Source organism: Trichomycterus rosablanca, chromosome 6 (genome assembly GCF_030014385.1).
Source record: "Trichomycterus rosablanca isolate fTriRos1 chromosome 6, fTriRos1.hap1, whole genome shotgun sequence".
NCBI classification, from domain to species: Eukaryota; Metazoa; Chordata; class Actinopteri; order Siluriformes; family Trichomycteridae; genus Trichomycterus; species Trichomycterus rosablanca.
In genome coordinates this window covers 8592126-8736304 of record NC_085993.1, presented here as the reverse complement: position 1 = coordinate 8736304, position 144179 = coordinate 8592126, and the positions used below count along the sequence as shown (strand labels likewise).

Genomic DNA, 144179 nt, shown 5'->3' with positions numbered 1-144179 from the left:
ATCTTTTAGAATATTTGGCAACACTAAAACTGCCTTAAGCTTCTGTTTCATCAACAAAGACTTTGACTGCAACTATGATTATGGTTGCCAGATATGTTACATAAGCTACACGATAGCCAAGCAATGTTAACCCACCTCATTTCCCATTAACCCACCTCAAATAAAGAACAGCTCTAGAATTGAGTGGGTTAATTCACCAGCAAAGAGAATGATCCAGAACCATACCAAGCTAATGTTAAAATATGCTTACTGCACATGCATTAGATAGATTGGTGCTGTTTGTCTTACCATGTACACATTGTAATAAGTATACTTCTGGTCATATGCCAGTTTTAAACGTAACAAACTCACAGAATGAGGCCTAGAAGCTCAATTCATCTAGCTTGCAAATAATAAATGAATAAGCACTGTTTATTCATGTCATACAACTCATGGTCAGATACATAAATACTTTTCGCCATGAAGTGTATATGATGTAGTTTACTTGGGCAGATGGAACACCTTTATTTGCCATATATCATGGGAGAAAAAATTTTATTTACACTAGAACTATTAATACATAATCAATTATTACTTAAAACATGTAGATCTGCTTAGGGCATGATTGCCAGTATTCATATTCCAATATTCCAAGAATACTGCTATAATGGAATGTTACTGGAAAGTGGTGTACGTGACATGAAGTGTGTCGATTAAATTTTATGACCTCCAAAACCAAGTTCTAGCTGGTTTAAACCAGTGTCTATGTAATAGCTAAGAAATCTCTGTTAACGGATAAATTTTCACTGTTCTACATGGACACCCGACAGGAGTATAGAAATGTGATTATTTTCCACCACAATTAACATGTACAGGTGTACAGTACAATCAAATGTTTCTTCTGTATATCCCCAATTGTTTGTAAGCTGGGGTCAAAGCACAGGCGCAGCCATTGTACGGCGCCCTTGAAGCCAAGAGGGTTAAAGCCATTGAACTGTTAGCCGTGAGTTTGCGTCCTTACTACATGCCGAGGGAATTCACATGCGCCATTATTGTTATTGTTTACATACCGCCATCTGCTGACGCAGACGCGGCATGTGACGTCATCAACACAGTCACTGCCAGACTTCAAACAAGGCACCCAAACGCCTTCCTGGCTATCTCTGGTGACTTCAATCACACCTCACTCTCTGAAACACTCCCGACTCTCCAACAGTTTGTGGAATGCCCCACCAGAGACCATAAAACACTGGACTTACTGTATGCTAATGTCAAGAATGCATACAGCTCCACTGCCCTCCCCCCCTTGGGCAAATCAGATCACAACCTTGTTCTTCTTACCCCCACCTACACACCCATTGTTCAGGAGCAACCTGCAACGACCCATATTGTAAGGAGGTGGACACAGGAAGCGAATGAGACTCTGCAGGATTGTTTTGAGGCCACTAACTGGGATGCACTCTGTGAGCCCCATGGTGATGACATCAATGCCTTAACTGACTGTATAACAGGGTACATCAATTTCTGTGTGGACAACATCATTCCCACCAAGACAGTGCGATGCTTCCCCAACAACAAGCCCTGGATTACTAGTGATCTAAAGGAGCTGTTAAATAGGAAGAAGAAAGCCTTCAGAGATGGTGACGTTGAATCACTCAAAAGAATACAGAAGGAACTGAAAGTGAGGCTGAGAGAGAACAAGGAGGCGTACAGACGGAAGCTCGAAAATAAGCTTCAACACAACAACGTGAGGGACGTGTGGTCGGGTATGAGAACAATCACGGGGTTCAAGGCAAGGATGAATCAGACGGAGGGTGACGGAATTAGAGCTAATGAGCTGAACAATTTCTTTAATAGGTTCAGCACTGATCATTCAGCCTTTACTTCCCCCCTCAACCACACAGACCCATCATCTTTTGGTTCCAGTCACACCTCTCCTGCCACACCTCTCCAGCTATCAGTACCACCTTTGTGTCCCTGTCACACCTCCCCAGCCATCAGTACTAACAATTCACACATCTCCGCTACACCCTTCACATGTACTTGTACACTGGACTTCAATTCTCTTCAATCATCATCACCCCCCTCCACGTCTCACACAACTGAGCCTTCCAGTACTCCCTCCCCCTGTCTGTTTGTTTCCAGCAGTCAGGTGAAGAGACAGCTGGAAAGACTACGTTGGAACAAAGCTCCTGGTCCAGATGGCATAAGCCCCAGAGTCCTGAGAACCTGCGCGGACCAGCTATGTGGGGTTCTGCAGCACATCTTTAATCTGAGCCTGCGTCTCATGAAGGTTCCAGTGCTGTGGAAGACATCGTGCCTCGTTCCAGTACCAAAGAAGTCTTCTCCTTCTGCCCTCAACGACTACAGACCGATTGCCTTAACATCACACATTATGAAGGCAATGGAGAGACTTGTTCTGGCCCATCTCAGACCCCAGGTGACAACCTCCCTGGACCCACTGCAGTTCGCCTACCGCCATGAGGTTGGAGTTGAGGATGCCATCATCTACTTGCTACAACGAGCACACTCGCATTTGGATCTAGCTGGCAGCTCTGTGAGGATTATATTCTTTGATTTCTCCAGTGCTTTTAACACAATCCAACCTCTAATGCTTAAAGAGAAGCTCCAAATGATGCAAGTGGACACCTTCACAACCTCCTGGATTACTGACTACCTGACAGACAGACCGCAGTTTGTGCGACTGAAAGGAGGTGTTTCTGATCAGGTTGTTAGCAGCATAGGAGCACCGCAGGGGACTGTTCTCTCACCTTTTCTCTTTACCCTGTATACCTCAGATTTCCAGTACAACTCTGAGTCCTGTCATCTACAAAAGTTCTCAGATGACTCAGCAGTGGTGGGGTGTATCAGGGGTGGAGATGAGAGTGAGTACAGGGATCTGGTTGACCGCTTTGTCTCGTGGTCAAGGAACAACCACCTTCTTTTAAATGTGACCAAGACAAAAGAGATGGTCCTGGACTTCAGGAAGACCAGGACTGCTCTGAAACCCCTCTGTATCCTGGGAGAGGATGTGGAGGTGGTGGAAAATTACAAATATCTTGGTGTCCATCTTGACGACAGACTGGACTGGAAGTGCAACACCGAGGCTGTCTACAGAAAAGGCCAGAGCAGACTTTATTTTTTAAGGAGGCTCAGGTCCTTCAATGTATGCAGCAAGATGCTACACATTTTTTACCAGTCTGTAGTTGAAAGTGCAATTTTCTATGCAGCCGTCTGCTGGGGGAGCAGCATTAGAGTTAAAGACTCCAAAAAACTTAACAAGCTGATCAGGAAGGCTGGTTCTGTGCTGGGTTTTGCTCTGGAGCCCCTAGAGCTGGTTATTGAGCAGAGAATTTTGCACAAGCTGCTCAATGTAATGGACAATACCTCACACCAGTTACACGACCTGCTGATCAAACAGCAAAGTACTTTCAGTGGAAGGTTCCGCCAACTTCGCTGCAACAAAGAGCGCTATAGGAAGTCATTTCTGCCCACAGCGGTGGCAACCTATAATAACTCTCACTGGTGCAAGAGAAGGACGCAGAACCTATAACACCCACGAATAGACAATTAAACTCAAATTCTGCACAGGGTACTGTTTTTATTTAAAAATTGTAAATTGCACTACGTCTGTAACTGCACCTTTAGCCCCCCGCCCCCCCCCCCCCCCACCTTTTTAGTTTTTAGTTTTTTAAGTGTCTTTTGTTCTTGTCCTGTTATATGTTTTTATATCCTATTTTCTTATACTATTATTATTTTTATTTTCTTTACATTTATATATTTTTTTGATTTTATATCTTACTTGTATTTACACTTGTAATTGTATTTGCTGCTGCGACACCACAATTTCCCTTCGGGGATTAATAAAGTACTCAATCAATCAATCAATCAATCAATCAATCAATCAATTAAGGGCCTTGCTCAAGGGTCCAACAGTTGCCACATGGCAGAGCCAGGATTCAAAGCCTAAAAATGGCTGCAACCTAATGACACACACATTCACCTGAGGTTCATTCTTCCATTGTACACTTCTGACAATTTCCGACTGAGTGTTGAGCGTGTAGGCTGAGTAAACCGGGATCCTCTTCTGAACGTTGTACAGAGTAGCAAACTGGTATTTATGCTCCCAGCGCTGACAAATTTTTCTATAATAACCCCACTTTGGAGTAGTCGGGGTTTGGCCTCCTATGAAAAACTGAGGACACTTTTTTTTGAAAGAATCAACGACCTCCATCACACTCAGCGAGGCGAGGGCCGACAGAATGAACACCAGAGCCAGGAGCTTCATCCTGAGGCGGAATGAATACAAAGTCGAGAGAAGATGAGAGATGAACAGAATCGAAATGAGGACACAAGAACATGCTGGGAAATAAATACAAAACCATAACCCCCCCCAAAATTACTGTTGGTTAATAATTACTTGAAATAAATGTTGTGTAACTGCAGTGCAAACAGACCTTTAAAAAGATTTAATATTGCCGCTCAGGTGGCGCAGCGGTAAAAACACGCGCTGCAACCAGAGCTGGATTTCGAAAGTGCGTCGTTTCGAATACAGCTCTGCCTTCAGCCGGTCGAAGTCTGGGCGGCTATATGAACAACGATTGGCCTGTTGTTCAGGTGGGGGGGGCGGGATTGGGGACCGGAGGGGGTGGGTCTCTCTCTGTCAGAATGCGATTACGAGATGAGGGTGGGTGCCCTTAGGGTGTGTCTCTCCGCATGTAGCGCTAGGTGGCGCCAAACTCATCAATGTGTGGGTGGCAAAGATGCATCCGGCTGCTACCAGTGTTTCGGAGGGGATGTTGGTTAGCTTCGTTCTCCTCTGTCAGGGCAGGGTTCGGCATAGACAGAGAGGAAGCACGATGCAAATTGGACAATTGGATGTGCTAAAGGGGGAGAAAAAGGGTTTAAAAATATTTTTTCTAAATAAATAAAAGATTTAATATTAAACAGATCTGCTCTGACTGGAAAATCGTGGTTTTAAGGTTTTCGGCAGCACAGTGACAGTGCTGTGCCCTCCTGGGGGTCTGGGTTTTAGTTATACGTCTGGTCAAAGAGTTTTTTATGTTCTCCGCATGACTTACCTCCAAATTCTCCCACATCTCAAAACACAAAGACGTTGGATTTGCTTTTCTAAATGTTCCTGTGATGTGACAATGTCCTTCAGTGGACTATATTTACACCTTCCACCCTGGTCTGTGACACACTGCAACCCTGACCAGGATAAGGTTAATTTGTTGCAGTTTTCTTAGATATATAAAAGTGGGCATGAGGATGAGGGTGCAGCAGGTTGTGTGAGTGCCACATATCAACAGGTTTTAATGACCTGGACTTAGTCCTAGCCTCTGGTCACTGTCTGTCAGGGATTTTGCATGTTCTCCACAAAAGTCTCAGTGTTGTTGTGACTAAGATAATGCAGTGAGCACATTCTGCCTACACTAAGATTTATTATTGAACACAATGCTTATTTACAATTCATGCAAAGAAGAAATCTGAACTGTAGGTACCCATACCTTCCTATAAAGAAGCTCCTTATATTTTGTGTCTGCTCTTCTTAAAAAATAGATCTATTAATGTGAACCATGTCCTGATCAGAACTCGTTCCAGAGGAGCTTAAGATGATGCATTTTTGAGATGCATAAAGCTGGAATAGCTATAAAAGTATAAACACGTATATTAGTCAATTCCCAATAATCTTACAAACTCTTTATGTGTAGTGGAAATTTGGCAAATAAAAAAAAAATATTTCAGTTCCAGTTGTTTCCAGTGGGTTTAGATACGTATGCCAGGCATTGACCTCTCTGGTGTAACTGAAACTGAAATTAAAATAATTATATGGTTATTAAATTATTGTTTTTAAATTACATTTTTCTGAGGAGAGATTCTGAGAAATACTGTATTCACACTGTAATATTATTTTTATTATTTGATATAAACAGATATTACATCAATTACAGTCAAACTGGCTTGTACCGGAATAACAAACAAACATCATATTACCAGAATACAGCAGTTAAATATTTACCTTTATATATTGATCATATAATGAAAATTAAAGTAAAACTTTTACTTTGCTCTAATCAGGTGTTTTTGTAAAATCTGCAAGCAAACTTTAAATCTTTTTCATAAAAAGAAAAAAAAACACCAGAAGCACAGAAAGACAATATAATAATGATAATTAAAACAAAATGGTTTTTATATTTTATCAAAGCTAAAAACCCTACATACATTCACAATGACAGGTACCATTTCAGCATTAACAACTTAGAACTGCTAATTTTCACATAATGATAATAATAATTATACTGATAATAATAATAATAATTTCATAGAAGAGCAGAAACTTAAAAAAACACAACTAACAAAATGTAGAACAAATTTTTTAAACCCAAACTTGGTAACTGACTACATCATTACTTTTGTACATTTCTGTACCTAAACTCAGTGGTAATTAAAGCAGAGGTTTATTATGCTTTAGTAACAGCAAATGCATTTTTAAATACAATGTATAAGTTCTAACTTTTTGTTTTATGTATTTGATGTACATCAAAGTGTAACTACTAATGCTAATAGCACAGATATAAATCATTCATAGGCTTACAAGTGTAAACACTTAAACCAATCTAAGCAAAGTATTATAGAGCTTTTGATGTAGGCCACAGGTTGCCATCAAGTGAATGAACACAGCACAAGGACTCGAGGGATCTCCAAGTTTATTGGTTGATTTAGAAGTTTGTATTGTCTGTATTTAATTTTATGACCTTTTACTTTTAAAGCTTGCAACTTCTCTGTGACCATGTAAATATGACTTGACCCATTACAACGTACATGGACCAGTGGTCTCTTGCTAAGTGTTGAACTGTGCTGAAATAAAGTTCATCTGCATAAAAAATGCAGTTTAATGATCACAGAAAAAGGGCTTTCTTTCTTTCTTTCCGGAGTTTCTGAACTCTCCGGTTCGATACTTGGTGTTGTCACCGGTCGGCTGAGCACCATCTAGCGGGCATAATTGGCAGTGCCTGCAGCAGATACTAATTGGCCACTGTATCTGCAGGGTGCTGGCCGGACTATGTGTGGGTGGGTGGGTCTTCATACGCTGTGTAAGGACCCTGATTGGCGGAAGAGACGCCTGTGCAGAAAGCAGGGGTGATAAGAGGAGGGCTGTACATGTTTCGAAAGAGGTGTGTACAGCGACGTGCTCTCCTTGGATGCAATCTGGTATCTCTCAGCAGTGGAAGACAAAATTGAGTGCTCTAAATCGGGAGGAAAAATGGGTAGAAAATGCATTTTCAAAAAATTAACACCTTACATGGACAAACCAAAAGTAGTTGTACAAGCATCTTTCTTTTACAGCTGCCTCCAAGCCACGGTGATATAAAGCTCGCTTAATCGTAAACCATGTCACCTATGTTCAAACAGCTTATAATTGCATTAATTATTTAATTTTTTATGTCATTTAACTTTGTGTTTTAGTGCTTGATTTATCTGTGTCCACATAAAGAGACCAAGTTTAACTCTTTCTATTACAAAGTACATAGAACAGTGGTCTTATGCCAAGGTCTGAAACCCCAAACTTTCATTTTGCACTATGAGGAAATTTCTCTAGATGTGTCACTAATAGGGAGCTAATTCTGAAAATTATATATATATATATATATGTCAGCAATAACTAACGAGGAACAATAAGGGCAATGATAATAATAATACTTATAATAAAAGAACATTATGAAATTTTTGTTTGGTTTTTTACTTAGCAGATATTCCAAAAAACCTATTCCACAATAAACTAGAACTTGAATCTTGGGGGAAAGGGGCAATGAGAAGACAAATAATTTTGTTACAATCACGTAGCAAATTTAACCACATAATATGATGCATACATGTGTATGTAAACTTAAGTTTACTCATAAGTCTAGCATATGGTTCCAAACACTTGGAAAGATTCTATTTTGTACAGATTACCAAGCTCCTCGTTCAGCTTGCTAACAGTCCTCTGCAGTTTAGATCTGGTCATTTTGCTCAATGTGTTTTGCTGAGCCAGGTAAGCATTTGATATTCGTACTCCTTTTTCGTTGAAGCAGCAGTAAGCAGTCCAGTAGTAACTGGGAATGTTGACTCCTTGTTTATAAGTCATGTATCCTCTTGTTATTGTTATCCAGTTGTTTCCTGGAACAACTCCAGTTACAATATAAGCTGGATATCTTGAACTTAGTGAGCAGTTTTTCTTAATCTGTTTGAGCACTGGATTCTCAACCTGATCCTCCCATTGTTTATTACTGGTTTGTGTTTGTGGTGCTACATTGGTAAAAGTGAAGGTGGATTTGGCTTGATCCTGACTGACCGCAAACGAATTTGGAAACACATGACCTCTGGTATAATTGCTGCCTCTGTAGTCTTTGTCCACAGCCTGATTTTGACACAAATTCATTTCTTCTTCACTGAGCTCCTTCATTTCTTTTATCTTTTGAAACTCTGGACTTGATTCAAGCTGAAGGTTAGAAAAAGTAAAGGACCATTAGTGAAGAAACAGATTAAAACTTAAACTCACTCATTATTAAAGCAAACTAATATTTCCCCACCCGCCCACATTTGTTTAAACTGTATACTTGATTAAACCATTAAAAATCTCATATGGTTTGAACATTTTTTACCTGAAACTGCAAAATTAAAAAAATCCTTCAGAAAAAATTCAGACAGGAAATAATGTAAATGCTATTTTACTTAAAATGTAATACAGATTTAAATGTGTAAATATGTAGAAAATGAAAAAATAATATTACTCCAATACGTTTGCAATTTTAAGTTGATCCCTTTTACTTTTATTAAGTTGTTTAATTTTACACATTAGCCCACTCTTCCTTCCATGTCCTTAAACTTGTAAACAACATTTAATGAAGTCTGATCTGCTCTGTATAGCAACATCATATAATATATTTGTTCTCTATATTTCATTATCTTACATGACAGCTACACTGTATATTTGTGTAAAACACTTTTTAACTACATGTACTCAACTGCTAAAGCAGCTTAAACTGTTTCATCCACCTCTTCAGTGTAAAATGTTATTTGTCTGATTGTTGTAGATATTGGATTGGCATTTTGTTAAATAGCTTTAACCCTTAGCATGCATTTTGTCGGTAGTTGTGGGCGTATCGATCCAAATAACAATATTATTGATACCAACGTTGGTATTGGTATCGGTTTTACCTTTTCTCCGCTACATTCAGCACATTTCTCCCATTTCAACAGAAAATATAGACCATGTGTGTACGGACTCGCTCCTCTCACATCTTACATGAACACCCTGCTCCTCCCCTCCTGCTCTGCTGTGTTGTGGTAATGCCACATTAATATGTTGTTAAAATCCTAACAGACATCAGTACATTGGTAGGCACTGTAAGATTGTACGTTTTTAAATGCTTTGCTTTGCACATACAGAAATAGGGGCGATATTATGGAAATAATATTGTAAACTAAACTTACTATAAAAAGTACAGACGCACCTTATGCACATTAATCGGAGAATGCACAGTGAGGGCCTTATTCCAAGTTTTGGTGAATGAGAGCTCTTTTCTTTTGTAAACAGAATAGCATTGTTTTTTTTTTTTTGTTTTAAATGAACAAGGACATATTTGGTCATTTTAAAAAATATACAAATGTATTCACCCAGCAAATACAACTATATGAGTGTATGAGTTAGCCGCTTGGTGGTGATACGCCATGATGGTAATGTTGTGAGAAAGTAAAGCATCTAGAAACAAGAAATCAGACCGCTTTAAACATCTGAATTTATTTACAACCCTACTGAGAGCAGCTACTTACAATAATACACTTGAATGTCATGAAAATTCATTCAGATTAAGCAATTTGAAGATGCATCCACTTTAATTATTAAAAAGTATCAATATCGGTGATCCTGGCCCTGTATTTACTTGGTATCGGATTAATACCAAATTTTGCAGTATTGCACATCACTAGTTGTCAGTGGTGATTGTATTTTCTTTATGAGTTTGCGTTTGTGAGATGAAATCACAAAGAAATGTAAACTTTATTTTGGAGTTTGAATTTTACTCCTGTATTTATTTGACATACTGTATATTATTTGTTTATTGCACTGACAATGTAAAATGTATGCATCTTTTTAAAGTAAGATTAAGTTTCTATCTGCATTTGTTAGTGTAACAGGACTAGGTTAACAGAATCTCTTAGTAACACATGACATTACTGAACATATCTGTTACAATGTACTATGGAAACTAAAGGTTCACATAGATCACTCACCTGAGGTTCATTGTTCCAGATGTTAGGCGGCCTAGTTGTGTTTTTTATGATGTTCAAGGAGTAGGCTGAGAAGACCGGGATTCTGTTTTTAATGTCATACAAAGTAGCATACTGGTATTTATTCTGCCAAAACTGACAAATCAGCCTGTAACATTTTTTTGTTTTTGAATAAGTGGGTATGACCATTGTTGACCGTTGTGGGTTTTCAATGAAGAACTGGGGACATTTTTTGAAAGATGCAACAACCTCCATCATAGCCAGTGGAGTGAGAGCTGATAACATCAGCATCAAAACAAATAGCTTCATCCTGATACAGAGTGAACTAAAAGGTGGGAAGTTAAAGCAGAAAATGATCATAGGTACATGATTACCAATACTGTAAATACAGCAACATAACAAAGAATGAGGAGATGAATCAATTTATTTTATTGCTGGTTTATTATTATAAATATGCTTTAGAGCTTACAGTGCAGGATTGTTGTTTTTAGGTAATTGTTCAGCAGTTTGTAACAGGTTATGTTTATTTATTTATTTTATGTACAACCTCAAATCAGAAAAAGTTGGGACAGTACAAAAATTGCAAATAAAACTGTGATTTCTACATTTATGTTAACCATGTCAAAACAGTGGGTTCTCTGGGCCTAGAGGCATCTGGGATGGACAATTTCTCAGTGGAAATGTGTATTGAGGTCAGAGGAATCAGTATTTCATGTTCACAAACCTACAAGCCACTGTACATTATCCAACCCAGATAATGTTGCTCTGTTTTTTTTTCTGTGCCAAGTATGTTAGTTCTTAATTGCTTTTTTATTTCTAAACATTTAATATAACATATTTTGCTCACTTTCAAATTTTGTCTGACTTTGTCTATATGTTACATAAATATGTTTTACAACGACACAATGTCATGAACTGCAGAATCAGCTTTTAAAAAAGGTTTCTTACCACAGACTGGTGGAAACTGATGTTAAGAAGCCAGTAAGGAAGATGAGTTGATTGCAGGATGAGGATCTTTGAAGAGAAATCTTTATCAGTAGAAGTTCTGGCAGTTTTTTGATCTCCGGTCTCATAAGCTCAGCTTTTTATGCCCCACCTCTTATGCATATTTGTGGTTTTGAGATATTACTCATCTAAGTTCTGGGTAAGTTGTGGTTAACACATGAAGAGTTAAAACTGACACCCTTATTGCCAGAAATAAAATGTGTTGCAGCCTCAAATTTCCATTTGTTTTAATATTAACAAAGTTACAAAATCATAAATAAAGTTTAAAAATTTTGGGCTTTTTGAATCTTTTTTTTTTTTTTTTTTGGTAGTGGCATGGCATGCCCTTCTTATTCCACATTAGTGATTAGGATTGAATACAGTTGATGACTCTGTTGTGCTCATATAAATAGGGCTAATTTGAAGTATGCAAAACTGGCACCATATGCTAAATTAGTACAATAAACCAAACAATCACGTGTAAGTAAAATTATAACAACAAGCATAAATAACAGGGTTATTAGTTCAACATTTACATTTTACTATCACATAGTGGCACCAGAACAAAAAAATGGTCATGGGTTTAAACTTCAGGTTTATTCTGTTTGAAGAATATAACATTTGGCCAAAATGGCTGACAGGCATCTAAACTGCAGGAACCAACAAAACATCACCAATATATATATATATATATATATATATATATATATATATAAATAAAAAAAACCTGAAACACAGATACAAAAACAGATAATAAATTTGAACTTAATAACAGTCTCTGCAACACCTCTAAATTTTATATTTACTCTAAGCAGTAATTAAAGCAGATGTGTTTAAGTAATGAATTATTTTCATATTCTTAGTTACAGTTTTACAGCTTATGTATAAACACTGCATTAAAAACCATTCATGTAATAAACTAAATCATATGGTCCCCAACGTGAAAGCTTTATCAAGTCCACTATTTACATTTACAGCATTTAGCAAATGCGTATCCAAAGTGACTTACAACTAGGGTTGCCAACTTTACTTTCAGAACTGGAAATAAGGAACACACTGGGCTGGAGGGTTGGGGGTTGTTTACCTAAATGGGGGTGGGTGGCTTGGATAGGCAGTTAATGTTGCACCTATAAAAATATAACAAGTCTAACATAGGAACTTTACCAAAATGTTTTATTTAGACTGTGTAACATTTATTATTTTCATTCTATTAATAATAAATTAAAACCATATTTTAGGCAAAACAACATGCATAAAGAACATCATGTAACATTGTTTCTGAATAGTGCAAACAGCATTTTGGGGGGGGGGGGGGGGGGGGGGTTGATAAGCCTGTGCACACATGGCGTAAGATTAAAAGTAAATACTACTTAACATAATAACCAAAAGCTTTCTAATTGTCACGCAGGGGCTTGGACTAGACAAAGGAGTGGACACACACAGAGATGTAAACAAACAAACTATGATTTATTAATAATAAAAAGGCAGGACAAACAGAGAAAACAGGACTAACAAGGTTAACAAAACTAAACAAGGATAAACAGGACTAACAAGACGAACCATAACTAAACACAGCAAAACAAGGCCAAAAAGGCTAACTAGGCTAATATAGCAAACACAACTCACAAGGCGAACTAGGCATCCTAGACTAACAAAAGCATACCAGGCTAACTAGGCCAATAAATTAAATACAGCTCACAAGGGGCCAGGCCAAACCAAACCCAGAGAGAAACTTAAAAACCAAGCTCCTTTTAACTGTTCCCCAATGAGGAGCAGCTGGGGCTGATTAGTAGCCTGGAACCAATCCGTAAGGAGGCGTAGGCTGAAGACTGAGTGTACTCACTAATTCCCACAGTAGCAGCAGTTTCCTTCTGTTTCATATATATCACTCTGTCTTAGTGTCATCTGCAGCATTCCCTTCCCATTGATAAAAAATACAGAACAGAGCGCATCCCGTATCAGTTCAATACGAAACACCACATTTAGTTTCCAAATAAGGAAGGATTCCGTATTTTACGGGGCGGTTGGCAACCCTACTTACAACTGTGAATGTATACTGTGGTGTTAACTCAGAAGGATGAACTTTACTAAAAAGAATCGTTCACTGATATGAAATACCAGGACATCCTGGGAAAACCGAGATGGCAACTGTTTACATCAGTTAGCTTTAGCAAGCTGGCCGTTTATCACAATACTATCCAAGCAATTCAGGGTAAAGGGCCTGTGGGACTGCAACATTAGAAAAAAATTCACTTTTACAGTAATTAAATGCATCCTCTACTTTTCCAACCTGAATTGTACATAATTAATCAACACATATTTTTTTTATTAATGATATTATTATGACTTTGATAAAGATCATATGAAGGGTTCACATATTTTTTTTCTTGTAACTGAGTTTAGTTGTTGCCTGCTGTGAAGTTCTGTTGGTGGCACAAACAAAAGTCATTACATACAGTTATTACTGTGAGAAATGTGAAAATGTATTTGCTTCCTGTCTGATTGCACTTATTATTGTATTTGTGACAGTAATTCATTAAACAAACAGTGGTAATACACAAGAAAAACAAGAGTAAAAAATAAACATACATTATATGGCCAAAAGTATTGAGACACCCCTTCTAAATGTAATGCCACAACAACTGTTAACAGGATTAATAAAGTAGTTATATAAAGGCAACTGTATGCTTCTAAGGTCTATAAAAACATTAAAAAAAACTTCATGCCTGCACAGATCCCTGACCTCAGCCCCACTGAACAGCTTTGAAGTGAAATGCTTTTTTGACTGAATAGGCACAAATTCCAACAGGTTTCTTGTGAGAAGACTTCTCAGAAGAGTGTCTGTTGTTATAGCTAAAAAGGTCACAGAAAGGTCACTTTATTTTAATAGCATTTGTTTTTTAAATAGATTTTCCAACAAGCTCATGGTCTGGCGTTCAAATACTTTTGTATTTCCTTGTATTTCCTTTTTCCTACAGCTTGTGGCTACTCGAAACTCGGTTCATGACATTTGCTGAAACATTGATATGTGAATGGTGCTGTGAAGTTCTAATAAAAACACAAAGAACAATGTGCAGTCAATTAGAATATATGCACGTCATGCATGTCATAAAAACAATAAAAGACTGAACAATCAATTATTACTGTCATTTAAATCAGTCAGTCCACCATTTACATATTTTTGGAGGTACTATTCATTTACATACTTTTTATATTTTCATTAAACAAATGAATGAACTATTCACAGCAAATTATTCACAGTCTATTAAAAGTCACACAGATCCTAAGACTGGAGTTAGATCAATTCATGTGAACCACACCCTCATTTCATTTGCTTTAATTTGCTAGGGAGAAAAGGATTGAACTCTGGAGCAATGGAAGAAGGTCATGTGCTCTGATGAGTACAGATTTACCCTGTTCCAGAGTGATGGGCGCATCAGGGTAAGAAGAGAGGCGGCTGAAGTGATGCACCCATCATGCCTAGTGCCTACCGTACAAGACTGTGGGGGCAGTGCTATGATCTGGGGTTGCTGCAGTTGGTCAGGTCTAGGTTCAGCAACGTTATGTGCCCAAAGAATGAGGTCAGCTGACTTCCTAAATACAGTGGAACCTTGACTTACGAGTTTAATTCGTTCCGTGACCAAGCTCGTAACTCAATTTGCTCGTATATCAAATCAAATTTTCCCATTAAAATGAATTGAAACGCTATTAATCCGTTCCAGCCCTCCAAAAACCACACTGATTTTTTTTGTTACGTGTTTTTAAATAAAAAAAATGTACTTTATAAATAACAAATGATGTATAAAAATAATAATAATACATAATAAAAGAGAATGTAAAGAAATAAACTGGTTTTATTTAGTGTATTTACCTTAAAAATCAGACGGAGATGCTGGCGGAGGAAGTTGGGGGAGTGTTTCATTTTGTGCTCTATCACTTAACTTACTCACTACACACTTAATGCTACAATATATAGTGGCACCTCGGTATACGTCTGCTTTGGTATAAGTCCAACTTGGTATACGTCCTGTTTGGATGTGAAAAATGTTGCTTGGTATATGACCTTTATTTGGAATACGACTCGGATGCTAGAACATGTACATGTCAAAATCAGTCACGACACCACATGTGACTCTTGTTTACTTCTCGCGAGACCAAGCCACGAGCGTCATTACTCCAGTTGCTACCATTCAGTAAACAACCCGCGCTGTAATGCGCTATATATACAGTATATATATACAAGGGTTGGACAAAATAACTGAAACACCTGTCATTTTAGTGTGGTAGATTTCATGGCTAAATTCGACCAGTCTGGTGGCCAATCTTCATTTATTGCACATTGCACCAGTAAGAGCAGAGTGTGAAGGTTCAATTAGCAGGGTAAGAGCACAGTTTTGCTCAAAATATTGCAATGCACACAACATTATGGGTGGCATACCAGAGTTCAAAAGAGGACAAATTGTTGGTGCACGTCTTGCTGGCGCATCTGCGACCAAGACAGCAAGTCTTTGTGATGTATCAAGAGCCACGGTATCCAGGGTAATGTCAGCATACCACCAAGAAGGACAAACCACATCCAACAGGATTAACTGTGGACACAAGAGGAAGCTGTCTGAAAGGGATGTTCGGGTGCTAACCCGGATTGTATCCAAAAAACATAAAACCACGGCTGCCCAAATCACGGCAGAATTAAATGTGCACCTCAACTCTCCTGTTTCCACCAGAACTGTCCGTCGGGAGCTCCACAGGGTCAATATACACGGCCGGGCTGCTATAGCCAAACCTTTGGTCACTCGTGCCAATGCCAAACGTCGGTTTCAATGGTGCAAGGAGCGCAAATCTTGGGCTGTGGACAATGTGAAACATGTATTGTTCTCTGATGAGTCCACCTTTACTGTTTTCCCCACATCCGGGAGAGTTACGGTGTGGAGAAGCCCCAAAGAAGCGTACCACCCAGACTGTTGCATGCCCAGAGTGAAGCATGGGGGTGGATCAGTGATGGTTTGGGCTGCCATATCATGGCATTCCCTTGGCCCAATACTTGTGCTAGATGGGCGCGTCACTGCCAAGGACTACCGAACCATTCTGGAGGACCATGTGCATCCAATGGCGGTGCCGTGTATCAGGATGACAATGCACCAATTCACACAGCAAGACTGGTGAAAGATTGGTTTGATGAACATGAAAGTGAAGTTGAACATCTCCCATGGCCTGCACAGTCACCAGATCTAAATATTATTGAGCCACTTTGGGGTGTTTTGGAGAAGCGAGTCAGGAAACGTTTTCCTCCACCAGCATCACGTAGTGACCTGGCCACTATCCTGCAAGAAGAATGGCTTAAAATCCCTCTGACCACTGTGCAGGACTTGTATATGTCATTTCCAAGATGAATTGACGCTGTATTGGCCGCAAAAGGAGGCCCTACACCATACTAATAAATTATTGTGGTCTAAAACCAGGTGTTTCAGTTATTTTGTCCAACCCCTGTATATATTACTTCACTTAATCTTATTCTTCACCGACTTTTGGCTTTTTCATCACATTTTCCTCTTTTTTACTTGCTTGTTCGGCAAGATAACCAGGTGAACTGAACTCAGCTGAGCTCGTAACTCAGATCTCGGCTCGTATCACAAAGCAAAAAATCGACCAAGTGACAGCTCGTATCTCGAAAAATTCGTAAGTTGGGTCACTCGTAAGTCGAGGTTCCACTGTATACTGAATGACCAGGTTATTCCATCAATGGATTTTTTCTTCCCTGATGGCACGGGCATATTCCAAGATGACAATGCCAGGATTCATCAGGCTCAAATTGTGAAAGAGTGATTCAGGGAGCATGAGATACATGGATTGGCCACCAAAGAGTCCAAACCTGAACCCCATTGAGAATACTTGGGATGTGCTGGAGAAGACTTTGCGCAGTGGTCCAAATCTCCCATCATCAATACAAAATTAATGCAACTCAGAAATAAATGTTGTGCCATTGCAGAAGCTTGTGGAAACGATGCCATCTTATACTTCTTATACTTTTCCAGCCTTGACTGTAAATGATTAATTAATACATTTAATAAAGACAAAACTGTGTGTTATTAGTTTAGGCAGAGAATGTTTATCATTATTAATTGTAATTCACACCTCTAGCAGCCTGAAACTTGTTCATGTCACATGATTTCTGCTAAAGCTCAGAAATGTTTGTGGTGTGAAACCACTGGCCAGTGGTGATGCTGACTGCTGTGAAGTTCTATCTGTAGCACAAACAAAAAGTCATTACATGCAGTTATTAAAATGAGAAATGTGAAAAAGTATTTGCTCCCTGTCTGATACTTATTACTGTATTTGTGACACTAATTCATTAAACAATATGAAGGAAATTCTTTGCTGTCAACTCTGCAGCAACAGTTTAGGGAAGGTCCTTTTTCTGTTCCAGTAATACTGTGCCCCTGTGTGCACATAAAGTAAAGTTTGGCTTAAAGAAACTCCAGTGGCCTGCACTGAACAGCTTTGGAATGAACTGGAACTTCAGTTGAGGCTTTCTTGACCAACATCACTACCAAGTTATACAATGTTTGTTTAGAGGTAATTTTAGAGGGACCCAGAGATCGTTTAGAGGGACCCTAATGGGCCCTACCATTTCACTTTCATCGAGAGGTTTGTGACACTCCAGAGACACCAGCAGATTCAAATACATGTTTGCTGCTTATCAGTGGCATTTTTACAGCTGCCCTCTTAATGAGATTAGTTTGTCTGACAAAAACTTTCCTTAATAAGCCTTTATCAGATCAGATGCGAATCACTCACACATCTTTTCACATTTTGATGATCTCTCTTCAATTTTCGTGAAATATCAGTTGTTTTCATGTCTGTTGCAAGACATTGAACTTTTCATGCCTTTTGTCTTTCAAAAGATCTTTCTTCCTCACCATATTGCATGAGAACTGTGACTTGCTTAATAATGTTGAACAATCTGTTTAAGTAACTTTTCCTTTACCCAAGATCAACTGGTAGTCTAATTAACAAACATGCCTTAGATTGATACCAGACATGTAAAAAGATATGAGTAATAAAACATGCAAACACTTTATTTAAAAAAAACTAAAACCTAATTGTTCATTCTATCGAATTCATATTAATATTTCACTTGCATAATAATTTGGAACACAGTGTAAAATGTTTAAGCGCAGAAATGTTTGTGGTGTGAAACTGCTGGCCAGTGGTGATGCTGACTGCTGTGATCTGTAGCACAAACAAAGAGTCATTACATGCAGTTATTAGAATGAGAAATGTGAAAAAGTATTTGCTCCCTGTCTGACTGCATTAGTCTTTGTATTTGTGACACTAATTCATTAAACAAACACAACAATTGCTAACCGGATTAATACGTCAATTATATGAAGGAAATTCTTTGCTGTCAACTTTGAAGCAACAATTTAGGGAAGGCCTTTTTCTGTTCCAACATGACTGTGCCCCTGTGCACAAAGCAAACTCTATAAATACATGAAGATAAGGAAGATAAGCTTTAAAGAGTTTAAAGAAACTCCAGTGTCCTGCACAGAGCCCTGACCTTAGTCCCACTGAACAGCTTTGGAATGAACTGGAACTTCAGTTGAGGCTTTCTTGACCAACATCACTACCAAGAACAAGACCAGAACAACCAGGCTACAAAGAAGCTTTTTTCCTCACTCAATTTTGCTCATGAACAATTGAACACTACAGAACTGTTTATCTTTGGGACACTTGTACATCTACAAATTACCTATTTACCTATTTAACTTATATAATGACCTGCAACCCTGCTTACATTGATCATTTATCTTTCATTTCTTATTTATATATTTTTTTTCTATAGTTTTTACACTGCACAAAACTGTGCACCTTTAACCCATAATGTGAATTGCACATGTTTACAGGTATGAATGTGCGAAAGTGTGTGTTAGATAGAGAGAGTATATGTGTGTGGGAGTGTGTTTAAGACTGTCCTTGTTGTATTTATCGTGCACTGCTAGCCTCTGTATAACCAAAGTCAAATTCCTTGTATGTGTGAGCATACTTGGCCAGTAAAGGCTGATTCTGAAGTTATACAAATGCTCTTTGACTGAATGGGAGCAAATTTCCACACATATAATTCAAAGTCTTGTGAGAAGCCTTCTACGAAGAGTGGCTGCTGTTATAGCTGAAAAGATCACACACAGGTCACTCTATTTGAATACCATTTGGTTTTTCAAATTGAATTTTCAACAAGCTCATGGTCTGGAGTCCAAATACATTTGACCATATAGTGCATTTTCAGACATAGCTGTATTTACCCTGTTTCGCTGTGACACTTTTCTATCAAACTTCAGGTTTTACCTTCTTTTTGACTTCAAATCAGACTTCGACTAGACCACTCCAGAACTTTCATTCTTGTTATTTTAAACTATTTAATTGTAAATTGCTGTTATAACTTGATTCATTGCTCTGTTCCATCGTCCACGTGTGCCTCAGCTTGAGCTTACTGTCAGATGATCTGAACCAGGTCTTTAAAGACATGGCTGGACTAGGTGTGTGCAAAGGAGCTCCAGTTACCTACACAGAGCCTGATCCTAATCCAACTCAACACTTTTGAGATAAATGAAAAGTTTTGTTGGCTAGCCAGAAGAGTGGATGATATTAAAGGAACAATTCAGTATAAATTCAGTATAAATACACATGGTTTAAGACTGGGATGTCCAAAAAGCTCTTTTGTCCATATTGTGTATGTATTCATAAAATCTGGTCATTTAAATAAGAGGTTTCTTTTAGTATTAAAACAGTAAACACACTGTTTATTATTCTGGATATTTATCATAATAGAATAGAATCGTATAGAATCAAATAGAGTAGAATAGAGTTGTATAGATTGTTTGTGTGTTAAACTTAATGATTCACATACTTATTCCAGCCTGGACTGTAAATATATTACTCTCTTACTCACACAATCACTCACTCACCCACTACTCACTCACTCACTTGCTCACTCACTCACTCACACATACACACTCACTCACTAACTTACTCACTTACACACACATACACACTCACTCACTAACTTACTCACTTACACACACATACACACTCACTCACTAACGTACTCACTCACACACACATACACACTCACTCACTAACTTACTCACTCACACACACATACACACTCACTCACTTGCTCACTCATTCATTCACTCACTCACTCACTCACCCACTGACCCACTCACTCACCCACTCACTCACTCACTCACTCCCTCACTTACCCACTTACTCACTTACTCACTCACACACACAATCACTCACCCACTCACTTACTCACTCACTCACTTACTTACCCACTCACTCACTCATTTATTTACCCACTCACCCACTTACCCACTTACTTACTCGCTCACCCACTCAGTCACCCACTTACTCACACAATCACTCACTAACCCACTGACCCACCCACTCACTCACACTCCACCACGTTAGTTTTACATCATTCACACATCAAAGTTTCAGCAAATGTCATGAGAATAATGGCATTCAACAAAATAAAAAACAACACTTTTTGCTTAGTAAAACTTAACTGAAAAAAAAAAAAAGCTTTTTAAACCTGCTGCATAACTCTCCAGTAGCCTCACCTGCTAGTGGCTACAAATCATTTTCTTTCTTATTCACAGTGCCATCCTGAAACACTGGGTGCAGTGATAAAACACCCTGAACAGGGCATCAGTAAATCTCAAGGCAACACTCACATTTACACACTTTATCACACATGTACTTACGTTTTGATATCTAGATGGAAAGAAAAAAGCAGCCAATCCACCTGCTGCATGTTTTTGGGAGGTGGAAGGTACCTCGTGCGCCTGGCGGGGAAAAAGAACATGACAAACTCCGCACAATGACTGGAGGTTAAAAAACAAGATTAAAGGCACTGTGAGTAGGTAAGAAAATTATTTGCAGCCACCAGCAGGTGGCGCCATTGAATAATTTTGCAATATGTTTAGAACGCTGAGCGTTAAATCTTAGTAAGTAGTTTTATTATGTTTTTTATTTTGTTAAATGACTTTATTACTAAATCGTTTGCTCTAAATGACCAGTTTTTTTCAGTGATTTAAGTGATTTGGTTAGTAGTGTGTGTGTCCAATTAAAAAGATTTATATCGAAACATTAATATTATTTAAATCTGTGTTATGTGTTTCCCTTTAGGAGATGCCAGTAATAAAGTAAAGCCCTGATCTAGCACCAATATATACTGGCTGGTATTCTGTATAAATCACATGTGTCAAACACAAGGCCCGCAAGCCAAATTCGGCCCGCCATGTCATTTTATGTGGCCCGCAAGAGCTTAAAAGATGTATGATTGTCTTAAAATACATTGTAAAATCATACATAAACTGCATCTCCCACAATGCATGCCGATTCTGTGACCCATAAAGTGGCCGCATCCTACGGTTTGAGGTGATTTTCCAACAAGTGATGTTGGGAAACATTTACAAATAATCCCAAAATGTACAAGAAGAGAAAATTGAAGCAGAAGGAAGGTAATTTAAGGAAAGATGGGAAAGTGAATAAAAGTTTGTGTTTCAAGAACAAAAACTGGTACGTCTCTTGTGTTATGAGGCCGTGTCTGTGGTAAAGGAGTGCAATATAAATGTAGATATACATTATACATATACAGTATAAATTTGGCATTTTAACACCAAACACAGAATTTAACCTCCAAGAAAAACAACAAATTGTCCAAGACTTAACAGGCAGACTGCAATCACAGCAGGATACGTTACAATCGGCCCTTTGAGGGCTCTCATAATGCAGATGTGGCCCTTTGTGGAAATGAGTTTGACACCCCTGTTATAAATGATTTAGGATAAACCGATGACCATAATAATCCCATCATTTAATGGGCAGAAAGGTATAACTCAGCAGAGAAGGTACAGTACATGACTAGTAATCGGAAGGTCACTGGTTCAAGCCCCATATCTGCCAGGTTGCCACGCTCAATTGCTTGCAATGTATACAATTACAAAATGTATACAATGTCTCAATTGTAAGTCGCTTTGGATAAAAGCATCTGCTAAATGCATAACATGTAAATGTAAAAGCCCACAAGAAAACATTAAGTTCGTCTATTAAAATGTAAAACTTTATTACTGTATTTGGAAAAATACTGAACGCACTGCAGGAATAATAAGTGAACAAATGTGGTGTCGAGAACTTACTGGGGTGTGTCTCAAATCAACAATTTGGAAGTGAGCTATGGAATGTAGCAAAGACTTTACACTAGGACTAGATTTACCATTAACAAAACAATCACATTTGTTTCAACTTTATTTAATCACAAATGTATCATTAACTTCCTCATGTCCATTTAACTTGTTATTTCGTAGTATTTACAGTACAGTATTCATTAAATAAATATTTTATTATATATATATATATCAGTTCTATTTCATATATATCAGTATAGAATCTTTTTGCACTGGGGCCCATGAGCTCCTACTTATGCCGCTTACATTCCTACTTTTTCTCACATGATAATTGGTATTACACTGCTTTCTGAAACTATTTTTTATTATTTAAATTCAAGACTGTTATTGGTGTTAAATGTTTCAATATGCATGTTACACTGACGTCATCAGTTTTATTTCTACAACATCTGGAGGATTTATCTATTACTCTCTATGAAAGCCAGATTCTTGTCTAGTCTATTGTCACTGTGATTATGGTCTACTGCAACTCCCTCCTGGCAGGTCTTCACATGTAAACCATCAGATCTTCTCTGCCACATCACTCACTGCTGTGCTTTCTTCTCTGGCTTCCTGCAGCTTTTTACATTCAATTCAAAACGATAATGAACTGAACAAAGGCAAAAAAAACTGACTGCACAGATGGGTCAGCTTTCTCCAGCATCCTATGCCTTGTGTCTAGCTTCTGTTTTCTGTTCTGGACATCTATTAAACTTCCTTCATGAGATTTCAGGGACCTCCATCCATTTTGGGTGGCCTAAATGATTGGGTGGATGAATAATAAAGCTTTGATACTTAAAACATGACTGTTCCTTTTTAAACGCTTATGTTTATTTGTAAATACATGTATACACATGTGTGTACATACATGTACCAAGGAGATGCTTAAAAATTTTGTTGTAAAAAATAAAGGCATTTTATATTCTTCTACGTTCTACTGTACTGTATAACAAGCTAAAACTTTCAGTACATTTGACAAGACTCCCTAGAAAGGCGAGTATAGCAGTCGATTTGAGACGCACCCTAAGTCTGTCAGTTCATCTGTACGTGCTGGGCAGTTCAGTGTAGGGAGCGAGGCAGGAGGAGAGAAGGGTTTTCAATGCCTCAGTAGATAGATAGATAGATAGATAGATACTTTATTTATCCCGAAGGAAATTCCCGAAGTAAAACCTGAGGATGTTTTTCGTTTTTGGGGAGGAATAAACCTTCATCTTGAACCACATTCGGAAATTAAACTATTCACGACTGGTAAGTGGATGTTACTTTAATAAAATGCACTTAAATTCGACTTAAAACGGACACTATATTAACTACAGCGGTTACGCAGGTTTTGTTCCAATCAGCATACTGAGGTACTAAGTAGTATGCCTAAGAGTCAGTAACACCATAGATGTTTGTACTTCTTAGGCGTATACGTAGTAGGATATTTTGCGAATTGGAACATAGCCTGATCTAGTTGCCTGTGCTAGCGAAATTCGCTAACCTGGTTTTCTACCGGCTTTCGTTAACTAAAACGTCACTTATTTTTGGACGAATATGTCTATGTTTCTGCAAAAACACGTTGTTTATGTTTATAAATATCAGGTTTTGTCATTATTTTACGAATTAACAGTGCAGTAAAACACGATAACCAGCTGTATTCGTGTCTGGTTAGCTGTTAGCACTAGTAAGCTAATAAACCTTGTTTAGTTTTGTCAGTCTAGTTATTCAGTCTTTTGCCCAAAAAATTGGAGACACCTGGTCGGATTCCATAAACATTATATATGCCATATCATTTGCATATGCCACATTGTTGTTAAATTAGTAAATAGTAATTGTACATCTTAATGTGCAAAAGTTCCTTGGAAAGGAAGTGAAACTTTATTTTTAATAACATTTAATCTGAGTAGAGGTGTCCAAACTTTAGATTAACACTGTTATTAGTGAAGCTTGAATATTTGATGTCAGGATAGCAATCCAGAAGGTTCAGTGTTTTAAAGTGCCAAAGATTTACATACAGTTATTATAAGTTATCATAAGTCTATTGTATCAAAAATATACAGACAACTACTTGGATGTATTTTCTGCTGTACTGTAGAAACCTCTATAATGGCATTTGTCCTCGTGACATGGTCTTCTTATTTGGGTCTCTGAATGACTATATACATAGGACTAGTTTGACTTCAATACATACAATACTGTATTGTACTACTGTGACTGTATTACTTGCATCTTTGCACAAGTTTTGTGCATTTTTGCACCTTACTCTCGTATATCTGCTGCTATAAAAAAACCCTATGCTGCCAACTGCATATCAGAATATGTTTTTCTACCTCACCTACCAATTTCTGTACCATGTACTGAACAACACTTGTCTCTAGTCTTGTCTCCCTTAATTACTTTTTAGATTAGAAATGTCTTTTTGTATTTACTGTACTGTTCTGTGTATTGTACTGTCTTGCACTTCTTGTTCTATGTTGCACCCTGGTCCTGGAGGAATGTTGTTTCGTTTCAATATGTACTTGTATATAGCTGAAATGACAATAAAGCCTCTGCACCAAGTTCAAAGTGTCCTCTTGCCAAGATCTAGAAGAAAATCCAAACTGTCACTTTATGCTGAAGGAATCAAAAACAGGTTTGCCACATGGTCTGCCATAGAGCTCTGGATTCATTTATTTATCCACAAATCAGACTGTACACTGTAACTAATCATTGAGATAGGTGTTATAGGCGTTTCTGGCAAACCTATTGCATACATGTACATACTATTAATTATATAAAAATAACATGCCACCTTAATGTTTTAAAAATCTTTGTGAGGAACTGGAATATCGATTGTGAGCAAGGCTTTCTTAACCTTACAAATGCTCCTTTACTAAACGCTCATACATTCCTACAGAGACATTCCAAAATCTGGTGAATAGTTGTCCCAGAACAGTGGGGGTTATTATTGATGCAAAGGGTATCCATAGAAACTATGGTTTTGGAATGGTACGTCCATCAAACTTAAGTGTCCACTTACTTTTGACTGTACAGTATAGTTTATTCGTACATCCATTCGTGGGCCATATTTACATGTTTTTTCCTGTAAAAATACAGCTTGATTATGATTCTGATTCTTCTGAATGTAACTCCCACCTCCTCAATTTTAAGTCTTGTGAATTCATAGAAGGACTTTTACAGATGTGTAAGTGCACATCTGTTTGTGCAATCAAGTATAGAGTGTCGAGTGCCTAGAGCGCCCAGAGTTCTGGAATGCTTATCCTCTTCCCTTCAAGTGACCGTTTCTTTTTTATTTATAGCGCTTGTTTTCCAACTCTGTATGTTCACGTTGAGTATGGTGCAGAGTCGTTCCTAACCTTTGGGTTTTTTTTTTAATCAAGTACATCAGCATTTCAGGAGCCTAAAGAGTCAGTTGTGTGCCAGGTGAGCACAAAAAACCTAAAAAAAAAAAAACCTGGTAACCTCAACAACTGCTTGTCCACAGCCCAGCAGCAGGATTTAGTTTTTATCATATTAGTTTTTACATACCAGCCCAGCATTCAATAAAACTGCTGAATGTTTTTGGATGATTTGAAATGCTTTAAAATGTTCCGCAGTCCATCAGGATGGATTTAACAATACTAGACAAATGCAATGACCTGGATGACAATGACGAATCTCAGTCTTCACTTCAGCAGTTTTAATGAATGACTGGCTCTTCAGCACTTTAAGTTCTTAGTTTTTTTTTTTACTGTGCATCGATTGGAGACGAGCTTCGTATTTATCAATGAAACTCACCCTTCTCGCTCCCCGCTCTCGTCCCTGCAGTATTTCACTGTTAGCGAACAGGCTCGTTGCCAAACTCAGGCCGCTGAACCTGAGAGGCATTTTAATGGCCTGTAAAATTCCCAGTGCTGCCCTTTGCTGTTACACATCAAATCCTCTTCAGCTTGTTGTGATTTGCAGTTGCGGTTGTTTCAGCAGCACTTTGTGTGTGTGGGTAAGGATATGGTGCAAACCTTGTAATTTACCAAACCTACAGGGGACACACTTGTGATTTGTACGTTTTTTTAAAGTGTTGGTCTGTCTTTTTTGTTTCAGGTCGTCATAGGATCGATTCCACCATGGTGCAGCAATATCAATCCCCCGTACGTGTCTACAAACACCCCTTCGAACTGGTCATGGCGGTAAGTGGAGACTTGTTTTCTTCCTATGAAAACATTGTGGCAGATTTTATAGCTGCAATGAAAGATTTTAAAAAGCCAGGCATCCTCACATCACTGCACCTGTGATAAAATGCATCTTATCAAGATATAGTATATTAAAACTGTAAAGCTCACCTAAGTCATTTGTAGTTTTGGAAGAGCAGTTTTCGCTGTATATAATTATTTATTGCTTGATTTGGAAGTTCCTTGCCTACTGCAGGGTTTGTGCATGAGCAGGGTTTTGGTGAGCACAGAGCTCCTTTACACTATTCCACCACCACTAAAATCCTGGTTCGAATGTCAGTGATGTTATTGGCCCACTGGACGTCCGCTCAGACATGATTTGTTTTGTTTTGGGGAGGGAGGGGTGATTAAGGGTTGGTCATAGCCCTACAACAGATTGGTGCCCTGTCCAGGGTATTCCTACCATTAAGCCAGTGTTGGACCCACAGTGACACGGATCAGGCTAAAAAGCTTAATGAAAATGAAAGTTGGCCACAGGTACTGACTAGCTGACCAGTTAGTTTCCATCCACAGTGTTTTCACAGATCCTATAAACCTTTGGCTATAATAAGGCTGAATTTAAGGCTGAAATGGGCCAGTTATTCTGGGAAAACCGAACCCACCGCAAGCCAGACCAGGATAAAGAGGTGGTAAAACATGAAAATGAAATAAAATGAAAATGTCTAGTGTGTCAATAATTGTGACATTTAATTTAGGATTTGTATTTTCTTTATTTTTATTTCACATCTTTCTAAAGGGAGGCAATTGTTATAAAGCTGCTGCTTTATGGTCGTCTTCCCTGGATTATATTGCCTGAGTAAATATAAAACTAGAGATACACACACACACACACACACACACATTTCTGCCATTATGGGATTTGAGTTTTTTTTGCCACAGGATATTTTTCTAGCCACAGGATCATCACACTGATGCTGTCTAATGTGGTTAGTGCATTAAACAGAAAGATGTTCTAGAAACTAAGCTGACATTTGTGGTATCCCATAGAGAAGTGGTTTTTAAGCTCTGGTACTTGAAGCTCTCCCAGGTGGGACTTCAGATGATCTTGAAATCTGCTTGTGAATCCAAATCAAATAAGCAACTTGATCGTGTTGTGCTGTGTTTTGTGTTTGTTGAATAAAGGGCAAAGAGATAAAAAAAATAATTTATTAATTTCACATTTGCCGCATTCCAACACCCTCATTGACTGGGATGGGGGTGGGGGTGGGAGGTGAGGTAAAGGGCTGTAAACCAATTTCCTGTTTGACAAACAAGAAAAGAGATTCCTACAAAGAGCTGTGATACTGACAGACAAACACACTGTGCTCTTTGTATTCCTTTGCCACTTTCACTGGTGTCTGGATAAGACAGTACATCTTGCTGTTTGTGTCCATAAAAATAGCTTTCATTTTGGAGTGTGTCTGTTGGCCCTAATGTTGTTTGGCAAGGCCTGACAATCAAGGTTTTACTTCATCTTAAAGGTGTTGAAAAGGGTTGAGGTCATGACTGCACTGAAATTTACAATAGGGAGAAATGCTCTCATGTTAAAGCTACTGACAAATGATGTTGTTTCAAGCAAATGTCTGAGCATTAGGTTTACAGTTTGAATGATCTAGATGCTGTGTGTTTTTATTATTTTATCATTATTACCCTGGTGATTGCTGCAGAACATTGACAAACCTTCAACTGTCGATCACAGTGCAGTAGGAGAGATTTATTATCTGGCCTGTTTGGTCATGTTGGTGTGTTTTTCTTGAGGTACACACAGTCCTGTCTTAATAGATTTTGGGTCACGCCCTGTGAAAGCATTTATAGACCGGAGCCTCATCACGCTGTTAGTGTGAAACAAGGTTAATGGAGCGTTACCTTGTGTTAGATGAAAGATTCTGCCGAACCTGCACTGAGATTTGGCCTCTTTTCTCGTGTGTAACTTGGCACCATTTCTAGCTTGACAAATGAAAAATAAAGCTGAAGTTGATTATTTTGGGGTGTTTTTCATCCTAGGAATCTGCTGATCAGCTTGTCTGGTTCTTTGAAAATGAACATTAGTCAGTCCACAAAACCCTCTCTGTTTCTTTTGTCAGTTTTGTGTTCCTGCCACCGTGCTTATATGTTCCTCTTAAGCAAAAATGCTACTGCCAGTTCTCCAGGCTACACATTAAGATGTTCCATCTGCACCAAGCTCGTGTCAGCTGATAGAAGGAATGTACCATAACATGCAGCTTGTTCTAGCTTGTCCTCGCATTATCTATTATGTCAGACCTCTGGATCAGATTTTTCCTCCAGAGATCAAAATTAATAAGGAAACTCAAGCCACATGAAGTTAAACCCTGGATTTGCTTTTCAACCAGCAAATTCTTTGTGCAGTGTTACAGATTAGCAGCAGTATGCAGCAGTATGCGGACTGAGTCATTTTAAGTACGACCCTATAAACCAAATGAAAACTGAACATTTCAAATAAAAAAATGGGCTTTTGCTAATAATCCTTGTATTTATCTTTAGCTTTACCTGCGTGTATCTTCTTGTTGGGTTATTACTGTTGATTCAATAATGAATCAATAATGAAACAATAACCAACAAAACAGTTTTTCTTTGACCAGCTTAGCACACGTACCATTTTGCCACAGCACGGCCACGACACTGATGTTTTGCTGAATTTTGCATCCCACTGTTCCACAATCCCTTTCAGAATAGTGTGCTTTAATTCATGAATAAATTCGAATAATTAACATCATTAATGAGAAAATGATGTCTTTTTATCGTCATTAACAGCTTGGTCCAGGTCAGGGTTGCGCAGGTCCGGTTTTACCAGGAAACACTAAGCACAAGGCAAGAAAAGGGGCACAAGAGTATTACTTGTGTAACACACAAAGCAAGGCTGTGTCCCAATTAGTAAATAACAAATTGCACATTCTTTGAATTCTGTGCAAATTTACATTGAATTCCGCAGCATTGCGTAAGAAAACACACCTCTTAAGCAGGCTTGACCAATAATCAGATTTTTTCTTCAGAAGTCTTCTCATTCTATACAGCAGACAGTTATTAAGAAGGTAATTAAACTTCATGTGCTGGTTTATGAGAGAGAAGAATGAAACAGCTTCCCTGTTCTGTTTGCTTTTGAGAAAGTTTTAAATCTACTGAGAAATGCTGATGAACGCAGTTTGTCTCAAGTTGCCGACTTCCCTGTTCTCAAAAACCAGAAATGCTGAGCCAGGAGCAAAACTAATGCGAACTGAATCTGTATGTAAAAAATACTGCAGAGGTTTGGGAGGGGGGGCATTGCTCCAAACCCCAACAAACATCCAGCTGAAGAAACCTGCAGCATGAGCTTTAAACATTCAAATGTCCACATTAACGAAGCTTGGGAAAGACTGTATATAGAATCTTTTCACCTCTTTACTTGGTCACTGTAGTTAAAGTGGGATAGTCATGACGTCTTAAAGAGTCTGTGGATCGTGATTGGTTTATAATGGAACAGTTGTAGCAGCATCTCAATTTGCAATAAGACGACTATTATCTGATTTCAGCAGTTATCTGATTATTCAAGTTGGTTCCACCAAGAAGGTTTTTCACAAGATTTAGGAATGTTTCACATTTAATCAGAAGAACATTTGTAGGGCCGACATTGGCTTTGGATGAGAAGGACTAGCCATCACCATCAGATTTATTCCAAAGGTGTTCTGTGGGGTTGAGGTCAGTGCAGTTCCTTTACACCAAACTCATTAAATCTAACCATGTTCTTTTGGACTTTGGGATGTGCACAGCGGTACATTATTGCTGGAGTATACACTGATCAGCCATAACTTTAAAACCACCACCTTGTAGTTCTACAATTGCTGACTGTAGTCCATCTGTTTCTCTACATACTTTTTAACCTGCTTTCACCCTGTTCTTCAATGGTCAGGACCCCCACAGGACCACCACAGAGCAGGTATTATTTAGGTGGTGGATCATTTTCAGCACTACAGTGACAATGACATGGTGGTGGTGTGTTAGTGTGTGTTGTGCTGGTATGAGTGGATCAGACACAGCAGCACTGCTTGAGTTTTTAAATACCATGTCCACTCACTGTCCACTCTATTAGACACTCCTACCTAGTTGGTCCACCTTGTAGGTGTAAAGTCAGAGACGATCGCTCATCTATTGCTGCTGTTTGAGTTGGTCATCTTCTAGACCTTCGTCAGTGGTCACAGGACACTGCCAATGGGGGCACTGTTGGCTGGATATTTTTGGTTGGTGGACTATTCTCAGTCCAGCAGTGACAGTAAGGTGTTTAAAAACTCCAGCAGCGCTGCTGTGTCTTATCCACTCATCCCAGCACAACACACACTAACACACCACCACCATGTCAGTGTCACTGCAGTGCTGAAAATGATCCACCACCTAAATAATACCTGCTCTGTGGGGGTCCTGACCATTGAAGAACAGCATGAAAGGGGGCTAACAAAGCATGCAGAGAAACAGATGGACTACAGTCAGTAATTGTAGAACTACAAAGTGCTTCTATATGGTAAGTGGAGCTGATAAAATGGACAATGTGTGTAGAAACAAGGAGGTGGTTTTAATGTTATGGATGATCGCCATGGTATTTATACACCTGTTAGTGGGACATATGGCTGAGTTAGAAAGGTGTCCACATATCTTGTTCTTTAGAAAAAAGGTTATTAGTGCTTATTGTTTTGCCTTTCTACACTGTGGACTGTTGGGTTTATATTGGCACAGATCTGTAGCTGCTGTTTCTCTTTTCCTTTGTCATCTCTTCTGCCAATGTGCGGCAGTCTTGTGGCTTGGCATTAATCACCGCTGGCGCATTCAGTCTTATTTATGCGACTAGTTACGGTTTCATTTTTACTTCAGCAGAAAAACTAAATGTGCAAAATAGAAACTGCATTTTAAACGTGTTCCTGTGAATTTCATTGTACTGTACATGTAAATGTGTATGTCACAAATAAATGCATTCAGTTCTATATCTGTCATTTTATTTAGCTTACCAACATGTTAGTGCTTTGTTATATCAGCCAGTTAGGTAATTGCTTAAGTGTTTGATTAGATAAATCAACAGTCCAAACTAGGGCTGCACGATATTGGAAAAAACTGACATTGCGATTTTTTTTTCTTGCGATATATATTGCGATATTAAAAAATGCAGGAATTTTCACCACATTATTAATAATATTAATAATGCATGTATCTTACTCTAAATGAGGGGCTCATCTGTGAAAAAGGGTGGTGCTTACAAGGGATACAAAAGATTATGACAAGCTACATCTTTGTACTCGGTTGAAACTGAGCATTAAACTAAGAAAGCTTCAATATCACATGAGGGAATTAACAGGATTGACAAAATGGGTCATTTAATATTTTATTTCACAATCAAAACCTCTTCAAGTAGTAAACATTATTTAAAAAAAAAATAACTGTACAAACAAAAGAGCAGCTATACACCTGTTCGAAATCCGAGATGCCTTACTAAGCTCACTACTGAGGCATCTTAATATTTCAATGTTATTTTGACTCAAGAACGAATGAATCAGAAGCGTCCTTAGTGATGAAGGCAATCCCAGAATTCATTGCGGCATCTCTTCTCTCACAGAAAAATAAACATGGCTGACGGTGCGGACAAAGTTATTTTCAAACGTAAATAAATAATTATTGATTTTTAACGAGTGTTTTATTTGCAAGTTTGGGCTTGTCAGCAAATGTAACAGTTTTCTGTACACGATTTGAGATGCTATATTGACATGTTAGCGCTGTCCCACCTCATTCCATTGGTTTTAATGGCAAGATGCTAAATGCTAAACCCGATGGAATCGCTAAGTAGCGCGTTCGAATAACCTGACTTATAAGTCAATGACTTATTAGAATCCTCTCTACTGAGGCAGCTGCCTGTGTAGGTAGTAAGACAGCGAGGCAGCTCCCTAGGTTTTCAAACACACTGGTAGATATGTCATGGATAATGAGAACGGTGTGAATTTTCGTTTTGTGTCATGCAGCAAAAAAGTTGTAGCATGACGTATTTGATTTAATTTGCATTAAGTGACATCGCACGTCCTGCGATGTGACTCTTGCGCGTGCACACATCGCAATGACGATGCTGAAATGATATATCGTGCAGCCCTAGTCCAAACAATCTGAGTATCTGAAATAGGGCTGGGCGATATGGATCAAAAATAATATCTCGATATTTTTTGCTGAACGGCGATATACGATATATATCTCGATATTTTTTTATCCCATAAGGTAATAACAAAAAGACACTTCTGAGACAAAGCTACATGTTCCAATTTTTTTACAGGCACTTTTATTAATATTCATGCTGGGGAAGCTTTACACAAGAATTATTTTTCCTTAAAAAAAAAAAAAAAAAAAAAGAGCTATTCTAAGAAAAAAAAAAGTTGTTTTCTAAGGTATCTCCTGTTGTGTAATGTGAATTACAAATATATTGTCTGGCCCTTTAAGAATGTTAAGTGTACGATAGGGCGCAGGGAGCGAGTGTGTAGGGAAGATGTCGGAATGACACGGTTTCCGGCTGAGCTTGTGTGACATTAAAAGTAAAACCCCGTTAAAGTAAACCCCTCGTTAGCCCCCACCCCCACATGTTTGGACTTTATACATTATTTTATGTATATGTCGCCATAACATTTACATAAATTTTTTTTTTTACGTATAGAACTCAGTTCTGTAATCCAGGCAGAACTAATCGTTCATGTTACTGTGTAACTATTACAACATTTAATGCATTTTAATCAGCGTTCTGCTTCATGCACTTCATTATTATTTAACAGCTTTATTTGTTGTTTAATTGCTGTTTGCTCCTTGTTTACTGCAGAGTTAGTTCATGCAGTTTAATAAAGTTTGGTTGTTTATTGGCCGACAACAAGAAATACTATAATAGAAGATAAATAAATAAATGACGTGTCGGACGTCGGGCGATCGTCCAGTATAAACTAACACGACCACGTACAACATCCAGTACAGAAATCACTCCCATAATGTTTGTATTTACAGATAGAGCAAGTATATGCACATCACATATACAAACACAAGAGTCAGAACAACAGGAGACGCACCGCTACGTTATTATTACTTTCTCAACACTTAATGTGAAGTAAATACGTGCATGTCAGCGCGTGCATGCCCTTGTGTTGGTTTTTGAAACGAATAACGACTCGTTTTCTTGTTTTTTAACTTTGGGATTTGAAGTGAAAACGAATGACCAAAGGTACACGGAGCTGGAACCTTTTATCTGGACTTGTTTTCGGAATTCTCTACAGAATACATTATTCTGCTGCTCATCTGACACTTTGAATTCGAACCATCTCCAAATAATTCCAAAAAGAGTCATTATTTTTCTTTTTACTAAGCAGCTCCTCTTTGATAGCTTCTGTCATAGCTTCTGTCATGTCTTTATCCGTCTCCACGCTATCGCTGCCTGCAGGAATTACTGGTGAAGCGGTGGGGAGGGGCGAGTTGTGTTCAGTGAGGGAGAGGGGCGGGGCAGGTGAACATGTGCAGAGACAAACTGGGAGAAGAGAAAGACGAACTGTCTGATCTAACTGGAACGCAACGGCTGTTAGAATGTTTTTTATGAAACGGATAGTTCCGGTCCTAAAATCTGATTGGCTGAGCCACATTCGAAGCCGTTGTAAAATCCCCGATATACGCACACCTATCACATCATTCCATATTAATACGCCACTGAAAAGAAAAAGTACAAACTTGGTTGAACACTATGTTAAGTCATGTACTATACATGAAAATGTCCAGATTAATATAAACAGTAATCCTAATCATTAAGCGGGTGTTTCGTCCAAGAAATAGTGTAATAGTGTTTGTGGAGGAATGTTTATTGCGAATGTTATGTTTGTCCTTATGTTGCCTAGCAACACTGTTAACGGACTACCTGATTTCGCGGAAGAATGCTTTTTGTAAGTCTTTTTGGAAATAAAAACATTTATAAATTGAACATTGTTGTATTTTATTATATTTTATGTTGACCGCCGTTTTATAAAAGCAGTAAGCCACTCGAGACCGTGCGTTACTGCTATGATTTTATCACAGGGAAAGACGTTTTAGGCACTCCGCTTCATGTCGTGCCAAAACATCCTTCCCCATGATAAAATCGCAGTAACGCAGGGTCTCTCGTGGCTTATTGCTTTAGTGACTCATTAGAGCCCAGTATAAACTTGTAGCTCTTACGTTCTGAGGTTCTCATCCGACAGTTTTTTCCAGTCCTTCCAGGAACATGAGACTTTTCCAAGTGTGTTATGTAAACACTTCTTTCCAGTTTCTGCAACATACAGGTGGAATTTTCCACTCTACAGAAATAGTTCCTGTGTAAATAAGGCAAACAAACAGGAATATTTACAGTATACATGGTATATTTACAGTCCTGGTCACACTATAAACTTGTCATTCACAAGTGGGTGTGGTCAAGCTGAGACTGGGAGATTTTTGCTGGAAATGGTTTACCGTTGTGGTTTATTTAGAAATTCGCCCATGGTTTGCATTTTTTCTATACAGCTTGTAATTGGGGAATTTATTCTGGTTTGATGAGCTTTTAAGTGCAGAATTTTCCCCCTTTATCTCCCAGTGTAGTCATTTCCAATTCCTGATTTGAATCTGCTGCTGTTTGTACAACCCCCGATCTGATCAACGAGAGTCAGATTACTACACACCCTCACTGACACATGTCTAAACAGCCACTGCTAAACTAGCACCTGTCAATGTTGGGATCGGTGTGGTATATGGAGATCCACACTAAGCAGTGTTGCGCTGGTGCTTTAGTCCACTGCACCACTTGTAAGTGCCTGTAAGTGCAGTTTAATGCACCAAAATAAACGTGGGGGACCAAATTAGGTCCTGTATGTACACAAAACTTTAATCTAACGAACCACAAACAATCAAAACACAAACAGAAAATACATTTCCACATTCCAATCATCTAATCCAGACTCCTGGCTGCCTGCTGCCATGTTTTTATTGAAAGGTTAATTACATTCTGTAATACTGTATCACATTTTCAGCTGTGCTCTGCAGTGAATGTGAACCACCCACCTTTTAAAGGCAGAAATAACAGAATATCTTTCCTATTCCTATTTTCCTATAGGAGTTCAGCTTGGCTTTTGGCCCCAAATCACATTAAAGTAGATGCAATTTTGCAGACAGTGTACCTGAAGACCTGGTGACGATAACTAAGCAAGAAAATTTGCACACAGTTCTGAAGGTTGGTTTGTAGTTTATGTAAATGGTGTCTTGTGTGAAATTAGTTACTGGGCTACCTATATTTTGTCCCATCAGCATGCAAAGTGCAAACTTAGAAGAAGACCCTATTCAAAATAGGTTAATCGGGGTCGTGACCGTGTGTAAATGAGCCAGATGTTTCTTCTGATGGAGGCAGGAAAGCAACAGTCCAGATGACCAGATGCATTGAGCTGTAAACTGCACAGTAACACTAAGAGGAAAAACCGGATCCATGCTGTGTGCTTTGTGGGTGGAATGAGTTCGGGCTCCCTGGGGTGACGACGAGAGGTTTCTGGGCACTGCTGCTTTTGTTATTGCTGGATCCAGCTTTGCCCTCTGTTCTTGTACTGCTGTGATCTCTTTGTGCTTGTGTGGGCAGGTTTTAACCTGCAATGAGGAACAAATGACCCCATAATAACGGTGAAAATAAAACACACTCGTTAATTAGAACAGATAGCCAATATTTAAATATATTCACAATATAGTGAGCACTTTATTAGGAACACCTATTTGGTATGTACTGTACATTCACAGTTTATATTTTAAGTTACACCTGCCATACTTATCAATAAAGTATCTATCTATCTATCTATCTATCTATCTATCTATCTATCTATCTATCTATCTATCTATCTATCTATCTATCTATCCATCTACTTTGTGAGTATACTGTTACTAAATGTAGCCCATCTGTAGCCCATATGATTTTATCATTTCTGGTCAGGGTCACAGCAGGTCTGGCTTATTTTAATTGGTTCCGAAGGGCTGTTCTTAAGTCAGAATGTTCGTAAGTTTAACCCTTTTTTCCCATAAGAAATAATTACATTTACATTTACATTTTCAGCATTTAACAGACGCCTTTATCCAAAGCGACTTACATTACAGTTACAGCATACAGTTTGAGCAATTGAGGGTTAAGGGCCTTGCTCAAGGGCCCAACAACAGCAGCCTGGCAGTGGTGGGGCTTGAACCAGCAACCCTCTGATCACTGGTCCAGTACCTTAACCACTAGGCAACAGCTGGCCCTATAATGTAAATAGAATTAATCTGTGCCAGACCTCCCAAACCTCCCCTTACCTAACCTTGCTAAATACAAGTATATTTTCCCTTAAATCTTAAATTATAGAATAGACATTACTGTAATAAACAATAATAAACAACAAAACACATTAGTACTGTACATAAAAAAAACACCACATTTCAGTACAGTACGTGTGCTTTACCATACACCATAATAAATGCCCTTCTGTGCACCTTCTTGAAAAACACTGGAAAAACAACGTCCACTGTCCGAATGAGTCAACATGACACGTCACGTATTTCGTTCGCGTGCAAATTTCGGTTCGTAATCTGAAATTTGTCCGTACGTTTAGTTAAAAAAATGGCTCGTAACCCAAAATGTTCGGAGGTAAATGGTTCATAAGTCAAGGGTCTACTGTACTCTGGACAGGGCGCCAACCCATTGCAGGGCTTCAGCCTGTCCCCCTCAGACAGTCAGTCAGAGTCTAATATTTATTTTGGAAGCTATTTTTAATGTGCATGTTGTGTATAACTGATTACGTGCACATGGCTGGTAATCACCAGCTCTCAAAATAGCACAGTATGAACATGAACTCTCTGTCCTCCACCCAAAGCAAAGAGCATTAACATTAACCTGCTTTATCCATTTTGATAAGGAAAAATAATCTGCAAAAATGCAGCACCGCTGGCTGGAGCGTTAATACCCTTGAGTACAGGATGTTCCTGTCTGCCCTAAGCTTCAAACATCTGGAAAAACACCTGATTGCTTCCTGCCTTTGGGTTTAATATGAATGGGTTTAAGTACAGCATGTACAAGCCTGACCACAGTAGGGTAAAGGCCAGTGAAAACAGCAACGTGCTTCCTAAAATTGGGACGGGGCATGTTTTCACATGTTATATCACTACTCATTTTAAAAAGGAAATTAGTTGGGAGTAAGTGTTGCTCCAAAATCTATACATTCCTCTCAGCATTAAAGGTGCCTTTAGAGATAGATGTGCAAGTTACTTAGTCCATTGGCACTAACAGAGTCCCTTATCAAAACAACATGCTTATGAACAATCAGGATGGTCATCACTCCTCTTTGAGTACATGGTTCCACTATTTGCAAAGATCAGCTGCATCACAATTTGCTGGTATTCCTGGATGTTGTTGATGTACATGCAGTGACTAACTGTGTTTACTGACAACAGTTTTCTGAAGTACATTATATAAAAAAGAACGACCTCTGTGTGATCTTATCAGCTATAACAGAAGCCACTCCTCTGAGAACGCTTCTCACAAGACTTTAAAGTATGTTTGTGGGAATTTCTGCCCATTCAGTGAAAAGAGGTTTTGTAAGACTGAGCACTGATATTGGTTAAGAAAGACTGGATTGATGGATTGATTGATTTGTGCAGAGGGGCATGAAGGGGCCCTCCCTAAACTGTTGCTGCAAAGTTGAAAACAGAATTTTTTTCATATAATTGATGTTACACCTGTATTCAATGAGTAGAAGACGTGTCCCTGTACTTTTAGACTGGAGTGTCCCTAGCAGCAGGCGATGCACACAGTCTGATACAAGGACAAGGTCGAGTACAAGGTCACATCCCGTGCAGTATAAAAGCTTCATTCACCAAAATGTTCTCATTCATGATAATGCTGGCAAAACTGCTGCCAACATGCTCGGAATCAGACTTGGATACGAGCCATGACACTTTCTGGAAAATCATCAGCATCTCTTCCTCCCACTCAGTCATTCCTTCTCTTTCTCTTTCTTCCCTCTCTTTCTCATCCTCTTATTCTCATTCTTTGTCTGCCTCTCTCAGATTCTCTTGTGCTTCTTCTTATTCTCTTTCTCTCATTCTTTTCTTGGCTGTTCTAATCCTCTTGTGCTCTCATCTCTCTTTCTCATCCTCTTTCTTTCTCATCCCTCTCTCAAACTCTCACATTCTTATTCCTCTCTTTTTCTCATCCTCACTGGGCGGCACAGTAGCCAAGTGGGTAGCACTGTCGTCTCATAGCAAGAAGGTCCTGGTTTCGATCACCAGGTGGGGCGGTCCGGGTCCTTTCTGTGTGGAGTTTGCATGTTCTCGCGGTGTTCTCGTGTGGGTTTCCTCCGGGTGCTCCGGTTTCCTCCCAGAGTCCAAAGACATGCAAGTGAGGTGAATTGGAGATACTAAATTGTCCATGACTGTGTTTGATATAACCTTGTGAACTGATTAATCTTGTGTAATGAGTAACTACCGTTCCTGTCATGAATGTAACCAAAGTGTAAAACATGACGTTAAAATCCTAATAAACAAACAAACAAACAAACTTTCTCATCCCTCCCTCTTTCTTATCATCTCACTCTCATCATCTCTTTTTCTTATCTTTTTACAATCTTGTCTCTCTCTTTCACGCTTGCATTCTCATTCTCAAGTTCTGTTATTCTCTCTCTCTATCATCATCAGTTCTCAGAAGCCTGGGTTATACTTCTGCAGCAGTGTCACGCAGGGCTGCTCATTCGAAACAAGTTCAAAATTTTTTCTACTGAAGCTTCAGTCCTTTCTCTATGGTCGCTTACAGTCTACTTTAACAAAGCACCATGTAACAAAAAATTGGATGTCTGACCATGTGCCCACTCCCTCACACCAGAGACAATGTGTAAAATACTATTAATCTAGCATAATCTCTTTTTTTTCTGCCTTGCGGGAATGTACGGCACAGATCAGGGTTTTTTTTTCCAGTGTCAGCATAAAGTGAAACAATGCAAATATTTGTTGGTGTGGGAACTTTTATACTGCAGGGTCTGTTTTACATTTACTGCCTTTGCCCACCCCATTCTCATGCCTTGCATACCCTTCACACACACACACAGCGAGCTACTGACTGTGTGCACACGTGTGAAGTGTTCTGAATGTCATTCGTCAGTGATCTGTAATGTATAGTACACAGTGTACTCTGCACATGCAGCTCTTATTTCTGCTTTCACTAAATCTTGAGTTCTACACTCACTGTTATTATTTGCATATAAAAGCTTCCACTGTAACACATATTCTGTTATGTCTGCTTATTTATTAACTGGTCATTTATATCTGATTAGCTATGGGTTTATTAGTCCAGGAGAATACTCCTCAATCTGCAGTGCCTTTAAAGCAATTTAACGACTCAATATTTGATTGACCTAATATTTTCAGGGCTGTTTCTATTGCTGGGTTATTATGTATATGTACTTATATAATTGCTGGACACGAATGCAAATAAACTGGTTGCCATCCACTGTTCTGTGAGTGAAAAACTGCAGCTTTTTTTGAAAACTTCCATGTGAAACCTGAAGCGTGCAGCTGTTGTTGCATCGCATGACACATTCTGCACATGTGTGAGGGGTGGGGAGGAAAATATAAGCAGTGCACAAATACACAAGTTTAAAATGTACTACAGAATTGACACTGCTCTACCAAAAACAGCACATATTAAGTGATCAATTAACCAAATCAATTTCATTAATATTTTTGCACATTGAATCCTCATCCTCTACTGCACAAACCCTATTTATGAACATGCAAGGTGCACAAGAGGCGCAGCGGTCTTTATGCGCTCTTCATTTTTGGCTCTCTAGTTTGGTGCTATTACATTGCCATAACATTAAAACCACCTGCTTGTTTCTACACTCACTGTCCATTTTATCAGCTCCACTTACCATATAGAAGCACTTTGTAGTTCTACAATTACGGACTGTAGTCCATCTGTTTCTCTGCATGCTTTGTTGGCCCCGTTCACGCTTTTCTTCAATGGTCAGGACCCCCACAGGACCACCACAGAGTAGGTATTATTTGGGTGGTGGATCATTCTCAGCACTGCTTGACACTGACATGGTGGTGGTGTGTTAGTCAAGTCAAGTCAAGTCAACTTTATTTATATAGCGCTTTTTACAATATACATTGTCTCAAAGCAACTTTACAAAATCCAGGACCAACAGATACAAAAACCCCTTTTTGTTAGTGTGTGTTGTGCTGGTATGAGTGGATCTAGACACAGATGGAGTTTTTTTAACACCTCACTGTCACTGCTGGACTGAGAATAGTCCACCAACCAAATATATATCCAGCCAACAGAGCCCCGTGGGCAGCGTCGTGTGACCACTGATGAAGGTCTAGAAGATGACCAACTCAAACAGCAGCAATAGATGAGCAATCGTCTCTGACTTTACGTCTACAAGGTGGACCAACTAGTTAGGAGTGTCTGATAGAGAGTGGACAGTGAGTGGACACGATATTTAAAAACTCCAGCAGCACTATTGTTTCTGATCCACTCATACCAGCACAACACGCACTGACACACCACCAACATGTCAGTGTCACTTCAGTGCTGAGAATGATCCACCACCCAAATAATACCTGCTCTGTGGTGGTCCTGTGGGGGTCCTGACCATTAAAGAACAGGGTGAAAGCAGGCTAAAAAAGTATGTAGAGAAATAGATGGACTACAGTCAGTAATTGTAGAACTACAAAGTGCTTCTATATGGTAAGTGGAGCTGATAAAATGGACAGTGAGTGTAGAAACAACAAGATGGTTTTATTGTCAGTGTACATCAGTGTACATCCAATAGTGTCAGCCCTCCTTGGCCATCCTAATGGAATTAAAATTGCAAATGGAGACGACTAGATTGGGAGCAAATTTTGTATTAATGTTTTGCAGTTTGACAATCTGATAAGGGACTCTTGAAAAAGGTCACTTTTTATTTGCCATAATGAATTACATACAAACCAGCAGCATGCAGAGAGGCAGGGAACAGAAAAAGATAAAGAACATGTAAGTGGACATGTACTGTTCGGGTTACATTTCACACAGCTGGTGTTTTTGGCTCCAAACTGAATAAATCGCCTAAGATGATGGATTTGTGTATGCTAAAAATGTTTAATCCAAAACATTCCATTCCTTTTATTAATCATATTAATGATTTGTAAACAAGTCTTTCGTGACCACATCTGCATCTCATTCAGCTCCGCCTAGAGTCACAACCTCATAGAGTGAGATATCAGTCACACTAATTGCTATTACACTTTTATTTCTTTTCCAGCTGCTATTCTGCAAAGACCTGGTGTGAGGAGTTTACACCATTAGGACGATTTAAAAAGTTTACGGCGAGCCAGGCCTGGTTGTCCAGTCACTGCCTGACCCCACAATACTCGTTTGACTGAAGAGGCTCAAAGTCTGTCAGACGCACTGTAAAAAAAGTTCAGAAAAGTCTTACCCTTGAGGAGAAGAGGCTGTATTATTAGCCTCAGAGGGAGGGGGGAGTTTGATAAACAGTAAAATGTTAGTAGGAACCCAATGATTAACTCACTGGACTATTGATTAGAGGGCTGTTGTTGAATCATTGATCAGAATCTTTAATTAGCTAAAATATCTAAATACCTTCATGATCTACATGCTGTGCCTCGAAAGAGGAGCCATAAGTGTACCAACATTTTTGGTGTGTCTAAAAGAGTCATCAGTAAGTGCCTTTGTATGAATATCCTATTACATCACTGAATGTTTGCCTAATGCCTTATTTACATTGCAAACTGATCAGTCCATTGTTCACCATGTGGTTTATGTTGTATCACAGCCGACACCCACACATGCTCTCATGATTTATCCACTATTCCTATGCGTCACATTTTGGAAGTGTATCTTTCATCCGTCTCATGCTCGTATTGTAAAAGATGTGTCATCATGGTTTAGTCAGCACCTTAAAGACTCTACTGTGCTGTTAAATCCACCATCCTCTGTATCACGAAATCATTTCTGCATCACGAATGACTTCAGACGTCAAAACTGAAAAGCTTCTGGTAACACAATGGACCAGAGAGAGCTGGCCACCGTTCCAGCTCGACGCAGCATGCTAAATATAGACAGAACGTCGCTTTTGCCCGGTAAATACCCGTGCCCTTGCTTCAGTGTGTGTTCATGTCTCCGAAGTAACATTTACATACCAGTTCTACTGATTACAGATGAGGTTTAACATTTCGACATCCGAAACCTACAATCTAGTGGTGATAATTAGCTGCTCGCTTGCTGTTTGTACAAGTTAAACCAGCCATTAAACCAAGAACACTGAAATGACTTCAGATCTTCTGATAACACTAGGTTTCATGCCAACCTGCAATCTACTCCCAAACAACCGTCTCTTTATGTGTGCACGAAATACGACGAGCTGTGACCCCACGTACACTTTGCTGCAGGCTTAGTTTTACCACGTCTGCCTGATGTTTCAAACAAAAAAAAAAAGGTGAGAGCAGATCTGAGACCCTGGGTCCCTATTCACCACAAGTCCGCCCACATAGTGGTACATGCAAGGTATGTAGAGATATCAGAGTAAGGTTTTAAGTCAGTGGATTTCTTGAATAATGATGGTATTTTTACTAAATAAAATTTTTTACATCTTTTTTTGTTTACCCTGCTTTTTGTGTTTTGCATTTTTGTTTCAATTTCTAAATTATGATGCTAATATATTTTTCCCTTTATGCTTCTTTCACTTTTTTCCATCATGCTCAGTATCATGAGTAGAACACATCGCACCCACCACACAGCTAATCACAAACGTGCAGCAGTGTTTGCTTACAGTAGTGCCTCTGTCTTGCTATACACAATAAAGATTTGTGTGTGTATGTGTGTGGAACACACTTAGATAAAGATGGTTCTGTCTCCTGTCATGTTAAGTTGAAACAAACGCCGCCTCTAATGCAAGATTTGCCAAAATATCCGTCAGCCCCCTCTCACCCAAGTGTACGGGTTGTGTGTTGCGCTTCTCCTCCTGGATCCTTTAGTCATTTCATTGTAAAGTTCAGTTATTAATGAAATTAATGAAATAGTATAATGATTGCAATAATCACAATGGCTGGTACACAGGTGGTGCAACAGTAAATAAGGATCCAGGGTTTAGTCAGGTGTCTACATACAGACAAGATTGGCTATGTCTGTGGTTGGGGCACTTAGTGATTACAAGTAAACTGGACCTCCAGCGACCATGAGCAGGATAAAATTGTAGAATTTTCTTTTTTTTTAATGAATAAATTAGGTTAAAATAAATTATTATTAATAATAAATCATTATTAAATTTTTAAGTTCATAGACGTAAATTAATTAACAACAAAAAATGTAGCCACTGTACATGTAGTCTTTGTAATCTGGTCTTCCTGCTGACAGTGTGCAGATGTGCAGATTCACATTTGCATGTGGCAAGATTGAGGAGTGGCTGTGTTTCATTTCCCCAAGTCAAATTATTCAGCTGTTTATTTGAAACTGTATGTAACATGAGCAGCTCTTTACATGTCAAACCTGTGCGTGCTTCGCATTCGTTTAGTCATCCTCAGATATTCTAATAGTGATGTTGTGGGGTTGGGCACTGATTTTGGGCCAGAAGGTTTTGCTCACAGTCAGTGTTCAAGGTCATTCAGAAGATGAATGGGGTTGAAGTCAGGGGTCTGTCCAGGCCAGTAAAATTTCTTCATGTCAAACTTTATAGTCGGCACCACGGTAGGCAAGTAAAATGTTCTCCTGGCATCCTCTAAAACCAAGATAATAATATAGTGTGATTCATCCCTGCAAGGAGTATTTCCTTTAAAGTCCATTAGTGGTGTCCATTAGTGATGCACAGTGCACATAGTGATCAAAGAACATGACAATTTCAATATATTTTTCAACATTTGTGGCATTTAGCAGGCTTTACAATACTTGCTTACAACCCACGCAGTTGAGTATTATGAACGGGCCTTGCTCAGGAGCAGTGATGGCGGTTTCTACCAGCAACCATCTGATCAAGGGTCCAGTACCTTAACCACACAGCACTTCACTATATGAACTTCAGTGCTTGATGGTCCAAATCTGTGCGCTTGTGTGGCATCATAGCTGAGCTGTTGTTGCTTTTTAATTCACTTTGTTTCCTAAGGCAGCTCTAGGAAAGCTAAAACTTCATAAACTGGCATTGGTGGCAAGGTGACCATGGGACCATTCTTACTGTCAGTGTTTGTTTATGCAGCTTGTTAGGCTGTATGCTGAATGTTATGCACACGTTTGCAGTAGGTATGTGTAAAACAGACAAAGCTACATATCAGAAGGTGTCTACATACTTTCTGGCCATGTATTAAAGCAGAGATTGTGTGGATTTTGGAAGGATGAAAGACATGGAGATATATCTGGTTTTGAAGCAGTTTGTCTTTCAAAGCCTTAATTTAATACATAGGTGCATTTGATTACTATTCATGGTGCTTTTACAAGGCCGAACATGGTTTCAGGTTTTTGTTCCACCTGCTTGTTTAACGATTGCTAATTTGCAGTAAATGTTTGTTCATGGTGTGCAGTGTGTTTTCATTTTCTTAGTTAATTCCATTTGAATGAATATCCTGTACAAAACTGGTTCTTCAGCAAACACTCACCAACCACTTTATTATGTTTACCTACTCTTCTATGTATATTTATTGGCCATTGTACTTTGATGACCAAAAATATGTTGATGCCACTCTTAATTATCAAGGCTCAATGATTTAGCCACACCCATTGCTAAAATAGGTCAGGCTTTTGGGTGGCACCGCGGTAAATAACACTAGCCCGTTCACCACTGTGAACCAGGGTTTGAATACCTAGCGGGTGCTGTTGCCGATTCACAGACCCATTGTGACCCTGACCAGGATGAAATGTAGGTAAATCATGAAAATGAACTAAAAAGAAGTCTAAAACCTCTAACTTTGTAAGTTTGATTAAAGCCCTTTCTGGTTCCTTGGGTTGACAAGTTTGGTGTGGAGGAACTTCAGTGGCCTATACAGAGCACTAACCTCAACCTTATTAAACACGCTTTCAAGAATATAAAAATAAAAAATACAAAGTGTTTACACATATGTACACATATATTAAAAAGTAGAAAGTAAGAATATGTAAAAAATTACAAAAATATAAACTGTATTTTTAAAGAAAGTTAACCAAATATTGCTTAAAATTATTAAAAGTTATTAAAATGTATTGCACAAAGTACAGCAGGTATTGCACATATTTAAAGTTATTGCACTTCAGAGAATATTAAAAACCATGTGAATTATTGTGATAGAGATGATTATCTGCGTTTGGGGCGGTGCTGGTTGTATAGCCTGACAGCAGAAGGTAGAAAGGAGCTACAGTATCTCTCCTTTGAGCAACGCGGGTGAAGAAGCCTGTCACTAAAGGAGCTGCCCAGTGCTGCCACAGTCTCATGCAGTGGGTGATCGGTGTGCTCCATTAAGGATGACAGCTTGGCCATCATTCCTCTCTCTTCCACTGAGTCCACTGAGTTTAGCGTATTCCAGCTTGTTTGGATACTGGGGTCAGAGCGCAGGGTCATTGTACGGCGCTCCTTGAGCAGAGAGGGTTAGGGGCCTTGCTCAAGGGCCCAACAGTGGCTACATGGCAGAGCTGGGATCCGAAACTTTCAACCTTTCAGTTGATATCTCAAAGCCCTACCCACTAGGCTACAACTGTCCCTAATGATGAATTGGAACAGCAATTGCAGTCCAGGCCTTCTTGCCCAACATGAGTGTTTGACCTCGTAAATGCTTTTTGACTTTATGGACAGTGAAGAGGCAAATAAATAAAGTGGTTTTGCCACCTATTACGTGAATGCAGTGTAACAGTTCCGTCGGTATAAATTCGTTGGACAGTTTTTTTCTGTTCAGGTTGGATCTGTAGAGCTGTCCAGGATTTTAGCAAGGTTAGTCTGTCCTCATTGAGGGTGGGTGAAGGTGAGTCTCGAATCAGCAATCTCGGTGATAACTGATCCTGTGATAACAAGAAAGATCTGTAATCCAAATCAAGTGTTAGCTGATGGAAATGAATTGGTGCTTTTAGGTGGTAGCATTAATCAAACATTAACGTCTTTGTGTTGTCATAGAACTAGAGCGTTCTGATAAACAGAAGCAAACACTTAGAAAATCTTTGTGATGTAATAACGTGGAGAACATGATGCCATGTTGCCTTGGAACTTGTGCAAAATGTTTTTGTCATCTTGTGATACATGGTGTGACAAGAAGAAATTGTATAAGACCGCTGAAATTGCACAAATACAACTAGCTTAATGTTCACCTTATTTACACCACACACACTTTGCTCTTTACCTAACCAATTAGTAGGCACAGTGTTGAAGAAAACACTGTTTGAAACACCTGATGTTATTTCTTTCCATGCCAATACATAAAACATGACCAAACATGAATGTAACTTTTCAGTGAATGAAATAAATTTTTCTACGTACGTTCACTGGCCATTATACACTGATGGCCAAAAGTATGTGGACACCACTCCTACTCTTAATGATCAAGTTTAGGTGTTTAGGCCACACCCACCGGACGGTGGCTCAGTGGGTAGCACCGTCACCTCACAGCAAGAAGGTCCTGGGTTCGATCCCCAGGTGGGGCGGTCCGGGTCCTTTCTGTGTGGAGTTTGCATGTTCTCCCCGTGTCTGCGTGGGTTTCCTCTGGGAGCTCCGGTTTCCTCCCACAGTCCAAAGACATGCAAGTGAGGTGAATTGGAGATACAAAATTGTCCATGACTGTGTTTGACGTTAAACTTGTGAACTGGTGAATCTTGTGTAACGAATAACTACAACATGACGTTAAAATCCTAATAAATAAATAAATAGGCCACACCCGCCTCTAAAATAAGTCCAGCTCTTGGATGGCGCAGCTGTCTCTGTGTTTAAAACACATGATGTTGAGTGGCTATATGAGCAACGATTGGCCGGTTGCTCATATGGGGGGTGGGACAAAGAACCGGATGTGGGTCTCTCTCTGTCAGAATGCGATTGCGTTCTCTGCCGGCTGATTGGAGGCACTTACACAGAGATGGGAGAGGGTGCCCTTAGGGTGTGTCTCTCCGCATGCAACGCTAGGTGGCGCCAAACTCGTCAATGTGTGGGTGGCGAAGATGCATCTGGCTGCTGCTCGTGTTTCGGAGGGGATACGGGTTAGCTTCAATCACCTCCGTCAGGGCAGGGTTCGGCATAGACAGAGAGGAAGCACGATGCTAATTGAACAATTGGATGCACGAAAAAGGGGTTTAAAAAAAAAAAAAAAAAAAAAAAAACACATGATGTTGCTTCTTTTTATGCCAATTCATAAAACATGACCAACTATGAACTTAACTTTTTCATCACATGCAGTGTCCTAATCCACACAGTTGGATGGGTTTGGCTATCCTAAATTTGTTGTTTGTTAGTGAAACAATTAACAGTCGACAAAAGACTAAAATAGCTTTTATAGCTTGATGAGCAGATTTGTTTTCACTCAGTAACAACATTAACACAACACGGTGCTTGACCGGGATGTTTAAGCTTTTCGATAAGCCTGTATGAGGAAGCTCTATATTGATAACTAGGTCAGGACAGGTCGACTTCAGTCGCACTGAATCACTACACGCTCACACCGCCATGCGAAAGTATCTGCGAAAGCTCACAGTGTACATTTCTGAAGTGGTATTTCCTTTCACATGGACAAACCAATCCCAAGTCACTCTCCTCTGTCTCGGTTCCTCTTCCTGGTTTTCCGGCGTTTGTGCTTGTTTTTGTTTGGTGAGTGAAACGTGAGCAGTGGAAGGAGCAGCAGGGCTAGAACTCCCATTATCAAAGGCAGCAGGAGGGTTCACCCTTTTATTCACACGTTCTATCACACACATGTTTCTGTCACACACACACATACACAGCCAACCTGTTATTCAGGTCTCTGGTGGATTAATCAAGACATGTTCTGGAATGCACACAAACAAGCACACCAAAACACACAATACAACAACAACCCTGGTAAACTTAACAAGCAGAACCCAACTGATTACCAAGCAGTATTTTTTACCATATCAGCTGCTTTATTATGATCAGGGTTTGGTGTAAAGAAACTCTAAGCAGAAAGCTACAGTCAAACATGTAAAGATAATAAGATGCTACTGCTATCAGGTCATGATCATGTCATGTTAATACTGACCTGTCGATTGTACCTTTGTCTCGTTCCCAGGCGTATGAGAGGAGGTTCCCGACGTGTCATCTCATCCCCATGTTTGTCTCCAGTGACGTCCTCAGTGAGGAGACCAGTGAAGATAACTCCACACACAAAATCGAAAGAAGGTGCAAACTAGATGTGGATGCCCCTCGACTCCTGAAAAGGGTAATGCAACAACTGCACCCAAGTCAGCTCAGTTTTCTTGGTGATAGTTATTGCTATTGGACATCAGCGACCTTGTGTCCAGTGTTTTCCTTCTTCCAAAAGCATACAAAAGGTGGATTGGCTGCTGTAGGATGCCATAAGATGCTAGTGTGTTTTCCTACCTTGCACCTGGTGTTTCCTACAGTGACACAGATCAGAATGTAGCAGTTGATAAACAGGGTTTTTTCTGCATTAGTCAGTATCAAGGTTTCTTTCAGGTATTGTTGAGTTCTGACGAAGTGTGAACTCTTTGAACAATTCATGTGAACACAATCATTCTGGCTGTGTGCAGATTGCAGGCGTCGACTACGTTTACTTCATCCAGAAAAACAATCTGGACCACAAAGAGAGGACCCTGCACATCGAGTCTCATAACGAGACCTTCTCCAATCGGGTCATCATCCACGAGCTCTGCTGTTACTCGGTAAGATACACTCTATTTACTGTATGACTTGAACTGCCATTGCGCCCACCATTACACGCTTTTATGGCCAGCTGTCCACATACTTTTGATAATATAGAGTGTTGCATGTATTTCATTTTTGCTTGATTATGAATACTTGTGGTGCTGGAGCCGAAGGTTCTTGCGCAGTGACTTCTTTTTTCTTTGTCCTCATATTCCATCATTCAGCCCCAGTTCTGTCCCAAACAGAGTAACTAATCATGTTCTTCTAACACGTGCCTCAACACACACACACACACACACACACACACACACACACAGAACAGCCTGCGTGTTTAGCTATCCCGGTTCCTCCCCTCCTCTAGGGAACATCTCAGTGAATGTTTGGAACTGTATGCTCTTCAAAACAAGCATTCCACGTGAGTCTAGTCACTGCATGACTGTGGTGTAGGATGATGGCAAAACAGCTGATCTTAGATCAGTTTTCTTTAATAATCAGCAAACAGATCCGTGGGATCATGAATTTAAACCTGGTTCAAGCCTTACCACTGCTGCTAGTTGTAGTTGCTGCTGTTGGGCCCCTGAGACAGGCCCTAGCCCGCAGTTGCTGGCATTGTATTTGGTCCCAAATGTACATTACGTAAATGCCGTAAATGTTAATGTACAGTTTTATGTGATCTATTTCAGCAAGAACACTTTGCTGATTCAGAAATGTATTTGTTCTGTTACCTGCTGCTGTTTTTTTTTTCCCCAATTTTTGGAACATCTTAGCGGTGCTATCGGCCGGGCGGGCGCACATCTACACAGACATGATTGGCTATGTCTTATGTGAGGCTGACTAAAGCCCTGTCCAGGGAATTGCTGCCTTACACCAAATGCTTTCAGCTTAAACGGACTCACGTCAAAGGATGAAGTGGTTAATAAAAATGAAATAAAATGCATTAAGTGAGTGATGACCTTATTTTATGTGATGTGTAATTTATAACCGGTCCTGATGCAGAGTAAAAAAAAGACGAGCAGGATTTCAAGGTCATTTCACTGCACTGTGAGATTCAGGAAGAGAGAACGGGAGGAAGGGAGAAAAAGCCTTAAACACATCACACCGAATATTTGATCTTCCCACATTATAAAACTGTTTTCTCGTAGCATTTCGTAGTATTTACATTTTTGAATGATGTACCTCAAATGTTTCATCCTTTCAGCAGATTCTGTTATAGGTACAGATCACAGTTATCTGGTATTATTTAGTGCACCCAATTCTGCTTTTAGTTTTCCTGCCATGCAGATTCATTCTAAGTGTGTTAATTTCATACCAGGTTCATCCTGAGAATGAGGAATGGACCTGTTTCGAGCAGTCTGCAAGCCTCGACATCAAATCTTTCTTTGGCTTTGAGAGCACGGTGGAGAAGATCGCCATGAAACAGTATGCCAACAGCATCAAAAAGGTAATGAGTAATACTAAACAATAAAAATCATTTTAGGATACACAACAAACGAGTATAATGGATACGAAATGCTAGTCAGGCAGTTCACTTACTTTTGTTCTTTCTATAGCTACTGCAGTGAAAAACTGTTTAAATGTATTGCTTGGCACCACTGACACTTAAGTTTGAGTCTCAGCAGTGCTGTCAGCCTGATAGTCACAACTGGCAGTGTTTGAGGAAGGGAAGGTCGTATGCGGATATTCCATTTCCTCTTTGCCACTGCCAAGTGACTCCTACTGTCTAGTCTACAGAGAGCGTAGTGTGATCTTGATTCAAAAGGCTCTTTGCAAAAAATCCAGCACTTGTGAGGCATACAGTTGGTACGGGTCACCAAGTGCATAGGAGAACTGAATATATTTAAATTGGGACACACTATTAAGTCTCGTCTGGGGTACTCTGCAGCTCAGAGGTCTAATGAGTTTGAATTTTAATCCCAGGTGGTGCTCCCAAACTGCCTGGACGCACAAATAGTCACAAATGACCTTGCATGTTGGAGGTTGGTCAGTTATGGTTGAGGCACCTGCACCAATAGTGGGGAACCTATGAAGGTCATAGCATGTCTTTCCATACGTGTTATGGCCCTCTGTGAGATTTTCTTTTAAATTTGGGATTGTTTAATGCTGAATAGGTTTGATCCATTTCTCAGCATTTAGTAAACTAGCCAAGTCATTAAACATCAAGTTGTGGCCCTACAGAAAACAGACTTGCCAGTTCTTAGAACATGTCGTTATCATTATCATCATCTTAACCAGTTAACAGTTAATCTTTACCTTCCTTAGGGTAAAGAGATCATCGAGTACTACCTCTGTGAGCTAGAGGAGGAGGGCATTACCCACATGCCCCGGTGGAGCCCCAGCGACCCCTTTGTTCACCCTGTTTTGCCTGTTACACTTCCCGCACCCCCACCTACGCCCCCCATTGACATCACAACACCTGCTGAGACCAACAAAGAGGTAGCAGTGTGTAAAGAGGGCAGCAGCAGTCCAGTGGGCAGCACCAACGAGCCACTCGCTGCCACACCAGATGGTAAGAATTGCTGCTATTCCTGTTATATAAATAAAAAAATAAATAAAAAAATAAAAAAAGCAATCATAAACATTGTTTAGTAAGACTAAATTTAGTTCTAATCTTATGCCTTCCTGAAGTCCATGCTTACATTTACACTTTTATGCAGCACTTGTGGATTTTTTTATTTTAAAATATAAAAATGGATTGGATTACTACAGTAATCAAAGTTAGTTTAACTCAGTCAAACACAACAGGCTTCATTAACACGATGGGTCGAACCACTTTTCAGGTTCCAGGTCCGCTTCTGTCTAAATCTGCCTTGTCACTGTTATATTTTTCACTGTATTTCTTCAAAGTCAAATGGTTTGTTTATTTTACTCCCATTTGAATTGACATTTTTGCATTTCTGTACGTTTACATTTGTAACAGGGTGATGCGGCGAACCTAGCCTTTGTGGGGACACATCAGTGCACCCTTAGAGCCGGTCCTGAGCCTGGATAAATAGAAGTGTTGTGTCGCAAGGGCATCTGGAGTAAAAAATGTGCTAAATCAAATATGCAGACTAACAATCAGCTGTGGTCATGTCTGCCAGGAGCAGCCGAAATTCATTGACTCATTCATTGATTCCAAGTGGTTACTATTTGTATTCACAGATCCTACTTATTGAGGAAAAAAGATAAATGTGTGCAGGCAACCCTGTACGAGTATTAACTTTAGTTCATCTAGTCCTTACAAAAGCTTCAGACTGATTCAGTTAAGCTCACATACAGACAACTTACATGATTGCTTGCGTGTGTGTGTGTGTGTGTGTGTGTGTGTGTGTGTGTGTGTGTGCGCGTGTGCTTCTTAGACAAACTCGATGCCGACTACATCAACCGTTACCTGGGTGACCTCACACCTCTGCAGGAGAGTTGCCTCATACGTCTACGCAGCTGGCTACAGGAAACACACAAGGGCAAGGTGAGACTCACAGTCTGACATCCCCAATCTGTTTACAGACCTGTCGGGGCCTGATGTTACCTTTATAAACACTATAGTAAAGGTACTAATAATAATTCAGATTGAACATACTTCAATTAATACCCATACAAACTCATAAATACTACAATTAATACCCATACATACTCATAAATACTCATTTTTATAAATACCCATTCTCAAAAACAGAAAACCAGTGTGGACAGTGGTAGCTTAGTGAGTAGAGCTTTGGGCTATTAGTTAAAAGAGTTTGAATCCCAGACATGCAGCCACTGTTGGGTCCTTGAGCAAGGCCCTTATGCCTCTCTGCTCCAGGGGTGCTGTACAATGACTGACCTTGCACTCTGATCCCAGCATCCAGACAAGCTGGGATATGTGAAGAAAGAATTTTGTTACTGTACACATGTATATGTATATAACAAATAAAGGCCTTCTTCTTTGCTCATAAATACCCATTTTCATAAATACTTATTATGGGATGCATACTTTTGCTCTGTTACGAAGAAGCTCCTTTTGCTGTTTTCTCTTTGCCCATGTGATCAGCACCAAATTTTGGATGGTTCTGATTTTGAAATGTTGACAAGAGTTGACAACATTTTTAAGCTTGCATGACTGTGGACAGTGATCCTGTTTTCCATCAGCTTTTAATTCTTGGCAGATCAGCTGGTCACGTTTTTTCTAGCAACAAAGGACATTTTGGGCTTTCTTCACAACCTTGGCAGCCCTGTTTATATAAGCACAGATAAGTCATAAGCTGTAGTAAATGTAAACTTTTGACAACAACTTCCTTTTTGGGCAATTGCTCACAGATCCCGAAGGACCAGCACATCCTGCGTTTCCTTCGAGCACGAGATTTTAACATGGATAAAGCACGAGAGATCCTGTGCCAGTCTCTGACCTGGAGGAAGCAACACCAGGTGGATTACCTGCTAGATACCTGGAGCTCTCCACAGGTCCTGCATGACTACTACACCGGGGGCTGGCACCACCACGACCGCGGTAAGCTCACACACTCAACACACACCACACTTCATTATCATTATTCCACTTGTCCACCTACGACGTTCAAGTCATCACTCCCTCTGCCTTGTGAGTGTGTGTGGGATCTTTCATTCATCACTGCGTCAAAGCTTAGGCTAATTTTGGCTAATTTATCAAGCGTGTGCACTCTGACAGGGTGTCAGTGGGTAATCAGTTGCCATGCTGCTAGTGTGTGTGTCTGAGGGGGGAAAACGCCATCTGCGTGAGTGTGTGTTTTTAAGGAGAAACGAAGACAGTGATGTGAGAACACACATTTAACTTCAGAACAAATCTAAAATAGCATGTCATTTTGTTTTTCATTCTGAGAGCTGAGAGCTCCCTAACGTCTGTTCTGTTACCACATAGCTCTAAATGTGTGTAATTCTGTGAAAGATTTAACTGTAAGATTTGAAACCAGTAGAATTAAGGAACATGTTTAAACCACAGCTTCCTCTCTGCAAATTATGAAAACAACTGAGAAAGACGAGAACAAGGCTGCTGGTGTTTCTTTATACTGCTGACGTTTGTCCATTGGTCAGAGGACTGAGACAATGAACCTTTTTTTCCCCTTTTCTCTCTTTACATGAGCTCTATTTTGAGTGAATTTGAATACAGCACGTGAGTGGGGGGAAATATGAACATTCACTGTATAGCTATAAATATGAAGCACCTCCACCTAACTATTGAGTTCAGGTGTTGCAGCCACACCCGTTGCTCTGAAAAGGTCGCCAAACCATTGCAGGGCTTCAACAATCCCCTGCCTTCTCAGACGTAGGCAATCATGTGTGTGTAGGCACCCACTGGTCGATAGCACCACTGAGATTCTAACCCAGATCTCAGAGGTGTTGGGCTAGCATCACAGACTACTGCACCCCACAAGCACTTTGCTGATTACATGATTTGGAATGAATAAAAAACTTACTGGATTAAGGAAAGTGCAAAATAGAGGAAACTTTCGTGCATCTCTGTCGGTCATTATTAATATTATTTCCTCCATCTTTGGGTATGGTCATTGAATGACAGTCCAGACAGGACCAGAAGGGACAGGATTTTGTGGTCATAAAGCAAGAGTAGTTTTGTTTGTTTTTGAGTTGTTTACTTCGCTCTAACGTGAATGATATTTATTTTATTTTTATTTAACCTTTATTTAACCAGGCAAGTCATTAAGAACTGCTTCTTATTTACAATGGTGGCCTGGCAAAAGGCAAAGCCTCTTGAGGAACAATCATACAAACAAATTTACATAAGACACTGAAAACAAACAACGATGATCACAATACAATAACACATAGTCGAATCATCCAGCAATAGTATAAAAGAAAAATCAATTTGTCATACAGCTGCATGTATCTCTTAAGATATCTGTAATTTGTTTTTTAAAAGTTGTCTTAGAAATAAATGTATCCAGCCTTAGAGTTTCTTGCAGTTTGTTCCAGTCTATGGCTGCAGCCACTTGAAATGATGACTGACCAAAAATGGTGTTCGTTTTAGGAACCTTCAGTGAAATATGATGAGCAGCGCGAGTATAATAAACTGAAGATGAGGTTTGCAATAAATGACACAAATAGGGAGGAGACAAACCAAGCAGGGTTTTGTATATGAGCATAAACCAATGAATAGCACGACGAGTGTGTAAAGATGGCCAGTTCACAGTAGAATAAAGGGTACAGTGATGTGTTTTATATGGAGCATTTATCGCAAACCGAATGGCAGAGTGATAAAGTACGTCAAGTTTCAGAAGATCACTTTTTCGAGCTGACCTGTATATAACATCACCAAAATCTAACAAGGGGAGGATGGTCATTTGTACAAGTTTCAGTTTAGACTAAGAGAGGCCCGCATTCTATACAGAGAGCCTATTTTTGATCTAACCTTAGATTGTAATTTACTAATGTGATATGAAAAAGTCAGTGTGCTATCTAGCCATATGCCCAAATATTTATACTCGGAGACCTGACTTAAAGTAGCCCCATCGACAGTGATGATGTCATGGACTGCTTGGTGAACCGAACCTCTTTTGCCAAACCACATAACCTTAGTCTTGGTGGTATTTAACACAAGATCCAAATTAGAAAAGGCCTGTTGGACCATCAAAAAGCTATTCTGGAGCGATGAAAATACTGCCTCCGGAGATGGACCAATAGCATACAGAACTGTATCGTCCGCATAAAGATGGATTAATGTGTCTTCAACAGAGTAAACAATGTTGTTTATGTATAAAGAGAATAATGTTGGACCTAAGATCGAACCCTGAGGCACACCTTTAGTAACAGATAGAGGCTATAACGTGTCTGTATGTATGTATGTATGTGTGTGTGTGTGTGTGTGTGTGTGTGTGTGTGTGTGTGTGTGTGTGTGTGTGTGTGTGTGTGTGTGTGTGTGCGTGTCTAGATGGACGTCCCCTCTATATTCTACGTTTGGGCCAGATGGACACCAAGGGTCTGGTTCGAGCTCTGGGGGAGGAATCTCTTCTCAGACATGTAAGGACTGCATTTCCCACCATGCTTTGCTGGAAATTGTTACGGTTCCATTTGGTCGCTTCTCCTTTTGGTGCTGCTAAGTGTTTTAATATCAGCTGTGAGCTGCAGGATATGAATAAAAACACTCTTTTTTTATTGTCAGCTTTGATCTAGCAGTGACAAAATAAAACCTGTGAAAAAAACTGAACTAACTGATCTCTCTCTCTGTGTGTGTGTGTGTGTGTGTGTGTGTGTGTGTGTGTGTGTGTGTGTGTGTGTGTGTGTGTGTGTGTGTGTTTGACATGATTAGGTTTTGTCTATAAATGAGGAGGGCTTAAGAAGGTGTGAGGAGAACACCAAGGTCTTTGGACGGCCAATCAGGTATGAGTACAAGGCCGTGTGTGTGTGCGTGTTGCCATATATGTATATGCGTCATGGTTTAAAGACCATTATTTTATTTGAACCGTTCACATCATGCTTTTCAGTTCTGTAATATGATTGGTGTGTAAAGGAGTTATAACTTTAGTTGATTTTACCTTCTGTTAGGCTATCAGACTATCACGTGCCCCACAAACATGCATCAGTCGCCGGAGTCACAGAGAGCCGACTTATGTACGGAGAGGGCGCTATGCTGCCCCTCATACAGGCGTCTCACCCACCCAGCAGGGTCGCATGAGCAGCGTTGGGGAACTCAGTCGATCGACCTCTCTTCCTTAAACACGATCAAATGCGTCTCGGCCACATCGACAGCACAACTGAGATTCAAACTAGAGATCTCAGCAGCGCTGGACTAGCACATCAGACCGCACTGCTAACTTTAAAAACAGTACTCTAAAAATATCTGGACACCCAAAGAAATTGTATGCTTCCAACTTTGTGGCAACAGATTGACAAAGGCTTCTTCCTCTTCCAGCATGATTATGTCCTTGTGCACAAAAAGAGGTTCATAAACACGTGGTTATTTTGTCCTTTTGTTCCTAAACAACACATTGTATGATTTTCTTGTCTGGTTCTTTTGTCTGTCCCTCTGTCTGCAGTTGCTGGACATGTCTGGTGGATCTGGAAGGGTTGAATATGAGACATTTATGGCGTCCAGGTGTAAAAGCTCTGCTGCGTATCATCGAAGTAGTGGAAGCGAATTACCCAGAAACCCTCGGCCGTCTGCTCATTTTGCGTGCCCCCCGAGTCTTTCCAGTGCTCTGGACTCTGGTAATGGATCACACAGATTTACTATTTTAAAGGTTTACGTACACCTGTAACCGATGTTTTTCTGCAGCTGTTCTTTTTGTGTGACTAAATAATCAGAGCAAACGATTATTATTACAGATATGTTAGTGGTATTTCTGTTAAACTGCAGTTTACAGTGATACAGCAAGCTTGATGTAGAAAGTTCTGTAAAGTCATTTTACTGTGGCGTTGTTTTTAATCCTGTACAAGTTCTTATAATAGCACAGATGCTGCATGATGGAATTTACCAGATTGTCCGCAGTGATGCGCTGCTGTATCAATAATGAATCTCTACTGCCCCCTTGTGTCAACATTGTTGTATTAAACTACAGCAGCATATTTTTCTTTTGCTGATGCTGTATTTTGGGGTCGCCACAGTGGATGGATCATTCTGGTCCCTATGTCTAATTTTTGCACAGTTTTTACACTGGATGCCCTACCTATTACCACCCTCCTATTTTTCCGGGCGTGGTTCCGGTTCTAATAGCTAGGTTCATATAACACCATGTTTTTTTCCCCTGTACTTGTTAGCACAGCTTAAGATTCAACCCCCTGGAGCTCATTTATTGCTGTTACCAGCAGTGTGGCTCTTAACATTATGCAACACCAGCTCACACCTGCACCAGCTGACTTATTTTTGCACATTCTTTCTGCACAATAAGAGCAAATCCAGCAATATTTGCACTAATTAATTAATATAAGGTTTTTCCATTGGTTGTGTTTACATTTTCACTTAACAGTAGGACATGTACCTGTTCAATGTGCTTTTACATTTTAGCTGATTGTGCTCATGCTGGAAAGTGCTGTATGAGGAGAACAGTATTTGTGCACTGGTAAAATCGCAGCATGATGGAATTTGCTAGATTGGTCACAGTCTGATACATTGCTGTATCACTACTGCCCCCTTGTGTCATCATTGTAGAGTAAATCTGCGGCTGCAATCCAGGCTAAATATATTTATATATTATGTAATAATGATGATTTTTTTTTTATTGTAAGCCAGTTAATGAAATCTTGATGTAGCCTTCTCAGAGCACTGACCTGGACCATTCCGAACACATATGGGGTGAATTAGAATGGGGATTAGGAGCCAGGCCTTCTAGTCTAACATCAGGATTTACTTTGGCTCACAAGATCAAATTGTATTAATTGCCTAGTTACACATGAACAAACAAGAACAAAAATAATGAAAAGAGTTATCTTTTTGACGCGTGGGTGTGTGGTTCGAGATTCTGTCACATGAAGCTTGGTGTGGCTCTCTGTATGTGATACGGCTCAGTGTGCGAACACAACACTGGCAGGTGATAAGAAGTGACCGAAGATTGGGCACGTGTCAGACAGGGCGTGTGGTGATCCGACTTTTCTTGATCAGATTGAGGGCTGTGCAACCGGTAGCGGATTTACAATCAGAAAATATAAATCACTTGCTGTGCCAAGTGATACATTTTTATTTGATTGGGCTCTGTGTAACTTATGTGTTTGCTTTCTAAAATCTGAATCCAGGTCAGCCCCTTCATTGATGAAAACACACGTAAAAAGTTCCTGATCTATGCCGGAAACGACTACCAGGGTCCCGGTGGTCTGGTGGATTACATAGATAAGGAAATCATCCCCGACTTCCTGGGTGGAGAGTGCATGGTGAGTGGGGTAGTGGAGCTTGGCACACAAATGTAAGCGTGGCATTAGGTATTTGTAGTTCTAACAAAACTCTGAATGCTGTGGTTTTGATGTTAACAGTGTGAGGTTCCAGAGGGCGGCCTGGTGCCCAAATCTCTGTACAGAACTCCGGAGGAGCTGGAGAACGATGATATCAGACTGTGGACTGAGACCATCTATCAGAGTGCTAGTGTCTTCAAAGGAGCTCCGCATGAGGCAAGACATGCACATCGATGCACAGAGAAGTTTGATTGTTCATGTGCAGGAAACGCCTTCATTGTCAATTATTTCATACTGATTTCCACACTGATTTATGCTATTTTTCTGTGCTGTACTACATGGGCAAAAGTATGTGGACACCATTTCTAATTTCTTAAGTCATGGCTAACAGGTGTATACGATTTTAGCATCATGTTTTACACACTTTGTTTACATTCATGACAGGACAGGTAGTTACTGGTTACACAAGATTCATCAGTTCAAGTCTTTAATGTCAAACAGTCATGGACAATTTTGGAATCTCCAATTCACCTCACTTGCACGTCTTTGGACTGTGGGAGGAAACCGGAGCTCCTGGAGGAAACCCACACAGACACAGGGAGAACATGCAAACTCCACACAGAAAGGATCCGGACTGCTCCGGAATCAGTAAACCAGAAGATCTGGTTTTGAGAGCTCCATAAAGACCTAGTTTAATGAGTCTGGTGCAGAGCCACAGACTCAGGACCTCAACCTCACTGAACTCCTTTGGAATGAATTAGAACATTGATTGTGAACCAGGTGTCCAGTACCTGACCTCACATGTGCTTTAATTTTAAACAAATAGGCACAAATTCCCAAAGACACACTTCAAAATTTTATGGAAATTTGCCTTTCAGACAAGATTAAGCTCTTGTAGCTGCAAAAATGGTTTGGGAATGGGAGGTCAATCAAGCTTATTTGATAATCAGGTGTCCACATACTTTTGGCACAGCAAGTTGTTTTTTCTTATGCAGTGTCCATTACAGTAGAATAAAGTGATTTTGATGCCATGATGTATCTTCTCGTTTCTTATACAGCTGCTGATCGAGATCATCGATGCCTCCTCTGTGATCACGTGGGATTTCGACGTGTGTAAAGGAGACGTGGTTTTCAACATTTACCACTCCAAACGGGCCCCTCAGCCGCCCAAGAAAGAGGCGCTGGCGTCTCACGGCATCACGTCTCCCGGGGGCAACAACGTGCAGCTTATCGATAAGTCGTGGCAGCTTGGGCAGGACTACAGCATGGTGGAGTCGCCCCTCACCTGCAAGGAGGGAGAGAGTGTACAGGTTCGTATGAAGCTACAGGAGAAACTGTTTCAGCTTCAGTGCTGGACATTTAGCTGTTATACACTCTTCAGCCAGAAATAAACATGTCACAGTGTTGGACTTACTCCAGCTGTAATGGATCATCTATCATATCACGTAAGCATGCCGTTGCCAGTGTGTGGGTATAGAAAGGTGGGTGTGGGTAAGGACACTGTGATTCCTACTGTCCCGACAAAGAGCCGGCACAGGTGGTGACAGAATGTAGAGAGCATGGCATGATCTTCCATGCATGTTGGAATCCACCGCTGTTTAGTGTAAAGAGGCAGCCTAAGGCTTCGTTCATGTCAGATAAATATGTGCCAATCTGCAGCCCTTCTCAGCTAGTGTGGGTGTGGCGCATGTGAAAAAAAGAATTGCAATAAGTAACTGGAAACTACTAGAATGGGGAAAGAGTGGCTGAGGGGTGAGTAAGTAATATTGGATATGTGATTAAATAATTGTGTGGGTGAGTAAATGGCTAGGTGGGTAAGTGTAATGAGTGGATGAGTGAGTGAGACAATATTAGTTGATGAGTGGGTGAACGGATGACTCAGGTGAGTGAATGTGTGTGTGTTTGTATATAAATCTCTCTCTTTTTCTTTCTCTCTCTCGATTGCTCGTCTTATGTAGGGCTCTCATGTGACTCGCTGGCCTGGTTTCTATATCCTGCAGTGGAAGTTTCACTCCATGCCTGCTTGTGCCACCACTAATCTGCCACGTGTAGACGACGTGTTGGCGACACTGCAGGTTTCCTCTCACAAGTGTAAAGTCATGTACTACACTGAGGTCCTGGGCTCCGAGGACTTCAGGTAATTACCACCCACCATCTTACTTACTCACCAGTTCAGTCAGACATCCATTCACTTACCGCACTCAGTAACATCCTCAGAAATGCATCATCAGAGTCTGGTTCCACTCTCCTCGTGTCTTTATCCTGCACAACAGGCTCTTCCGGTTACCATAACTGTCCACTGTCAAACCACACTAAGTATCAGAACAGCAGCGAATGGGCGTGGTTCTTTAGATTCCTGTAGAATCCATCTAAATGCATTAGTAGTTTAAAATCATTTTATATTGTACAGCACATTCACACTGTAGGATTTAGTGCTCAATTCTGATTTTCTGCTCAGATACGATGGTGATGTTCATGCCAGCATTGTAACATGAACTGTATCTCGTTTCTGAATTGCCCCACAAACACACTGAACATCACTTCAGCCCAAATTCATTCACTACAAATATCACATTCAAATGCAATCTGCAAATACAATGAATCCTATGTTTAATTGACTTTGTCCCAACAAAATGAGATCCAGAAAGAAATGTTTTGATGTGACCTTCGGGCTGGATAAACTCGAGGGCCCTGACCTTAACCCCACTGAGCTTTGGGATGAATTGGAACGCTGGTTGCAAGCCAGGCCTACATCAGCACCTGACCTCACAATTGCTCTTTTAACTGAATTGGCATTAGGTTTCTAGACTTTCTCCACTTTCTTCAGACTTCCTCCGGAGCCTTTTAAGTCGTTGTGATTTTCACACTACACGACTGATTGGCAATAGGGTGTCACACACTACACGATCTATCACCAGGATGAGTCGGTCTGGTCTCCCAAACTACGTTTTATCACAAAAACAAACACGAGATCTAAGAGGGGTTTAATAAAACCGGGTCCAAAAATGCACGTCAACAAGAAGCGAGTGCACAAGTTCTTTGTGCGCTGATGTGCAGCGTAAAAGCAAAGATGAAAAATAAATGAATCCTAGTGGATTTGGCAACACGACCAGCAGGGATTGTCTGTTCTGTAGTGAGTTGTAGGTAAATAAATATTTTTTTTGCAATGCAGTGTTGGTATTATGGTTTGGCATGGATGATAAGGTTACAAATACTGTAAAACTTGAGTGTATGCTGATGTATTCTGATAGAAAATATATAATGCCCACATTTTTAGATCTCGTCCCCCGGGTTTCCAAACCTCGTATCTTGTGTTCTCATTGGCTGTAGTTCGACACCGCACTCACTGCCAGTCGGCCGACTGATTCAGATATTTAACATGCTAGATATTTTATTTCAGTCTGCGAGTGCCCGGCGAGCGACTAACGGGCCGCCCGGATCGAGTCGTTGAACAGTTCACACATAGCGATTAAGAGCCGAGCTTTAATCACTGAGCAAACGCCGAGTTGCTTCTGAGCCGGAACATCTAGCGGCGAGCAAAAATCAGGGCAAAAATTGTGTAGTGTGAACTAGGCATTATGCAGCCTAACAGGAAACCTGCCTGTTTTAATGCATACGTATTGTTTATCTACTAAAGTTTACATACTAGAACAGAAAAAAAAAAAAATTATGGCGTGTGGCACATTTAATATTTAATGTTTTATAATTTGGCAAGTAAACATAAAGAGAGAATAAAAGATTCCACTCTGTACTAATTAAGATTATTTTCAACTGAATTGGTGCCCAAATTCTTGCATCAGTGTTTTTGAATGGAAGGCTAGTTAGAAGCTGAACTGATCAGACAGAAGTCTTCAACAGATCAGATCTGTATCACATTTAAAGTGTCATAAAAATGCTTCACTTAGGTCACAAGAGGGAAGCAATCAGAATTGAGCCACTTGATTCTGGTGTGTGAATGGAGTTCATCAGTTCTGTAATTCACTTTCTGATTTTCTGCTCTCTGTAAGGTTGGTTTTTACAAAAAACTGAGAATTTTGTTAGCAGTTCAGAAACTTTGCTTTCTGAAAGTGCAGATATTTCCATAGTACAATAGTTACAATTCACACCTTTAATGACAAAAACATAAAAAATACAGAATTTTCATAATTGTTTTATATTATTTATACCAACTGATTTCAGGTGTTGTTCCTCAGTGTTTTATAAATATATAAACACATAAATGTATGAGCATAGCTGCATATTATTCTGATATTAGCATTTATAACACGATTCAAGCCTGCTGCTCCTCTTTCTTTCCTTCTTTTCTCTCTCGCGCTTTTTCTTTTTGTTTCTCTCTCTCTTTCTCACTTTTTCCTCTCACTCCTTTTCTCTCTTTTTCTTTTCCCCTGTATCTTGTGCTTTCTCTTGCCTTTTTGCACTTTTTCACTCCCGCTTGTTCTCTCTCCCTCACTCCCTCACACACATGCACACACACACACTCATTGTTTCTCTTTTCTGTGCTCATTTCCTTACAATTGCTCCTTTTTCTGTTTCCCCCCCCGTAAAGAACGGCTTGCTGCGATGTGCAGAGTTTGTAAGTGATCCTGTTTGCCGTTAGCCAAGCTTTAGCGTTGTGCTAACGAAGCTCTGAGTGTTAGCATTAACTACATGCTAACACAGCACTGTTGAAGCACTACTGTTCACATGCTTGGCTTGGGTTTCAGTAACTCCAGCTGATAACTAAGCATGGATGAGGAAACGTTTGGGGGAATAATATCTGCACAGGTTTTTGACACTTACTGAGTGGAGATTTGAGCATTCAGGACATGTCTGATGTCTGAACTTTGCTCCTTTAGTTTTGTACTGAAGTTTAAAGCTTTAATGTTGCTAACGTAGTGGAAGATTATAAGTAGACATTAGCAAACATCAAACTTTATTCCAAAGTTATCACACAATTGTGGTTTTAAACATTAGAAGATAGATGCTGATCATAATTAAATTCAGGTTTTATTACTGTGTAGCAAGGAGTTTTAGCAAGGGGTTTGCACTATGCTAATTTGTGGTCTTGAGCTTCCATTGCTATAAAGCAACATCAGCTTTATACCTTCAGTGCAAAATTAAAATTGCAAATTATGGACATGTTTTTTTGCTGAAAAGTGGAAAATCTGAGTGCATTTTCCCCCAAACTGGTCAAAGCTAGAATAAATTTGCAAAACGCCCCTATAGCTCGGTAGTAATCCAATTCATTTCAGGAACTGTTAAGGTCATAGAAAATGTCCTAATCATTATGGAGTATTATGCCTCCTGTTCCACTGCATGCTACCCTGTCGTACGGTATGTTTTTGGATCCTGATCCCATATTAGAGGTTTTTTTTTTTCCATTGCCAAGTGACTCGTACTGTACCTAAGTACCTGTGCTTAAGTCAGTTTCAGAGCGAGGCTGTATGAAACAGACAGTTAAGTGGTTAAACACTGCAGTGAGAGGGCGCCCAGGTGGCGCAGCGGGATATTCCACTTGCACACCATAACCGAGTTTCTGAACTCCCCGGTTCAAAACTCGGGTGTTGCCACCGGTCGGCTGGGCAACATCTAGCGGGCATAATTGGCAGTGCCTGCAGCAAATACTAATTGGCCACCGTATCTGCAGGGTGGGGGCCGGACTATGTGTGGGTGGGTTTTCATACGCTGTGTAAGGACCCTGATTGGCATCTTGGAAGAGACGCCTGTGCAGAATGCAGGGGCGAGAAGAGGAGGGCTGTGCACATGTCAGAAGAGGCGTGTACAGCGACGTGCTCTCCTCGGATGCAATCTGGCATCTCTCAGCAGCGGTAAACAAAATTTAGTGTGTTAAATCGGGAGGAAAATGGGGAGAAAATGCATTAAAAAAAAAAAAAAAACTGCAGTGAGAAAAAACCCACCCAGGGCTACAGAAAATTAGCAGGGGGGACAAACCTGAAAACTGAGGAGAATGCAGTTATCTTCAGTGAACTACTCCTCATTTATAGGTACTTTTTGTACAATTAGAAACAGACAATGGCACTTCAGCTTTGGATAGTTCTGGATTTAGATACATACCATAATGTACCGTGCAGTGGAAAGGAGGCGCTAGTGCTCTAGTACTGTGTATTACAGTAACGGATGCAAAACATATAGATTAATGCTATAAATGTTATGGGGCCTTGTGCAAACGCTTTTGGTGTCTTATATGCAGAGACTAAACTTAAACCTTTATGCTTAAACCAAAGACCAAAAACGTCATGGCTGAATTCCAGTGCTGTTTTATCGTTCTATTTACCTTGGGTAAATCCTAGACTCCGGCCTATGGTGTGTCTTCTTAAGTGATGTTGGTTAGATGATGTATTGAAGGGCAGGATCACATCAGCATCAGTGCCAGTTTTTCGTTCATCAGACACGACCAATTTAGTCTGGTGGATGCCCAGCCAGGTTAGTAGCACTGCTGAGATTTAAATTCAAGAGCCTAAACACTGTAATAAGCTGGCATATCAGAGCGCTGCGCCACCTGTCTGCTGAAGTGATGGCGTATTACGGTAGAAGGGTCACATCAGTGTCAGTTTTCCATTCATCAGACGCGACCAATAAAATCTGCTGGATGCCCAGTCGGGTTGGTAGCACTGCTGAGATTCAAATTCAAGAGCCTAAAAACTGTAGTAAGCTGATATATCAGAGCGCTGCGCCACCTAAATTCATTTTTTGTTATTTAAATAAGTAAACAGATCTTTTTTCGGGAATACACCTAAATATTGCATTATAAGTTTTATTTATTAGCAATAGTTTTAACAGTATTATAATATTTGATTTGTAGATATTTGGTGCCCCATATGAGGAGTGATCATAGTACTTACATTACTCTAGAAAGCATGATGGCCATTGTTTGTAAAATTGTCATGTGATCAATTTTAAGGTATTTATTAAAATGGGCCACCATCCCGTTCTAGTATAACGGAACTAGAGTCTAAACACCAAAACAGTTTCATCAGATGCGTTCATTTTAAATTTGGTGTACTGCATATCTACCTGATATTGTAGTAATTAATTTATCTTTTGACTGTTTTTAATCATTGATTAAATCTCGTACCCTGTGTAGTGCACGGTAATACAAACTAAGATCAATTTAGGATTTGTTTTATGGTAGCATAACCTAGACTGTTCCTCAGCGGTCTCATATTTAGGTGATAATTGATTTCGACTATCACGTTTACACTGTTCAATCCAAAAAGACTTACATTTGTGATTGTATACAGGACACCCAATGCAGACTTAAGGGCCTTGGTCAGGCACCCAACAGTTGCAATTTGGCAGTGGTGAGGCTTAAACCAGTGATCAGTAGTCAAGTACCTTATCCACTGAGCTACCACCACCTTCAAGTGCTTTTATCCAAAGTGACTAACAAGGTTTTTAGACCTTGAACAGGCAGCAGTGCCACTTTAGCAGTGGTGAGCCTGCAATCTCACGATCACCACTTTAACCACTGCGCTACCACTGTTCTACCACAGCAAATCCACTGAGCTTTCACTACAGCTGCTTTGTTTATTTTAGTATAATAAAGCTGGATTTTATTTCGGGCGGCACGGCGGCTAAGTGGGTATCCCCAGGTGGGGGCGGTCCGGGTCCTTTCTGTGCGGAGTTTGCATGTTCTCCCCGTGTCTGCGTGGGTTTCCTCCGGGTGCTCCGGTTTCTTCCCACAGTCCAAAAACATGCAGCCAGTCTAACTGGAGACACTGAATTGTCTTATAGGTACCTGGCCGCTAGGATGCATAAACCAGTGCATTGTAGTGCCTGTCCCAAGCCTGGATAAATAGGAAGGGTTGTGTCAGGAAGGGCATCACGATCCGCCGGAAACCCCTAACGGGAGCAGCCGAGGAAATAGACTGATAGAAAGCTGGATTTTATTTCCCCAGCTGTATTTCTGTAATTGAGCTGATGAAACATCTTGACATTTCTCTGCTAGTTACTGATTATGGTGTTCAATTAGCAACCTGATTTGACTGCAGCTTTTTAGGATTAGCTTGTTTGGCGACACACATTTGTTTCTTTGTAAGCGATCAGATGCGTCCCATAAGTTCTGCAGACTTCCCGGGGGGTCAGCGAGGGCTTGTTTAATGCAGCACTGGAACACGGTCATGACTGCTAACCTCATCTAAAGCTTTTTCTTCTTCACTAACACTGAAGGAATTCTTTAAATGCTAACATGGCTAATGTCGTCTGGGATTGTTGGAAACATGTTTTGTCATTTCTGAGCTGATTTGTTTCCTGAGTAAAATTTGTGGTCAAGGAAGAAAATAAAGACTTTTTAAGATCAGCCATGTTAGCATGTGGATTTAAGCTAGATGTAGGCACAAGTCTTTCCCTCAGGTTCCTAGCAGCAGCAGAAAATGTTTATACAGACTGTTCGTAACATCGCCTTGAATGTGGGCACGAAATGGGCATTTTTTTTTGGCTGGGTGTGTTTGGTACGTTTAACTGGTTTGATTTGATTATTTCTCAGGTGTATTTAGCAATCCTAAGGCTCATGTCATGTTTAAACCTAATTCGGTCTGTCGAAAGACGTTCTGTTTGCCAGATGTTTTTCTGATCAACAGCAAAAGCTCAAAGGAAACCTTCATCAAAACATGCTAGTCTTCTTAATGCTGTTACAGTCCAAAGCTAAGGAGTGCTAACTGATCCCCGGTTTGTATTCATGCATTATTTATAAGGTTAGCATTTTTGGATGAAGTGTTCCACATCCATGCACTGCACCTGTTTGTTTTCCCTCATTAATGCATCGATTCTCCTCATAACGGGTCGTATCCAGAGTCCAGTGGTTCCTCAAAACACCTCAGAGGATGCCAGGTGTTTCAGTATGAGATCTCTGCTGTAACTCAGAGCCGCTCTGAATACGATCCAGTGTGTGGAATAATAAAGACATGACGGATGGAGGGAAATGCAGTGTATGGGTTTAGGCTCTAATGTTATTGGTCAGACAAACCGCACTGGTGTTTGTGGGTGTGGGTGTGGATGTGGGTGGAGTCAGTTGTGCATGTGGTGCTCCAGGATTGGTATTAGCATGAACCGAACTGACTGGGACTGTACAGGACTGTGTGTGATTCATACTCACATTGTTTTTGTTGTTTTCTTTTTCTCTCTGTTTCTAATTTTCTTTATTTCTTTAATTTGTTTTTACTAATTTTTGCACTTTTTGTCATTTAATTTTATCTCCTATTATTTTTTTGTTTGTTTTTTGGCAATTTGTTCTCAATTTTCTTTGTTAATTTTAATTTTTCTATTTATACTTTTTTGTTTGTTCTTTTTATCATTGTTTCTACCATTTGTTCATTTTTATTGTGTTTTTATGTTAATTTTTGTTTATTTGTTCTCTTTTTACTTTTCTTTTTTTCCTCACTGTTTTTTAATATATTTTGTTTTTTTTCTCTCTTGTCTGTTACATTTGTATTAATTTTTTCTTATTTCTTTAATAATTTCTCTTGTTTTTTGTGTTTTTTTTATTCTCTCTCTTTTTTTTTACTCTCTCTTTCTCTCAGGGGTTCGATGACAAGTTTGGAGTCGAGTCACAGTGGTTTCTCTCAGCTCAGCGCCGCCACCACCTCATCCAGCCAATCACAGTCCAGCTCCATGATCTCCAGGTAGAAGCAGAGTGGGACCAGCTCTCTTTCCCTCTACCTTCTACTCACTACGTTCATCATGTTCCTCTCACTCTCCTGAGATGAGAGAAAAAGAAATATCTGTATAGAATTATTTCCACACAGTATGGTGGTCAGAATATTAAAGGGCTTGTATCTGTGATGCCACCAGCTGGGCTGCTGGTCAGTTACCGGCCACCAACCTCATTTAGCTTCATCTATCCTTCTAATATGAGAACTGGAGATCTGAACCATTTCTGCATCATTGATGGACCGAGCAAGACCAGTTTTCTTAAATAGAGACAGATTAGAGGAGTAATGCGCTGTTACACACACAAGCAGAAATACTGTATATACATAAATGCCATATCACTGGGAACATCCTTCTGGTGACATGTTTATAGGTCAAAGTGCGGGTTTGAAGAGTGGCAGTGTCCACCCAAAGCAATAAACATTTCTAACATATGGATTTGTATTTATCATGGGATGGTGGGCGGTTTTTGGGTGCTACGTGCTCTGTAGTGATATCTGTAGTGTCTAGCTGCTTGCTTTTAGACATGCAGTGCTTCTGAGCTTGTGAAGAATTAATCCAAATGCTGCTTCTTCACGCGTCTTGCTTGATTTTTTTATTCTAAATGCCTTTCATTAGATCGTGCAACGAACTACCAGTCAGTTCCTATGCAGTCACCCTGAACGTGAGGGCTACTTTTATGTTTTATAGGTCAAATAGGTAAAAAAGTAAAAATCAATAGTTTGTAGTGGATGTATTTTTATCTTTAACCTCTGAATTAATGTTACAATCTAAGCTTGCATGTTAGGCCAGTTAGAATTGATCCTCCTGGATCTAGTCAATAAAGTAGATCAGTAAACCCATTCTCATGTGCTTGCGCTGCATGGATAATGTCCAATCTGGCAACCTGAGCAGATCGAGAATGTCTGAGCAGATCGAGTACAGTTTTATTACAGTGCAACTGACCAGCTGTGATTTCTTTTCTCTACTATTTAAACAACAAAATGAGCTGTAAAAGATCCTTCAGGAAACAATTTCTTTAACCCCAGAACTAAGTCATGAAAGCAAAACAGTTGCACATCAGCTTCTTGTGTTTTATATTAGTCAGTAAAGTAGAACTATTGTTATGAGAATGTTTTACATAAAAATAAAAAAGACTAAGACTAAGCATATTTATTAAACTTGCATTTTTACAATGTTCGAAAAGGCCATGCAGGATCATTACTTCCGTTCTGTCATCTTCAGATAGCAAAGATTTTATTGCCAGTGTGAATTAAACCGCTTGTTTACTCCACCGGTCAATAGAATATTTTTTTTATCTTATTAAAACTAAAACACTTTCACATGAATTCAAACAAACAAAAGTAGAAAACATGAGTAATCCTTCCTAGTTTTATGTGGCATGCAAAATGCTTAATCTGGCAACCTGAACAATACAGCTTCTAATTTGTTTTTTAAACAGACACTGAAGTTCCATCATCTTGAGACGACATATTTAGTCGTAAGGGAAGAACTGGATGTGCAGGTAAAATTGCACTTTGTTCTGGCATTAACTTGTCCAATCTGGCAACCAGACCAGTCTAAATGATTTGGAAATGTATCTTATTTAAGAAACTTCAGTATTTTATGTAGTTTTAGTTTAATTTCCAGATGCCGGCATGTAGAAAAATGATAGTGAACTAAACCATTAGGCTGTAATTGGTGGGTGAAGAACAATTTTGAATGTGTGTTATGAGAATAAAGACCTAATATGTAAACAAAAAAAGACATAAAACTTTGTTAGAATTAAGGTTATATATTTAGGATATATTATACACTAGTATTTAATAATAGAATATAATATATATTCTGTATAATATTAAATAAAGCTTCTTAAATAGTGTTTTGTCGATGTCCAGGGTTTCAAATAATTCAAAATAAAGCACAAATTGAAGTCAGGATTATTTTCACAGCTGGTAAAAAAGTAGCTGCTCAATTCATTTCATCCAGCAGTGATCTTTTGGAATAAACAATGTAGAATTGTTTTATTTATATGCTTTAACAAATAAATGTTGAGCTCAAACAAAACCCTGATGGAGTAAAAAGCCTTGGTTCCACTGTGCAGGACAGACGGTGATGATGCATGGTCTTACTGGACGTTTTACAAACAGGTCATGTTTTACAAACAGGCCTCTTTAGGTCAGTTTTTTCTAGATTTCTTTATACACGGTGTATTAGTGATGAGACTTGAAGTGAATAAATGTTACAGTGCAGTGAGGTGTGATGAGGTCTTACTAGGTCAATCAGGTTTAGTTGTAGATTCAGTACAATGTTCTGGTAATGAAAGATCTGAGCTGTGTGTACGCTCCGGGTTTACCTGCTTTATACCTGTATTGGTGTACTGTGAGGTCTCAAGCTGTCCTAAAGGATGCAGTTGTGTAGTGACGTAGTCCAGGCTAGTGGAGGTTTAGATTGAAGGCTGGGTGCAGGTTGTGTGAAGTGTGAACTTGATAGATAAAATCATTGTTGTGTCAGGTTTGTTGTTCTGTTATACTCTTATATATAACATGAGGACTGTTTCAAATCAATTTTTAGAAAATCACGTTCCAAGCGTCCACCTGTAAAGTAAAAGGTCTGACTGGTTGTAGATATAGATGTGTCTCTACTGTGGACAGAGGGGACAGGAGTATAGACTTGATGGGGAGGGTTTTTTAATGTTATGAAAGCTAATGGAACAGGCTGCTCAAATCAGATACCTTAAAACCGGCATTTCATTTCAAAGTCAAAGGTCTCTGAAACGGTCGAACAGTCAAGAATTTTTAGTATGGTCCCTAAAACCAGCCGTTACTTTATTGACAGTGAGAGGTTCAGTAGAAGACACACCCACACTTGCTAATGTTAACTGTACAGTTTTAATAGAACGATTAATAGTTTTCCATTCACGATTCCATTTGATACTGGATGATAGTATGGGCGGGGTGGGCGGTTGACACATTTCGATTGTGATTCTGTACTTAAAAATACAAGTGCTGCCGCTCAGGTGGCGCAGCGGTAAAAACACACACTAGAACCAGAGCTGGGATCTCGAATATATCGTATCGAAGCTCAACTCTGCCTGCCGGCTAGGCTGAGCAGCCACATGAACAACGATTGGCCTGTTGTTCAGATATGGGTGGGATTAAGCCGGATAGGGTCTCTCTCATAACTAATGCAATTACGACCTCTGCTGGCTAATTGATGCCGCCTGCACAGAGATGAGAAAAGAGTGCTCTCAGGGTGTGTCCCTCCGTACACAGTGCTGAGCTGCACTGCACTCGTCAAAGTGCAGGTGATAAGATGCATACGGAATGCTGCCCATGTGTCGGAGGGGGCGTGGGTTAGCCTTGTTCTCAATCAGAGCAGAGATCGGCATTAGTGGAGAGGAAGCGTGACACAATCGGGCAATTGGACGTGATAAAAATGCATAAATTGCATATAAAAATATATACGTGCTTATCTGTTTTTATTGAGTGACGTGTGACTTGATATGGAGATTTGAAATTTTTAGATTGGGAATTTTTGTGAATGTAAAGCACTCCAATACTTCAGGATTGAAGTGATAGCGATGATCGTGGTGATGCCAGCACATTTCTGCCATTTACGTGTGATTGTGATCTTTAGTGCTTTGTGATGTTTTTATTGATGGAAGCAGAAATACTGCTGTAACCTCTTCGCGAAGCAAGAACTGGACGTTTACCGCCGTTGTCCTACAGGACACTGAAAATCTGAACGGGTGTTTAAAATGTCGTGTTGCAATAACCAGTAATGCTTTACAACAACCCAATCAAGGGCTGCCTACTTCACATTTGTATGTTTAAAGATTGTGAGTCCTGAACTTGTTGTTGAATGTTTGACATGTTTTCCAAACCCCAGTATGTAAACCGTTTATCAAACTGTTACTTCTGATGCAGCATGTTAATCAAGAAAAAATGCTGACATTTTTCCTGAACGGTTCCTCAACGGATCGGAACCCCGTGAATCCCGTCTCATTCACATTCCGTCTTTTGTTCGTTGTGCAAAATAAGTAGCCCTGCAAAACCAGACAAACGGAATCAACCGTGTATGCACTGAAGCTCTCAAACCAGTCCTGAATCCGTAACAGTGCTATGAGGTTTTAAAATCCATCATATGGCTTTAGATTAACAGGGGAAGTGTTTTAAACATCTTTATATATAAGAGTACAATATAAATATGGATGGCACAGCTCAACTCTTTGAAATTAATGGCATTTTTCCAGTCACATGGTGGATTTTAAAGTGTACAACCCGCTTTGTATATTTATTCTGGCTGAGTGGTTGGCAAGGACTGGATTGAGATTCAGTACCAACATCAAGTACAAATAGAAGGACGTGTTGAATATCTCGCCTGTCTTGTTTCCCCAATACAAATTCCATCACTGCTCATCAGATCAGGTTGTTGAACCTGGCCTGTTGATTCATGATGCTGTCTAATATCTGATTCAGTAAGGTCAGTTATTATTTGACAGGTTTTGGTGTCAGTGTAATTGCTGTTTGAGGGCTATAACTGTGTGTGTCTGTATTTTTGTCTCAGTCTTTGTTTCTTTATCTGCACATACTGTTTATAAACACTGCATATCGATCTCTGAAAAAATGATAATTATATGTGTACAAATTAAGTTTGGAATTAATATACAGAATAGCGTCTTTACATTTTTGAAAATTATTAAACTTGAATTATGAGAGATTATAAATGTGTCTTTTTTTACTTGTCCAGAGTGAAACATGAAAAGTTTTCATTAAAAAACATTGTGTGTAAGGACGGTGGATTACAATACAATAAAAAGTGGTCCATTACAATAGCCTAATGTCGCTGAAATCTGGATGGATATCAACGGTGCTATCGGCCAGTCGGATGTCTACACAGACGTGATTGGCTACGCCAGCCTGGAACAGGCCATGTTAAACACTGAAAAATAAAAGGATTTTAATACTTGCTGCACCATGCGGGCAGTAGGCTCAAAATTGGGCGTAAACACCCTAAATCCTACCCAACATAGAATCAACTTGTGATGGGTTTTGATAATGCACCATGTCTCAAATCACAAGTCATCTCAAACTGCTGTCATCAATGTGATGATGTGTTCTGTTTACTTCAACTCAAGTCATGTTTATTTATGAAGTGCCTTCAAAGACATCCAGTGTCGTCCAAGGTGCTGTACAATAAAGTCAAAACGATAAAATAAATCTATGACGGGCTGGGCTGGGCGGCTATATGAACAACGTTGGCTGTTGTTCATACAGGGTAGGGAGCCGGATAAGAACCTCATAACTGATGCAATTATGACCTCTGCTGGCTGATTGATGGCGTCTGCACAGAGTCGGGGGATAATGCTGATCAGGGTGTGGCTCTCCGTACACAGGGCTGATTTGTATGTGAACTCGCCTCGTGCAGGTTGAAAAATTCAGTTGGCTACTGCTCACGTGTCTGAGGGGACGTGTGTCAGTTCGCTCTCCTCAATCAGCACCAGTAGAGAAAATGCATAAACAAACAAAAAATAAATCCTATAGCAGAATACATTTATGAATGTAAATAAAACTATGCTAAACCTCAAAAGCCTGTGAACACAAATACTTCTATTTTATGTCAAGCTGGATTTAAAACCATCAGTTGTGGCTGACGTCTTAATAAAAAGTGGCAAGCTGTTTCATAACGGGCAGCCACAGAAAAAGCTCGGTCCCCTTTAGACCTCAACCGAGAGCGTGGGACAGTTAAAAGCAAGTGATCAGACAATCTTAGGATTCTGGAGCAAGAGTGGGGGCAGGTAAGCTCAGCTGTATAAGATGGAGCTTCATCATGGAGACCATGGAGAGCCTTACATACAAATAAAAGAACCTTAAACTCTTCACGGTATTTTATTGGGAGCCAAAAGAGGGAGGCCAGGACCAGTAAAATGTGCCCTGTTTTCTTTACCTGTGAGTTACCTGTGAGTTACTGTAGGACGGTGAGTGGACTGTAAGATCCCAAGATAAAGAGAATTACAGTACTTAATGCAAAATGAGATCAAAGCATAAATAACTCTAAATCTTGAAAAGACAAGGTGTTTTTTAGTTGGCTGATACTTAATTGGCCTTCCCAGTCACCAGAAGCTGTTTCAGGATTTACAGCATGAACCAAAATGCCGACAAGATGGCAAAGAAGGTTCTACCTGGTATTAGTAAGGTGTTCCTAATAAAGTGTCCACTAAAAGACATTACATATACAGTTACTGAGCACCTAATTAGGAACACATCTGGTAAGTACATTCATACAGATGAACGTTGTACATATACAATTATTGATTGTAGTCAATCTGTACACCATTTATTAATTGTAAGAAACCCCCACTGACCAGATGATGTTTGGGTGGTCAACCATTACAAGCTATGCACAAACATAGTTCTAACATAACAGGGTGTGTTGCTCTGGTATGAGTGTATTGGGTGCAGCAGTGTTGTTGGTATTTTTACACACCTAAATGTCGATGCTAGGATGAGACCAGCAGTCTGGCCAAAAATATAAAGCCAACAGTGTCTTGTGATCAGAAAGTGTCCATTAATAAAAGACTAGTGAAAGATGAACACAGGTTGTCTCTCTGACTGTCCACCTACAACCAGCGCTAACAGGATATGTGTGCCTTCCTAATAAAGAGGCCAGGAGGGTTAGATAGGATTTTAAAATCCCAACAGCACTGCTGCACAAGCTACACTAATACTAGTGCTGGGCGGTATGATGGTATATTCGGTATACCTGCTTTGATTCCTCGTACGGTTTGGATTTTTCATATACCGCCATACCATAGCATAGTTAATACAACAGCTGTAGGCTTCAGTAGGCAGCAAATCATGCAATATTGTTTGCTGCTAAAAAGGCTATGGAGCGCTGTGCGGATTAGATACAGCACACTTATTAGCCAGTTAGCGTTAGCATAACAGTGTTAACAGATGAAAGAGGTTTTCTCGATATGGTGGACAATATAAACAAAAACAACAAAGAAATGAGCTGTGTCGGCAGTTTAGAAGGTTTTTTTTGTTCTGACAAATATTAAAACACTATGTGCTGTACTGTTTGTTAGGGCACGGTTGTTGCAAAAAAGCAAACTGTAAATCTGTAAAGCCGTCCACTTTTCTACAACAGACCAGTGATCAAGTTGTACACTCAGTGGAGTCATACCTCAGTATAACGGTATAACTGTGCACATTTACATTTGACATTTTCTGCATTTAGCAGACGCTTTTATCCAAAGCGACTTACAGTACAGTTACAGTATATACAGTCTGAGCAATTAAGGGTTAAGGGCCTTGCTTAAGGGCCCAACAGTGGCAACCTGGCAGTGGTGGGGCTTGAACCAGCGACCTTCTGATTACTAGTCCAGTACCTTAACCACTAGGCTACGGCTTCCTCACTTCATCAGTGCTGACAGGGAGACTGCAAACATCGTTTTGTTTGTTAAAGGGAGAGCTAATGGTAATAGTATTATACTTGAATATTCATTCATTCATTCATTTTCTAATCCGCTTATCCAGTTAGGGTCGCGGGGGGGTGCTGGAGCCTATCCCAGCTTTTCAATGGGCGCATGGCACACAATAACACCCTGGACGGGACGCCAGTCCATTGCAGGGCAGACGCACACACACACTTACTTATAGGGCAATTCAGTGTCTCCAATTAACCTGACTGAATGTTTTTGGACTGTGAGGCGACAGTGCTACTCACTTAGCCACCGTGCCGCGGTAATAAACATGGTATATATTGCACCTGTTTCATGCGTACTGATTCCATCATATACTGTGTCATTTTGTGGGGCTAAGCAAACCTTATAGTACTCAAAACCCTCACTATATACAGTGGGGCCAAAAAGTATTTAGTCAGCCACTGATTGTGCAGGTTCTCCTACTTAGAAAGATGAGAGAGGTCTGTAATTTTCATCATAGCTACACTTCAACTATGAGAGACAAAATGAGAAAAAAAAAATCCAGGAAATCACATTGTAGGATTTTTAAAGAATTTATTTGTAAATTATGGTGGAAAATAAGTATTTGGTCAAAAACAAAAGTTCAACTCAATACTTTGTAACATAACCTTTGTTGGCGATGACAGAGGTCAAACGTTTCCTGTAAGTCTTCACCAGGTTTGCACACACTGTAGCTGGTATTTTGGCCCATTCCTCCATGCAGATCTCCTCTAGAGCAGTGATGTTTTGGGGCTGTCGCTGGGCAACACGGACTCCACAAATTTTCTATGGAGTTGAGGTCTGGAGACTGGCTAGGCCACTCCAGGACCTTGAAATGCTTTTTACGGAGCCACTCCTTCGTTGCCCGAGCGGTGTGTTTGGGATCATTGTCATGCTGGAAGACCCAGCCACGTTCCATCTTCAATGCTCTCACTGATGGAAGGAGGTTTTGGCTTAAAATCTCACGATACATGGCCCCGTTCATTCTTCCCTTAACACGGATCAGTCGTCCTGTCCCCTTTGCAGACAGCCTCAAAGCATGATGTTTCCACCCCCATGCTTCACAGTAGGTATGGTGTTCTTGGGTTTTTCTTCTTCCTCCAAACACGACGAGTTGAGTTTTTACCAAAAAGTTCCATTTTGGTTTCATCTGACCACATGATATTCTCCCAATCCTCTTCTGGATCATCCATATGCTCTTTGGCAAACTTCAGACGGGCCTGGACATGTACTGGCTTAAGCAGGGGGACACGCCTGGCACTGCAGGATTTGAGTCCCTCTCGGCATAGTGTGTTACTGATGGTAGCCTTTGTTACTTTGGTCCCAGCTCTCTGCAGGTCATCCATCAGGTCCCTCTGTGTAGTTCTGGGATTTTTGCTCACCGTTCTCATGATCATTTTGACCCCACGGGATGAGATCTTGACCCCAAGGGAGATTATCAATGGTCTTGTATGTCTTCCATTTTCTTACAATTGTTCCCACAGTTGATTTATTCACACCAACCTGCTTGCCTATTTTAGATTCACTCTTCCCAGCCTGGTGCAGGTCTACAATTTTCTTCCTGGTGTCCTTCGACAGCTCTTTGGTCTTGGCCATGGTTGAGTTTGGAGTCTGACTGTTTGAGGCTGTGGACAGGTGTCTTTTATACAGATAACGAGGTCAAACAGGTGCCATTAATACAGGTAACGAGTGGAGGACAGAAGAGCTTCTTAAAGAAGAAGTTACAGGTCTGTGAGAGCCAGAAATCTTGCTTGTTTGTTATTGACCAAATACTTATTTTTCACCATCATTTACGAATAAATTCTTTAAAAATCCTACAATGTGATTTCCTGGATTTTTTTTCTCATTTTGTCTCTCATAGTTGAAGTGTACCTATGATGAAAATTACAGACCTCTCTCATCTTTCTAAGTAGGAGAACTTGCACAATCAGTGGCTGACTAAATACTTTTTGACCCCACTGTACATGGTAAAATGGAAATGTTTTATATTCTATGTACTTATGACAGCCACAGACATATAAAAAGTCCCAGTCATACAAAAAATAAAACATACCGTGATATACCGTGAAACCGTTAGAATCTTAATAAAAAAAACCATGATACAGATTTTTGGTCATACCGCCCAGTCCTAACTCATACCAGAACAACAATCATTACCATGGTGGTGTCAGTGCAGTGTTGAAAGTGTTCCACCACCCATAAATGCTGTGTGAGTGTAGTTTGTATGTGTTTTTGTATTCCAGCACTATTCTTTATTTATATATTTATTTATATACTACTGTATATTTACTATTCTCCGGGGCGCGTTCTGGGTGCGACCACGCCCCCTGCGTGACGTCACGCGTGTGCACCAGAATCCGGAAGACTGAGTAAATAAATAAATAAGAACGGAGCTCTGAATGAATGAATGAATTAAATGTTCCAGAGGAGGAGGTGGTGAGAACATGGCAGAGGTAGGACTTTAAGTACTCTAGCATCTTTATTCAAGTCATTTTAGTTGTTGTTGTTGTTTTTATTAATGAAATTGTCGGTGCGCTTTAAAGTTGAGGAAGATCTGAAACAGTGTTCCGTACAGCTGAACTTCGGCCCCAGGGTTTAAGTGTTAACAGTGTTCCGTACAGCTGAACTTCGGCCCCAGGGTTTAAGTGTTAACAGTGTTCCGTACAGCTGAACTTCGGCCTCAGGGTTTAAGTGTTAACAGTGTTCCGTACAGCTGAACTTCGGCCCCAGGGTTTAAGTGTTAACAGTGTTCCGTACAGCTGAACTTCGGCCCCAGGGTTTAAGTTTATTTAATGCCGCCGACTGACTGAAAATGAATAAAAATGAATTTAATACAGAACAGCGGTGCAACGGTTAGTTTGACATGTATTTCAGTGTCCATGTGCGTTTGAATTTAGGTACTTGGACAACAACATGTCGGTGAGTGATCTGTGAGTTTGAGTAATTGTGAATAGTACTGTGACCCCCCTTCTAATCTTTAAATTCATGTATTTCAGTCACAACAATTGTTAACAGGTGTAATAAATCAATTATATTAAGAAAATGATATGCTTTCATCTTTGCAACAATAGTTTAAGGAAGGTGCTGTCCTGTTCCAGCATGACTGTTCCCCTGTGCTCAAAGCAAACTCTGTAGAATCCCAACAACACTACTGCACATGCTACACACATACCAGAACAACACACATTACTGTGGCATTACCATGGTGGTGTCAGTGCAGTTTTGGTTAAAGAATCTGACCTCAGCACCACTGAACAGCTTTGGAATGAACTAGAACATCAGTTGAGGCTTTCTTGACCAACATCCGTGCCCGGTCATACAAATGCTCTTTTGACTGAATGGGCACACGTTCATACACACATACTTCAAAATCTTGTGAGATGCTTTCTCAATAGAGTGACTGTTGTTACAGCTAAAACAATCACACAGAGGTCACTCTATTTGAATACTATTTGTTTTTGAAATAGGATGTCTGACAAGCTCATAGTCAGGTGACCAAATACTTTTGGCCATATGGTGTATTTCTGCCTTGCACTCAGTGACTCTAGTATAGGCTCTGAATCATCAGGGACCCGGATAAAAATAAAGCACTTTCTACAATTTCACTTTCAAACTGAATCAATTACTGATCTAACTGAGACCATTGCTTTATATTTGTTGTAATATGACCAGTGGTTAATGTACTGGAATTAGAAGGTTGCCAGGTTTTTACTGTTGAGCTCCTGAGCAAGTTGCTTGTATTCTATTTAGTCCTAGTTGTAAGTTACTTTTTTGATTAAAGCCTCTCCTGAATGAAATGAAATATTCCAAAAAGCATGCGTGTTATATACAGTCCATACAAAAATTGGACTACATATCAAAGCTGATATTTAAGAAACTGCTTGTCCAATAAGCTCATGGTCAGGTGTCCACATAACTTATTTTATTCCCGTAGACAAAAAGGAAATAATATAAGGCCAAAAGTATGTAGACATCTGTGAGGTTGTGCTGTGAGACAACCTGCTGTGTCGCACAGCGATCTGAACTTTTCATTATTTTATATTCTTTAGGGCACGCAATAATAGTAGTGTGTGTGTGTGTGCATGTGTGTGTGTGTAGAGAACAGGAGGATATGAGAGACAGGCTGGTACGGGAGGACACCGAGGCATGGCAGAACGATCCAGAGTTCAGTGGGCTGGTGAGAGTGGGTGGAGTCGACCTGTCATTTATTAAAGGAGATGAAAAAAATGCCTACGCACAACTCGTCATACTCAGCTACCCCGACCTAAAGGTAAACAATAATAATAATAATAATAATAATAATAATAATAATAAACAGCCCAGCCTAGTACCGGTCCCAAGCTTAGTTAGAAATCGAAGGGTTGTGTCAGGAAGGGCATCCGGCACAGTAAAAACTGTGCCAGGTCTGGTATGCATATCAGATCCACTGTAGTGAGCCCTGTATATACAGGTGCAGCTGATAAAAATAATGATAGGTGCTTGGGTGGCACAGCGATAAATTACACAGGCCCACCACTGCTGGGATCCAAGGTCAGGGGTGTGTGTGTGTGTGATTTATTAAGATCAGATTTATTAAGATCAGATTTATTAAGATTAGATTTATTAAGATTAGATATATTAAGATTAGATACACTATATTTATATATTGCCAAAAGTATTCACTCACCCATCCAAATCATTGAATTCAGGTGTTCCAATCACTTCCATGAACACAGGTGTATAAAACCAAGCACCTAGGCATGCAGACTACTTCTACAAACATTAGTGAAAGAATGGGTCGCTTTCAGGAGCTCAGTGAATTCCAGTGTGGTATCGTGATAGGATGCCACCTGTGCAACAAGTCCAGTCATGAAATTTCCTTGCTACTAAATATTCCACAGTCAACTGTCAGTGCTATTATAACAAAGTGGAAGTGATTGGGATAGTGCGCAGAGGTCGCCAACTTTCTGCAGTCAATCGCTACAGACCTCCAAACTTCATGTGGCCTTCAGATTAGCTCATGAACAGTGTGTAGAGAGCTTCATGGAATGGGTTTCCATGGCCGAGCAGCTGCATCCAAGCCTTACATCACCGAGCGCAAAGCGTCGGATGCAGCGGTGTAAAGCACGCCACCACTGGACTATAGAGCAGTGGAGACGTGTTCTCTTGAGTGACGAATCACGCTTGGCAATCCTATGGACGAGTCTGGGTTTGGCGGTTGCCAGGAGAACGGTACTTGTCTGCATTGTGCCGAGTGTAAAGTTTGGTGGAGGGGGGGATTATGGTGTGGGGTTGTTTTTCAGGATTTGGGCTCGGCTCCTTAGTTCCAGTGAAAGGAACTCTTAATGCTTCAGCATACCAAGAGATTTTGGACAATTTCATGCTCCCAACTTTGTGGGAACAGTTTGGGGATGGCCCCTTCCTGTTCCAACATGACTGCGCACCAGTGCACAAAGCAAGGTCCATAAAGACATGGATGAGCGAGTTTGGTGTGGAAGAACTTGACTGGCCTACACAGAGTCCTGATAGAACACCACATCACAACATCAGTGTCTGACCTCACAAATGCACTTCTGGAAGAATGGTCAAAAATTCCCATAAACACACTCCTAAACCTTGTAGAAAGCCTTCTCAGAAGAGTTGGAGCTGTTATAGCTGTAAAGGGTCGGCCGACATCATATTAAACCTTATGGATTAACAATGGGACGTCACTCAAGTTCATATGCGTGTGAAGGCAGACGAGCGAATACTTTTAGCAGTATAGTGTATATTACGATTAGATATTTTAAAATTGTAGTTTTTAAGATTAGACTTAAGATTAAATCTATGAAGATAAATGTATTAAAATTAGATTTATTAATATTATATTAATGTGTATATTAAGATATACAGATTATTAAATTTAAAGGTGTGTGTCTGTAGGTTCTGTATAAGGTTGGTGAGATGGTGTGTCTCAGCTCTCCATATGTCTCGGGTTTTTTGGGATTCAGAGAAGCTCCACCACTGCTGCAGCTTCTAAATAAACTCAGAGAAGACCAGCCTGATCTAATGCCACAGGTTGTATATACACACACACACACACACCAACACACACACAAACCTCACATACTATATTTAGAATCTATATAAAATTATAGAATTACTTAGAATCTGGAGGTTATTCTATACAGACATGAGAACGTTTTATTTTCCTGTAATTACAGCAGATTCATACGAGCATCATCAGATTATTCACACAGTGCAGCATCTACAGAAGTTCCATTACTAAATCTTTCTTTCTTTGTCTGTCTGCCTGCCTATCTTTCTGTCTGCCTCTTTCTCTCTCTATCGCTGTTCGACCCCCTTTAGTGTAAATATAATCCGAGATATTTTTTGCTTTGCTTATTATTAGAATTATGAATAATTAAACTCTCTGGTCTCTGGTGTTTCTGTTTTGCTGTTGTAGGTTTTGTTTGTGGATGGAAATGGAGTTTTTCATTACAGAGGTCAGTGTGAACAAATGTAAAGGAGAAAACACACATTTATTAACATATGTAACACTCGATTCATTCACACTAGCTAGTTTATTAATAATCTCTTATATTTCAAGCAAACACAGCTACAAAACACACGCCCTACTTACACCTGACCCCCAGAGACACAAATACAGGGAATTCAATCTCTCTAAAATCTGAATACATTTTTTTTATTAATAATTAGTTATTTGTTATTAGAAATGATTGATATGTGCATTAGTAATTTTATGACAGTTTTTCCAAAATCATTAATTTTAAATATTTAATAATGAATACCTTAATTCAGTTAATGAATTAATTCAATTAATTAATTTATTAATTCGTTCATTCATCTGCTTTAGTAATTATATTTAGTTATTATAAATGATCATTTATTATTGTAATAAGAAAAATGTTGTTGCTGGGCCTCTGTGTGTGTCTGTGTGTGTCTGTGTGTGTCTGTATGAGAGGCCGTGTAGGCCATAATTCTAAGTTGAATTCTCTCACACACACCATCATACTCTCACACACACACCATCATACTCTCTCACACACACCATCATACTCTCACACACACACCATCATACTCTCACACACACACCATCATACTCTCACACACACACCATCATACTCTCTCACACACACCATCATACTCTCACACACACACCATCATACTCTCTCACACACACACACCATCATACTCTCTCACACACCATCATACTCTTACACACACACCATCATACTCTCACACACACACCATCATACTCTCTCACACACACCATCATACTCTCACACACACACCATCATACTCTCTCACACACACACCATCATACTCTCTCACACACCATCATACTCTTACACACACACCATCATACTCTCTCACACACACACCATCATACTCTCTCACACACCATCATACTCTCACACACACACCATCATACTCTCTCACACACACCATCATACTCTCACACACACACCATCATACTCTCACACACACACCATCATACTCTCACACACACACCATCATACTCTCTCACACACACCATCATACTCTCTCACACACACACCATCATACTCTCTCACACACACACTCTCTCACACACACACACCATCATACTCTTACACACACACCATCATACTCTCTCACACACACACACCATCATACTCTCTCACACATACCATCATACTCTCTCACACACACCATCATACTCTCTCACACACACCATCATACTCTCTCACACACACCATCATACTCTCTCACACACACCATCATACTCTCTCACACACCATCAAGGTGTTAAAAGGAGGCCAGGAAGGAGGACAGGAAGTCAGATTGGCTTACAGCTGTAAGAACAGAGCCTGCACATAAATTGGTCTACAAAAAACATTTAAATCTGGCAGCAGACCTTTTAACAATGACTACACTTTTGTTGAGCTTTGTTGAACTAGCCATGATATTTCTACTTTCTACCTTTTTTACAAGGTCACTTTGGTTTGTGGAAATAAATGGTAATGAGGAGGACATGTTTTACTATTTTTGTTCATCACAATGAGATGCATTTAGAACATTGAAAGGAAAACTGACAGCATGGGACATACCAGCATGATTCTGGAAATATTATTTTGTGAGCTTAATGGATAAACACTGACAACTTTTTACTTTCTTTTAATTAGCCCGCAGTTAGAAGGAGGTGACAGTCAATGAAGTTTGTGTGCACTGGAGGCACATTATGCATGTTTTTGTTCCCTAAAAAATTTATAGGAAAACTCAAGATCAGTAGAAATTAGACATAGGGATATATTTTCTCCAAGATTACCTCCAACAATCAGAACTGGTCATCCTACATAAACAAATTACCTTCGCTTTGTCTCTTGAAATTCGTTGCTAAAGAATAGCTGTATGCTTTGGAATCATCAGGAGGAAATTATACAGGCACAAATAGCAACTTCAAATTGGTTAACTGACGTGTGTGTGTGAGAGAGAGCATACAGCAATGTCTGCGACTTTGGCTGACATTGTTAATAAGATTCTTCAAATCACCCCAAATGCAGATGAAAGGTACGTGCTAGGAGGACAACAGTCTTGCAACATCAGAAAACAGCGCTGGCATGTGCTGCAGGTGCTGGACCCAAATGGACATGCCTTCCATCACGGGTGTGCAACTGGCCAAAGAATTTACAATGTTCAAATTCCAAATTAGTTATGGTTATTAGAGTTATTTGTGATAGTAATTAAAACGTCATAATGTATTTCTGATAAATTAAACAATGCAGTAATGTGGGGAAAAAAAAACAAAAAAAAAACGGACACCATATAATATTTAGATATTTATTATCAAGTTATGGACAGGTCAGGAAATCACTATTATACTGGTTAACAAAGATCTTGTCCCAAGCAAACAAATGTTTCTTATTTATTGTTGCATGCAGAAACCAAATATTTCAGAACAGTCTCAACAGCAAATAATCTGTCACTCAGGTGGATTAAGGTATCCTTAGTCCTTGTAGTCATACATTGACTGGTGTGGTACTTCTGTGGTCACTAGATGCTGTTGTCGTGTCAACCTCCACACCACTGTCCTCTAAATCTGTGGTGACAAACTAAAAACAAACAAAACAAACACACACACAATGCATTTAGAAAATGTTGGGGGTTAGCCTATTGCCAAACCATGAAATCTAAATGCTACAAATTACTTATTATTATTAATAATATGCAATATAAACATACTGCTTACATTATTTTTAAATAACTTACCGTAAATGTGTCATTGTCCAATGTACACTGCCTTTGATGTAAATGTATTGTCAATCATGAAGCCATTTAGTTTCTGGCCCTCGTGCAACTTTGGTGAAACCAGTTTGTTTCCTCATGCCATCAAAAGTTCAATACTGAAATCACAAAAATTGAATTTAGTTTCAAAACCAGTCTATAGCAATTCACCCAATCAAATATTTAGAGAACAGTTACTCAAGAGAGCTTGGTCTCAATCTATAATGAATTACATTTTCTGTAATAAAAGAAATATAACAAACTTTAATAGTACAAGTGACTAAGTTAGAATGAGCACTGAGACAGATTTTGAAATGTTAGACTGTAAGTCTGTAGCTTTCCATGTGCAGCAGCTTGTTTATGATTGTGTATACAAAATGAATCTATATTTTATTTTACTTATTAAGACCTACATAGGGAAGAGTCCAAAAGTTCCATGTAATTCGACTCGAATGTAGTGACATATTAATGTGGAGCAACTATAGCCATTAAAACGATAAAGTAATTTTATTTATTGTTCTTTAAGAAAGCTTCCAAAACAAAGTTTCTTATAAATGTGCTTTATGAGAACTCACTTACTTAGTTTGGCATTACTAGAACGTTTAAAACGTGTAATTTGCAGACGGTCCCTTACAAAGACGAATATTTATTAAATATCCCAATCTAAACCCGACTCTATCAGAAGCTAAATGAAGAGGTGAATGATGTAGTGAACTCACCTGTCCCCTGACTCTGGAGCCGCTGCTCTCTGTGGTTGAGGCTGATATGGAGCTCGCAGCACTCGGCTGATGGTTCGGATATAAAGCTTCACCGCATCTCTTCCTCCGCGGCCGCGTTTAGACTCCTGTCGGGCTGTCGGGTTTAAATCCACATTTCTGACATGGATGTGGCAGCGGTGGAAAAGTTTAAAATGTTAACAGGCTGATGCTCCATTGATTCTCTCTCGGTCCACTATCCTCTCCTATCAGTAATAATGAGGAAGGCGGGACATGTCTGTGAAATCCCGCGTCTTCTACCAATCAGGTACTGAGAATTTAATATTACTTCCGTTTCAATCAAACTCGTTTCCGTATCAATCAAACTCTCTCACACACACTATCATACTCTCACACACACACTATCATACTCTCACACACACACCATCAAACTCTCTCACACATACAACTATTCTTATTCACATGCACTATCATTCTGTCTTACATTCACTATCATTCTGTTCCATAAACATGATTATTTGCATTCACATACACTATTTATTACGCTTACATATAATAATATTCTCTTACACATACAGTAGATCTTTGTTTTACATACAGTGTTAACGTCCCTTACACAGACTACCAAACTTACATACATATACTAATATTCTCTTTTACACAGATTATCATGAAAGCACATAATGCATGTTTAAGTAGCTATAGTTACAGTGCCTTGCAAAAGTATTCAGCCCCCTTGAACTTTTCAACCTTTTGCCACATTTCAGGCTTCAAACATAACGATATGAAATTGTAATTTTTTGTGAAGAATCAACAACAAGTGGGACACAATCGTGAAGTGGAACGAAATTTATTGGATATTTTAAACTTTTTTTAGAAATAAAAAACTAAAAAGTGGGGCGTGCAATATTATTCAGCCCCCTTGCGTTAATACTTTGTAGCGCCACCTTTTGCTGCGATTACAGCTGCAAGTCGCTTGGGGTATGTCTCTATCAGTTTTGCACATCGAGAGACAGAAATTTTTGCCCATTCTTCCTTGCAAAACAGCTCGAGCTCAGTGAGGTTGGATGGAGAGCGTTTGTGAACAGCAGTTTTCAGCTCTTTCCACAGATTCTCGATGGGATTCAGGTCTGGACTTTGACTTGGCCATTCTAACACCTGGATACGTTTATTTGTGAACCATTCCATTGTAGATTTTGCTTTATGTTTTGGATCATTGTCTTGTTGGAAGATAAATCTCCGTCCCAGTCTCAGGTCTTTTGCAGACTGCAACAGGTTTTCTTCCAGAATGGTCCTGTATTTGGCTCCATCCATCTTCCCATCAATTTTAACCATCTTCCCTGTCCCTGCTGAAGAAAAGCAGGCCCAAACCATGATGCTGCCACCACCATGTTTGACAGTGGGGATGGTGTGTTCAGGGTGATGAGCTGTGTTGCTTTTACGCCAAACATAACGTTTTGCATTGTGGCCAAAAAGTTCGATTTTGGTTTCATCTGACCAGAGCACCTTCTTCCACATGTTTGGTGTGTCTCCCAGGTGACTTTTTATAGATATCTTTGAGAAATGGCTTTCTTCTTGCCACTCTTCCATAAAGGCCAGATTTGTGCAGTGTACAACTGATTGTGTCCTATGGACAGAGTCTCCCACCTCAGCTGTAGATCTCTGCAGTTCATTCAGAGTGATCATGGGCCTCTTGGCTGCATCTCTGATCAGTCTTCTCCTTGTTTGAGCTGAAAGTTTAGAGGGACGGCCGGGTCTTGGTAGATTTGCAGTGGTCTGATACTCCTTCCATTTCAATATGATCGCTTGCACAGTGCTCCTTGAGATGTTTAAAGCTTGGGAAATCTTTTTGTATCCAAATCCGGCTTTAAACTTCTCCACAACAGTATCTCGGACCTGCCTGGTGTGTTCCTTGGTCTTCATGATGCTCTCTGCGCTTTAAACAGAACTCTGAGACTATCACAGAGCAGGTGCATGTATACGGAGACTTGATTACACACAGGTGGATTCTATTTATCACCATCAGTCATTTAGGTCAACATTGGATCATTCAGAGATCCTCACTGAACTTCTGGAGTGAGTTTGCTGCACTGAAAGTAAAGGGGCTGAATAATATTGCACGCCCCACTTTTTAGTTTTTTATTTCTAAAAAAAGTTTAAAATATCCAATAAATTTCGTTCTACTTCACGATTGTGTCCCACTTGTTGTTGATTCTTCACAAAAAATTACAATTTCATATCGTTATGTTTGAAGCCTGAAATGTGGCAAAAGGTTGAAAAGTTCAAGGGGGCTGAATACTTTTGCAAGGCACTGTATATGTGCAAGAGAGAATAGTGCTGTGTGTATGAGAGTATAATAGTAAATAAAAGAAAGTGTGATTATAGTTGTAAGAGGGTATAGTAGTATATGTGAAAGAGTATAGTAAACCATGTATGAGAGTATGATGGTGTGTGTGTGAGAGTATGATGGTGTGTGTGAGAGAGTATGATGGTGTGTGTGTGAGAGTATGATGGTGTGTGTGAGAGAGTATGATGGTGTGTGTGAGAGAGTATGACGGTGTGTGTGTGAGAGAGTATGACGGTGTGTGTGAGAGAGTATGATGGTGTGTGTGAGAGAGTATGATAGTGTGTGTGAGAGAGTATGATGGTGTGTGTGAGAGAGTATGATGGTGTGTGTGAGAGAGTATGATAGTGTGTGTGAGAGACTATGATGGTGTGTGTGAGAGAGTATGATAGTGTGTGAGAGAGAATTCATCTCAGAATTATGGCCTACACGGCCTCTCATATGTCTGTGTGTGTCTGTGTGTGTGTGTGTGTGTGTGTGTGCGTGCGTGCGTGCGTGCGTGCGTGTGATACAGGATTATACATAATAATAATCAAATGTGTGTAATGGTGTGTCCAGTTCTAATGGTTTGTTTGTGTGTGTGTGCAGAATTTGGTCTGGCCTGTCATCTTGGTGTGCTGTCAGATCTACCATGTGTGGGCGTGGCCAAAAATCTGCTCCAGGTTCAAGGTGTGGTCAGGGATGATGGACACCTAGCACAGGTATAAGCCCCGCCCTGTTTACTTGATGTTTTAAAATTTAATGCACGACTTTTCATCCTCTTCATCTCCCATAATTTCCTTCCATCCATCCACTGAGTGAAGGAAGTAAATAACCAGTCTAGTATGGTGCAAATACACTAAAGGACCAAAAATTTGTGGACCAAAATTTTGTATTAAAGCTTGTTGGACTTCTCATTTTAAAACCATGGCCACGGGGCGGCACAGTGGCTCTGTGGGTAGCACTGTCGCCTCACAGCAAGAAGGTCCTGGGTTTAATCCCCAGGTGGGGCGGGCTGGGTCCTTTATGTGTGGAGTTTGCATGTTCTTCGCGTGTCTGCGTGGGTTTCCTCCCTGGGCTTAGCTCAGAGCTCTGTGTAGGCCTCCAGACTTCCTCCACACCAAACTCCCCCAAGGGGCACATTAATTAAACTATTGTTAAACTATTGACCCAAAGTTAGAAGTAAATCATTAATTTGTTAGGATTGATTTTATGCACTTGTTAGTGATGGGCGTGGCTGAAACACCTGATCTCAGTCAGTATGGCATCTTTCATACTGTGTGTGATCAAGATTACATCGTGTGCTTATGTAACAGTCGTCAGACTGGGAGAGAATGTGGGTGAGAAAAGTTGCACTGTGTTGCATCAGCACATTTAAAATTGCATGATGTGTGTGTTTCTGTTCTGCATACATCCATCATGATGCTGCCAATGCAATGTAAAGCAATTTTATATTATTATTAATAGTAATGTAAGTATTTGTATCAATATTAGTAAATGGGTCACTGACATGCACTAGTGTTGAGTGCCATTTGCAACTCATCAAAGGAGATTTGTGCAAAATTTAGCACTTACAAGCTGGAATACAAAAAGATTGGAATATTTCTTCCCTTCTTGCACCACAGTGCTGGCTGTTTGCTGCAGGATTGCACCATGTTCAAATTAAGAATTAAGGAATTCTCTCAAGGCAAAGTACAATATATGGACAAAACTGCTGGGACGCCCATCCTAGTTCAGATGGATTTTGAACACACCAATACTTATCAGATGTATAAAATCAATTATGTTAAATAATTGATATACCTCCAACTATGTGGCGACAGTTTGTGAAAGGCTATTTCCCTTTCCTGCAGTATGACTGTTCCCCTGTGCACAAATAAAGCTCAATAAAGACATGTTTTGTTTTGACGCATCTGGTGTGGTGAAACTGTGAGTCGTGAGCTTATTCCTGTTGAAAACTACTGGGATGATTTGGAACATATATTGTGAGCAAGGTCTTCTTATTTAACGTGAGTTCCTGACCTCATAAAGGGTTATTTAGACCAGTGGTCCCCAGTACCGGGACATTTATTGCCGGACTGCACAAAAACAATTAATTAGAGATTGCTAGAAAAGCAGTTTTCAATGCTTCTATTTTGGGTGTAATTGACTCGTATCACCCCTAGGTGGGAGCAGCATCTCGTTGCAGTGGAAAAAGCTCATTTTACATAATTTGTGAGTAGGGCTGGGTATCGCCACTAATTTCCTGGATCGATTCCAATTCACAAGGTCCCGATTCGATCTTCGATCTTTGATTTTCGATTCGATTTTCGATTCAATTTCGATTCAACACATTTAGGCATATTTGAGTTACATTAACAGGTTTTGTTTAAATATGTACAGATGTACAGAAAACGAATGTGATAATTGTACAAAGAACACTCATTATTAAAAATATTTGTTTTTACATAAATAAGTAATCCACAACAAAAAATTATTATTTTTTTTATTATCATTTTATATGTCTGACATGCTACAACAGTGTATGTGTAATGTAAACATACACCTGGCTGTTGCACAGCTTATGCCAAGTTTACACTACACAACTTTCTGATTTGCTGGCTCGCTGTACAGTTCACACTGCACGACTGATGATGGGGGGGGTTTCACATCTACACCATCTATCACCAGGAGGAATCTCAGATGAGTCTGTCTGGTCTCCCAAACTACGTTTTGTCACAAAAACACACGTGAGAAGTGACGAGGGGTTTAATGAAACCACGTCCTAAAATACACTCCAACAAGTAGCGAGCGATCAAAGTTTGTGCGCTGATGAGCAGCATAATATCAAAGAGAAAAAAATAAAGGAATCTAAATGGATTTGGCAACACGACCAACAGGGATTGTTCTGAAGTTGGAGGTTAATAAATATTTTGTTTTGTAGAGAACGATAACTATATTACGCCCCTGCTCCACTTGTTTACAACCTCTCCCGTGTGTTTCCCCTCGCTGTTTCCCCTCGCTGTTTCACATTGATTAAGAGCAGAGCCGACGAATCTAGCGCAGACCAGTCGCCGAAAATTAGGGCAGAAATCATGTAGTGTGAACCAGGCATTACTGAAGCTTCTGCCATGCTGAACTGATGTGCAGGTCAGATCTCGTTGCACGAAAAAACAGCCGCTGGTCACGTGAGATTAAAGGGGGGTAACAGATTTCCGTGTACACCGTAAAAAGGGGCGTATTTAAAAGATCGATCTCGCGTTTATATGAATCGATATCGGATCATTCAAATAAAGATCGATTCGAATCGAAAAATCGATTTTATAAACCCACCCCTATTTGTGAGCAATATTATTAAATACTCCCTCCCCCGCCGGTCCGTGAAATTATATCTTATATGAAACCGGTCAGTGGTGCAAAAAAGGTTGGGGGCCGCTGCTTTAGACTAAATAGCACAAATTCCCACAGGCACACTCTGAAATCTTGTGGAAAGCCTTCTCAAAAGAGTACAGGCTGTCGCTGACTTAAAAAAGGTGGTGCTGCCACCATGTTTGTGCCCAGCGTTTTGGACTGGGGTATCCAACAAGCTTGTTGTAAGGTGCCTAAACACTGTTGACCTTATAGTGTAGCACCTTCCGAAATAGTCGAGGTGGGCACGGTGGATAAGGACCACAACAGATTTTTGTCTATCATAACACACTGGAAGCCTGCTCAGTTAAGGCCTTGATAACATGGTTGGGCTTCAGCCACCCCCGTCCTCAGACATAGACGCCGACCGGTAGTCTTAACAGACCGCTGCGCCATGAGCTGTTGTATTATCTTATTAAATTTGTTTGTCATTTGTATCTTTTACCATCACTTTATTCTGGTCAGGGTTGCAGTGGATCCAGTTCCTACAGAATCACTGGTTGCAATGTTGTAACACACAGCAACCCCGGACATTGCAGGACCTACAGTATGCCATCCCCTGACACACACACATGCATACACAAAGTCGATCATGTCTATATAGGCACCTGGGCAGCAGAAAGCTCTGCAGAGACTCAAACCTGGATCTCAGAGGTAGTGGGCTAGTGTGATCGTTTGCTGTGTCATCAAAGCGTTTGTATTTATTTAAAGATGTAATCATTATCTTTCTGTTTGTAATCTTATTACAAACTGTATGATTAATTATTTGCTTTGGAAATATTATTTGCAGGCTGTTTTCTTGTACTGATCTCTCTCTCTCTCTCTCTCTCTCTCTCTCTCTCTCTCTCTCTCTAGATCAGTGCTTTAAGCAGAGCAGGGGAAAGTTTCCCTCTGATTGCTGACTCTGGGAAAATTCTGGGCCAGGTAGGTTTTATTTTATTTTATTTTATTCATTTATATATTTATGTTATCTGCTATTATATTGTAAAGTGATGCATTATATACATTGTGTATAGGTGTAATGTAAACTAATAGACTCTGTGTGTGTGTGTGTGTTTCAGGCTCTCCGTAGTTCAGACCGCAGCACTAAGCCTGTCTATGTGTCAGTGGGTCACCGTATCAGTCTGGACACAGCCGTCCGTCTCACATTTACCTGCTGCCACTACCGTGTTCCTGAACCTATACGCCAGGTACACACACACACACACACACAGAGTGGATTTACCAAGTGTTCAGACCTGTGTTGTGTACTTTACATCCCTTCGGAATCAAATCCACATTATAGTAAAGAGCAGTTTCCACAGTTTAACAGAAGTCTGCAGTCTTCCAGAATGACGAAGAGAAAATTTGCTTCTAGAGTTTTTCACAGATTAGGTTTGGTGTAAAATCGGGGCCCTTGTAGACCCTGGTGTGCCTCTAAACCAGTCAATTTGGATTGCAGCAGGTGGATTCTAGCTGAGTTGTAGACACGTCAAGGATTGTTATAGCAAACGTGATGCACCTGAGCACAATCTGTAGCGACACATCAAATGGTCTGAATACTTTCTGAATTGGGAATATATACACTCACACCTACGCATACACACACACACACACACACACACACACCTACCAGTACACAAATGCTCTCAAATAGACACGCATGCACATCTGTACACACATGCACACACACACACACCTACCAGTACACAAATGCTCTCAAATAGACACGCATGCACACCTGTACACACACACACACACCTACCAGTACACAAATGCTCTCAAATAGACACGCATGCACACCTGTACACACATGCACACACACACACACACACACACACACCTACCAGTACACAAATGCTCTCAAATAGACACGCATGCACACCTGTACACACATGCACACACACACACACACACACACACCTACCAGTACACAAATGCTCTCAAATAGACACGCATGCACACCTGTACACACACACACACACCTACCAGTACACAAATGCTCTCAAATAGACACGCATGCACACCTGTACACACATGCACACACACACACACACACACACACACACACCTACCAGTACACAAATGCTCTCAAATAGACACGCATGCACACCTGTACACACATGCACACACACACACACACCTACCAGTACACAAATGCTCTCAAATAGACACGCATGCACACCTGTACGCACATGCACACACACACACACACACACCTACCAGTACACAAATGCTCTCAAATAGACACGCATGCACACCTGTACACACATGCACACACACACACACACACACACACACACACACCTACCAGTACACAAATGCTCTCAAATAGACACGCATGCACACCTGCACACACACACCTACAAGTACACAAATGCTCTCAAATAGACACGCATGCACACCTGCACACACACACCTACAAGTACACAAATGCTCTCAAATAGACACGCATGCACACCTGTACACACATGCACACACACACACACACACACCTACCAGTACACAAATGCTCTCAAATAGACACGCATGCACACCTGTACACACATGCACACACACACACACACCTACCAGTACACAAATGCTCTCAAATAGACACGCTTGCACACCTGTACACACATGCACACACACACACCTGCACCAACTACACACACACACACACACGTGCACACACGCCCACCTGCACACAGCTGCCCTCAAACAGACATGCAAACACACCTATACACACATGCACATCTGCACACACATGCACACCTACAAACAAATTAATGCACACCTACACACACACACACACACACACTCATGCACACTTACGCTCATGCACAACTACACACACGCCTACACAAACATGCACAACTACACACATGCACACCTACACAAACACCGACACTCATGCACACCTACACACACCCACACACACACATATGCACAACTACACACAAAGTGTACACTCTAACATTGAGTTTACAAACACGTGCCATGGCATGGTCTTGGGTTTCAGTAATTTATGCAGCTGTTCTTTTTCTCTGAGTGAATGAGCCCTGCTGCAGACCGATGCCTCACCAAACTCTCTCAATGCATAAAGAATATTTCTGAGATCACATCAACAGTAAAATATTGAAAACTACCAGGACAATGTCTTCCTTTAATTGTGTAGGTTGGTGAGAGGGCAGCCAAAGTTCTTACTGGGCTTGAGCCAGCACTGGCCACTCGGGTGCCCTGGGCATAATTGTACGAGCTGTGCCAAAGTACAGTCCAAAAAAAAGATCAATTACATCAGCCATGCCCAGGCACACATAATTATAAACACACACACACACACACACACACACACACACACACACATGAATGGTATATCCAAACTGTCCAGAATGTTCTCTGTGCTCTTTCATCTCAGCTAGTTGTATCAACCTTTGTGACTCATAAGGCTATGCATCCTGGGAAGTGCAGATGTCTGTGACAGTTGGAATAATGTTTCTATAATCTTTGATCAAGGAATAATGAAACTTTTCTGCTGAAATAAAATAATGCAAAAATAGATGAGAAAATGGTATAGTACACTGATAGGATAAAATATTAAGACCACCAGTATTGAAATGTACATGGCAATGCCTGTTTCACACCAGTGGTGCATGTAACTCACCCTTACATGTATTAAATGTCAAGCTGATGGTAGTTCCTCATCTTTCACATGTTGAATACAGCAGATCTGGTTCCCATAAAGACCTGAGGGACTTGTATAAGGATGACATTGTTAAGGCCATACAACTAAGTTGAAGCAAGGGGTGTCACAGAGACAAGCAACAAGCAATGTTGGGCGGGCAAGATAATAATGCCATGAAGGCTGTGGCATCTGGTTCAGACTGATAGAAGATCTAATGTGGATCAAATTGCACATGATTTAAATCTTGATGATGAGGTGAATACAGGACCACATATAAGCATTGCCACTGGAGAACAGAAGAAGGTCGAGCAATAGAACAAATGCTATTTTCTCCAAGATTAGGAGAAAGAGATGCACCAGGATGCACTGTAGGAGGATCCACCTCACAATATGATGGACCTGCTTGTTATGACCTGGTAAGGGACACCACAGGACTCGTTTAGATGTCTTGTGGAGCCGGTGCCTCATGGGTCAGAGCTGTTTGACAGCACATTAGAGGGGTGGTCCTAATGTTTTGGCTCAACAGTGTAGAAGTAAACTAAAACACAAGATGTGATCTTTGATAAGTCCAGTCTATTCAAGCGGTCATGTGACACTGCTCATTGCAAAATGGTCTTAATATGTTTTAGCAGAAAAAGATTAACATTAACATTTTTGACCAGGAATTATTGGGATTTAAGCCACTTTCATTTAGTAAAATGATCTAGTAGTAGAATGCCAGATATTTTAACTCATTTTTAAAACTTATTTTAACATTCATATCCTGATAGATATATTAGCAAATCACTTATCCTCCTGAGTCATAAGATGACTGAATTACCCTTATAGTAGCTTTGCCGGGTTTTGCCCTGCCTGTTTTGCTTGGTACTGGGCACTAGAATCAGCACCTGGACCCGCAAGCACCATGTTAGTGGAACAGAAAAATGTCTCAATGCCCTGGTGCTGCTCTACAACTGTACGGCCACTGTGAGATGCTGTTCATCTACAATAGAGCTGTACATTCTGTTCTCTGTCTCATGAAGCCTGGCTCTGATTCTGCAGTCGTGGTTTTAAACACACACACACACACACACACACACACACACACACACACACACACACACAGTGGACTGCTGGTGTGAACCACCTGTGTGGACCCTGAACTCATTTCCTTCTCTCAGGTGGAGCTGTAAATCAGAATCAGTTCCCAGTTCAATTGAATCAGTTTTAATTGGAAGACGTTAACTGAGACACTGAGAGAAAATTCTTCAGGTTGATGTTTCAGGTCAGAGACGGAATACTGGCAAGAGCTGGAGAAGAGAAATTAAGAGAATAAGTCAGTGAAGACGGGAAACGGGAAAAGACGAGCAAAAATGGGCAGATTTGAGACAAAGAAGCTAAGTGTTGACCCAAAAGTATGTGGACACCTGACCATAAACTTCTTGGACAGCTCATTCCAACACCATGGGCACTTTTTACAGAGAAACAGCTGCCACTTAAGTGAAGGCTTTTCACATCATTTTAGGAGTATGTCTGTGGGAATCTGCACCCAAATCTGTCAAAAGAGCATATGTAAGGGCAGGCACTGATGTCGGACGACGCTTGCATGTCGGATGTTCCGACTCGTCCCAAAGGTGTTTAATGGCTTTGAGGTCAGGGCTGTGTGCAGTCCGCTGTATCATGCCAAAACAGTAGAGCGCCTTCCCTAAACTGTTAGAAGCATATCTTTTATTTTAGAGAATTATGGTTAAACATATGCTAGGACTGGGTGTGGCTAAACCACCTGGACTTAGTAATTAACTGTCCACATACTTTACACAGTGTAGGTTTCCAGGGTCGATACTTCCTCAAGTCCTCAAGGAGGAGGAACCTCAGCTGTCCTAAAATTTAAGAACTGGACACTCGGAGTGGGCAAAACACCTCCACAGCACACTGGTAGAGATTCCACAGTCTTGGGAACTGTACTGGAACCTCAATACTTTCAGAAGATCAAATCACAGCGCTCCTTAGTTTGGTTTAAAGGTCATAGCATTTGTTGTATGGCAACATGGGCTCAGTCCTACTTAACTTTTACTGCCTCTAATGAGTTTCACATGTTCTCCCCTGCCTTGCTTTTGTCCAGGTATTCAGGTCTCTTGTCATCTTTAAAAACAGTTGTGGCCTAGCAGGATAGTTGTGGCCTAGCGGTTAAGGTACTGTACTAGTAATCCAAAAGTTGCTGGTTCAAGGCCCACCACTGCCAGGTTGCCACTGTTGGACCCTTGAGCAAGGCTCTGAACCCTCAATTGCTTAGACAGTATACTGTCACATTACTGTAAGTCACTTTGAATAAAAGCGTCTGCTAAATGCTGAAAATGTACATGTAAAACATGCAGAAGATGTATTGGCTGTTTTAAATTGCCCCCAGTGTCTATTAGTTAAGTGTTAAGGGAATGACAGAGTGGATGAATTGATGACCTGGTTCAGAGTGTATACCGCCTTGCACCAACTAATTCTGTGTGTACCAGTGCACCTGAACCCTGACCATGATGGCGTTAGACCAGTGCGTTAGTTCAAATGGGTAAATGAATGAATGAATGAATGAATGAAAAACAAACTATATAAATGAGAAGAAACAGACATGATATATAGATAGATGGACAGATGGAGGGACAGTGGGGGGGGGTCATTCGACTTTCTAATTTTAAGACACAATAGAAGTGTGTTTCCTCACACACACACACACAACATGGGTTTGTAAGAACATTTGTAAGGATAACTGTTTTCCATGTGCTTTTAACCAGAGACGGGGACTCGAGTCGTACGTAAGCACGTAAGTCGCACAAACACAGCGACTTCAGACTCGACTCAAACTCGTTTCAAATGACTCGGACTCGAATCGTTACTCGCAAGAAATGACTTGTGGACAACAAAAGTCAGCAACATTAGTTACGTGTGACAATTATATATATGTATATGATCCGACATCATGCTGATTGTGTCATTGTCTGCTCTCTAATAACACTCCGGCCGTCTAAACCCGCAACGCACGCAATGGCTAAATGTTCCAGCCAGCTTCCGGCGTAGTGATGAAGCGTCGCTCCCTACTCCCTACTTTGAATATGAATCTCACTTAAAATGGTGGAATACGTAGTGCACTTCACAGTAACAGATAATGTCAATGGAACGCTCCTACAGAATTGGCGCTAATGATTGAAAAAACCGCTTTGTGAACCAACCAGACCTTCTGATTTTAATTGTTAGTAAGAAATGCTGTTATTTGCATGCATTTAGTTTGCAGTGTCACACAGATGATTGTCAATTAAATGATTGGCTTTCTAACGAGTTCGTGTTTTACTTCACAACCGGGAAAAGTTTGAAGGTTTTTAATTATAAGCACATTTACAAAATAACGGATTATATTCCTAATGGGGGACACGGTTATACATTTAATAGCATCTGGAAGAACATAAGCTAAGGTAAGCAGTGGTTATGGTTATTTTGCTGTGTTTTGTTTTTTGGCCGCTGTGCCGTAATTTGCAATGGAAACAAAACGTCAGTTTAAGCTTTTAACTGGTACCTAGGAAAGTAAAGGCACGAAGTAAAACGGCAAAATACAGTCGCTAATCTGTTGTTGTTTTTTCATCTGAACTTACATATTATTTGTTTATTTCTATGTTTCATTTCCAATATGTTTTGTATATATTATATTGACTCATGACTTGACTGGGACTCTAGCCTAAAGACTCGTGACTTGACTGGGACTCTAGCCTAATGATTCGTGACTCGACTCGAACATCTCTGCTTTTAACACACACACACACACACACACACAGAAGTTCTTCTTGCCTTGTAGCTTCAGATTTTTCATTTCTAAGCTTTTTTATTTATTCCAAGTCCAGTGGTGCTCAGACTATTGTACGAGGACCACTGGTGGTATGCAAATCACTTCAAAGATTTATTCAGGATGACCTTGAAAAATCTTGGCAAGAAAAAAAGGGATTATTTACACTTATGAGCTAAAACATTAGGGCCACCCACCCTAAAATATGCATGGCATTGCCTAATGTAGTAGCGCTAGTGCATGTGAGGGTGAGGGATCTATTAAATGTTGGGCTGATGGAGGTTCTGATTAGCATAAAGACCTTGGGGACTTCGATAAGGATCAAATCAGTATGGCCAGACAAATAAGTGGAAGCATCTCTGAAACAGCAAGGTGTGAGAACCTACTGTCAGTTGTCTGAACACTGATATCATATGAACCGCTGACAGGTTGTTGGTCGGCCAAGATTCGTTGGCTGCTGTGGCTCAAACTGCAGATTGTTTCAATCCTGGTGATGAACTGAATGTGTTACAGCACACAGTGCATTGAACCCTTGCACCTGTAGCATATGCGCTCACCACCACATGTTTAAAGCCCTTACAGTGGGCACACGGGTATCAGAACTGGACATCGGAGCAATGTGTAAAGGTTGACTGGTCAGAAAAATCCTGTTGCCAAGATCATATGGATGGATGGGCACCTGTGCATCATTTACCTGGGAAGAAATGTGCCAGGATGCACTATAGGATGATTCACCTCACAATGTACAGAAGATAAAGGACCTGGTTTCCCATTCTGAGGCTGCGTTCACATGCACACACATTTATCAGTCAGAAATGCAGGCAGACTGTTGATGTTGATGAATGTACTGACGCCTGGCCATCCGTCACACTGTTGCTCATATCGTTCTTATAAAATAGTTCACCAGGTTTACTTTTGCAGAAAGTGCTGTGACATAATCCTGGATCAGCCAATCGAAGGCTGTGATTCATTTATCAAAGAAAATGAACCAGTTCAATCCGACTCTAAACATTTGCAATATCAATCAAACTCTAAAGAAATAGAGCCAGTGAAATTTATAAATCTTTTAATGACGTAAACAGTTCTCATGTCCAGCATAGAGGAAATATTTAATATAATATATAATATAATAATATATAATAATAATATAATTTGGTTTACGAGCAACTATGGCTGTGTCCCAATCTATTCATATTTTGCTAAATATACTGTATGACAAATTAATACTTTTACGTAAGACGCCGTTCAAGACTCAAGTTATGCCTAGTTCACACTACACGATTTTTGCCCTGATTTTTGCTCGGTGACTGGTCGGCACTAGATTTGCCGGCTTGGGAGCAACTTGGCGTTCGCTCGGCAATCGAAACTCGGCTCTCAATCGCTATGTGTGAACTACTCAACAACTCGATCCGAGCGACCGAAGCAAGATTTCTAGCATGTCAGATATCTGGATCTGAGTTGCCCGACTGGCAATGAGTGCTATGTCAAACAGCCAATGAGAACGCAAGATACGGCGTGAGGGGAAACGCAGGGGAGAAGTTGTAAAAAGGTGGGACAGGGGCATAATATAGTTTATATCAGAATACATCAGCACACATACAAGTTTTACAGTATTTCTGACCTGATCATTCTCTACAAAACATAATACCCATGCTGCAATGCAAAAAATATTTATTAACCTCCAACTCACTATAGAACAATCCATGCTGTTCATGTAGCCAAATCCACTCAGATTCATTTATTTTTTCTCCTTGGTTTTACATCAGTCACACACTTTGATCGCTCGCTACTTGTTGACGTGCATTTTTGGACGTGGTATCATTAAACCCCTCGTCACTTCTCGCGTGTGTTTTCGTGACCGAGTGTAGTTTGATAGACCAGAGAAGCTCGTCTGCGATTCCAGTTGGCGATAGATGGTGTAGTGTGAAACCCCCTATCGCCGATCAGTCGTGTAGTGTGAAATACACACCGACTTGAAAGACAGTGTGGTGGACTGAGTAGCTTACGAGCAACTATGGCTGTGTCCCAATCCACTCTGTATTTTGCTAAATGCACTCTATGACAAATTAGTACTTTTACGTAAGACACAGTTCAAGACTCAAGTTTGCCTGTGAACGCATCATACGTATGTGTGTGTGTTAGTGTAAATAATTTATGGGTGGTACTTGACCTAAAAAGCTAAGAAGCACTGAACTAGCCACACACACACAGAACTATTATCCTAAAAGCTTTTTTCAACACCGTGTGGTGGACCGAGTAGAAAGTGCTATGCTAACCAGATGTCATTTCTGGGATGTAAACATGGTGTATGGGATGTACCAGTAGCTTTTCAGTCTCAGTTACTGTGTTTGTCTGTAAAGGCGAGGAACCTTCTGGACGTGAGGACACCTGACCAAGAGCAATTTCATCTTGACCATTACATTTCTAAACTGTACCCATTAATATGCTATAACAGCCTCCACTCTCCTGGAAAAAAAGGCTTTTTAACAGTCACTGTAAGATCAAATAACTGATTTTAGCATATCAGTTTATCCCAAAGGTCTTTAATGGATTGAGGTAAGACCACTGAAGTACCTCCACACCAAACTCCTCAACCATGCCACTAGGTAAACCTTGCTTTGTGTGCCGAGCAAGAAGGGACCTTCCCCAAAGTCTTGCCACACCATTGGAAGGCACTGTAAGTGCACCTGTAGCCAACGAGTGCGGCTGCACACAGCCTTTTAAATGCACTTCGTACTAGGGTTGCCAGATTTCAGCCATGGAAAAGTGGAAACTCCTTCATTTGTCGAACTAGGGCTGCCACATTTCAGCCATGGAAAAGTTCAACAAGGGTTGCCAGATTTTAGCCATGGAAAAGTGGAAACTCTTTCATTTGTCATACTTGGGTTGCCAGATTTCAGTCATGGAAAGTAGAAACTCCTTCATTTGTCATACTAGGGTTGCCAGATTTCAGCCATAAAAGTAGAAATCCCATCATTCGTAGTACTAGAGTTGCCAGATTTAAGCTGTGAAAAAGTGGAAACTCCTTCATTCGTAGCACTAGGGTTGCTAGATTTCAGCTATAGAAAAGTGAAATGTCAGTAAATTGTTGTACTAGGGTTGCCAGATTTCAGCCATGAAAAAGTGGAAACTCCTTCATTCGTTGCACTAGGGTTGCCAGATTTCAGCCATGGAAAAGCATGAACCACTTTGTTCGTCATACTAGGGTTGCCAAGTTTCAGCCATAAAAGAGTGGAAGCCCCTTCATTTGTTGTACTAGGGTTGCCAGATTTCAGCCATGGAAAAGTGAAAAGTTCTTCATTCGTCATACTAGGGTTGCCAGATGTCTGCCATGAAAACGTGGAAACTCCTTCATTTGTCGTAGTAGGGTTGCCAGATTTCAGCCATGGAAAAGTATGAACCACTTCATTCATCATACTCGAGTTGCCAGGTTTCATCCATGAAAGCGTGGAAGCCCCTTCATTTGTTGTACTAAGGTTGCCTGATTTCAGCCATGGAAAAGTGAAAATCTCTTCATTCATCATACTAGGGTTGGCAGATTTCCACCATGAAAAAATGGAAACTTCTTCATATGCCTTACTAAAGTTGCCAGATTTAGCCATGGAAAAGTGGAAACCCCTTTATTCGTACTAGGGTTGCCAGATTTCAGTCATGGAAAAGTGAAAAGTCCTTAATTCGTCATACTAGGGTTGCCAGATTTCAGTCATGGAAAAGTGTGGCGAGTCCTTCATTCGTATGTCAGGCTTATTTTACAGAATCTTGCTCTAACAGCCGTAACCTGGCACCTGAGGGCATGGTGGCACAGCTGGTAGAATTAGTGCCACACAGCAACAATCGTTGAGACCAAGATTCAATCCTCACCTCAGTGTGGGGTTCTCTTGGTACTCCAGTCTCTTCACACCTCCCAGAAACAAGCAGAAGGTGAATGGGCTGCTCTCAATTCTCCCTGGCTGTGGCACCTTGTCCAGGATGTTTTTTTTACGTTGCGCCCAGTAACACCTTTCTCACGCCCCTAATTCCGACACCCTTGTTTTGTACCTTTACACCCAAACTTTATGCTTTTATTAGTATTGTGTGTGTGTGTGTGTGTGCTGATGCAGCACTGAAGGGGTTTATAGGGGAACGGATATGACAGGTGGTGTCTAATGCTAATGTTTGGTCCATGCTGGTGTTATTAGTCATAGTTTGGCTGTGGGAATGTTTTCCTGTACACACTGCTGTCACACACACACGCACACACGCACACACACACACACACACACACACACACACTGGACATTTGGCGAAAAATTTTCTTCATGATAATTATTGCAGCTTACACTAAGCGACAACTGAACATTTTTATAGATGCCAACATGTCATTAGAGGGTGGCAGAGTGGGGAAATTGGAATGCCATAAAGCTCCGTGGTCCTAGGGTCGACGTTGCCATGTCCAGGTAATCCTCTTTCCCTTCCCTCCTAAAAACATGCCAGTATAGGGACTGGATAGTTAAAAATTTCCCTGAGTGAGTGAGTGGGTGGATGTGTGATGCCATAGATTGGCACCCTGTCCAGAGTCTGTTCCTGAAAAGAAAGTGATATATGTGAGAAGTTTGGCATGTTCTCTCTGTGTTAGTGTGTCTTTCTGGTGTTAAAGGTAAACTGGCTGTTCTGAACTGCCTCCCAGCTGATGTCCAGTGAGTGTTAGATGAATAAGCATTACCATGTAAGGAACTGGCGCCCTGTTCAGGGTGTTTTACTGAAAAGAAAGTGATATACACCGATCAGCCATAACATTAAAACCACCTCATGATTTCTACACTCACTGTCCATTTTATCAGCTCCACTTACCATATAGAAGCACTTTGTAGTTCTACAATTACTGACTGTAGTCCATCTATTTCTCTACATACTTTTTAACCTGCTTTCACCCTGTTCTTCAATGGTCAGGACCCCCACAGGACCACCACAGAGCAGGTATTATTTAGGTGGTGAATCATTCTCAGCACTGCAGTGACACTGACATGGTGGTCGTGTGTTAGTGTGTGTTGAGCTGGTATGAGTGGATCAGACACAGCAGCACTGCTGGAGTTTTTAAATACCATGTCCACTCACTGTCCACCCTATTAGACACTCCTACCTAGTTGGTTCACCTTGTAGATGTAAAGTCAGAGACGATCGCTCATCTATTGCTGCTGTTTGAGTTGGTCATCTTCTAGACCGTCATAGGTCACAGGGCGCTGCCCACAGGGCGTTGTTGGCTGGATATTTTTGGTTGGTGGACTATTCTCAGTCCAGCAGTGACAGTGAGGTGTTTAAAAACTCCATCAGCATTGCTGTGTCTGATCCACTCATACCAGCACAACACACACTAACACACCACCACCATGTCAGTGTCACTGCAGTGCTGAGAATGATCCACCACCCAAATAATACCTGCTCTGTGGTGGTCCTGTGGTGGTCCTGACCATTGAAGAACAGGGTGAAAGCAGGTTAAAAAAAGTATGTAGAGAAGCAGATGGACTACAGTCAGTAATTGTAGAACTACAAAGTGCTTGTATATGGTAAGTGGAGCTGATAAAATGGACAATGAGTGTAGAAACAATGAGGTGGTCATAATGTTATGTCTGATCGGTGTATGTGATGAGTTTGGCATGTTCTCTCTGTGTTAGTGTGTCTTTCTGGTGTAAAAGGTAAACTTGCTGCCCTGAACTGCCTCCCAGCTGATGTTGAGTGAGTGTTGCCTGGCGCCCAGCGTTCGAGGCGGGCGAGGATAAAGTATAGCGCTTCACTTTAGCAGGCTCACGTTTGTCTGATTGTGCGGCGATGCTGAATCATGAACCTCCTCCCGTTTATCTTCACATACACTAACACTCTGCGCCCACACTGAGTCAGAGACACCTCGGCGGACAAAAGATGGCTGAAATCCCGCCGAAAAGCTCAGTGCGGATTCGTGAGGCGTCTGTCCAAACCTGCTGGCTCAGGCTGTGATGATGAGATCAGAATGTGTGTATTATGTAAGATCAACATGCTCCATCATCCCTTCTGTAACGTGTGAACTTTACTCATCCAACACCAACACTTCTCATGGAGCGTTAAAGGTTACATAAGCACCGTGTGCTGCCTCCGTAAAATATAAGCATCAAAATGTTTATATTGCGACTTGATGCCAGTTTTCCATGAGCTACACCAACAGCACTGATGACCGTAGTTCATCTGTTGCTCAGCAGTGTTTTAGCCTCATTGTACCCCGTACACCACCATGGCATCAACATCAACATCAGGCTCGAATTAATCATTTTATTCATTTCACATTTTCCTTGTTACATCATCCTGACTTGGATATATCCAGCTCCTCTGAGGACCGTTGTGACTCAGGCCTGCTGGGTAGCGCACACCTCTTCAGACACGTGTACAATCGCCTGCCAACTTTGTCTGCCAAGCGACACTTTACTGTCTGGTACACACGTTCATTTTGCATTTTATAAGCTGCACCTGCCATAGAGATGAACTTTGTGGGTATACAATTACTGACTGTAGCCCATCTGTTGCTCAGCACAGTGTTTCAGCCTCGTTGTACCCCGTACGCCAGTGGAGACGGACCACCATGGCATCAACATCAGCCATGAATTAATCATCCAAGCGACACTTTATTAGAAACACCTGTCTGGTACACACATTTATTTACAATTTTATAAGCTGCACCTGCCATACAGATGAACTTTGTGGTTATACAATTACTGACTGTAGCCCATCTGTTGCTCAGCACAGTGTTTCAGCCTCATCGTGCCCTGTATGCCAGTGGAAACGGACCACCATGGCATCAACATCAGCGATGAATTAATCATTTTATTCATTTCACATTTTCCTTTGTTGCATCGTCCCGACTTGGATATATCCAGCTCCCCCTGAGGGTCGCTGCTGGCTAGCGCACACCTCTTCAGTCACGTGTACAATCACTGGCCAACTGTTCTATTGTAGTGTGTGTGTGGGCACAATCAGTCTGCCATGCGACACTTTATTAGAAACACCTGTCTGGTACACACATTTATTTAGCATTTTATAAGCTGCACCTGACATACAGATTCATTTTGTGGGTATACAATTACTTACTGTAGCCCATTTGTTGCTCAGCACAGTGTTTTAGCCTCATTGTACCCTGTACGCCAGTGGAAACGGACCACCATGGCATCAACATCACATCAACATCAGGCTCGAATTAATCATTTTATTCATTTCACATTTTCCTTTGTTGCATCATTCAGACTTGGATATAGCCAGCTCCCCTATGGACCGTTGTGGCTAGCGCACACCTCTTCAGACACGTGTACAATCACCTGCCAACTTCCCTATTGTAGTGTGTGTGTGGGCACAATCAGTCTGCCATGCGACACTTTATTAGAAACACCTGTCTGGTACACACATTCATTTAGCATTTTATAAGCTGCACCTGCCATACAGATTCATTTTGTGGGTATACAATTACTGACTGTAGCCCATCTGTTGCTCAGCACAGTGTTTCAGCCTCATCGTGCCCTGTATGCCAGTGGAAACGGACCACCATGGCATCAACATCACATCAGCCTCAAATTAATCATTTTATTCATTTCATATTTTCCTCATGGCATCATCCCGACTTGGATATATCCAGCTCCCCTGAGGACCATTGTGACTCAGGGCTGCTGGCTAGCGCACACCTCTTCAGACACGTGTACAATCACCTGCCAACTTTCCTATTGTAGTGTGTGTGTGGGCACAATCAGTCTGCCATGCGACACTTTATTAGAAACACCTGTCTGGTACACACATTCATTTAGCATTTTATAAGCTGCACCTGACATACAGATGAACTTTGTGGGTATACAATTACTGACTGTAGCCCATCTGTTTCTTTGTACACTTTTTACCCCCCCCCCCCCCCCCCCCCTTGTTGTACCTTATTTATTAATTGAAAGAAACCCATATATATTGGGCCCCCACTGACCTGACGATGTTTGGGTTGTGGATCATTTTCAACCATGGAGATGACGCAGTGTCTCTGTGGGTAGCACTGTATCCTCACAGCAAGAAGGTCCTGGGTTCGATTCCCAGGTGGAGTGTTCCGGCACATATTCTCTTAGGGCTGGTTGTATCTTCTGCTAGTCTTTCTGATCAGAGAATGCTTTTGTTTTCGGTTGGAGCGCTAGTCTCCTCCCAGCATTGACACTTGACACACTGTTTTAAAATCCCAACAACACTGCTGCACTTGATTCCCTCATACTAAGCCGTAGCCTAGTGGTTAAGATACTGGACTAATAATCAGAAGGTCACTGGTTCAAACCCCACTACTGCCAGGTTGCTGCTGTTGGGCCCTTGAGCAAGGCCCTTAACCCTCAATTACTCAGACTGTATACTGTCTCTGCCACAGTAGTGTTAGTGCAGTGCCGGAAATGGTCCATCACCCAGACATCATCTGGTCAGGGGTTGGTTTCTTTTCATTGATAATGAGGTACGGGAGGTGACAATGTGCACAGAGGAACAGACAGACTACAGTTAGTAATTGTATACGCACAAGGTTTATTAGTATGAATGGTGTAGCTTAAAAAATAAAAATTAAACAATAAATACTTACAAGATAGGCATTTCTAATAAAGTGCTCATTAAGGGCTTCTTAAAACCTCTGCCATCAGCTCTGTGTTTAATTTATATAAACGTTTTATCATCACATCTGACAGATTTGGACATTTCTTTGTTTCAGGCGGATTTGCTGTCGAGAGAATACCTGCGAACACACTTTCCCTCCTCCAGCTCCCCCTAAACACACACACACACAGGTGAGTGCAAAACCATCTGCTGTCTGAATGTTCTCATCACTATTACAAATCAGCTTAATGTGTGAACATAATCACACACACACACACACACACACACACACACTGCTGACTGATATAATCACTGCTAACACGGGCGCACGGGTGGTGGGGTCCAGTATGCCAGCCCACCACCAGTTTGGAGTCTGGTCTGGTGGTATCAGGGGGAGGAAGAGCTGCTGCAACAGTGACTCCTGCTGTCTAGTTGAGGCGCTGTCAGGATTGGTGGAGGAATACTTCAGTATCTCACTGTGCATCTGTGGCAAGCCTGATGCTTTCCCCGTGTCAGAGAGCGTGTGCAAGTCGAGGTTGGCAATGCAATGTGAGGTGGAGAATTGGAAAAAAAATACTGCTCACCAGGAGTCGTACTCATTATTCAGGATTAATGATGCCGTCATTCACACTCCTGTGGGACAGGTGCCGTGGGAGACCTCATACTGTCTCTCTAAAACGGCCGTTTATCTTCTGATAATGATGCGGGACATCCATCATTAATTTTCAATATACACTATATGGCCAAAAGTATTTGAACTTGTTAAACATCCCATTTTAACAACTAATGGTATTAAAATGGTGACTTCTATGTGATCTTCTCAGCTATAACAACAGCCGCTCTTCTAAGCAGACTTTTCATAAGATTTAGTAGTATATCTGTGGGAATTTGTGTCTTTTTAGTCAAAAGAGCATGTATATGGCTGGGCACTGATGTTGGTCAAGAAAGCCTCAATTGATGTTCTGGTTCATTCCAAACTATTCAGTAGAGCTGAGGTCAGGGCTCACTGAAGTTTCTTTAAACCATGCACAGGGACACAGTCATGCTGGACCAGAACAGGGCCTTCCTTAAAGTGTTTCTGCAAAGTTGAAAGAAAATAATTTTCTGATCAGCCATAACATTACACTCACTGTTTCTACATTGTTTTGACACTCACTGTCCATTTTATCAGCTCCACTTACCATATAGAAGCACTTTGTAGTTCTACAATTACTGACTGTAGTGCATCTGTTTCTCTGCATGCTTTGTTAGCCCCCTTTCATGCTGTTCTTCAATGGTCAGAACTCTCCCAGGCCCACTACAGAGCAGGTATTATTTGGCCGGTGGATCATTCTCAGCACTGCAGTGACACTGACATGGTGGTGGTGTGTTAGTGTGTGTTGTGCTGGTATGAGTGGATCAGACACAGCAGTGCTGCTGGCATGTTTAAACACCTCACTGTCACTGCTGGACTGAGAATTGTCCACCAACCAAAAATATCCAGCCAACAGCGCCCCGTGGGCAGCGTCCTGTGACCACTGATGAAGGTTTAGAAAATGACCAATTCAAACAGCAGCAATAGATGAGTGATCGTCTCTGACTTTACATCTACAAGGTGGACCAACTAGGTTGGAGTGTCTAATAGAGTGGACAGTGAGTGGACACAGTATTTAAAAACTCCAGCAGTGCTGCTGTGTCTGATCCACTCATACCAGCACAACACACACTAACACACCACCACCATGTCAGTGTCACAGCAGAGAATGATCCACCATCTAAATAATACCTGGTCTGTGGTGGTCCTGTGGGGGTCCTGACCATTGAAGCACAGGGTGAAAGCCGGCTAAAAAGGTATGTAGAGAAACAGATGGACTACAGTCAGTAATTGTAGAACTACAAAGTGCTTGCATATGGTAAGTAGAGCTGATAAAATGGACAGTGTGTGTAGAAACAAGGGGATGGTTTTATTGTTATGGCTGATATGGCTGATCGGTGTATCTATGTATGGATACCTGTGCATCATAAAAAGGTTAAGACCACTGCAATTGGTAAACGATACTTACATGTGCCATACAGTCATGCTGGAACAGGAAAGGGCCTTCCTTAAACTGTTGCTGCAAAGTTAAATACATGTAATGGATTTCTTATCACTGATATGTATACCCAAATTTAATCAGAAAGTGCGTCCACATATATAAATGCTGTTATTGTATCCTAAAACCATCAAGGAGCAACAACAGCTCAACTCTAAATAATCTCTCAGTATAGGAAAATCCTTTGATCAGTCTTATAGGGTCTGTTTAAAAACCTAGTGAGCTGCCTTGCTGCCTACTGCCTACCTGGTCAGCTGCCTCAGTACAGAGGATTCTAATAAGACATCAAACTCATAAAGCAGATTATTTAGACAGCGATTATGTCACTACAGTTTTACCTACTAAGCTAACACAGTTAGCCTTAGGCCATTCAAATCAATGGGCTGAGACGGCACAACCCGCTAGCATGCCAGCTATCTCCCTCTGTGTAATGAAAAGGGTTAGATTGCAAATAAATGACACTTGTACACCTTTATGGAAATAAAAAATAATTGATCATTTATTTACATTTGAAAAGAACTCCATTTGTTGCCCCACATTCGTCCGCCATATGTGTAATTCTGAATGCTGGGTTGCCTTCACCGCTAAGGAAGCACCAGATGCTCCCTCGTTATTCAGTCAGATTATCAGTTCAAAACAAGGCACCTCAGTAGGCAGCATTTTAGGGCATCTAGGAATTTAGACAGCCTTCTTCTCGGGAGCGTGCACATGATGACGTAAAATGCGTCTATAGAGAGCTCACTAGGTTTTCAGACAGACCTGTCAGACAGACAGTTTTAGAGTTCCGTATCAGCTTTGGAACTCATCACAAGAACAACGGTTCTTCTGCAGCTTTTTGAATCAGGTTTCCATGGCAGAGCAGCTGCACTCAAGCCTAAGCTCACCATGTGCAATGCCAAGCATCTGGAGTGTAAATCAGGGCTCATCCATGAATGCAGAGGAAGCTTGAGACTGTGAACGGAGAAGGACTGGAGTTGAGAACTTACTGTGCAAAGCATAACAGTGGAGCAGCAGAAGCACATACTTCAGAGTGATGGATGACGCTTCCCATATGAGAGCCGGGCTGATGAATCTGTGCCAGGAAACGCTACCTGCTGGAAGGCATGGTGCCAACTGTACAGAGTGGAGGAAGAAAAATAATGGACTGAGGGTCTTTTAATGGCATGGGCTTTACCTCTTAGTTCTAGTGAATGGAAGTCTCATCGTTATTGTGTATTAGCAAATTAGGGAATGCCTTTTCTTGTTTCAGCCCACAGCAAGATCTAACAATAAAGGGTTTGATTGACCTGAAAAGGAACAGTGCTAGCCGAGGCGGGGCTGTGGTCTCCTAGTGGGTAGAGCTTTGGAGTGTGAATTCCCGCTTTGCCATGCAGCCACCTTAAGCAACCTTTTTAAACATCAGTATATGCAGTAAAAGCAGTAAAAAAGCAGTAAAAGTTATGTGGTTAAGGTAATGGGCTAGTAATTAGAAGGTTCAAGCACCACCAAGATTCCACTGTTGGGCCCTTGAGCATGGCCCTCAAGTCCCTTAGTTGCTTGAATGGATTTCAGTCACATTTGTTAGTAGTTTCAGATAAAAGCATCTGCTGGAGGATTTCTGTAGGGCAGTGGGAGCTCAGTGATTAAAGTACTGGACTCGGAATTTGAAGGTTGTTAGTTTGAGCCCCACTACATGCAGGTTGTCATTGTTGGACCCTTGAAACTCAATTGCTTGGATTGTATTTATTCAAAAATTGCAAGTTGATTAGATTAAAGATATCTGTTAAATGCCGTAAATGTAAATTTAAAAAGGCACCAATTAGATGTACTATTAAGCTTTTGTTTTTATTTTTCTATTTCCTTTTTCTCTCCCCTTAACGACCATTTTTGTCTAAACAGAAAAGAAAATTGAGACATAAAAGAGAAAGGATGGAGGAGATAATTAGATCAAGAGAGAGGAAATGAAGAAAGAGGGAGAGTAGGAGACAAGGAAAGAGAGTTGAGGAGAGAGAGAAACGAGATGAGAGCAAGAGATAGAGATGAAAGGAGATGGTGAAAGAGGGGGATAGCGAGAGTAGGAGTTGAGAAGAAAAAGATAGTTGAGGAGAGAGGGAGATGAATGGAAGATGAGAATGGAGCATTTAAGAGAGCGAGGTAAAGAGGGGGAGAGAAATAGTGAGAGAGAAATGAGAAGATAAAGAGAGGGAGGAGAGATAAGGGAGAAGAGAGAAATAAGAGAGTGTTAAAAAGAGCAGGATCAAAGGGGGAGACAGAGAGCTAGTAGGGGAGAGAAATGAGAGAATTAGATATATGAAGAGAGAGAAAGAGTGAGAAAGGAGATGAGAAAGATGAAAGGAAGATGAGACTAGAGAGGGTTAAAGGGTGAAGTGAAGGGGGAATGAGAGAAACAAAGAGAGGGAGATGAGACAAGAGAAAGTTGAAGAGAGGGAAATGAGATGAGAGAGAGAAATGAGGACCGAGAGATGAAAGGAAGATAAGAATAGAGAGGGTTGAAAAGAGCAGGATAAAAGAGCTAGAGTGAGATAAAGAGAGATGGAGAGCAAGAAGGAAATGAGGAAAGAGACAGAGAGAGAAAGAAATGAGATGAGAGAGAAATAAAAGGAAGATGAGAATAGAGAGGGCTGAAGCGTGAAGTGAAGGGGGAGAAAAGATGTGAGAGCATGAGAGAAATGAGAGGGGGAGATGAGACAAGAGAAAGTTGAAGAGAGGGAAATGAGATGAGTGAGATGAAAGGAAGATGAGAATAGAGAGGTTTAAAGGGAGAGAGATGAAGGGGGGAGAGAGAAATAAGAGAGGGTTAAAAAGAGCAGGATGGAAGAGGGAGAGCGAGAAGGAGATGAGGAAGGAGAGAGGGAGAAAGAAATGAGACGAGAAAGAGATGAAAGGAAGATTAGAATAGAGAGGGTTGAAGGGTGACGTGAAGGGGGAGAAAATATGTGAGAGCATGAGAGAAAAGAAGAAAGAGGGAGATAAGACAAGCGAAAGTTGAAAAAAGGGAAATGAGATGAGGGAGAGATGAAAGGAAGATGAGAATAGAGGAGATTGAAGGGTGAAGTGAAGGGGGAGAAAAGATGTGAGAGCATGAGAAAAATGGAGAGAGAGGGCGATGAGACAAGAGAAAGTTGAAGAGAGGGAAATGAGATGAGAGTGATGAAAGGAAGATGAGAATAGAAAGGATTGAAGAGAGAAAGATGACGAGTGAGAGACAGAAAGAGAGAGAAATAGTGAGAGAGGGATATGAGGAGAGAGAATTCATGAGAATGCACCTCCATCATCCTGCAGTTCCTTTTCACCGTGTGTGTGTGTGTGTGTGTGTGTGTGTGTGTGTGTGTGTGTGTGTGTGTGTGCGAGTGCGAGTGCTCTTACATGTGTATGTGCATGCATATGTGCGAGCCGCCCGAAAGCCGACCCGGGCCTTTGATAAAAGATCAAAGCAAGCCTTTGTCTTTGTCTCATTCGCTCAGACTGGGTTTCTCTCTCTCCCGCTTCATCTCTCTCTGACCTTTCTGCTCAACCCTGAAGTTTCATGTGAGGAGAAGCAGGTGCTGTGAAACTCAAAATCTCTCGTTTTATCTCCTGGATTGAACGTGAATGCTTTAGCTGCTTCTCTCTTCGCTTCTCCTGGGCTTAGTGGTAGCTCAGCAGTTAAAGAACTGAATTATTGAAAGGTTATAGGAAGGTTGACGGTTCAAGCCTGAACACTGCCGGGTTGCCATTGCTGAACTCCTGAGCAAGATCCTTACCCCACATTGACTCAAATTTTTCATCTTGTGTTACTCGAGTCTCTATATGGCCACTTGTGGGTGCTTTGACCTTAAGTTTACCCTGATAAGTTGCCAGATTTTAGCCGTGACCAAATAAAAAGGGTGTCTGTAGCTTCACCTGCGTTTTCTGATGTGTCCAGACTAGATTTGAACAAAAGAGATGGTACCAGTGCAGGATGAATCTCCAAAGACCTGATCATGTTCACATAGTGTTGCTTTTTTAACTATCCTTATATTACCCTTTTTTTTTGTAACCAATCGGCTGCAATGGGACCCCAACGACGTCCAAGGAGGGTGTATATTGCAGACATCCCAAATTGCAAAAACTCATTTCAGGGAGGTACCCGGACCTCGACCCCGACCCCCCAAGCCCAAAAAAAAAAAAAAAAAAAAGCTAAAAAAACCGTCTCGCACACACCATAGTATATGGGTGATAACTTTTAGGAGCTGCTAACTGAGCTACTAAGCTAACTGTTCGCGTCACAAACACATTAATGTGTACTACATAGTGCATTAGATAGTGTGAAAGATAATAGATTTATGTTCCCTACATAGTGCACTAGATTGTAAAGGGTGTCCCAAAATTCACGCAAGAAGTAATTTTGATAGAGAACACAGGTTTTTAATTAAAAATTGTACATTTTTAATTAATTCATAAAGTATACAGTATAGGGTTATGTATGGAATAGCATATCGGGTAAATGGCCTAATGTTATGGCTAAATGTGACATACAGATGAAAACCATAAAAATAATTGATTATAATAATAAGCCATCAAGATGAAAATGAGCCTCACTGCTGAAGATGACTTTGTTCGAAAAATCGGCATCAACTTGTTGTGGTTCCAAAATCCATTCAACGAACTCTCTTCGCTGTGCGTGGTCAGTAGGCTTCAGTTCTTGACTCAATTGAACTTTGTAGGCATGAAGATGCAAATCTTTCGTGAGAATACGCTGTAGAGAGTTTCTGGAAATGTTCAATTCTTGACCACGGTGCCGAATTGATGTTCCTGGACTCTCAGCAACACTCTCATGAACTGCTTCGATGTTTTGTGTTGAACGACTTGTTGAAAGACGGCCAGAGTGTCTAAGATCACTAATTGATCCAGTCTCCCTGAATTTTTTTAATTAATCTCTTCTTAAAAAATTCAAATCTTGAGTGAATTTTGGGACACCCTGTATATTAGAAAATAATTTACGTTCCTTACTTAGTGCACTAGATAGTGTACTAGATAATAGACTTATGTTTCTTACATAATGTTTTAGGTAGCATATTAGTTAACGAATTTAGGTTCCCTACATAGTGCACTAAATTGTATATCAGATAATGGATTTATGTTCCCTACATAGTGCACTAGATAGTATTTTAGATATGAATTTATGTTCCCTATGTAGTGCACTAGATAGTGAATTAGACAATTGGTTTATGTTCCCTACACTGTGCACTAGATTGTATATCATGAAAACAAAACAAACCTAACAATTAGGACATGGATGCCGCTCATTCTGAGTAATCGAAGCATTGATTGAAAGGGGGTTGTTCAAAATAATAGCAGTGAGGAGTTCAATTGGTGAAGTCATTCATTCTGCAGAAGAACGGGTGTCAGTTTTGGCCCTTATTTAATTTAGGAGGGGGCAAATGTTGCACAGGTTGGTCATAGCTCATTTCCTTTTGAAATACTGGGTAAAATGGGTTGTTCCAGACATTGTTCTGATGAACAGCGTACTTTGATTAAAAAGTTGATTGTAGAGGGAAAAACATACAGAGAAGTGCAGCAAATTATTGACTGTTCAGCTAATATGATCTCAGATGCCTTGAAGTGAAAACTAAAACCTGAAAGATGCAGAAGGAAGCGTGGAACTACTGTTCGAATGGATTGAAGAATAGCCAAAATGGCAAATACTCAGCCAATGATCACCTCCAGAAAGATCAAGGAACATCTGAAGTTCCCAGTGAGTACAGAAGATGATTAAGTGAACCCAATTTACCAGCAAGAACTCCTTGCAAAGTCCCGTTGTTAAGAAAAAGACATGACCTGAATGGGGTAAAATTTGCCTAGGAACACACTGACTGGTCCAAAGAGAAATGGCTCAACATTTTGTGGACTGGTGAAAGCAAAATTTTTCTTTTTTGGTCTAGTGGCCGTAGACAGTATGTCAGATGACCCCCGAGCACTGAATTCAAGCCCCAGTACACTGTGAAGACAGTAAAGCATGGTGGTACAAAATTATAATATGGGGTTGTCTATTTATCACATACGAGGGATCATGGATCAGTTTAAATATATCAGAATACTTGAGAAGATCATGTTGCCCTATGTCGAAGAAGAAATGTGCTTAAAATGGGTGTTTCAACATGACAATGATCCAAAACATCTTGGTTACAGACAAACAAGATTGAGGTAATAGAGTGGCCAGCCCAATCCCCTGACTTCAATCCTATAGAGAACTGGTGGGCTGACGTCTGAAACGTGTTTTTTTGAGGCAAAACCCAAAATTGCAGAAGAACTGTGGAATGTAGTGTAATCATCCTGGACTGGAATACCTGTTCAGAGGTGCCAGAAGTTGGTCGACTCCATGCAACACAGATCTCGGAAACAATTGTTATGCCACTAAATATTAGTTCAGTAATTTAAAGTAAAGTGAAACCTCTTTCTGTAATGGATTAACACAAACTGGCTAAATTTTGTTGATGTTTTGAATTAGAATTAAAAGTGTAGTATTTTCAGTGCATTTGCATTTATGGAAATAAAAGTTATTATAATGATTTTGCGCTTTATTCACTTTTTTAAAATCACTGCTATTTTTTTGAACACCACTGTATATGCGGGAGACTCCCGGAACTTCCGGGAGACTTGGGATGTCTGATATCCACCTGACACTCCCTCCGACGCCTGATGGATTTGCTTGTGACGTTGGCTTCACGGACAGAGAGCCACACCCTGATCTCTGCGCTCCTCCACTTACTGTAAAGGCGCCCTGGGCAACCAAGGTCCTTACACAGCGTTCATAACCCCACCCCTTAGTCCGGTCTTTCATACCCATCGGACTGGAAGCCAATTGTGCCTGTTAGAGGGCGCCCAGCCGACTGGTAGCAGAGCCGAGATTCAAACCCGGAGCTCAGAATCTCAGCGCTGGTGTTCTAGCGGATTATCCAGCCGCGCCACCTGGGCACCCTGTGCTGCTCTTTCTTAATATAAATAATTTTTGTCTTGGCATGTTGACGCCAGATGGATTTCCGTGTGACGTTGGCTTTACGTACAGAGAGCCACGCCCTGATCTCTGTGCTCCTCCACTTACTGTAAAGGCACCCTGAGCAACCACGGTCCTTACACAGCGTGGATACCCCACCCCTTAGTCCGGTCTTTCACACCCATCAGACTGGAAGCCAATTGTGCCTGTTAGAAGGCGCCCAGCCGACCTGTAGCAGAGCCAAGATTCGAACCCGGGAGCTTAGAATCTCAGTGCTGGTGTGCTAGTGGAGTATCCCGCTGCACTACCTGGGTGCCATGTGCTGCTCTTTCCTTAATATAAATGATTTTTGTCTTGGCATGTGGACGCCTGATGGATTTCCGTGTGACGTTGGCTTCACGTACAGAGAGCCACACCCTGATCTCTGTGCTCCTCCACTTTCTGTACAGGCGTCCTGGGCAACCAAGGTCCTTACACAGCATGGATACCCCACCCCTTAGTCCGGTCTTTCACACCCATCAGACTGGAAGCCAATTGTGCCTGTTAGAGGGCGCCCAGCCGACTGGTAGCAGAGCCGAGATTCAAACCCGGGAGCTCAGAATCTCAGCGCTGGTGTTCTAGCGGATTATCCCGCTGTGCCACCTGGACCCCTTTTGCTTCTCTTTTTTTTATAATATGAATGATTTTTGTCTTGGCATGTGAAAATCTGACCATCAGCTTGTTGAACATCCGATTCCAAACCCATTTACATTCATATGCAGTTTGATTGGAGGGTCTGGCTCACAATCAATGAGCCAATCACAATCGATCCAATTTATCCTACAGTCGTTCAGAGGGGTTGAGGTCAGGACTTTCTGAAGACCAATAACGTTCCTCGAGACCAATCTCATCAAACTGTGTCCTCGTTGACCTCGCTTGACTGTGCGCAGGGACACGATCGGCCAAGCTGGATCAAAGTTAGAGGCATATCAGTCATTTTATGTCATTTTATTTACCTGATAGCGCTGGGTGTGGCTGAAACACTTCAAGTTAATAACTATGTGGATGTGTCCACATACTTTTGGCCATAATGTCTATATGTGAAATGTGATTTGATTTCCCAGCTAATTAAATGTTTACTGTGATGATTAAGATACCCATGTAAGTTGTTTACATTTAAATGTGCTACATCCCAAACCACATACTACTGCACTGCATAGTGCAATAATAGCTCCCTTAATAATATAAACATAATATTAGTGTGTGGGGGGGCCACTCAGGTGGCGCAGCGGTGAAAACACTCGCTGGAACCAGAGCTGGGATCTCGAATACCTCGTATTGAGTCTCAGCTCTGCCTGCTGGCTGGGCTGAGCAACCACATGAACACTGATTGGCCTGTTGTTCAGATAGGGGTGGGATATTAAAAGCCGGATAGGGTCTCTCTCTCATAACTAATGCAATTACGACCTCTGCTGGTTGATTGATGGCGCCTGCACAGAGACAGGGTGTGTCTCTCTGATCCGTGCTGTGCTGATCCGCATTGCACTCGTCAGATTGTAGGTGACAAAATGCATACTACTGCTGCCCACGTGTCGGGGGGGGGGGGGGGTTGCTTTGTTCTCCTCAATCAGAGCGGGGATTGGCATTGGTGAGGAGGAAGCATGACGCAATCGGGCAATTGGATGCACTAAAAGGGAGAAAAAGGGGAGAAAATACATAAACAAAAAAATATAAAATATTAGTGTGTGTGTGTGTATTTCTGGACAGAATTGAGTTCAGAATGTTCTAAAAGCAGAAATAACATCAAAATATCTAATATTTATTATTTTATTGAGCTGCTGTGTTATGAGTACACACACACTTGATAAAAACAGACTGTTCCCACTGTTCTTTTACCTTAAATAGAATGGGTTTGATAGCAAACACAAAACATTTGTGCTTAATTCAAGTTGGATATTTGATATTCTATGACACAAAGCTTGCTTGACTGTGGAAAGTGACATCTGTGTTCATGTAAGGATGAAGGGCCTTGCTCGGGGCTCCAATAGTGGCTACTATGTGCTCCTTGAGTTTCTAATTAATGCCAGACTTAGTTCCTAGATTACAAATGACCATTAAAACACATTTCCTTCCAGCATTAGGTGACAATTTGGGTTTTCTTCTGGATCTAGGTAAGGAGACCACTGTTCCATGTTGTTTCCATTACGGTCAGTTGTTTGTACAGATACTATTGAGACCTGAAGTTGAAAAGTCTCCAAGTGATGGTTCTGACTTGCCTCCTAGATCCTACTATTGGAATAATTATGGTCCAGGCTAACAGGTGTAGCCTTATTTATACAGACTAATCATAACATTATGACCACTGACAGGCGGGCGGCACGGTGGCTAAGTGGGTAGCACTGTCGTCGCACAGCAAGAACGTCCTGAGTTAGATCCCCAGGTGGGGCAGTCCGGGTCCTTTCTGTGTGGAGTTTGCATGTTCTCCCCGTGTCCGTGTGGGTTTCCTCCGGGTCCTAAAATCTGATTGGCTGAGCCGCGTTCGAAGCTGTTGTAAAATCCCTGATAAACGCACACCTATGACCACCTCACATCATTCCATATTAATACGCCACTGAAAAGAAAAAGTGAATGTTATGTTCGCCCTCATGTTGCCTAGCAACACTGTTAACGAACTACCTGGGGTCGCGGAAGAATGCTTTTTGTAAGTGTTTTTGTAAATAAAAACATTTATAAATTGAACATTGTTGTATTTTATTATATTTTATGTTGACCGCCGTTTTATAAAAGCAATAAGCCACTCGAGACCGTGCGTTACTGCTATGATTTTATCACGGGGAAAGACGTTTTAGGCACTCCGCTTCGCGTCGTGCCAAAACGACCGTTCCCGTGATAAAATCGCAGTAACGCACGGTCTCTCGTGGCTTATTGCTTTAATAAACAACTAATAAACATGACCACTGACAGGTGAAGTGAATAACACTGATTATCTCTTCATCACAGCACCTGTTAGTAGGTGGGATATATTAGGCAGCAAGTGAACATTTTATCTTCAAAGTTGATGTGTTATAAGCAGGAAAAGCGTACGGACTTGAGCGAGTTTGACAATGGCTAGATGACTGGGTCAGAGCATCTCCAAAACTGCAGCTCTTGTGGGGTGTTCCCGGTCTGCAGTGGTCAGTATCTATCAAAAGTGGTCCAAGGAAGGAAAAGTGGCAAACTGGCAACAGGGTCATGGGTGACCAAGGCTGATTGATGCACATGGGGAGCGAAGGCTGGTCCGTGTGGTCCGATCCAACAGAAGAGCTACTGTAGCTCAAATTGCTAAAGAAGTTAATGCTGATTCTGATAGAAAGGAGTCAGAATACACAGTGCATCACAGTTTCAGGGCTGTTTTGGCAGCAAAAAGGGGACCAACACAAAATTAGGAGGGTGGTCATAATGTTATGCCTGATCGGTGTATGTGGATGCAGAAAACGTCAGCATACATCATAGATGTTAAATTCAGTCAGGGTCGTGGCATATCCGGCTTTACCGTCAATCCATCACATGACCATCAAACCACTCCATCTGACATAGCCTATGACGTCTGTGTTGACACCTGGCCGGCCGATAGCACTGGTGTGGTGGGCTAGCATGACAGACCTCTGTGCCACTCAAGTGCTATCAGTCATTCAGTCAGAGTAAAAGAACAGTTACAAAAATTACTGAAATCTCAAGGATTCCATGCACACTAAACACACACACACACACACACACACACACACACACACACACACACACACACACACAAGTGGATATAACATCTGATCTGTATATAGTGAATAAGAATCAGTTTAGGACTTGGCCAAAACAATGTTCTGAAGTTGAAATTCTAATGAAGATCAAAGTGTTCTGAATAAATATCAGCGACACAAACCATTATTCTTCATAAATAAATAATACAAATAATAAAAAACTGGAAACTTTAAAGAACACAATAAAAGATGCGATCGCCTCAGTGCTTTGTTTACGAAGGTGACGGTTTATGGGAGACAAACGCAGAGTGTTGCGCAACTAACAGCTTCATCCTCAGAAGGTTCACATTCAAGTCTCATTAATATTCAAGTACATCATAAGGCTCTTTTTTTTTGAAAAAGTAAATACAATTTTAATGCATTTTAAAAGAATTGGATGAGACCTGTTCTCTCTCGCTCTCTCTCTCTCTCTCTCTCTCTCTCTCTGTATATATGAGTGTAATGAATGTTTCTCTTCAAATATTAAAGCTGAAATGCAGCCAAATTGCGGTGAAACTTTTCAGCTGAGACGTTAAAAATCCAACTTCTGACAGGTATAATCTGATCACCCACCACACCGAGACCCGTGCTGCACAATCTAATAACACAACAAAATAAATCTGTTTACAGCACAAACACTCTGTGTGATTCTTCTTCTGTTTCCTGTTTTGTTCAGAAATGGGATTTTATTACATTACTGAAAAATGTACAAAAACAGGTGTGATAAAAATACAGACATTCATCCATTCATCCATCTGTCATGGCAGTTACGGGGTTACACTGAATTCTGAGCTTTTTTCTGTGACTGACAAGAAGCTCATTGTGTTCTTTCTAAGAGTCTGCTCTTAGGGTCAGAAATACAGACTGGTGATTGGTGTGGAAATTGTATTTTAAAAATGACGTGGAGCAGTGGTATAGTTGTCAAGGTCAAGATGCGAACCCAACCCGTCACCTTGTGCTATGAAGGAAGTTTTACAGATGGACGGATGTTATTTAAGAACCACCTAAAAAAAACAAAGTAGAAGCTGCTGGAGCACTGCTGACACTTTCCACGGTTGAGCAAGCTTCACGTGTTGTTATCCATAATTGCTTGAAGCTGGACTTTGGACACAGTTTGTTGCTTAACACATAATTCATTCAATTAAATCTCCAGGCCACCCAAGGAGGATGGAGGTCCTGGCTGAGTCTGGTTCCTCTCAAGGTTTCTTCCTGTAATTTTAAAGGTTTTTCTTTGCCACGGTCACCCTTGGCTTGCTCAACAAAGATTTTTGGTCTGTAGGTCCTGGATTCTGTAAAGTTGTCCATTGTAAAAAGTGCCATACAAATGATCTTGACTTGACTTGACATGGACAAAGAAAAAGCAGAAGCACAACCTGAGAGCCCATGAGCACCTAAAGCTCACTTGACTATAGACAGTGTGATCCATGTTCTTGTCACATGTAGGGCAGCAGTTAAGGTACTGCACAAATCAGAAGGTTGCTGGTTCCCACTGCTGCAATGTTGCTACTGTTGGGCCCCCGAGCAAGGCCCTTAATTCTCGAATTGTATTATTGTATAACTATTAATATCGGATTGGCGGCACGGTGGCTCAGTGGGTAGCGCTGTCGCCTCACAGTAGGAAGGTCCTGGGTTCGATCCCCAGGTAGGGTGGTCCGGGTCCATTCTGTGTGGAATTTGCATGTTCTCCCTGTGTCTGCGTTGGTTTCCACAGGGAGCTCCGGTCCAAAGACATGCAAGTGAGGTGTATTGGAGACACAAAATTGCCCATGACTGTGTTTGACATTAAACTTGTGAACTGATGAATCTTGTGTAATGAGTAACTACTGTTACTGTCATAAATGTAACCAAAAGTGTGTAAAACATGACGTTAAAATGCTAAAAATAATAAATAAATAAGATTGTCATAAATGTCAGTAAACTTGGATAAAAGCATCTGCTAAATGCCATAAAAGTAAACGTCACATCTGTTTTAGTCATCCAGAATATTCCCCCCAGCATAAGGTGACAGTTTTGGTTTTCTTCCTAACTTTGGCATGTGACCACTGTTCCACACACTTTGTAATAAATGCAGGCAAACTATTCCAGTTTGTTTAGGTCCAAATAAGTCACCAGTGATAGTGGTGTCATATATTAATGTGGAGTTTGTGCCTTTTTTGATGATATTATTATTATATGGAACATGATTGGAAGGATTCACTTCGGTCCAATCACAAAAGCAATAGTGAGGTTGGGTGCTGATGTTGAGTGGAGCTCATAGTATTTATTTTAATGTACTGCAGAACTGTTGGTGACAGGCATTGTAAAGGAAATTGTATGCTTTTGTGAGACTATATCTACACTTGGTGTTCTTTACACCAATTTAGCTGTATCGAATTTTTGATCTTGGGCTTGTATAAAGCTGTGTCTTTTCACTGCTCCTGAGTCAAATAGTGGTGTTATTTACAGCACTTCAGCTGATCATTGACTAGTGTGAGATTGTGCCTTCTATTGCTCAAGAGTCCAGTTCTGACATATCTTTACACCCTTTCTTTTAACATTGTGATTGTAATCTTAGGCGTGTGTAAGGCGGCTCAGTCATGCTCAGCCTCCTGATCCATGAAGCTTCTGATGAACAGTTCTTGTACTGGTGCAGTGTGAGCTGTTGTTGGTCCTAAGCGTTCCCACTTTACAATAAGAGCACTTGCAGTTTAGTCTTGGCAGGGTTGATTAGCTGATTAGTTGTAAGTGGCATCGTAAGACAGTCCGAGGTTTTCAGTACTGCACATTTTATGGCACTATTATGCTGTTGAGATTGCATGGATTGCTGGATGCTTGATTTTATGGGGCTCTTAGCAATGGGTGTGACCAGAAATGGTGGGGACACAAACATTTGGACATGTAGTGTAGATAGATGGGCAGACAGCAGCTATGTGACTTGCTTTATTCTAATGTATGCAGTTATTACTCTGTTGATTCGAATCATCAGATTGTGTGTGTGTGTGTTATGCTGTACATCGTATAACTGAATGCTTTTAGATCCTAAATAATGTCCAGGTTGCCAGATTGTGACAATTCCAGGCAAATGATGATCAAATAGCAGCTACAAGGACATTTATTGTGTGTCTCTCTCTCTCACACACACACTCACACACACAGTCAGGCATTTCACACAGTAGTCACTGGTATATTTCAGGGGCTCTCAAAAAGAAAAGTGAGGAGAGCACCTCCGCCCTCCGCCTCTGTCAGTTCTAATTTATCTCATATTATCAATCCTTCAAACACCACTCATATCTCACTTAAACCACACACAGCTGCTCAACACCTTTCCTGACAAAAATATGTGAACTGACCAACTGAGCCATGAGCCTCCACTCTACAGATAAGGCTTCCCAAGTGTCTGTGGGAATTTGTGAGATTTCACAGATTTTTAAAGAAAAGTGCCACATTTTACGTGTCAGTGAATAACACTCATAAATTGAATGATAGATTATTTTATAAATTGTGATATATTTTATATATTTTTATATTTAATATATATGTTATATATTCACAGTATATTATATCTGTCTGTCTGTCTGTCTATCTATCTATCTATCTATCTATCTATCTATCTATCTATCTATCTATCTATCTATCTATCTATCATCTGTCCATCCATTCGTCCATCCATCCATCCATCCATCATCTATCTATCTATCTATCTATCTATCTATCTATCTATCTATCTATCTATCTATCTATCTATCTATCTATCTATCTATCTATCTATCATCTGTCCATCCATCCATCCATCCATCCATCCATCATCTATCTATCTATCTATCTATCTATCTACAGTGCCTTGCAAAAGTATTCAGCCCCCTTGAACTTTTCAACCTTTTGCCACATTTCAGGCTTTAAACATAAAGATATGAAATTGTAATTTTTTGTGAAGAATCAATAACAAGTGCGACACAATTGTGAAGTGGAACGAAATTTATTGGATATTTTAAACTTTTTTTAGAAATAAAAACCTGAAAAGTGGGGCGTGCAATATTATTCAGCCCCTTTACTTTCAGTGCAGCAAACTCACTCCAGAAGTTCAGTGAGGATCTCTGAATGATCCAATGTTGACCTAAATGACTGATGGTGATAAATAGAATCCACCTGTGTGTAATCAAGTCTCCGTATAAATGCACCTGCTCTGTGATAGTCTCAGAGTCCTGTTTAAAGCGCAGAGAGCATCATGAAGACCAAGAAACACACCAGGCAGGTCCGAGATACTGTTGTGGAGAAGTTTAAAGCTGAATTTGGATACAAAAAGATTTCCCAAGCTTTAAACATCTCAAGGAGCACTGTGCAAGCGATCATATTGAAATGAAGGGAGTATCAGACCACTGCAAATCTACCAAGACCCGGCCGTCCCTCTAAACTTTCAGCTCAAACAAGGAGAAGACTGATCAGAGATGCAGCCAAGAGGCCCATGATCACTCTGAATGAACTGCAGAGATCTACAGCTGAGGTGGGAGAATCTGTCCATAGGACAACAATCAGTCGTACACTGCACAAATCTGGCCTTTATGGAAGAGTGGCAAGAAGAAAGCCATTTCTCAAAGATATCTATAAAAAGTCACCTGGGAGACACACCAAGCATGTGGAAGAAGGTGCTCTGGTCAGATGAAACCAAAATCGAACTTTTTGGCCACAACGCAAAACGTTATGTTTGGCATAAAAGCAACACAGCTCATCACCCTGAACACACCATCCCCACTGTCAAACATGGTGGTGGCAGCATCATGGTTTGGGCCTGCTTTTCCTCAGCAGGGACAGGGAAGATGGTTAAAATTGATGGGAAGATGGATGGAGCCAAATACAGGACCATTCTGGAAGAAAACCTGTTGCAGTCTGCAAAAGACCTGAGACTGGGACGGTGATTTATCTTCCAACAAGACAATGATCCAAAACATAAAGCAAAATCTACAATGGAATGGTTCACAAATAAACGTATCCAGGTGTTAGAATGGCCAAGTCAAAGTCCAGACCTGAATCCCATCGATAATCTGTGGAAAGAGCTGAAAACTGCTGTTCACAAACGCTCTCCATCCAACCTCACTGAGCTCGAACTGTTTTGCAAGGAAGAATGGGCAAAAATTTCAGTATCTCGATGTGCAAAACTAATAGAGACATACCCCAAGCGACTTGCAGCTGTAATCGCAGCAAAAGGTGGCGCTACAAAGTATTAACGCAAGGGGGCTGAATAATATTGCACGCCCCACTTTTCAGTTTTTTATTTCTAAAAAAAGTTTAAAATATCCAATAAATTTCGTTCCACTTCACGATTGTGTCCCGCTTGTTGTTGATTCTTCACAAAAAATTACAATTTCATATCTTTATGTTTAAAGCCTGAAATGTGGCAAAAGGTTGAAAAGTTCAAGGGGGCTGAATACTTTTGCAAGGCACTGTATCTATCTATCTATCTATCTATCTATCTATCTATCTATCTATCTATCTATCTATCTATCTATCTATCATCTGTCCATCCATCCATCCATCATCTATCTATCTATCTATCTATCTATCTATCTATCTATCTATCTATCTATCTATCTATCTATCTATCTATCTATCTATCTATCTATCTATCTATCTATCTAAATGCCAGCTACAATACACAGCACAGCTCGCCTTTATAGTTCAATGTAAACCTAGAACATCCAGCTACAGTGCGAGGCTCTGTCTCAAATACGAAAATACTCAGTCGTGTTTTGACACGCCCTCTCTGCATCCACAGAATTGCTCTGGAGTTTTCCAAACTCAGTTACCTGAGTCGTGTTTTTAGCTGCTTTAGATCAACATCTTGGACATTTTGACTAAGCGATTGCTAACTGAATTGCCGTAGGATTGCTAGGACTGCCTCATAGTGTGAATTAACCAGTAAACATGAGGCACTTGAACTCTACGCCTGTTAACGAATGAAAAGCGTTAAATCGCTAAACACAAACCTTAATTTTACAGCAGATTGCATATTACCTGGGAAACAGCTCATTTTACTGTCTGTGAGGTCATTTTCATGGCCGTGAATTAGGTAGGACCTTATGAATAAGAACGTCTGGCTCTCAGTCGTATTCCAGTTCATCCCTACAGTGTTAAACAGGGTTGAGATCGGGATCTGTTCAAACCCTGCCTTTATGGACCTCACTTTGCACATAGGAGCAGAGTCATGCTGGAAAGATAAACTGCTGCTAAAGCCTATTATTTATTTTATATACAGTAACTCGTTTTAAACATGTTAGCCCCGGGGTATGTGAAACACCTGAACTAAATCGTTAAAAGGGATGTCTACAAACTTTTGATCTCATAGTCTATCCGTCTGTCAGATAAAGAAAGTAGCACTCAGGTGAAAAGTGTTTAGCTGTTTACCATTCTGTACACATCGCTGTCTCAGTAAAAATGCTGAAACACTGTGAACTTCCTCAGGGACTCTTACAGGATGTGTGTGTGTGTGTGTGTGTGTGTGTGTGTGTGTGTGTGTGTGTGTGTGTTTATGTAGAAGATGTCAGTTTAGAAGAAAAATGTACACACGCACACTTTTACAGTGCATCTCTTTGTGCGTTTTGCTTTTTTTCACTCGTGGCATCGTTCCGTGGCACAATCTGCAGTGTGTGGGTTACACATGCTGGTGTGTGTATTTGTTTTGTTGTGGATCATAAATATGATTCATGGTTTTGACAGTTACAGTACACGCACACACACGGCACCCGAAAGCAATCACACAATGAGCGTGGAGTGAGCTGTGAACTGTTGATGAGTTGAATCTATACACACAGCATGTTTTATTCATGCACACTCTCTGGATCGTGCTGTATACGGGGGTTAGATCTGCACTAAAGTACCTAATGATGGACCGACACTCGACACAGGAAGAAGTTTATCTACAGTATGTGGACAAACATATAGGGACACCCCCTTTGAAGCAATTACCCCTTTGAATTTATGTGTTTCAGCCACAACAGTTACTAACAGTTATAATAAATCATTTATATTAAGGAAAGTATATACAGGGTGAATTTTATTTCAGAAACAAAAGGGAAAATGACATATCTGAATACCCCAGCAAGTAATGGGTGAGGGGGCCTACCTTTTAGGCTTTGTCCGGAACATGGCCGCCATCTTGAAAGCCGCCATATTGGATCAAGTGCAAGTTTTTCCAATGGGAAGGTGGTCATGTAGCATATCAAATAAGACCAGAATTTTCTCAGAAATCGATTGCCGATTGCAGATTTGCAATATCTCTTGTGGTTCACTCACAAGCCCCCTCACCCATTACTTGCTGGGGTATTCAGATATGTCATTTTCCCTTTCGTTTCTGAAATAAAAGAGTGTCCTGAGACTTTTGACTCACCCTGTACTTCCAACTTTGCAGCAACAGTTTAGTGAAGGCACTGTCCTGGTCCAGCATGACTGTGCTCCTGTGCACAACACAAGATCTATAAAGACATAAAGAAGCTCGGTTCAAAGAAACTCCAGTGACCTGCACAGAGCCCTGACCTCAACCCCACTGAAAAGCTTTAGAATGAACTGGAACATCAACCAATCATTGCCCAGTCATACAAATGTCCTCATGGCTGAATGGCACAAATTCCCAAAGACATACTTCAAAGTCTTGTGAGAAGCCTTCTCAAAAGAGTGGCTGTTGTTATGGCATAGAATATTACATAAAGGTCACTCAATTGTAATGCCCTTTGGTTTTGAAATGCGATGTCCAACAAGCTCATGGTCTGGCGTCCAAATACTTTTGGCAATTTAATGTATTTTGATAGGAGTGACATGTGAACTTTGTGAAAGTGATCATAAAATTTTTTTTAGCCATCTAAGAACTCGTTTTGATAAATGTTTGTGTCATTGTCCTGCTGGACAACACATCAATGATGGGAGAAATACCTGTCACTTCCAGTCATCTCAAAAGTTCCTGAAGATGTTGTTGTTGACTTTGTGCAATCCTTCTTTTATCCTATTTTGTACAGCCGTAACGAGATAGGGACTCTGGGTTTATCCAGAGAATGTGTTTTTTACTGCTCCAGAGTCCAATAGCAGTGTGAATTTACACCATTCTAGCTAACACTTGGCATTTGAATAACCAATTCATGAACTTCCTGATAAACACTACTTGTATTAACGTTGCTCCCAAAGACAATTTAGAACTCTTGACCTCTTAGTTGGCACCCAGATAACCAAACTGAAGGACACATTATGAGAAGAATGAATTCTTTGGAAAAGACAGCTATGCTTGGAAGAGTTAAAGGTAAAAGAGGAAGAGGACAGCCAGCAAGAAGATGAACTGGTACAATTCATTATGAAGAAGAGTTTATTTATAGGGATGTCCCGATCACGTTTTTTTGTTCCCGATCATTAATTTTGATCCCGATCCGATACCGAGTCTCAAACCGATACTTGTATTTTCTAGAGATAAGAACTAGATAATACTGTTCACACAGTGCACACTTCAAGTACATTACAGTTATTCAAATTAATCCAATGTATATGTTTAACAACTGAATAGCTCTGCAGTGCTGTAAGAAAAAATTGCCTGCATCCAAGCTATTGCTCAATGTTCTTTTATTTTTACCAAATAAAAGTAAACAAACTTAGTGCAGCATTGTAGTAGTAAAACTAGAATACTCAAAATGAAGTGAAGGTTCTTTTTGAGGAAAATCAGCATCTCTGCCGTGTTAGCGGACAGCTGGTTCCTCTTCTCATCATATAATAATAATAAACTCGCTGTATTCGACTGAGTGTTTATTTTTTAGGTGCTGTATCAAATTGGTAGATCGTTTGGTTAAATGATATCTGGTTTGTTTATGAGCCACCATACTTGTAGGCATGTTGTAACTAAGCCAATCAGAGTGATTAATACCGAGATGTCGTTCAGTCTTGTAACATGGTAAAGCTGTATGTTATGGTCCCTGAAGTTTTCATACTCGGATTAAAAGTTACAGTGTATCACAAAAGTGAGTACACCCCTCACATTTCTGCAAATATTTCATTATATCTTTTCATGGGACAACACTATAGACATGAAACTTGGATATAACTTAGAGTAGTCAGTGTACAACTTGTATAGCAGTGTAGATTTACTGTCTTCTGAAAATAACTCAACACACAGCCATTAATGTCTAAATAGCTGGCAACATAAGTGAGTACACCCCACACTGAACATGTCCAAATTGTGCCCAAATGTGTCGTTGTCCCTCCCTGGTGTCATGTGTCAAGGTCCCAGGTGTAAATGGGGAGCAGGGCTGTTAAATTTGGTGTTTTGGGTACAATTCTCTCATACTGGCCACTGGATATTCAACATTGCACCTCATGGCAAAGAACTCTCTGAGAATGTGAGAAATAGAATTGTTGCTCTCCACAAAGATGGCCTGGGCTATAAGAAGATTGCTAACACCCAGAAACTGAGCTACAGCATGGTGGCCAAGGTCATACAGCGGTTTTCCAGGACAGGTTTCACTCGGAACAGGCTTCGCCAGGGTCGACCAAAGAAGTTGAGTCCACGTGTTCGGTGTCATATCCAGAGGTTGGCTTTAAAAAATAGACACATGAGTGCTGCCAGCATTGCTGCAGAGGTTGAAGACGTGGGAGGTCAGCCTGTCAGTGCTCAGACCATACACCGCACACTGCATCAACTCGGTCTGCATGGTCGTCATCCCAGAAGGAAGCTGACGCACAAGAAAGCCAGCAAACAGTTTGCTGAAGACAAGCAGTCCAAGAACATGGATTACTGGAATGCCCTGTGGTCTGACGAGACCAAGATAAACTTGTTTGGCTCAGATGGTGTCCAGCATGTGTGGCGGCGCCCTGGTGAGAAGTACCAAGACAACTGTATCTTGCCTACAGTCAAGCATGGTGGTGGTAGCATCATGGTCTTGGACTGCATGAGTGTTGCTGGCACTGGGGAGCTGCAGTTCATTGAGGGAAACATGAATTCCAACATGTACTGTGACATTCTGAAACAGAGCATGATCCCCTCCCTTCGAAAACTGGGTCTCATGGCAGTTTTCCAACAGGATAACGACCCCAAACACAACCTCCAAGATGACAACTGCCTTGCTGAGGAAGCTGAAGGTAAAGGTGATGGACTAAACCCAATTGAGCACCTGTGGCGCATCCTCAAGTGGAAGGTGGAGGAGTTTAAGGTGTCTAACATCCACCAGCTCCGTGATGTCATCATGGAGGAGTGGAAGAGGATTCCAGTAGCAACCTGTGCAGCTCTGGTGAATTCCATGCCCAGGAGGGTTAAAGCAGTGATATTAATGGTGGTCACACAAAATATTGACACTTTAGGCACAATTTGGACATGTTCACTGTGGGGTGTACTCACTTATGTTGCCAGCTATTTAGACATTAATGGTTGTGTGTTGAGTTATTTTCAGAAGACAGTAAATCTACACTGCTATACAAGTTGTACACTGACTACTCTAAGTTATATCCAAGTTTCATGTCTATAGTGTTGTCCCATGAAAAGATATAATAAAATATTTGCAGAAATGTGAGGGGTGTACTCACTTTTGTGATACACTGTATTTACATTTACATTTTCGGCATTTAGCAGACGCTTTTATCCAAAGCGACTTACATTACAGTTACAGTATACTAAGCCCGATCCTATACAGTCTGAGCAATTGAGGGTTAAGGGCCTTGCTCAAGGGCCCAACAGCAGCAACCTGCCAGTAGTGGGGCTTGAACCAGTGACCTTCTGGTTACTAGTCCAGTACCTTAACCACTAGGCTACGGCTTGCCCTTGTTTTGTAAACCGGTGTTATCCTTGACTCACACACCATATAAATAGTAAAATTCTACAGTAATGAACGCAGCTCTGCTCCTACCGCCTCGTGAAACACTCGCATTGCAGACATTACACTTCACTGTTTGACTCTCCGTTTACGACACCTGCTTGACCGCTGACGTAAAACGAAGGATCGGCTTAGGATCGGGCTTAGTAAAGCCGATACCGATCAGTTAAAAAATGCCTTGATCGGCCCTGATTCCGATCTTTGAGATCGGATCGGGACATTCCTATTTATTTTATTTTATTACGATTTTTACATCATGTTTTACACACTTTGGTTACATTCATGACAGAAACGGTAGTTACTCATTACACAAGATTTATCAGTTTAAGTTTTTTTATGTTAAACACCATCACAGACAATTTTGTATCTCCTGTTCACCTCACTTGCGTGGCTTTGGACTGTGGGAGGAAACCCACGCAGACCCAGGAGAACATGCAAACTCCACACAAAAAGGACTCGAGCCGCTCCACCTGGGAATCGAACCGAGCACCTTCTTGCTGTGAGGCAACAGTGCTACCTTCCGAGCCACCGTGCCACCTTAAGAAGCTTGTTTTGTTTGTTTGTTTATTAGGATTTTAACGTCATGTTTTACACTTTGGTTACATTCATGACAGGAACGGTAGTTACTCATTACACAAGATTCATCAGTTCACACAAGGTTATATCGAACACAGTCATGGACAATTTAGTATCTCCAATTCACCTCACTTGCATGTCTTTGGACTGTGGGAGGAAACCGGAGCACCCGGAGTAAACCCACGCGGACACGGGGAGAACATGCAAACTCCACACAGAAAGGACCCGGACCGCCCCACCTGGGGATCGAACCCAGGCTGTGAGACGACAGTGCTACCCCCCGAGCCACCGTGCCATCCACCTTAAGAAGAAGAAGAAGTGTGTTGCAACCCAGGACATATTGTTCCATATTCTGTCAGTTTGTGTGGCTTTTACGGCTGAGCTGTTGTTGCTACTAAATGTTTTCACTTTGCAGTAACAACACTGGGTGCTCTAGTGGCGCAGCGGTGAATTAAACTAGTTCATTATCACTGGGATCTAGGAGTCGAATCCCCAGCGGTGCTGTCGATCAGTTGTACATCCACAAACAGACATGATCGGCTATGTCTAAGGGGAGGGATGGCCGAGGGCCTGTGATAGATTGGCATCCTGTCAGGGGTGTGTTACTGCACTGTGACCAGTGATTCTGACTATTGTACGGATGTGTAGGTGATAGGGATGTAACGATGCACCACAATACAGTTAATAACCAATTCAAAAACGCCACGATTCAAATCGATTTGACATGTAAAATGAATTGATATTCACTTTAAACAGTAGAGGGCATTGGCACTATACACCTCACCTGGTTGACGTCACTGGCGCTATACACCTGGTTGCCAAATCCTGGGTTTTTCAGCAAAATTGGGCTTAATTCAAAATTGTTTTGCATATTTTGTACCTACCTCAGAAATAAAGGGACATTCATTATTTAGATAAATAAAAGATCATCACAAATAAAAATTTTTAAGAGAAATAATAAAAGGAAACTTTGTCATAATTTGTCTTCAATTTCAGTTTAAAAAATTGTATCGTGCACCTCATCGCATCGTGGGTAGAGTGTATCGTTACATCCCTAGTAGGTGATGTTATGTGTAGGGATGTAATCACTTGGTGTGGCAGAATTTTACCAGAGTTTGTTCATAAGCACATGCTCGTCTGTGTGCGTTTCATAAGTGGACGCACGTGAATTTGCTTTTCTTCACTCGTGTCTTTTTTCCCAGCGCACATTTCTACACCCACACGCCTGCTTATTTTCAGCTCTCAAGTTTGGATCTGTCTGCACACTGTTTGCCAACACAGCAACAGTATTCAACCATCTCGACTATTGAAATTTTTCTATTTCTATATATATTTATGCTTGAAATTTATCCTGGAGTTCATGGGGGGTGAAGATGATGCTGCTGTTTAGCTCACCGTGCATTAGAGGAATATTAGTTACATAACTCTGTCGTTTAGGCTTTCAGAAGTAATAAGCATTTCAAAAGATGCAGGGTGAAAACGGCAATAAACACGATTAGCATAACGCTTTGAATGCTATTTTTCTGAATTTTCTGTTTGTGTGTTAAAAAAAACTCAGGTTGGCCGCTCAGGTGGCGCAGCGGTAAAAACACACGCTGGAACCAGAACTGGGATCTTGAATACATTGTATCGAATCTAAGCTCTGCCTACCGGCTAAGGCTGAGTGGCCACATGAACAACGATTGGCCTGTTGTTCAGATATGGGCGGGACTAAGCCAGATGGGGTCTCTCTCCCATGACTGGTGCAATTACGACCTCTGCTGGCTGATTGATGGCGCCTGCACAGAGATGAGAAAAGAGTGCTCTCAGGGTGTGTCTCTCCGTACACAACACTGAGCTGCACTGCACTCGTCAAAGTGCTGGTGATAAAATGCATACGGCATGCTGCCCACATGTCGGAGGGGGCGTGGGTTAGCTTCGTTCTCCTCAGTCAGAGCAGGGATCGGCATTGGTGGAGAGGAAGCATGACGTGCTAAAAGGGAGAAAAAGGGGAGAAAACTCCTCAAAATTGATTTGATTTCAAGTAGATGTTTAGAAAAAAGCATTAAATCCAGCTCCACTGTAAGAATCATTAGTGTGTGAATGGACAGTATTCATTAGATTCCTTCATACATATGATCATATTTGGCTGAGTCAAATAAAAGAGTCATTGAGAACGAACGAATCATTCACTCTCGTCCGTCCTGTGGTTCGAGTTGACGTCCTTGAGAATGACGGCATGTTTACAGAGACTTTGCTAAAAACCCTGCCGTAGTAAAGCAGCGTGAAACCGTTAGAGGTTTAGTATAAAATCCACTCACGGCGTGCAGCGTGCCCTGTGTAGCTGCCTTCGTGTCGCCGCTAGCAGCGCTAATGAATGATAATTAGCGGCAAGCACAGTGGTGAACGCAGAGGGAAGTCATCACACCACGAGAAGCCTGAAGGCATGAAGCCACTGAGCTCTTATTAAATCTCTGCCTGTAATTCAGCTGCATTAGATTATTCAGACTTTACCACACACACACACACACACACACACAATACTTCCACATTCACCATTTCACTTCACATAGTCACCATTTCACACCTCATGTTTACCACTTACACCTCACGTTCATTATTTTACACCCACATACACCATTTTACATTAAACATTTACCATGTCACGTCTTACATTAACCATTTCACAACAAACCTTCACCACTTCACACCTCACGTTCATCATTTCACACTAAACATTTATCATTCTGCACCATTCACATCATTAACTCCTCATATTCATCTCACGTTCACTATTTAGACCTCACATTCACTATTTAGACCTCACATTCACTATTTAGACCTCACATTCACCATTTAGACCTTAAGTTCACTATTTAGATCTCACGTTCACCATTTAGATTTCATGTTCACCATTTAGATCTCACGTTCACTATTTAGACCTCACATTCACCATTTAGACCTTACATTCACTATTTAGATCTCACGTTCACTATTTAGACCTCACGTTCACTATTTAGACCTTACATTCACTTTTTAGACCTTACGTTCACTATTTAGACTTCACGTTCACTATTTAGAACTTACGTTCACTATTTAGACCTCACGTTCACCATTTAGACCTCACGTTCACTATTTAGACCTCACATTCACCATTTAGACCTTACATTCACTATTTAGACCTCACGTTCACTATTTAGACCTCACATTCACCATTTAGACCTTAAGTTCACTATTTAGATCTCACGTTCACTATTTAGACCTCACGTTCACTATTTAGACCTTACATTCACTTTTTAGACCTTACGTTCACTATTTAGACTTCACGTTCACTATTTAGAACTTACGTTCACTATTTAGACCTCACGTTCACCATTTAGACCTCACGTTCACTATTTAGACCTCATGTTCACCATTTAGACCTCACATTCATCGTTTCACACCAAACATGTACAATTTAGACCTCATGTTTACCATTGACACCTCATGTTCACCATTTAGACCTCGTGTTCACCATTTAGACCTCACATTCATTATTTCACACCAAACGTGCAATTTACACCTCACATTCACCATTTATACCTCACGTTCACTGTATAGACCTCATGTTCACCATTTAGACCTTACGTTCACCATTTAGACCTCATGTTCACCATTTAGACCTCACATTCATCGTTTCACACCAAACATGTACAATTTAGACCTCATGTTTACCATTGACACCTCATGTTCACCATTTAGACCTCGTGTTCACCATTTAGACCTCACATTCATCGTTTCACACCAAACGTGCAATTTACACCTCACATTCACCATTTATACCTCACGTTCACTGTATAGACCTCATGTTCACCATTTAGACCTTACGTTCACCATTTAGACCTCATGTTCACCATTTAGACCTCACATTCATCGTTTCACACCAAACATGTGCAATTTACACCTCACATTCACCATTTAGACCTTACGTTCACCATTTAGATCCCACGTTCACCACTTTAGACCTTACATTCACCATTTAACACTTTCATCATTTACACCTCACATTCACCATTTCACATAATTTATCATTTCACACTTAACATTTACTATTCCACAACATGTATCATTCTATACCTCACGTTAACCATTTTTCACTGTTTATCATTTCACACCTCACATTCACCATTTCACACCAAGCATGTACCATTTCACACTTTTTCTGCATTGAAAGCTTTTATAACGCCTCTGCACTTTCAAACTTCAGATGTTTGTTTTATCACATTATTTATTTATCACATAGTATTACTTCAATGAAAGTCATTTTTGCATGATTGATTTGTTTTTTGGACTGTAAGATTCTAGTTATACCACTAATGGGTCACATTACATACAAGTAGAATAAATGTGTCTGTTCTCCAGAAAGCAAACTCCCATCAGCACCTCCTTGCTTTAATGCACCACTGAGCAAAAAGCACTGAAGTGAATGAAGGCTAATGCTAATCAGTTCTTATACCACCACCACCACGTTGTGCATGTGTGTACATCCTGCGTTCATCTGCATGCATTTGCATGTACAGACATGGACATAAAGTGTGTGAGTGTCTGGGTTGTAAGCATATGTTTCTTAGTGAGTGTGTGTGTGTGTGTGTGTGTGTGTGTGTGTAAGTTTGTGTGTGTAGGCATTATTTACACCGAAGCACCAGCAGCCGGTCCGTCTGCAGTAAAAGTGAAAAATGTGTGAATGTTTATGGGGGTTTTTCCAGGGTGACAACTTTAGATTTGGTGTGTGTGTGTGTGTGTGTGTATGTGTGTGTGGTAAAACCCCATCTGCATCTATAAGTAACCCAGGACTGCAAAATGCTGACAACAGCAGAGAATATTAGTGAATGTGTGTGTGTGTGTCACAGCAGTGACTAAAATGGGCTGCATTCCCAAACGTCTTGCTACCTCTGTGAGTAACAGGTCTTATTATTATTACTACCCTATCAATAGTATAGTTACACACTATGTAGCACCTATGATGTGGTTTGGGACACAGAAGGAAATTACTTACATGTACTGTGTAAACAATGTCATATTCATAAACATCAAGTTTTACAGCAGAAAAAACTAACCAGATTACATGTGAAGCGTCATGAGTGTGAAAAATCTGATCTATCACAAGACATGAATGGTTCTTTGTACTGGAGGTGAGTGGGAATGATGGTGCTGATTTTTAAATAAAAAGCTACAGTTGGAGTAAAGATACTAATGAGATTAATTGCTATGGTCATAAAGACACATCTTTTTATCAGGAGCCAGATGTGTTGTGGTGGAGCACTGCACAACATCAATCAATTTATAATGTCTTCTTCATAACTGATATTGTTGCATGTTTATTACATATGACAGCGGTATTGCTGTCCGATACATTACAAAATCTTCCTGTACCTGTACCATAAAGGCCGGTTCTCTTCCTATCAGTCCCAGTTTGATGAGCATGGGGTCGGCCTGTCAGTGTTTGTATAACCAAGTAAGCAGTTGACAACACTTGTGTCCAGAGATGTTCACAAGTCACAAAATACGAGTCCGAGTCAAGTCACAAGTCTTTAGACTAAAGTCCGAGTCAAGTCATGAGTCAATATAATCTACACAAAACATATATTGGAAATGTAGTGTAGAAATAAACAAATAATCTGTAAGTTCAGATAAAAAACAACAACAGATTAGCGACTGTATTTTGCCATTTTACTTAGTGCCTTTACTTTCCTAGTCATTGTGCAAATGAATGTAATTTATGTAACAAGAAGGTACCAGTTAAAAGCTTAAACTGTTACGTTTTGTTTTCATTGCAAAACAAAAGTGTGCGATAAATCACAGCACAGCGGCCAAAATCCAAAACACAGCAAAAAAATCTAAGCATAACCACTGCTTACCTTAGCTTATGTTCTTCCAGATGCTATTACATTTATAACCGTGTGTCCCATTAGGAATATAATTACATTTATTTTGTAAATGTGCTTATAATTAAAAACCTCCAAACTTTTCCCAGTTGTGAAGTAAAACATGAACTTGTTAGAAAGCCAATCAAGCGTTTCATTGACAATCATCTGTGTGACGCAAACTGAATACATGCAGATAACAGCATTTCTTACTAAAAATCAGGTCTGATTGGTTCAGAAAGCGCTCTTTCAACCATTAGTGCCAATTCTGTAGGAGCGTTCCATTCACCCCAGTTGTTCCTGTGAAGTGCACTAAGTAGGGTATTCCACCATTTTAAGTGAGATTCCAATCCAAAGGTAATGAAAATGTTCAAATAAAGTGAACTTCATATATATATATGTATATATATATATATAGTATATACTGTATATATATACATATATATGTGTGTGTGTGTGTGTGTTGGTGCTGCTACAGAGCTAGCCATAGTCATCAGGGTTCTGTTAGCTATTACTAATAACAGTTTAATACAATTAAATTACAGTTAAATGTTTACATAAAAAAATCAGTTGAACATGAATTCATTCATGTATTGGTGAATGGTGGACAAGTTATTGACAAAAAGTGTTGACAAGCATGGCAAGATGAAATATCGTTGAGCATCTTTTTCTTTTAACCAATGGACATCACTGATGAGTCTGTTTTGCATTATTACAAGGCGTATTATTTTGGCTGTAGGGTAAGGCACGTAAAGCACTGGGTTTTCTTGCTCTGAGATGTTGTTTTGGACGTGTTATCACAGTTGCAGACCATGATCATTACAGCTTGACAACCTTAGATTTTTAATGTGATGCTTTATAGAAAGGTAATAAACCAGTTGTGTGATATCAAATCCCATTATTGGTGATGTCACTTATATTCTGGGCTCCTGCTTTACATTAATGTGTGCATTTGTGACATCATTAACGAGGTACGTTTGTAATCGGATTTATTAAGCATATAGGTTTGTATGTAGTTTTACTGATGAGTTGGATACTGCCCAGTGGAACAGCGCCCATACAGTTTATTGTGCCCCACCAGGCTTTCTATGCCAGAGACGCCACTGGGTCATATGTACATTTTCAGCATTTAGCAGACGCCTTAATTCAAATTGACTTACAATTAAAACTGAAACTGTATACAGTGATACAGTGGTACCTTGAAACTCAAACGTCAGTTGGTTCTGGGACTGGCGTTGAGTTTAAAAGCCGTTGAGTTTCAAGGTATGGGAAACCTGTGAATGCGTATCATGGTCCTGTGGACTTGCATATATTTTGAGCTTGTGTTAAATAATGGGGTTGTTTTTGACACTTATACACTGAAAATAACACAAATATAATATAAAACACTAAATAAAAGCTGATTCTTACAATTTTTCAGAACCGCGAGCTGTAACACAAGTTTAAAAGTGAAACAGGAGAAAAATTTCTCTTTTAGAGTGAATCTGATGGTTATTCCACACAAATGCAGTTTTGTCTCATATGCACACTTTGATTACGTTTTATAGCACTGCTCAAGCCGAGCGCAGAACAAAGCGACTGTTCGTTGTAAATTTAAAATTGAATAAATAAATTAAAAAAGAAAAACTAAAGACGTTGAGTTTAAGGGAAACGTTGAGTTTAAGGGTACAAATTTCTCGACAAAGGGCATTGAGTTTTAAAGATTTTGAGTTTAGGGGACGTTGAGTTACAGTTGAGTACACTGCAAGCAATTGAGGGTTAAGAGCCTTGCTCAAGGGCCCAACAGTGGCAAGCTGGCAGATGTGAGACTTGAACCAGCAACCTTCTGATTACTAGTCCTTTACCTTAACCACTGAGCTACCCCTGTCCCATAAAAATAAATGAACACTAGGATTTCTGTTGGAGCTTTACAGTGAACTGTTCAGAGAAATAATGCAAAAAGTTCAGTAGTACTTTAACCTTGTTGAACAGGAACTGAATCCAATGGTAAGCCTATTTCAAAAAGAATTATGTTGTAGATTAGCTTCCTAAGTTCCTTTAGCGGTTTACATGGGCGGGTTTTAGAGAGGATGTGGGCACATCCCTGCTTGTTCTGAACACATTTCCCTTGATATTACCTCGTTAGTAATTACGGCTGGTCCCGTGAGACTATTATAAACCGGATCCGGGCGTGTCCATCTCCTCTCTCTGATACACACAGAGCTGAATCTCAGTCGCCCTGTTTCTCTGTGATGGACTCCTCTGTTGCTGCTAATAGCTGAAACTCAATCTGTGTTCCAGCGTTAATGCTTCGAATGGTTCACACTAATGGCTTTCTCACTTTTCTTTCTCTCTCTCTCTGTATCTCGGTTACTTTCTCATGTTTTCTTCTTTATGATTCTCTCCCTCTCAAACCTCCATTCTCTCATTTGATTTCCTTTAGTATTAAACTTCCACTTTTTCTGTATCGTTGAGCATCTTTTCAACTGCACACTTCAAACCAGGACCCAATCCAGTTTTGGCATGTTAGTTATGTTCATGGTCTAAAAAAAAAAAAAGAAAGCACATACATCATACATGATGTGGCCAAAAATGATGTGTCCACCATATGACATCCTGTTCTAAAACTACTGGTGTTCATTATGGAGTTGGGCGGCACGGAGGCTCAGTGGGTAGCACTGTCGTCTCACAGCAAAAAGGTCCTGGGTTCTGTTCCCAGGTGGAGCAGTCTAGGTCCTTTCTGTGTGGAGTTTGCATGTTCTCCCTGTGTCTGTGTGGGTTTCCCCTGGGAGCTCCGGTTTCCTCCCACAGTACAAAGACGTGCAAGTGAGGTGAATTGGAGATACAAAATTGTCCATGACTGTGTTTGACATTAAACTTGAACTGATGCATCTTGTGTAATGGGTAACTACTGTGACACCAAAGCGATAGAGAGAACAGAGTGGCGACACTCCCATAGGGAACCGTTGGAAAGGGGGCAGGACATTTTTTCTGCGCAGCTTCCGGGTTGTGGAGCTCTGTATAGTTCCAAACAACCCAAGTCATTAATATACTTAATACTGTTATTGTTTAGCATTTGCTCAGCACTAAATGTTACATGTTTATCTGAATTAATAGGTATAACTGAATTTAGCTTAGTCAGTTAAGCTTAATTAATGACACACGAGTCTTTTTACCTAAAATGAGTTGATTAATCAAGAGTCTTGTTACAGAAATGATCATAAAACATTAGAACCACAATAAATCATTATACTTTTACTTTCATACTTAAGTACATTTGAAGGTAAATTTTGTTTAGTACTTTAGTGGAGGTAAAGAGTATTTTTACTTTTACTACTACTTTTACTGGAGTAATATGTTACCTTGGATATCTCTACTTTAACTCAACTACATGGTTTGTGTACCTTGTCCACCACTTACATTAGACAAAATGAACTAGTGCATATTAATAATGAATTCATTAATGTATTACATGTAGGAATCAATTATTAATCACTCATGAAATAAGAGATGAATGAATGCTTTTTCATGTACCTGCACTATAATGTTTTTGGTACGGTAGTGTGTTTATCAATCTGTTCATTCAGTGCAGGTAAACCTTATGAATCCAGCACATGACTTAGTGTTTAGCCAAAATGATTATTATTATGAATCCTCAGGAAAGTGAAGGGAGATTAGTTTATGCAAAAAACAAAACATAAAAAAACTTTAATGTCTATACTGTATATTGTCTCTACTACTTAATGATATTGCATTATGTAATGTATGCTAATATAATGTACTGTGTGTTAACAAGAACGACCTATTAACAAGTCATTATAAACATCAATCTTCCACTTCATATACCAAATTGACATTAAAGCAGATGCAGTAAATGTAAACGCAGTTGAAAATACCCAGAAATTGTACAAATGTTTATTATTTGCCGTTTAATATTTCATTCACTGATGCCTGTCCCATATGAGAACATGACAGCGCCGGGTTTGTTTGGAACTATTGAGGGTTACATGAACCACGTGACCGCGTAGCGGCGAGATCAAGGAGTGTCGCAACTCTCTCTATCTACGGCTCTGTGTGACACCATAAATGTAACCAAGATGTGTAAAATATGACAATAAAATCCTAATAAATAAGTAAAATTTAACATTATGGAGTCACTCCACCACCACCACTACCTCCATCATTGACACTGCAGCTATAATAGTTTTTTATTCCTAGAAAGGCTTCTGATGAAAGTTTGGAGTGTGCATGTGGGCTATTCGGTGCCCATACAGGCACACATGTTGGATGAGGCTTGCAATTAATGGAGCAGGCCACTGGACTTCCTCCACACCACAATAGGCAAACCATATTGTTATTGACTTCACTTTGTGTACAGGGATACTGGAATAGGAAAGAGTCATCCCCAAACTGTTACCACAAAGCTAGAGCCATAAATGTTATTGAGTTTATACACCTGTTAGCAATAAGTGTGACTAGAGTGGGACTAGTTATCAACACTCGATCATCATTGTTTGTTTCTTTCTCTCAGGTTTCAGGTGTGGAGGAGCTGTGGGAGCTGATGATGAGGGAGACAGAAGATACCTCACCAGTCTGTGTGTGTTTTACAAATCAGGTTTTAAATTTGTTTGTATGTGCAATAAAAGTGTGTGTGTGTGCGTGTGTGTGTGTGTGTGTGACAGAATTTTACAAAATAAATCTTTTAATAATTAAACAGTGTGATTAAGATTTAATGAAGATTTTTTCAGACTAATTTACTAAAAGATTAATTTATTATTTATTATAAACATGCCTAACAATCACTCCTGGTGTGTGTGGGTGTGTTTGTATGTTGATTTTGATGTGTGTGTGTGTGTGCCTGTGTGTGTGCCTGTGCATTTTAATGGTACAAAATGCCTGTAAAAATGTGTTTGTGTGTGTGTGTGTGTGTGTGCACGTGTATATATACAATGTGTGTATGTGTGTGTGTGTGTATGTATGTATGTGTGTGTTATGGTGAAGGTTAACATTGGGACATGTGTGTATGTGTGTGTAACAGTTATCTCTGTGTGTGTGTGCATGTATGTGTGTTATGGTGATGGATAACCCTGGGACATGTGTGTATGTGTGTGTAACAGTTACCTCTGTGTGTGTGTGCATGTATGTGTGTTATGGGGATGGATAACCCTGGGACATGTGTGTATGTGTGTGTAACAGTTACCTCTGTGTGTGTGTGCATGTATGTGTGTGTTATGGTGATGGATAACCCTGGGACATGTGTGTATGTGTGTAACATTTGCCTCTGTGTGTGTGTGCATTTATGTGTGTTATGGGGATGGATAACCCTGGGACATGTGTGTATGTGTGTGTAACAGTTACCTCTGTGTGTGTGTGCATGTATGTGTGTTATGGGGATGGATAACCCTGGGACATGTGTGTGTAACAGTTACCTCTGTGTGTGTGTGCATGTATGTGTGTGTTATGGTGATGGATAACCCTGGGACATGTGTGTATGTGTGTGTAACAGTTACCTCTGTGTGTGTGTGCATGTATGTGTGTGTTATGGTGATGGATAACCCTGGGACATGTGTGTATGTGTGTAACATTTGCCTCTGTGTGTGTGTGCATTTATGTATGTGTGTGTTATGGTGATGGTATACCTTGGGACATGTGTGTATGTGTGTGTAACAGCTGCCTCTGTGTGTGTGTGTGTGTGTGCGTGTGTAACAGTTGCATGTGTGTGTAACAGTTGCATGTGTGTGTAACAGCTACATCTGTGTGTGTGTAACATCTGCATCTCTGTGTGTGTAACAGTTGCCTCTGTGTGTGTGTAATATTTGCCTCTGTGTGAGTAACAGTTGCATGTGTGTGTGTGTGTATGTGTTATGGTGATGATAGACTTTGGGACGTGTGTATGTGTGTGTAGCAGTTGCCCCTCTGTTTGTGTGTGTGTGTGTGTAAGTGTGTAAGTGTGTAAGTATGTGTGTGTGTGTATGGTGATTGTAAACCTTGAGACGTGTGTAGGTGTGTGTAACAGTTGCCTCTGGTCTTGTGTGTGTGCA

The 144179-nt window shown here is 40.5% G+C and overlaps 2 protein-coding genes and 1 long non-coding RNA gene across 4 annotated transcripts; 2 read left to right on the top strand and 1 right to left on the bottom strand.

Annotated features, from left to right (window-relative positions):
* The first annotated feature begins 23550 nt into the window (after positions 1-23550).
* Positions 23551-69380, top strand: si:dkey-237i9.1 (SEC14-like protein 1). 2 transcript variants are annotated; one of them, XM_062997369.1, is made up of 17 exons: positions 23551-23717; positions 26532-26617; positions 48875-49024; positions 49356-49487; positions 50783-50911; positions 51730-51976; positions 52809-52918; positions 53746-53935; positions 56348-56436; positions 56726-56796; positions 57453-57624; positions 59146-59280; positions 59380-59514; positions 60357-60608; positions 61257-61435; positions 63845-63871; positions 68817-69380. In XM_062997369.1, exons 2-17 carry the CDS (start codon positions 26555-26557, stop codon positions 68920-68922), a joined length of 2187 nt encoding a protein of 728 aa, XP_062853439.1. In that variant the 5' UTR covers positions 23551-23717; positions 26532-26554; the 3' UTR covers positions 68923-69380. The 2 variants fall into 2 exon arrangements, with proteins under 2 accessions (XP_062853439.1, XP_062853440.1); XM_062997370.1 differs by lacking the exon at positions 63845-63871.
* Positions 69381-78746: 9366 nt separating this feature from the next.
* On the top strand, positions 78747-142822 carry LOC134316249 (endonuclease V-like). Its single transcript, XM_062996581.1, has 9 exons — positions 78747-78846; positions 80492-80663; positions 82295-82429; positions 82818-82857; positions 89288-89400; positions 92921-92989; positions 93127-93255; positions 108227-108302; positions 142670-142822. The coding sequence occupies exons 1-8, from the start codon at positions 78797-78799 to the stop codon at positions 108284-108286; spliced, it is 768 nt and encodes a 255-aa protein (XP_062852651.1). The 5' UTR covers positions 78747-78796; the 3' UTR covers positions 108287-108302; positions 142670-142822.
* On the bottom strand, positions 85182-86994 carry LOC134316248 (uncharacterized). Its single transcript, XR_010013066.1, has 3 exons — positions 86359-86994; positions 85625-85758; positions 85182-85467 (listed from the first exon to the last, which is right to left on the bottom strand). It is a non-coding gene; the product is annotated as an uncharacterized LOC134316248 (long non-coding RNA).
* Positions 142823-144179: the final 1357 nt, after the last annotated feature.

What these genes read in the sequence shown, in the direction of transcription:
- si:dkey-237i9.1 (XM_062997369.1), top strand. Translation starts at nt 26,555, where the DNA reads ATGGTGCAGCAATATCAATCCCCCGTACGTGTCTACAAACACCCCTTC. An exon ending in TCAAAGGAGCTCCGCATGAG is followed by an intron (nt 59,515 to 60,356) that starts GCAAGACATGCA and finishes TTTCTTATACAG; the next exon opens with CTGCTGATCGAGATCATCGA. An exon ending in CTGGGCTCCGAGGACTTCAG is followed by an intron (nt 61,436 to 63,844) that starts GTAATTACCACC and finishes CCCCCCGTAAAG; the next exon opens with AACGGCTTGCTGCGATGTGC.
- LOC134316249 (XM_062996581.1), top strand. Translation starts at nt 78,797, where the DNA reads ATGAATGAATTAAATGTTCCAGAGGAGGAGGTGGTGAGAACATGGCAG. An exon ending in GTGGTGAGAACATGGCAGAG is followed by an intron (nt 78,847 to 80,491) that starts GTAGGACTTTAA and finishes GTGTGTGTGTAG; the next exon opens with AGAACAGGAGGATATGAGAG. An exon ending in CTGGGAAAATTCTGGGCCAG is followed by an intron (nt 92,990 to 93,126) that starts GTAGGTTTTATT and finishes TGTGTGTTTCAG; the next exon opens with GCTCTCCGTAGTTCAGACCG.